The sequence below is a fragment of the Rhinatrema bivittatum genome, chromosome 4 (genome assembly GCF_901001135.1).
Source record: "Rhinatrema bivittatum chromosome 4, aRhiBiv1.1, whole genome shotgun sequence".
NCBI lineage: Eukaryota > Metazoa > Chordata > Amphibia > Gymnophiona > Rhinatrematidae > Rhinatrema > Rhinatrema bivittatum.
Window position 1 is genome coordinate 45,374,209 of NC_042618.1, and position 135,829 is coordinate 45,510,037.

At 43.5% G+C, this 135,829-nt stretch overlaps 1 protein-coding gene across 3 annotated transcripts; it reads left to right on the forward strand.

The window, feature by feature from the left end:
* Window positions 1–45,094: 45,094 nt before the first annotated feature.
* LOC115089772 (nutritionally-regulated adipose and cardiac-enriched protein homolog) lies at window positions 45,095–118,687 on the forward strand. Of its 3 annotated transcripts, none has more exons than XM_029598065.1 (5): window positions 45,095–45,298; window positions 72,494–72,597; window positions 79,469–79,583; window positions 92,448–92,474; window positions 118,102–118,687. In XM_029598065.1, the coding sequence occupies exons 2-5, from the start codon at window positions 72,580–72,582 to the stop codon at window positions 118,221–118,223; spliced, it is 282 nt and encodes a 93-aa protein (XP_029453925.1). In that variant the 5' UTR covers window positions 45,095–45,298; window positions 72,494–72,579; the 3' UTR covers window positions 118,224–118,687. The 3 variants fall into 3 exon arrangements, with proteins under 3 accessions (XP_029453925.1, XP_029453923.1, XP_029453924.1); XM_029598063.1 differs by lacking the exon at window positions 118,102–118,687 and adding an exon at window positions 109,208–110,480; XM_029598064.1 differs by lacking the exons at window positions 92,448–92,474; window positions 118,102–118,687 and adding an exon at window positions 109,208–110,480.
* Window positions 118,688–135,829: the final 17,142 nt, after the last annotated feature.

Below are 135,829 nucleotides of genomic sequence, written 5' to 3' on the forward strand. Positions count from 1 at the left end.
TGCCTATTTGGTCGATAGATTCGGAGAAGTGAACAAAGCCAGGTGGAAGAATCTTTGTAAATCAGGTATAATGGACAAAACTTTGTATACTATTCTGTGTTTACCTGGGAGCCAGTGTAATGAGTGTATGTGCTCTTTTCTTGATGATCCAGTTAGAATGCAAGCAGCGAATTTTGGATTAGTTGTAACAGGCAAAATGCATTGTCAGGAAGTCCAAGATAGAGGGCGTTACAGTAGTCTAAACCTGTGAGAATAAGAGATTGTAAAATGATGTGGAATTCATTAGCAAATAGTAGGGATGTGAATCGTTTTTGAACGATTAAAATTATCATCAGATAATTTTTAAATCGTCCTAAATTGTCAGAGTGCACGATACAATACAAAAACGCCCCCGATTTATCGTCATAAATCGTCCTAAATCGTTAAATAGGGCACGGGAATTATTTGGGGGAGGGCGGGAAAACCGGCACACCAAAACAACCCCTAAACCCACCCTGACCCTTTAAAACCAATTCCTTACCCTCCCCCACCCTCCCGAAGCCCCCCCAAAATGTTAAATTACCTGGTGGTCCAATGGGGGGGTCCCGGCGCGATCTCCCGCTCTCGGGCCATCGGCGCCATTTTGGCTGCCACTAATTAAAATGGCGCCGATGGCCCGATAAAAAAAAAAAAAAAAACCACCCAACCCTTTAAATCGACCCCCCTTAGCCTCCCCCACCCTCCCGACCCCCCCAAAACCTTTTAACATTACCTGGTGGTCCAGGGGGGCCTCAGGGGACAATTTCCCGTTCCCAGGCATCAGCTGCGCTAAAAAAAAAATGGCGCCGATGCCCCTTTGCCCTTACCATGTGACAGGGTATCCGTGCCATTGGCCGGCCCCTGTCACATGGTAGGAGCACTGGATGGCCGGCGCCATCTTTAAAGATGGCGCCGGCCATCATTACTCATCAGCCCCTATTATAGAGTATAGTATAATAGGGGCTGATGAGTAAAGATGGCCGGGGCAGCCGGCGGCGAAAGTGGCTTCCAGCAGCCCCGCCGGCGAAGTTGCATGAACGCACGTCCAATTTGGGTGCTCAAGCAGTGAAGGCGCATGAGCGCACGCCGTGACCTGACCTGAGCGCCCGGATGGACGTCCGAGGTCACGGCGTGTGCTCATGCGCCTTTGCTGCTTGAGCACCCAAATTGGATGTGCGTTCATGCACCTTCGCCGGCGGGGCTGCTGGAAGCTGCTTTCGCCGCCGGCTGCCCCGGGAGGCAGGGGAGCCGCAGTGGGCGCCTTGGGAGGAGGGGAGATGCATGAACGCACATCCAATTTGGGCGCTCAAGCAGCGAAGGCACATGAGCGCACGCCGTGACCTCGGACGTCCATCCGGGTGCTCAGGTCATGGCGTGCGCTCATGCGCCTTCGCTGCTTGAGCGCCCAAATTGGACGTGCGTTCATGCACCTTCGCCGGCGGGGCTGCTGGAAGCCGCTTTCGCCGCCGGCTGCCCCCAGGAGGCAGGGGAGCCGCGGTGGGCGCCTCGGGAGGAGGGGAGAGAGGACTGGGGCTGCTGGAAGCATGCAGTAAGTTTATTTTTGTTACAATTTCTATTTGCTTTAATAACATGTCAAGTCAATTTTCGCCCTGCGCCTTGCTTCAGGAGGGGGGGAGAGAGGACTGGCAATCCCCGATGCCCGAGCGTAGGAGAACCATCCACTTCCTGGTACCTGTCATTTCAAATGTCATTTGAAATGACATTTGAAATGACAGGTACCAGTGCACCCAGGATACTGTATAGGCGCTGTATAGCGCTCTATACAGTAAAATGGATTGCGCTTCATGGACGCGCTTTGGACGCGGCTTGCATTTGCATGCCATTTAAATACTGTATCAAGCGGTATGTGATCCGAACTGTGCGCGTGGCAAACAAGCGGGCACCCGGCACTGCCGCACTTTTTCTTTCGCACCCTTACTGTATCGGCCTGTAAGTTTGCCTGAAATTTCACTATTTAGGTGTAGAGACTATGGCGTCTCCACTAGATGGCCCTAGTTCCCAGCCCATGGTGAGACAGCTACAAAGGGACCTACCATTCATAACAGCACCTCCCCCAGAGGTTGTCTGGAATGGAGAGTTCCTGAGGCACAAGAGGGGACTAGCCTAGGGTAGAGTGAGACATTTCAGGTTTGATTTTGGAGGAGACAGAGGTATATAGGTATGCTCTCCAAGTTTAGGCTCCCAGCCTCAATAAGGAAGGGAGAGACACCATCCTGCCAGGTCTTTGTGATAAAGACTGAAGGGAAGAGAGAGAGCAACGTTTTGACATTTTTGCTAAGTTTGAGAGATTTTGGAATCTGGAAGACCTGTGCTTTCTGGGAAGCAGAAATCCCCTCTCCAGTCTGTGCAGGAGGGATCTGTGCACCCATCTGTGCACCTTCACCCCATCAAGAGGAGGTTGCAGAGACCAGCAAGAGAAGATCTAGTGTTGTGTTTTCCAGTACTATAGTTTTCCATTTTTAGTGAAAAGGAAGTATTTTTTCTGCTCCCTTCCTAACCCAGAGCTGGAAGCATTGAGAACTGTTTCTAGAGTAGACCTTTCAAGAATGTAGTGGACTGAAGAAACATCTGGAGATCCACATTGGAAAGAAGGACGGCCAAAATGATAAAGGGCATGGAACAGAGTCTCCATGAAGAAAGGCTAAAGAGTTTAGAGCTGTTCAGCTTGGAGAAGAGACAGCTGAAGGGGGATATGATAGAGGTCTATAAATTCATGAAAGGACTTGAATGGGCAAATATGAATCGGTTATTTACTCTTTCAGATAATACAAGGACTAGGGGGCACTCCATGAAGTTAGCAAGTAGAACATTTAAAACAAATCAGTGAACATTCTTTTTCACTCAATGCACAATTAAGCTCTGGAATTCATTGCCTGAGGATGTGGTTAAGGCAGTCAGAATAGCTGAGTTTAAAAAAAGTTTGGATAAGTTCTTTGGGAAGAAGCCCATAAACTGCTATTAAACATGTTGATTTAGGGAATACCCACTGCTTATTACCAGCATCAGTAGCATGAGATCTATTTAATGTTTGTGTTCTTTTCAGGTGCTTGTAACCTGGAGTGGCCACTGTTGGTAACAGGACACTGGGCTTGATGGACACTTAGTCTGACCCAGTAAGGCAACGTATTATGTTCTTATGAGTTTCCATCCTGAGGACACAAGACTAGAGATGTGAATCATGTCCTCGATCGTCTTAACGATCGATTTCGGCTGGGAGGGGGAGGGAATCGTATTGTTGCCATTTGGGTGTTTAAAGTATCGTGAAAATCGTGAGCTGGCACACTAAAACCCCCTAAAACCCACCCCCGACCCTTTAAATTAAATCCCTCACCCTCCCTCACCCCCCCAAATGCCTTAAATTATCTGGGGGTCCAGCGGCGGTCCGGAACGGCAGCGGTCCGGAACGGCCTCCTGCAATTGAATCGTGTTGTCTTCAGCCGGCGCCATTTTTCAAAATGGCGGCGCAAAATGGCGGCGGCCATAGACCAACACGATTCGACTGCAGGAGGTCGTTCTGGACCCCCGCTGGACTTTTGGCAAGTCTTGTGGGGGTCAGGAGGCCCCCCCAAGCTGGCCAAAAGTCCCTGGGGGTCCAGCGGGGGTCCGGAAAACGATCTCCTGCCGCGAATCGTTTTCCGTACGGAAAATGGCGCAGGCAGGAGATCGACTGTAGGAGGTCGTTCAGCGGCGGTCCGGAACCCCCACTGAACGACCTCCTGCAGTCGATCTCCTGCCGGCACGTATGGCCAGCGCCATTTTCCGTACGGAAAACGATTTGCGGCAGGAGATCGTTTTCCGGACCCCCGCTGGACCCCCAGGGACTTTTGGCCAGCTTGGGGGGGCCTCCTGACCCCCACAAGACTTGCCAAAAGTCCAGCGGGGGTCCGGAACGACCTCCTGCAGTCGAATCGTGTTGGTCTATGGCCGCCGCCATTTTGCGCCGCCATTTTGAAAAATGGCGCCGGCTGAAGACAACACGATTCAATTGCAGGAGGCCGTTCCGGACCGCTGCCGTTCCGGACCGCCGCTGGACCCCCAGGTAATTTAAGGCATTTGGGGGGGGAGTTCGGGAGGGTGGGGGATTTAATTTAAAGGGTCGTGGGTGGGTTTTAGGGGGTTTTAGTGTGCCGGTTTTCCTGCCCTCCCCCTTCCCCTGATTTACGATTTTTTGACGATAAATCGGGGGAATTGGTATTGTATCGTGGCCCTAACGATTTTTGACGATTTAAAATATATCGGACGATATTTTAAATCGTCAAAAAACGATTCACATCCCTACACAAGACACAGACAGGTTGGAATTTGGGAGTGTCCTCTGGACATCTGCTATTGTGGAAAAAGGGACATCCACCCTGGTTAGGATACCCCAGTCACCTTTGGAAAAATAGCCACTCTGTGGATGATACACGAGTTCCAAGCACTAGTACTAAGGGACACTTCCACAGAGAGAGATACTGCTTAAATCCATGCTCCAGAAGCTCGATATCCTTGGACACTTTATTTTATGTTGCCATTGATTTTTTTTTACAATCAATCACAGTAAACTTTACTTTGATCACCCATCCAGCGAGTCCAGCCTGTTTTGTCAGGGTACTTGTCCCAAAGAGCTATGGTAACACACACACACAAGGGTTCAAATACGACCTGGGCTAGAAGGTTATCCTTCCCCTAACAGAAAGAACCTGCCCCCCTTGGGACAAGAAGAGGGGGGAAGGAGACTGTTGAGTTAGTCCCATTTTAGAATGTTATGTCCCTTTGGGATGACGTTTTTGCACCAAAATAGGGTTACATAGAGCAATAGCGTGGTATAGCAAGAGTCCATTGTACTGAACCCCCTGAAAGTATGAACTACCGCTAAAGACTCAACTCCTTCCAGTTCATTTGTCTACAGTAAATCTCTCTGTTACAGAGAAGGGACTTGTTTTATGGTAAAAATTCATTAGGTAACGCTGATCATTTAAGGGGACTTATTACTCTCCCTGATTACATGAGGGGCTCTGTCATTCTCACCAAGAATTTCTGGGATCTTAATAAGCTCATTTCCTGTCCCTGATGACGTTTGGATTTAAGCACTGAACATGCTCAGCATGCTCCTATTTAAACTATTTTGAGAGCATGTTACAATACCTACAGTATCTGAATATAATCCGCTTTGAAGTGTCTAAAAGGCGGAATATAAATCAAATAAATAAATAATCTGATGAACTCCCACCCTCTGGTGAATGTACAGATTATGGATAGGGGGTTAAGATTCTGAATGCAGATCATGGGTGTTCACATTTTGTAGTGATTATGGCTGTTAGCTTTCTTTTATTGTAATCAAATGACTTAACAATGAAACTTTTCCTATAAATCTTTGTCTGACTTTAATTGCTACAGCCCTTAGGCGCCTGATTCACCACAGATTTTCTTCCATTGAATGCCTATGAAAAAAAAAACCCCTTTGATGACTCAGACCCTGGACGTTTTAAATCTCTGTACATGCTCTCACAGATGCTAGGAGCTCGGCTTCATTTTGTAAAATATATCTTAGAAGATCTTTGGGAAGATTTTGTTGCGCGCCCCGTCCGTGCCTGGCCCACTCACGGGCCTCTCACCTGGCTAGCTCCTATGCAGGTCACGGGTCGATCTCCCCAGCGGCAGCTGCGAGTTCCTCCAGGCCTTGGCACCCCACGGCGGCGGTCGACGGGCCTTCCACTGTGCACCAGGCCTCACGCCGGAGTTCAGCGTCCCCAGTGGCATTGGCCACACCCCTAAGTGCGCGCGTGCGGACCGCCTGGCTTCTTGTAGGGCCAGGGGCGGGTCCTAGCTCTGCAGCGCACCCTGATTGAATGTACGATATAAGGAAGTCCCTGCCTGCACTTCCTTGCCTTGGCAATAGGGTCAGCACTGTAAGTGTACTAGTTTGCCTCCGCGTTCACAGTCTTGTTCTAGTCTTGTTCCAGTGTCCTATTGTTCCAGCGTCCTACTGTTCCAGCCTTGTCCCGCATCCTTCTGTTCCAGCGTCTGTCTGTCCTGTCTCCCCAGGTAGTACCCTCGGACTGTCTCTCTGGTACTGACCTCGGCCTGCTCCTTGACTATTCTGTTTGCTGCCTGGATCCTGACCTCTGCCTGCCTTGTGACCTCGATTGACCTCTGGAACCTGACCCCTGCTTCGTTGACTACTCCTCGCACTGATCCTCAGATTCTGTCCTCGGCTGCCATTGACCACGTCACCTGATTCTGGCTTTGCCCCTTGCCTTGTCATCACCTGCGCTGTACTGGCCTTCCTTGCTCCTCCAGACCTACAGCCTAGAGTCTGACTGCGCTCCCTTGCTGCTCATGGGCACGCCTCTCTACCACCTCTCTGGGAGGCTCTGCGAAGCCCACCTAAGTCCAAGCGGTCAGGGGAGGCCGCGGGCTTCCAGTGGTGAAGCTCATCCTAGCCTCTGTCTTCTCCTGTGCTCTGCCTCCTGGGGGCAGGTGCTTCCTAGTCCCTACCAGGGAGCCATTCTCCACTGCTCCAGGACAAGGGTCCACCTCCAAGCTCAACAGATTTATCAAATGATATGAGCATAGGGTTGCCAGTGTGCTCCAGATTTTCAGGACAAGCTCACCCAGTCCTGTTTTTACCCCACTGCCTGCACAGACTCGTAGTTCTGATGTCCCTATTGATTTACCAAAGAAAAGCAAAACTATAATTTCATTTATTCATTTTTTATTTATTTTTATTTCTAGACCATTATTCTATAGGAACAATCATGGCTGTTCACAAAGTTAAAATTCATAAATTAAAAACAATACAATATACAGAGACACAAAATCAAAACAATTAATTAACTCTATTTCTTCCTTTAATCAATCATTACCTCCTTTCAAATCATGCATCTGGAATGCTATTTTAATTAGCCAGGTTTTTAATCCCTTCTTGAAGTCTTTGAAATCTTTTTTGTTCTTAATTCTTCTAGCAAAGAGTTCCACAATTCGTGCAGGTAATAAGGTAACACTAGAACTGAATCTTGAAAACATGGAGCCAGTAGGCAATCCTATGTAGCAGTGGTATTCACTTCTATTTCTTAAGAGCTGCAAATGTGTCAGGTTTTTAGGATACCCCCTAATGACCATGTGTAACTCTTACTATGAATCCCCACTCAGACGTAGTACTGAAAGTGAAATCCTTTTAAGACAGAGGTTGACTCCAGTCCTCAAGAGTCAGAAACAAGCCTAGTTTTCAGGATATCCACAATGAATATGCATGAGATATATTTGCATATTATGGAAGCAATGCATGCAAATATATTTCATGTATATTCCTTGTGGATATCCTGATCCAGGCCTGTTTACGGCTCTTGAGGACCGGAGTTGGCTACCAATGCTTTAAGACTTCTATAAATCTAGCAAGCCATCACTGTTGATTACCTGAGACTTAGTTCCTCTAGCAGACAAGCAGAGGACTGCAGTGGAAGTCAATTCCAGAGCTAACAGAGCCTAATATTATTTTGGCTTTAAAAAGATGAGAGGTTTATCTATATGTTGTACTTTAGATTAGGAGTTGATGGTACTTGCTTAATAATTGACATAAATGCATTTATTATAAATAGGTTTCATGTCAATCCTTTATTGATATTGTCCTATATTTCTTTATACAAGAAAAATATTCGTTGAAATGCATAATGTGTTACATTGCAATAGAAAAATAGTTTAACTTGCATGTCTGTGAGTCCGTTGCTCCACTAGACAAGCAGAGGACTGCAATGGACGACATTTGTAGAGCTAACCAAGCTCTGGATAAAAGACTGTGGAATAAGGTGACCAACTACCTGGTTTTGGACCGGACAGCTCAGTTTTCCAGCCCCGTTGTACACATTGTCCCGTTACAAGGGTAACCGGACACTGTGATATCCGGTCCAAAAAGGCTTGCTCAAATGCTGGCCAATCAGAGCAAGCTTGGCAGCGGTGATCCAATCAGGCGCCTATTCCTCCCGGTGCGGCTGCAGGGCATAGTGCGAGAGAGGAGACGCGTGCAGAAGCTTGGGCAGCTGAGCGTGTTCTCTGAGCCACTGCCTGTTACTCTCCTTTTGGCTCTGCGGGGTTCGAAGTGCTGCACTACCGGGGGCGGTTCAGTCATGAGGCCCATTAATGCGCAGCTCTGCCGACAAGCCCTGTGGGCAGGAGGAAAGAAAGAAAGAGCAGCTGCGCAGGGGTGGATTGGCTTACTGGGGCTTCAGGCATGCCCCGGTAAGCCAGGCGGGAGGATCATGGGGTTTGTGTTAGCCGTTGCGGCCCTGTGCCCGTAGGGACACTACGACCAAAATCAGGTCCCACAGAATCTTTTAGCACAGAGTGGGAGCGTCCCCAGAGGTTCTGCACTCAGTCTGTCCACTATTTTTGTTTTTACCAGCACGGCAGCGGTGGCAGCAGTAACACAAGCGGCAGCTTCATGCACCTGTTGCCGCTGCTCTGCTCAGGCACCTTGTCCCCCACCATCGCTGCATTCCTGGCGCCTCCCCTCACATGCTTCTGCCGGCAGCTGATGGGAGGCAGCACCGGCTCAGTTCCAACCCTGCTCTCAGTCACTGGGCAGTGGCATAAAGTAACTGATAAACAAAAAACTTCCAACCCTCCCCTTTCCAAACCAAGGGGGGGGGGAACCAAGCAGCAGCAGGCATCCTATCCAAACCTTATTCTTAGGGCCCTGTCTAGGTCCCCCTGACCACCAATGTAAGTAAAAACTAATTTATTTATTCAGAGGGGAGAAGAGTAAGAGAGAAAGCCCCTAAGTCAATGAATGTGTGTTCTTGACTGAGAGTGAAAGCCTGTGTGAGTCAGTGAGTGCATGAGTCAGTGAGCGTGTGCAACTGTGAGCATGTATGTGAGCATGACTGCACGTGAGTGTCAGTAAACAAGAGAGTGCGTGTGAGGGTGAGAGAGAGTATGAGAGAGAAGTATATGAGTATGAGAGAGCATGTGTGAAAGTCAGTGAACATGTATGTATGAGTGTGCGAGGATGTGTGTGTCAGTGAGTGTATGTGCGTGAACAAGTCAGTGAGTCAGCATGTGTGACTGACTGTCAGGGACCATTTGTGAGTGAGCGTATAGGAGAGCGTGTATAAGAATGAGCAGGTGCGTTAGAGTGTCTGCTTATGAAGGAGAGAGAAGAAGGTTTGTACACATTACCACCTCTGACTAATTCACAACAATCTCAGGGTGACTGGAATGAAAACTTCCTAGAGCTGGAGAATTTTTTTTTTAATCCTTTATTCTTTTTAATTATTGGATGGTATTTCATTTGTCTGCTGTTTTTTAAAAATATTTTATAGGTATTAGGGATATTTTTAAGATGTTTTAATTTTTTTATTATTGGATTCTCTGTTCATCAGCTGTTTTGAAATATTCTTTTCATTAATATGATTCTAGTATTATCATTTATATCTTGTGTTTTTATGGTTATAATTTAGTTTACTCATGGCTTTCTGAGGGCCAAGGCCACACCAGCATGCTTAACATCTACATTATATTTTATGGAAATAGTGGTGCTAGTCCATTTTTGTATCTGATTGCCTCACTAAAAAACAGCTGTTGCCTTTCCTTTACTGCGTTAAGTTGTTTGTTGATGGCAAGTGCTCTTACCATTGCGTGCTCAGAAGTAGCAAGCACACAGGAGATATATATTGGATTTGCTCTTCTGTTCAAAGGCGCAGAAATTTGCTGGCAAATTCCATCTTGAAGAAACCTGGTAAAAGTAAGAAGGTTGCCCTTTGATGTTAGGCTTCTCCTCTCCTCCCAGTAACTACCTCTTTCCATCTGGAGAGCTTCAACTGAGAAGGGCTACAAATGCATTGGATAGATTTGCACACAATTGAGGCAGTGTACAGGGAAATCTATCCTGAAAACCAGCCCCATTTGCTGCCCTCAAGGACTGGTGATCCTTTCTCTCTGCAGTATAGACGACGGATGATGATGACGACCGACACGGTACCGGAAACAGAAGTCAGCGTTGGCCTTTTGTTGTTCCAATAAAATGCATCACAACCCACAAAAAACTCCAGTTTACTCTCCAGGACCACTGCAGTAAAGAAACAGAACTGTAGTTTTGCTGTTTCCATTTCTCTTCAAAGAATTTGTGCAATAAGCTGGACAGAAGGGGACAGTGGCTATATTTTTTGCTGCCCACCACGAAAGGGCTGGCCTTAGCCAAGTGTTCGGGAGGAATGGTTTTCAATTTTAGTAATTTTACCAATGTAGAATTCGGTGCGTTCTGCTCAGCGGGTAGCTAAGGGGGTGGTAAGTGCCACCTCAAAAAACTGACTTGCCCCTCCTCTCTTTGCCACTTCAGTTACATTTATCCACAGAGACACCCAGCCACTGGGCTGAAAGATAGAGCAGGGCCTCCACAGACACAGGGTTCTTTAGGCCACTACAGCAGCAGTAATAGCAAAAAAAAACAAACCCCAAAAGGCCAAGCCCTGCATGAGACCTGTGAACCTGAGCACATTTACAGGCTTTATGTCCACGCTGCCCCCATCTCCTGCGCAGGTTTTCTGTTACTAGGAAACCCACGTACAAGGGCAGTGAACCATGAAGACTGCGCAGAGACAAAGAGAAGACCCAGGTGCGGAGGCCAAGGAAGAAGAGACTGGGGTGGGAGAATGGCCACTTCCGCTCAAGACGTCTAAGCCAACCCCCCATGCGAGTATTTTTAAACTCATGGGTTGACTGCGCTAATCTTGTGCGTTGCAAAATTAGCACAGCCAACCTGCTGGTGTTGAAAATATTTGTGGGCATTCGACTGGCTTAGACTATCTCCTGCCCTAGTGAGGGAAGCTGGGGTATGAATGCTGTGGAGGAAGAAAGGGGAAGGAGGTGAATGCTGAAAGGGAGAGGAGAAGAAGGTCACTGTGGGGGAGGGAGAGAGCACATACTGTATGCGGATGGGTTCCTACTAAGAGGAATGTCCCTTTGTCATAGGGGGAACAGAAGTAACATTAATGTGGGTTTTAGCTCCCCCCATGTGGGAGACAGAAATGGTGGAGTCTTCAGAATATAAAACCCAGTGCCAGCATTTTAGGGTGTGGATTTTTTGTTAGCCCCCTTCAGGAGACAGAATGTCACTTTGCCTGCGCCGGGTTTGGGTTGCTGTCTTGGGGAAAGGACCTTTACACCTCTAATATGGACAAGAGGAAAAGGTGCCTTTTTTTCCCCTTTTTTTGAGAGAAGTCCATTTTTTGCCCTTTTGCTTTGTGGTGAAGAAAATTTTATTCGCCCTTCCTTCTTCCCCTTTTTGGGTTGAACTTTGAAACTATTTTTACTTTTTGCCTTCTGTCTCGGTGACCTAGGGACCAGGGACTCAGGTGAGGTAACATCTTAAGGAGTTTGGATTCTCTCACGGAGAGTCCTGCAAGGGAATGAATCTCCATTTATTCCTGGGGAGAAGGGGACATGAGTAGTACAAGGAGACTAGTGGCGCCCATCTGGTGCTAACCACAACCATATCATCAGGATATTGAAGAAAGGCGTATGGAGTTACTTCCTAGGTACCAACAGGGAAGTAAGGAGAAGGAGAAACTTTGTGCTGAACAACTGGACTAGAGGTATATGAAATATGAGACTTTATGATATAGAAATTGGGAGTAATCACACTATCTGCCAAATTCTGGGAAGAAGCTTCAAAACTACCCTATTAATCGGACAGAGAAATCAATTAACTTCAGTAACCACATATCTTAATTGGAATTATAAAGTCACAGATTGATTTATTTATTTATAAACTTTTATATACCGCTGTTTGGAACAAGCCACCACAACGGTTTACAATGCTAAAAATAAACACAAGAGAAATCATAAACTGTAAAACAATAAAAATAAGATTAAAATTTGTTAAAAATTTAATTAAACAACAAGCTATAAAAATATAAGATGAGAACTGTGGGCAGGGCCATCCAGTCCACCACTAAAAGCCTTAGTTCCATTCCCTGAGATTTAACATCTCTTGAGCTTTCCATCCCCCTTGCCCTCCTCCCACCTAGGAGAGCCGGGATTGGTTGTTCCTTGCTTTATAACCCGGCCATTTTGCAGTTTACGGTGTGGCTAGTTTCAGTTAGGTGCAGACACCAAGCAGTAAAGATGTGTGATTTTTCCCTCCCTGGTGAGGCCTCCCTGCCTCATCAGGATTTCTGCTTTTTGAGGGGACTGCACACACACGCATGCCGAGCCTCACATTTTCAGCCTCCGGCAGGTAGAGTTCCACTGGCAGCCTATCTTCTTCTTTGGCTGCTGATAAGTTAGGCTCCGCCAGCAGCTCTGGGGCCTTTCCTGATGCCACCAGCCCCCCCCCCCCGGGAGTGCCACCCCGTGCAAATACACAATGGGGCGGATTTTAAGAGCCCTGCTCGCGTAAATCCGCCCGGATTTACGCAAGCAGGGCCCTGCGCGCCAGTGCGCCTATGTTCAATAGGCCTACCGGGCCTATTGAACATAGGCCCGGTAGGCCTATGTTCAATAGGCCCGGGACTCGCGTAAGTCCCGGGGTTTTCCGAGGGGGGCGTTTCGGGGGCGGGCCCGGGGGCGTGGTTTCGGCCCGGGGTGGTCTGGGGGCGAGGCCGCGCCCTCTGGAACCGCCCCCGGGTTGCGTCTAGGCGCGCCAGCGGCCCGCTGGCGCACGGGGATTTACTTCTCCCTCTGGGAGGCGTAAATCCCCCAACAAAGGTAGGGGGGGGTTTAGACAGGGCCGGGGGGGTGGGTTAGGTAGAGGAAGGGAGGGGAAGGTGAGGGGAGGGCGTTAGCGAATTCCCTCCGAGGCCGCTCCGATTTCGGAGCGGCCTCGGAGGGAACGGAGGTAGGCTGCGCGGCTCGGCGCACACCGGCTACACGGAATCGGTAGCCTTGCGCGCGCCGATCCAGGATTTTAGCGGCTACATGCGTATCTACTAAAATCCCGCGTACTTTTGTTGGCGCCTGGAGCGCCAACAAAAGTACGCCAACGCGCCGTTTTTGAAAATCTACCCCAATATGTACACACAGTCATGCTGGACCTGACTGGGACACAGGGTTCTTCTCAAGGGGAGGGGGATAAACCTTTTGAGACCCTAAGTTCATAGGGGTGGGAATCCTCCAACAGTTTCCCAAGCTCATTCTTAGATGTCCTGGCTTGTGGCTTCTTTGAATTCAAAAGAAATAGCCTGGACACTTGGAGTTGGTTTCAAAATAATACAATTTTACTACAACCAAGATAAAATCTTTGAAAGTTCAGTTTACAATAAATAAACTTGATACACACCAAAAATAGCAAAGTCCCTTTCTTTTTTAGGTCATTTGGAATTTGATGGTAAAATATTCCTCCCAAAACAACTGGAAAATAGTCCCCAAAAATGAAAATTTCTCTTCTGTACTGGATAATGCTGATCCTCCTGTTACATTGCAGCAGGGGACAATAGTTCCTCACCCTTCTCTTCCTCAGGCAGGGGTGTCTTCCCTCCTGGGTAGGAACAGATCTCAAGAAATAAACTCAAATAAAAAGGATAAAATCTTCCATACTCTTCTTCTTCACCTTCCAAGGGACAGTCCCTCCTGGATCCATGACAGTCTGGAAAAAGCAAAGTTGCTATTCCTGATGAATAGACCATGAGGCCTACATGGGTCCACTATCAATCTCTTCCTTCCTCTCCACAACTAAACCAAAAACCACACCAATATCCATGGATGGTTCTATAATAAGGTAGGGTGAGGTGGCCGTTTCAGGCAGCAGAATTTTGAGGCAGGCAAAAAATGCTCCTCTCAGAATGCCACTGTGGCATCCACCTCACACTGCCTCAGTGGCATACCGAGGGGGGGGGGGGCAGCACACAGCAGGAAGATTGGCAGGCCTGTGGTACCATCACAGCCAAAAGAAAAAGTCACCTCCAGATGCTCCTCCTCCCTCCTGCCTGCGCGGCCCCGGAAGAAAAACATTGCAAGAGCCGCACAAGCAGGAAGGAGGAGGAGCATCCGCCATGTGCAGAAGTAGAGCTGCATCCTGCGTTTGTGGCATGGCCGCCATGGATCCCATCTTGTGGCGGCCTGAGAAGATCAGGGCGCTGCAGAGCCCACCCCGTGGCAAATCTGGAAGAGGAGGCCAGAGGTGAGAGAGAAGCTGAGGCCCTGTAGAGTGTGAGTGTGTGTGTATGAGAGTGAGTTGAGAGACTGAGTGAGTTGAGAGACTCTGTGGGAGTGAGAGCCTGTATGTTTGGTGAGACAGCATGTGAGAGTGAGAGCCTGAGCCAGAGAGTGTGTGTTTGAGAGAGAGAGACAGCATGTGAGAATGAGAGCCTGAGTATGTGTGTGAGAGAGAGACAGCATGTGAGAATGAGAACCTGAGTGTGTGTTTGACGGAAGAAGGGAAGAAGAGAGGTGAAAAGAAACAGAAAAAAGAGACCCTGTAAAAGGAATTGGCAAAAGACCAAGTAAGGGAAGGTTGGGAAAAAAAAGCCTATGACCAACTGATTAGAAAACTAAGGTCAGACAGCAAAGGTAAAAAAATATAATAATAATTTTTGAATTTTTAGTGATTTGCATATGTTATCTTTGGGAATATGCAAGAGTAGCACTTTATGCTGAGTGGGAGCACTGAGAGGAGAGGATCACCTTGCTGGTGGCTGAAAAGAATCAGTAAGTACTGCTTGGGGAAATTTTTAAAACTTAAAAGTACCGGGGAGAAGTAAAACTATTCGGGTATGTCAATTAGTGTGTTTGTGTGTCTGTATTGAATAGCTGGTGAAAGGGCAGGCAAAACCCAGGAGTTTTGTGTATTTTGTATTAAATAGGTAGTCAAAAAGGCAGACAAAAACAGAAGTTTGTGTATTTTGTATTAAGCAGGTAGTCAGAAAGGCAGAGACATGGTAGAAAGAGGATAACCAATGGGATAGTGCTATACTGGCATACAAATTATATTGCAGTGACAGAGAGGAGCCTCTTCATGGCAGGGTGGTGCTTTATGTTCAAGATGGCATAGAGTCCAACAGGATAAAGATCCTTCATGAGACTAAATGCACAATCAAGTCTTTATGAGTAGAAATCCCTTGCATGTTGGGGAAGAGTATAGTGATAGGATTATACTAATGTCCACCTGGCTAAGACGGACAGTGAAATGCTAAGAGAAATTAGGGAAGCTAACCAAATTGGTAGTGTAGTAATAATGGGAGATTTCAGTTACCACCAACAAAATACACACATTAAAATTGAAACATAATTGTACAACGTGTTTATTAGCAGATTTCAGTTACCCCAATTATTGACTGGGTAAGTGAAACATCAGGACATGCTAGAGAGATAAAGTTCCTGGTTGAAATAAATGATAGTTTTATGGTTTAATTGGTTCAGGAACTGACAAGAGAAGGAGCAATGTTAAATCTAATTCTCAGTGAAGTGCAGGATTTATTGAGAGTGGTAACGGTGGTTGGGCTATTTGGCAATAGTGATCATAATATGATCAAATTTGAATTAATGACTGGAAGGGGGACAGTAGTAAATCCATGGCTGTAAGACTAAACTTTCAAAAGGGAAACTTTGATAAAATGAGAAAAATAGTTAAAAAAAATTGAAAGGAGCAGCTACAAAGGTAAAAAGTGTGCAATAGGCGTGGACATTGTTAAAAAATACCATCCTAGAAGCACAGTCCATATGTATTCCTCGCATTAAGAAAAGTAGAAGTAAGTTCAAGCGAATGCCAACATGGTTAAAAAGTAAGGTGAAAGAGGCTACTCAAAAATTGCTAGAAGGATCCATCAGAAGAAAATAGGATTAAGCATAAGCATTAGCAAGTTAATTGTAAGACATTGATAAGAAAGGCTAAGAGAGAATTTAAAAAGAAATTGGCCATAGAGGCAAAAAGATTTAAAAATATATCCAAAGCAGAAAGCCTGCGAGGTAGTCGGTTGGACCGTTATATTATCAAGGGGTTAAAGGGGCACTTAGGAAAGATAAGGCCATCGCGGAAAGATTAAACAATTTCTTTGCTTCAGTGTTTACTGAAGAGGATGTTGGGAGATACCCATTCTGGAGAAGGTTTTCAAGGGTGATGATTCAGATGAACTGAACCAGATCACAGTGAACCTGGAAGATGTGGTAGGCCAGATTGATAAACTGAAGAGTAGTAAATCACCTGGACTGGATGGCATACACCCAAGGGTTCTGAAAGAACTAAAGAATGAAATTTCAGACCTATTTCAGTTAATTTGTAACCTATCATTAAAATCATCCATTGTACCTGAAGATTGGAAGATGGCCAATGTAACCCCAAAATTTAAAAAGGCTCCAGGGGTGATCCAGGAAATTATAGACTGGTGACCCTGACTTCAGTGCCAGGAAAAATAGTGGAAACTGTTATAAAGAATAAAATTACAAAACATTTAGATAGACATGGTTTAATGAGACATAGCCAACATGGATTTACTCAAGGGAAGTCTTGCCTCAAAAATTTCCAACATTTCTTTGAAGGAGTGAATAATAGGGGTGTGCATTCGTTTCCTATGTATTGGTAATCTGCAACGTATAGGGCCATATTCGTTGTATTCGTGGGGAAGCAAAACGTATCGCGATTCCCCACGAATGCAATGAATCTTCGCCGAATTATTAGGCCCTCTAAAGGAGCGAATTTAAACAAAGCCCCCACCCACCTGACCCCCCCAAGACTTACTAAAACTCCCTGGTGGTCCAGCGGGGGGGGGTCTGGGAATCATCTCCTGCACTCATGCCCTCGGCTGCCGGTATTCAAAATGGTGCCGATAGCCTTTGACCTTACTAAGTCACAGGGGCTACCAGTGCCATTGGTCAGCCCCTGTCACATGGTAGGAGCACAAGATGGCGCCAGCCATCCATTGCTCCTACCATGTGACAGGGGCGTCCCTCTGCACATCCCTAGTGAATAAACATGTGGACAAAGGTGAACCAGTAGATGTGTATTTGGATTTTCAGAAGGTGTTCGCCAAAGTCCCGCATGAAGGATTCTAAGAAAACTAAAAAGTCATGGGATAGGAGGCGATGTCCTTTTGTGGAGTGCAAGCTGGTTAAGAAAGGAAACAGAGAGTAGGATTAAGTGGTCTGTTTTCACAGTGGAAATAGGTAAACAGTGGAGTTCCTCAGGGATCTGTATTTGGCCCAGTGCTTTTTAATATATTTATAAATGATCTGAAAAGGGGTATGACAAGGTGATCAAATTTGCGGATGACACAAAATTATGCAGAGTAGTTAAATCTCAAACAGATTATGAGAAATTGCAGGAGGACCTTGCGAGACTGGAAGATTGGGCTTCCAAATGTCAGATGATATTTAATGTGGACAAGTGCAAAATGATGCATATAGGGAAAAATAACCCTTGCTGTAGTTACACAATGTTAGGTTCTATCTTAGGAGTTACCACCCAGGAAAGAGATCTAGGCAACATAATGGATAATACATTGAAATCATCGGCTCAATGTGCTGTGGTGATCAAAAAAGCAGACAGAATGTTAGGGATTATTAAGAAGAGAATGGCAAATAAAATGATGGAAGTCATAATGCCTCTGTATCATTCCATGGTGAGACCGTATCTTGAATACTGTGTGCAATTCTGGTTGCCACACCAAAAAATATATAGTTGCACTGGAGAAGTACAAAGAAAGGCAACCAAAATAAATGGCATGGAATGGAATGGCTGCCCTATGAGGGAAGGCTAAGGAAGTTACGGCTGTTCAGTTTTGGAGAAGAGATGAATGAGGGAGGATATGATACAGGGCTTCAAAATCATGAAAGGACTTGAAAAAGTTAATATAAATTTGTTATTTACTCTGTCAGATAACAGAAGGAGTAGGGGTCACTCCATGAAGTTAGCAAGTAGCTCATTTAAATCAAATCGAAGAAAATTCTTTTTCACTCAGCACATAGTTAAGCTTTGGAATTCAATGCCAGAGGATGTGGTTACAGAAGTTAGTGTAACTGGGTTTAAGGTTTAGATAAATTTCTAGAGGAAAAATCCATAAACTGCTATTAATTAATAAACAATAGTAGCTTGAGATTTATTTAATGTTTGGGTACTTGCCAGGTATTTGTAACTTGGATTGGCCACTGTTGGAAACAGAACAGTAGGCTTGATGGACCCTTGGTCTGACCCAGTATGGCAATTCTTATGTTCTTATGATCTCGCAATGTACGAGATCAGCATGGAGGAACTGGCAGCCCCACAAATTTTTAATATCGCAGGGCCTGCACAGAGGAGGCAGCAGAACTGGCTTCAGTGTCAGTAGCAGCATTTGGTGTCTCCCCAATAGCCATGTGGCAGCAGTAACAGACTAACAGTGGCAGCAGAGGAATGAAAGAGACTCCGAGGTTGCTGGATAAAGAGAGAGGGGGGAGGGGGTCTGCCTTCAGTATGTGCATCTGTATGAATGGGAGTCTGCTGGGGGGGTGGGTGAATGAATAGGTGCCTTTCTGGGGTCTGACTATGTGAGAATGGGTGCCTGCCTGTGTGTGTGTGTGTGTATGTGTGTGAGAATGAATTGGTGCCTGTCTGGGGTCTGTTTGTGAGAATGAATGTGTGCATGCCTAGGGGGTGGGGGGACCAGTGTGAGAATGAATGGGAGTTTGCCCAGGTGTGTGTATGTATGTGAGGGAGTCAGTGAGAGTGAGAGAATCCGGGGGAGTAAGAGCTTGTGTGTGGAGGGTGGGGGGAGAGAGAAGTTCTTTGAGCCTGAGAGTGCATCAGTGACTGTGAGAGAGAGAGGTGTGGTTGTGTACAAGAGTGTGTATGTGACAGTATATGTGTGAAAGAGAATGGACATGCGAGTATGTGTGAGAGAGAGAGGATAAAATTTGTGCTCCCCCACCCCCTCCAAAAAAAAAAAAACACAACAAGTTTAGGGTGACTGGAAATCAAACGATATCAGGTATGGAGAGTGGGGAGTTTTTTAAATTCCTATTAGATTTAACTGATGAATGTTATTTGATGTATCTTGTTTTGAAATATTTTATTATGCTTTAGAGAACATTTAAAAAATGTATTGATGTCCTGTTCATCAGCCATTTTGAAATATTTATTCTATTCCTATAGTTTTACTATTATGATTAATATTATATTTCTTGATTTTATTATTGTTTTATGAGAAATGATGGTGTTTCTATTTTTTTATTGTTGCACTGTATACATGTCTGGCTTCATTCAGTTTCCAGTTCAGTTTTTGTCTGCACATTTGTTGATATTTTATTCTATATTTGGTGTCGATCCGTCTGTGTTTTACAAGTGTAATCGAAGGGATGTATTCTGCTGGCATGTAGTTTCTGTGTAGGGATACAGCAGCCTGACTTATTTTGTTTTCCTAATAGGAGGTGTATTGGTGTTTTAGAACCTAGTGTCATATTTGTAGTGTTGTCTTTTCAAAGGTAGGGTTGTTACTGCTTGAGTGCTAGCATTTAGTGCTGTTTTGGTATGGGAGGCTTATTTATTTATTTAAAATATTTTTAGGCCGCTTATAGCAAACATATTGTACTAAGTAGATTACTATGTAACATAAAATACATCATAATAGGTTTATTAATTATCATTGTTATTCAGTTTACGCATGGCTTTCTGAGGGCTAAACCTACAACAAATGTATTTTACAATAGGCCTAACACCAAATTTTTGTTGGCAGAGTTTTCTGGTTGGCACCAGTGCAGTACATGTAAAAATATACATGTTGCTGTGATATTTTTAAACCTTGGAAGACTATGAATATCTTTTTTTCATGTATAATCAGTTATTATAAATGCACAGTTTTTAATTGTGTGTGGTGAGGGTTAGTGTGTAAAGTTCACCTAGTCCACCTGATATCCTTGCACTAACCTGGACAGAATGTGCCATGCACCGCCCCCACCCCCCATCCCCACTATTCACCCATTTTTCACATCTCCAGGGGACAAATGCTGCGGAAATATGGGAGGCAGGTTGTAGGGTTCCTGGGAGTGTAGCAGGCTTGCCAGCGTCCAAGAAGTATCATCAGGGATGCACTTTGGGAATTCTGACCCTTCCTTTCCCCCTTCTGTAGCATTTCCAGTCTCCAGAAGGGCCAGACTCCAAGGGGACCCTCTGCCCCCCCATGACCCTCTCAATGATTTGACCTGTGCTTTGCTTTTGGGGCAGGCGGGGGGGGGGGGCCATCACATCCCTCACCTCAGACAGCAGCTTGCCTTGAGCCGCCCCTGCCTATACCCATGCACCATCCACATTTATAGGGGATAACTGGTCAATCCAGACTAGCCTTAAAGAGAGGAGTCCTCAAGAATGGTCTTCCAGATGCTGGAATTTAACTTCCAAACTTAACTAAGGGTAATCTGGTTAGTAAGGGATTGAAGCATTCTTTACAAATGCAAATACTTCTCATGCGTATTCATTGGGAATATCCTGAAAACCTGACTGGCTAGGAGAGGGGGCATGACCTGGACTGGTTTGTGTGGCACTGCTCTAGCCAATTACAAAACTGCCATACAGTCAGCCTACAGCAACAGGAAAACACAAAGCAAGCTGCAGTGTGTTCAGATCTGTAGTTTATTCATGCCTGTGTACAGACAACAGCACCTCTGAGCTTCATAAACATTTCCTCTATTCTGAGCCACAAATACAGTTTTCAAATCTAGGGGCCCAATGCGTGGTTTTTGGTTTTTTTGTGTGTGCGTGTATGTGCAAAATTAACCATTGTAAAATGATTTACAACATATGGCAAAAAGAATACATCAGGTTCTTCTGGAGTTAAGAGTATTAATTTCACAAGTGGGGAACGACTGTAACTCACGAGAAAAGAGATCTTTTCCTCTCCAGTAACATAAATGTCATATCCCACAATAATCCATCATCACCTGGTGTACAGTAGGCTGTGTCTGATGAAATACCATGCAGACTATAATGATAAGGCCAAATGCCGTAAAGATGATTAGAAGAGGAGTAAGAGTGCAGAATGACATTATAAAAAGAGAGTGACATAATCCCTCCAGACTTAATACATCTTGACAGTGACTGCTGAGGCAACAAACAGGAAGAGTCGTCCAAATGAGGATCCTGTTTAACTGTGGTGTTTACAAGAAGCTCGCTTTTAATAATATCAGCACCAAGCCTAAATATCTCAGAACAGTCCCTTGGAAAAAATAACTCTTTTAGTGTTTGTATATGTAAACTCTCTTTATGTTTCCCTTTCATGAATTATTAATTCAATGGTAACTATTGTTTCCTGAGGTTATGCTTTTAATGCATATAAAAGTGGATTATACTTTAGGAAAGGTCAAACCAGCTGAGATGCAGCTCAAATGCTGGTTTGCATTAGATGGCCCTAGCTCTAATACTGGTTTGAGTTAGGTGGTTCCAGCTGGGAGGCTGGATTGCATTAGATAAACCCAGTATGAATGCAGGCTACCAGTAGGTGATTCCAGCTCGCATGCTGGTTTGCATTATGTGATCCCAGATGGGATGCTAACCAATTGAAGAATGGCTCTGGTCACAGTTCAGATGCTGGTTATCATTATATTGTCCCATCTAAATTTCTTGTTTGATATCGCAGCCAAGTATGGTCCATCCTAAACTGAATTTTTTGACCCAGCTCAAATGTGCCTGGCTTATCTTAGTTCACATGATTTTAAACTTTCTGTTAATTCATAATTTCTTTTTTTTTTTTCAGAAATAAGTCATACATCAAGTTGGAGGTGATACCTTTTTATTGGATTGTTGCTTTATATTTAACATTCAATAATCAATTCAATCAATCATTTAAACAGAAAGGGAAAAACATAGGAAAGAGCCCCCTCAAAGCTGTAGGAGATAAGGGATAAAGAATTATAGCGAAAGAAACTAAAGAAACCAAACAAATAATTGCTAGTTCCATTCAACAATGTTGGATGCTAGGCCGTTTCAGTTGTCAATATGCATCATCTCATATTATGGACTTTTTGCAGCTCTGATTTTTTATTTGCTAGGTGAGGGTAGGGCAGAATCCTGAATTCCAGTGACAGGGGATGCTCTCTCACCCGTTCTATGACTTTTAACTATAGTTTGACCTTAATTAGAAGTTAAGTGAGGATCGAGCTATATGTAATCCAGTTGAATGACTCAAGTTGTTACTGGGAGTTGGAGTGGACTCAGATTTTGGCAAGAAGAGTCAAGCTACCTTGAATTATGGTCTCAGTCACATCAAGGTAGAGTTTAAAAGTGAATTGGTTTATTAAACCCAAAGAAGATCTTTCATCACTATTCTGCCTTCTTCATGGATCACCTATAGCAAGAAATAAAAAATAACAAACCAACCATCAAAAAACAAAATAGAATACCTCTCTTATTCAAGGCATTGAGGGTCTCCACGCCCTAGTCACTGAACATCATAAAAAGAAGCCTGCTCTACCGAAGGAGTGAGCCAATCTCACGAGTGTGTGTGTGTGAGTGTGTGTGTGTGTATGTGCGCGCAAAAAATGACCTAAAAAAGTGAATGGTTTCATTTGTTTAACTGAGGTCAAGTGTGAAATGGAAAGGAGTGGAAGGGAGGAAAAGCATGGAGTGGGATGAAAGAAATACTGATGTGAGAAGAGGAGAAAGAAAGAATGATGTCTCAAATCCGTGGCCATTTGCTTTATGAAGTACCGATGTTTCTTCATACTAGGGTTTCTCTTCAAGCAGCCCTTTGTCTCTGACCATATTTTGATGGATGGTTCTTGCTTAAAATGCTTTCTGTGGATTAAATGGAATGCCTTTTTCACTCATTAATCCCAGTATGTAAATACATAGATTTATGGTTATGATGCATCGAGCAGGATGTACATGAGAGAGACAATGAGGAAGCCGGGCCGAAGTCATGATGGAAAAAATATAGGAGGAAGGTTTTACAAGGCAATATTCAATCATTGCAGCCTTGAACAGTGGGTTAAGGCAAAACAGAGCCGTAAATCTCGACATGGCTGTTTAAACACTACCATCAGGAACATGGATCCAGAGTCAAAGAATGATTTAGGACCAGAGAGATTAGATTCCAAATCATATTCACAAAGATACGAGTAGAGATGGATCAATAGAAAGACAGATTGACTCAGTTCCTTTGGCTTATACAGTATTATAAATATTAAATTATCAACAAGCAGGTGCAATTTGCTCATTGCTAATGCTTTCAGTGCAAATAACTGTTTTACTAATACAAAATGATGAAAACCTTTGACTGTCTTACGTGCCCGAGAGCTTGAGTATATTAATTTGCTTCACTGATTTTTCACTAAAGTGTAGAGCTTGTTCCATTCAGCAGGTAGCAGAGGTCCCATTCTTTATTTCTTTGTCTGATTTCTTGAACTCTTCCCTACTTATGTAACAGCATATATAGCAGTGAGTATAATGTCAATGCTAATAAAAAACACAAAAATGCACTACAGGACAGAAAAATTTGTATCCTGCCAATCCTCAAAACAATGCGGAGCAATTTAAAAAATGGGCATGTCATCTATTAACTTGTAAGGTATTAAAACATGCATAAAATAGGGCAGTGCTCTTGAAGACCCATGAGAAATGGATCAGAATGTGTGTTCTGCCCGCTCTTTGTCTATGATGGATGAATGTACTGTCAACGCTCCATAAAAATATATATAAATCAGAATACTGTAGACTTGCACAGATCTAATTAGGGAATGTTAAATAGTGGCAATGTCATCACCTGCAGTTCTTAGTTGCATTGTGTCTGGATAAATACTGCCACAGTCACCAAAACAAGATTTAGTCACTACTATCATATTATTATAATTAGAAATACTGTGTAGTAGTAATGTCTGGTTATCCTCCTGTCTGTTAGATCAGAATTATTATTTTATAAACGGAAAAGTGGTAGCATGGTGGAATAATACACTCCTATGCATCCTACCTACTTTCCACTTGAGTTTCAGGTTTTATAGGCATGTTTCTAAACCAAGACTGTGGAAATCACCTGTGATGAAAGCTATGCAGGCAGCAGCATGTGGATCTCCTCTTACTTTCTAGTAATCAGGGAGATTTTCAGCCTGTCTTTTTTTTTTTTTCCAAATGGCTTTTTAACTTAGAGGTCTCAAACTGTTAACTAAGTTGAAATTTTCTTTGACTGTGAATTCTACTAAAATAGAGTTGAGCACGATCCGAAGAATAAAATAGCTTTCCATTTCAAGTGGGAAGGGGGTGTTGAACTTGTAGCTTATGGCTTGTTTCTGGTTATGTACACTTGGATGATCTTAACCCTCCATGCAGAGCCTATCAGTAAGCCCCTGCAGAAAAATTTACCTCCCTGAAAGGTTCCCCCAAGAATGTGGTGCTCAATTCTCTCTCTGACAGGTGCCTCCTCTGCTAGGTATCTCAAGACCATGGTGCATACACACATCTCTCTCTGATCGGTTTCCTAAGAGCACAGTGCATTCATAACGCTCTAATACAGTGGTTCTCAACCCTGTCCTGGGGACCCCCCCAGCCAGTTGGGTTTTCAGGATATCCACAATGAATATGCATGAGAGAAAATTTGCATACACTGCCTGGCTGGGGGGGTCCCCAGGACAGGGTTGAGAATCACTGCTCTAATAGGTTATACACAAGAGCATGGAATATGCATCTCTCTGATAGGCTTCCCAAGAACATAGTATACATCTCTCTCTCTCTTTCTCTCTCTCTCTCTCTCGCTCCCTCTGAGAGGTTTCCCAAGAGCATGGCATACCCCCTCTCTCTCTAATAGGTTTCCCAAAAGCATGAGGTACACATCTTTCTCTCTCTGATCTTTCCCAAGACTACACCTCCTTTATCTCACTCTGACAACTTACCCAAGAGCATGGAGTATGCATTTCTCTGCTAGGTTTCCCAAGAATGTAACGCAGTTCACTCTCCCTGATAGGTCTCCCATGAGCATGGTGCACCCTCCTATCTCTGCTAGGCTTCCCAAGAACAGTGGGTATGCATCCCTCTGATAGGTTTACCAAAAGCATGGCACACACATCTCACTCTCTTTTATAGAACAGTATGATAAGAACATAAGAACATGCCATTCTGGGTCAGACTAAGGGTCCATCAAGCCCAGCATCCTGTTTCCAACAGTGGCCAATCCAGGCCATAAGAACCTGGCAAGTACCCAAAATCTAAATCTATTCCATGTTACCGTTGCTAGTAATAGCAGTGGCTATTTTCTAAGTCAACTTAATTAATAGCAGGTAATGGACTTCTCCTCCAAGAACTTATCCAATCCTTTTTTAAACACAGCTATACTAACTGCACTAACCACAAATTCCAGAGTTTAATTGTGCCTTGAGTGAAAAAGAAATTTCTCCGATTAGTTTTAAATGTGCCACATGCTAACTTCATGGAGTGCCCCCTAGTCTTTCTATTATCTGAAAGAGCAAATAACTGATTCACATCTACCCGTTCTAGACCTCTCATGCACGCATATCTCTCTGATAGGCTTCCAAGAACACACAATGCATTCATCTCACTCTTCTAGAATACAAAGAGCATGGAGGATCCCTCTGTCTGATTTTCGAAGGACCTGGTGCATGCTCAATTCTCTGATAACTTTGCAAGAGCATAGCACACACTCTTCTCTTTCTCATAGATTTCTCAAAAGCATCATACACACTCTCTCTCTCTGTCTGATAAATTTCTAAGAGCATGGTACACAGCTCTCTTGGATAGGCTGCTCAAGTTCATAGAGCCTCACATAAAAGGGATGAAAGGTTCTCATGCCAAATGCCAAGCCCAAAATCTCACAGAAAACAACTTTTCATTTCAATGTCACTTTTTTTTCTTGGAAGAGTGTCTTCCAGGATATTACTGTTTCATTAAGTAGCATTTAATGAATGGATTGTTTAATTGGTTATATTTGCTGTCAAAAAGCTAAGCCTTAAATTGGATCATTGGCTTTTTTTTTTATTTATGATTTTTACAGTATTAGACATAAAATTATCTTTCTATACATTTCCAAACTGGTGTCGACGAAGTATAGATAAAATAGTCCTTCAAAGGCTTTTGCACTTGTTTTAATTTTGTCAGGGTAATAACAGAACTTTGTTCTACACTCTCAGTTGCTGTTTTTGCTTTTTGGAGATGAGAGAAGAATTTTTTTTATTTTTTTTTACTCCATTAGGGTAGCGCTTAGTTATCATGCTTATCCCAGTGAAACAGCTCCCCGTCATCAAGGACTCTACACAGTTTGGGTATTTCTAACCCTGCTTCCCTGACCCGGTCCAGAAGAAGACATGGCACAATGCTCCTAAAATGTTTCAATATATAAATGTGAGTTAAAGAGGCTCTCTGAGAAGCAGTGCTGCTAAAACAGCTGAATTGGGTTGTTTTTTTTGGGGGGTTTGTTTGTTTTTACACACAGCATGCTACTGCCATCTTTAAAAGTTTTGTTAAAATTAACAAATGAGGCTGTCAGTTTCTTAATTTCACAGTTAGGTTTTAATCTGTGTAAACAGCTTGCTTTTAAGAACGAGGAGCGTGCCAGACCAGCAGGTGGACGGCAGTGCTGTGGGCGGGCTTCTAATTCTGTACTCCTGCAGTTGATGGGCCTTTTCATTTCAGAGAGCCATTGTGGGGTTTAGCTAGAGACAGAAATACAGTTTTGTGTATTTGCTGTTTTAGGGTGGTTTAAAACAACAGCAGAAAGGAAGATAAGGGAAGAGATGATGAGGAAGTAAAGAATGGGAGGATCGGGAGGTGTCCAGAAGCAGTGAGAAGGAGCAGCTCTGTGCCCTAGGAGTGAGAGCAGATGACCAGTAGGGGGAGTTGGAGGCCTCTCTGATATGCTGTTAGTCTTTTGTTTGCAGGCAGCATCAAGTTCGGTCTGTGTACCTGGCGGTAAACTATTGCAGCTAATCATGTTCTGAAAGTTATAGCACTAATTATTGTTAGCTAAGTGGGGACTATGAAGAGTTTGGGGTAGGTGTGTGATGTTAACTTTCTCTCCAGCCTTTCTCTGAGGTTAGCTCACAGTACTCAGCCTCTGAATCATAAAGAAAAGTATCAAAAGGGATTTCTTCTTCCATACTGTTTCTGCCTTTGGCTGAATTGTGTTTCTTGAATGGATGACTGGGTGGTATGATGCTGGGACTGGTTTGCACTGCCTTTCATTTACAGTTCAGCTCATATCAAATCAGGATTCACTTAATAAGGGAAATTATAAAAAATAATAATAATTATGTAGCCTGACCAGCTGGTGGCTTCCTTTCTTCAACACAGATTAATCCAGCCCTGGTTTTACCTCATGGAGTTGTACTTCTGGTTTCCCAAACAAAAAATGGGCTAGAAGTCCAGGCGTACGAAGGAGTAAAAGCAGACCCAAGTTATCCTGTCTTAAATAAAAGAGAGGGACTAACAAAGCAGCAAGGAAGGCTGCTTAATAAAGCCGTGGAAGCAGAAATACACAATAAGCAGCCTAATGTCCAACAATATCAAATTTATTACGTAGAATCAAATTATGCAATGAGCCCGACTCCAGCCGAGTTTCGCCCTTTTTCAGTAGGGCTGCATCAGGGGCTAAAAACATACAATAAATGACATTAAATAATGTGAAAATAAATTATTAAAAACTAATAAAAACATAAAATACACACACATTCCAAATGAACATATAAAATTAACATATAAAATTAACATATAAAATTAACAAATAAAATGATAACATGGAAATTAGTGGTGTGAACATGGAGCTAATTGAAAGCATTAGTGGTATATCATGAATATAAAAGTGTGTATTAAAAAAATATAAATAAATAAATAATTAAAGTAGCATCTGCAATAAATAAAAGAGAACCAGTTAGTAACCCTACTTAAAAAGAATTAGAGGAATTGAGGGGTGTAGCTATGTAGAAAATGGAAATAATGTGCAGCTGCCATGTTCTTAAGCAATAGATCCACCATGTGTCAGCATAGAAAGCCATGGCTTAATGAGGAAGAGTCAACATGGTTTTAGCCAAGGGAAGTATCGCCTTGCCAATCGATTAGACTTTTTTGAAGGCGTAAATAAGCATATAGCTAAAGGTGAACTGGTGGGTATAGTGTATCTGGCTTTTCAGAAGGCATTTGTCAAAGCTCCTCATGAGAGACTCCTCAGGAAATTAAAAAATCATGGGATAGGAAGCAATGTCCTATTGTGGATTACTAACTGGTTAAAAGTCAGGAATCAGAGCGTAGGGCTAAATGGTCACTTTTCCAAATGGAGAATGGTCAATAGTGGAGTGCCCCAGTTGTCTGTATTGGAACCTATGTTTTTTAACATATATATTTATGATCTAGAAAAAGGAGTACAGACTGAGGTGATCAGATGACACAAAATTATTCAAGCAGTAGACTGTGAGGAATTGCAGAAGACCTTGTGAGACTAGGAGACTGGGCATCTGAATGGCAGCTGAAATTGAGCATGGAGAAGTAAAAAAAATGGAGTATATAGGGGAAAATAATCTCAACTACAGGTATACAGTGTTGCATTCTGTATTAGAAATCACTACCCAGGAAAAGGACCTCAGACTCTTTGTGGACAATACATTGCAATCCACAGCTCAGTGTGTGGCAATAGTCAAAACAGTAAATAGAATGTTAGGAACTATTTGGAGAGGAATGGAAAATAAATACAATGAAGAATATAGCACCATTGGATGGATCCATGCTGCAATTGCATCTTGAATATTGTGTGCAGTTTTGCTTGCCTGAGCTCAAAAAATACATAACGGAACTAGAAAAAGCACAGAGAAGGGAAAGAAAAATGATGGAGGATGGAATAACTCCCATATGAAGAAAGAAAGTCTTAATAGGTTAGGCTTCTTCTGCTTGGATAAGCTATGACTGAGAGGGGATATGAGAGAGGTTCACAAAATCATGCGTGGGTTGGAATGGGTAAATAAAGAACAGTTATTTACCCTTTCAAAAAATACCAAAATAAGGGAACATTCCATGAAACTAACAACTAGCAGATTTAAGACAAATTGAAGAAAACACTTTTTCACTCAGTGCACTATTAAGCTGTGGAATCTGTTGCCAGAGGATGTGGTAAAGTCAACTAGCGTAACAGGATTTAAAAAACGATTGAACAAGTTCCTAGAGGAAAAGCCATAAATAATTGTTAGCCGAGTAGACTTGGGAAAGCCATAGCTCATTCCTGGGTATAAGCAATAAGAAACAGATCTACTCTTTGGGATCTACCAATTATTTGTGAAACGAATGGGCCACTGTCAGAAACAGGATGCTGACTCAGCATGGCACACTCTATATTCTTATTGGCCCCCATAGGCCAAAACTGTCACCCGGAGTTTCTATATAGAAAAAGCCTTTCACACAATGTAATTGCTTCTTATAATTGCTGTCAGTCAGACAGAATGAAAGAACTGTCTTTTGGCTCCCGAAATCATTTTTTCCTAGACATTGATCTCAAAGGATAGTTCGAATATCTTAAACCTTGCATAGAAAATAGTGTTTCATCCTCCTTAATGTTCTGGTTGGTTTTGATTGAGAAAAAAAATAATAAAAAAGGAACAAGCATCCCAACATGCCTTGTAAAGAGAGCTGGTGTGTTTATGAAGCATAGAGGGGCCGGCAGCAAATATAGAAGGCATAGAAGACATAGCAGAGGAAAATTTATGATGTCAGAGAGTATCTGGCAGCTGTCCCTGCAGACAGCAAAGGTAATTGTAGCTGAGTACACTAAAGCCAGCCAGCCCTTTCCAAGTTGTTGGTACCAACATCAGATGAGTCATCCTCTTGTTTATGTATGGCACCATTCACAAAGGGACGTGACATTGTGGGCATGTGTCTTTCTGTGGAATGGACACTGTAGTGACAGGAAAAACAAAAAAAAAACCCCAAGCATACTTCTTTCTCTGCCGTCATTTACAATGTTGCTATGTTACCTACATTTTTCAGCTACGGTTTTCAAGGTTGTCTAAATAAAGGATACAATGGAGATCCCAGAGCAAGACGCCATGTTGGCATGACTCGGCAGTCTCAAGAGGCCTAGCAGCTGATCGTGCCATTTGGCACTGGCCCATTGTCCTATAAATTGCCATCCACAATTGACACAGTGCTCTGATATTCTTCTTTGCATGTGCCTGTTCGTGATGCAATTGCCACCCTGTGCCAACATTGCTCAGTCCTACAGGAGAGCCGCATACTATAGACAGGATCTTATTTAAGTACTACACTAAAGGGGCTGATTTGCTAAGCTTTTTTTTTTCCCATAGATTAAGAATGGGAGAAAAATGAGGCCTTAAGTACATTCAAGATCATGTGAATAAGATCACTGATTAACCTCCTTCTAAAATGCCTAGGCACTGTGGATCCAGAGAAACAAAAGCTGTAGCAGGCCAGCAACACCATGTTGTACGAGTCATTTATTGAGCAGGCTGTGCTGCTTTGTGCTGCTCACGGAGCACAGGCAGTTCCCAGGAGAAAGGGTTTGATATGAAAGCATCTTGGCAGATTGTTCCTGGAACTCAATTTGTATTCTTTTGTGAAAAGTAACTGTGCAATTAAATATTGCACATTATTTGTACAACCCTGTCTCCTGCATTTGGATCAGGGCAAATAAGATTTTTCTACATTCCCAATCATGTATTTGTCCCTCAGTACAGTCCACTTTGAAGATATTTTTAACTCAATAATGAACAAGCAGAAAGCAGCAAAAACCTAGATCAAAATACAAATTACAAATATCAATAGAATATCAGTGTGCTGCACTTAGTTAAATATCATGTAGCAAGCTAAAAACAGAGAGGATAACTTTCAAAGCTGCATGCACATGCCCATATAAATGAGTTTATGGACACATGCAAAGTTGCTACGGTATTTTATAACCTGCTTGTACATAATGGGGCAGATTTTCAAAGGTTTATGTGCGTAACTTACTTGCGTAACCCAGAAAACCTGCTCCTGTGTTTTCAAAGCCCCGGGACGCTAGTATGTCCCGGGGCTTTGAAAAAGGGGCAGGAAGGGGGCAGGGCCGCGGGAGTGGGGCCGGTCCGAGGCGGGACCGAGGCCTCCGGTACAGCAGCAGTGCCAGGGGGATGGAGCGCCAGCAGCCAGCCGGCGCACACAAGTTACGCCTGCCAACTTGTGAAAGAAAGGAAGGAGGGGGCTTTAAGTAGGGCTGGGGGGGGGGGGGGTAGGGAGGGGAAGGTGGGGGGGGGGGGGAGCAGAAGGAAAGTTCCCTCCGAGGCCTCTCTGATTTTGGAGCGGCCTCGGAGGGAACGGGGAAAGTCATCAGGGCTCCCCTAGGGCTCGGCGTGCACAAGTGTGCACCCCCTTGCGTGCGCCATCCCTAGATTTTATAACATGCGCGCGGCAGCGCGCGCATGTTATAAAATCGTATGTACATTTGTTCGCGCTGGGTAGCACACGATTGTACCCCACGCGCGCAGGTTACAAAATCTGCCCCAATATGCGCAAATTATAAAATATGAGTACATATGCGCAAAAACATGTGTAACTCCATTCCCGGGTGCAGACTGCACTCCAGTGGGGACATACAAGAATGTATACGTTCTTTGGGGCAGGAACCCAGGCTATTTCTTCATCCTCCCTACTTTCCCAGGGTGTAGGCTCTTTCAGCTGGGGGATGAAAGGAGTCCTCTCGTTTCCAGGGCAGGGTGACCTAACTCTCCCTCTGGAATCCCCTGGGTTAGGGAAATTCTGATCCTCTGTGTGCTGCGCGCTGTGTGCCATGTGCCAAAGAAATGAAAAGAGCCACTGTGTTAGTGTCCAAACAAATCTTTACTATAGCAAATAATTGAAAAATGGCACAATACTGGTCCACAGCACCATAACTAAGTACTTTACAGGTTTTTCTTCAATCTATGCAGAAATGTCTGATGCCAGAGCCAGGGGAACTTCTACCCTCCAGGGCTTGGGAAAAATAGAGTCCCCAGGTGGACGGGGTGTCCTTTGGATAGGCAGAACACCCCTTCCAGGTGGCCAGAATACTAAGCTGCAGCACACAGAGTTAAAAGTCTCTCGCTCTCCAGGGTTTGAAGAATCACCGGATAGGTGTCCTTGGAATGGTAGGCTTTGCCTATACTCACTGTTAGATGATTCAGACCTTCTCTGTGCTTGAATCCTTCATGGGAAGGATCCCTTATGACAGGACTCTGAATGCTCCCAGCAGGAAGGAAAGGCAGTCAGAACTTCCAACCTGGATCTTGAAATTAGGCTTAAAAACTGAAGATAGTTCCAGGCTGGCTCACAACAGGTCACTGGCACCCCCTTCCTCTCTGAGGCAATGGGGGGGCAGGTCTTCCCTAACCTGCACAGCCCCAGACCCTGGGTTCCCCAGTCCCTGGGCCCAGGCATTGTTCAGGCTCCAGTAAGACCCCTACCACTTAACTTAAATTCCAAAAAATGCACTCAAAGGGATCTCCCTCCAGACAGGTTATGTACCGGCTGGACAGAAACCCTCCCAACCCTGGCCAGGACTACCAAACAGGACTTGCTTTGCTAAACTGGCTGGGCCTGTAAAATAACAAAAACTAAGCTCCTCTCTACCTCTAAACACTGTTCACAATTCAAAGGACTGCCTCCCGAGCTGTAGCAAGGGCACGGTTATATACTGTTGCAAATGGGCTAGCCATTCCACACCCCGCGGAAGGAGGGGCTGCATTTGAATGGTTCCTCCCTTCATCCATCCTATTCTAGGTATGGACTGATACTAAATACCCAGGGCTTACTGGTAACCCAAGAATGTGACCAGGTTACACATGGTTGTGTATGTAGGAAGTTCAGACTTATCTGAATAAGTAGCGCCCCTTATCCGGATAAATAGCAGCATCTGCTTGGATAAGTTCCAATTTATCCAGCTAAGTAGCACTTGTCAGACTTATCCAGCTAAGTAAGATACCTGGCTAAGTTTTAAAAAGTGTTATTTAGATGGATAAGTCTTACAACGCTACTTATCCAACTAAGGGCTAGATTCATCATTACGTGTAGAATGATGATCTGGCACGATAAAGAGGGTGGGGGGACAAAAACAGGGGCAGGAAGGTGCTAGTGTACAGCCGGCCACATCATGCTGTGCGGTTTTGCCTGTGGTGGTGTGGCCATGCCACACACTATCGCCCCCATAGCATCACACTAAAAGGTGGCAATATTTCCTGTGCTACTGCCGGCGATAATGTCCAAAACATTATCGCCGGCAGCGGTGCTGCCACCCCATTTCCCTAAACCCCTCCCTAACTCCTCCCAAACTCCACCCCTTCCCCTAATTTTAATTTTACAGCTGCGATAAGCCCATTATGCAAATTACAGATCCTATTGAACAACACTCCGTTCCCTTCAGCACCCACTGGACCTACCTCTATCCCAGTTCTTGTTGACACCTTCAACTTTGATCTGAAGAAAATCTTAGACGCACTTGCCTAATCAAGGAAAATTATCATTGGTATTGAAACAGCCCTAACCTGTAGGGATGTGCTTTCGTTGGTCATTTGTTTCATTTATTTCAAGGTACATATGTATTTCTAGTACATGTGTGTCTGTGCTTGTAGAATGGAAAACATACATGCATACTAGATATGTGAATACCACGAAACAAATGAAAAGAATGACCAATGAATGCACATTCGTACTAACCTGCCTGGTTGATGACTTGCATCTATACAAGCTCTCCTAGTACTTCTGGACCTCTCAGCTGCATTCAAAACAGTTGACCATGAGATTCTCATATTCCGTCTGGCAGAACTAGGAATCTCTGGAACAGCTCTTGCCTGGTTCAAGTTCTTCCTCCAGGACCACACTCAAACCACATCCCTAGAGCAGGCCTTCTCCCATCCCATCCCCACCCTTTTCCATGTAGTGTACCTCAAAGCTCTATCATCTCCTCCACTCTGTTCAACATTTACCTGGCCCCATTGGGTGAGAATCAGGACCGTCAATATCCTTTTTCACATCTATGCAGATGACATTTAGCTGCTCTGTCCCTTGGATGCTGATCCTGATTGAGCCATTCAAAACCTAAATACATTCCTGATGAGGATTGCAGACTGGTTACACCTCAAAAAATTGAAGCTTAATCCACAAAAAATCAAAAGTACTTCAGACTAGTATACTAGATCATTCTTCCAAATCCTATAATAAAGTCTTGGAAGGATCCTTAATACCATACAGCCACAAAGTCCACAGTCTCAGTTTAATCCTAGACTCCAGGCTCACCATGGAAGCTCAGATATGCTCTGTTGCCAATGCTGCCTTCTTCCACCTTCACCAGCTTCGACATCTCTGTCCATTCTTTGATGCTCCTTCTAATGCCATCATTCAAGCCTATGTCATCTCTCAACTAGACTATTACAATTCCCTCTCCATTGGCCCTCTTAAAAACTCATCCACAATTTGCAGCTCATCTAGAATGCTACGGCACAGACCATGCTCAGTGCCAGTAAGTTTGATCCAGTGGCACCACTTCTTAAGTCTCTGTACTGGTTGCCGATTGTCCACTGCTCCATCTTTAAAGTTCTGGTCCTGGTCTATAAAGCTCTCAAAGGCTTGGCTCAGTTCTATTTGACCAGCCGAATCTCCCTGTATACAACAGCTCCACTCACTTCACATGCTACCCAATACTGGCCTGATAGTGCCTGCTCTCAAGGAAATCTGATTCATCAGCTTGAGGAGAAGATTCTTTGCTGACTCAGTTCTAGCCCTTTGGAATTCCCTATCACTGGACATCAGATGATCTCCAGACCTCCTGACCTACAGAAAAAAATGAAACCGTGTCTATTCACTGAGGTCTTTGGCCCCTAGTTGAGCTGCGTCACCCTGGCTGCTCTTAACCCATTCTCCTGCTCACATGTTGTTGTGGCTGTTTCTACTATTCTGTTCAGTTGTTCTGTAAAAACTGATTGTTCCTCTTCTATGTAATCATTGCTGTTGTTCTTGTATTGTTATTACAGTATTTCTTGCATTGTCATTGACTTGGCCCTATGTTGTCGTTGCTGCTCGGCTATTCTGTAACATGCTCTGATCTCACCTGCTGGAAGAACGCGTAATAAATAAACGATGATGATTATGGTGATGATGATGAAATGGTAGTCTAAGAGGAGAGGTGTTTGTAGTTGTCCAATTTGTAATGTGTGTCTCTCCTGTATTCTTTCATGTTTCAGGTCCAGAACTGACTGAAGGTAACTCTGCTGTTAGAGGCAAATTGGCATCCCTTTCCATATACCCTTTCTGTGCTAGGCTATCCAGTATACTTAGCTCTAAACTGTCAAGGAATCCTATTCAAGGAAAAGCAGACTAGTAGGGACGAGTGTTTTTGTGTGTATGTTTGTGTGTAGTGTGGGGGTATGGAAGGGGATGAGTAATATGTGAGTATAGTGTTACAGTTGTTTTACATATATGTGCGAGGGAGTTACAATTGTGTATGTGACAAGGTGTTTAGGAGGTTCCACACTCTCTCACAAACTTTCCACTCTTCTCTGGCAACCCCATACTCTCTAGCCCCCCCTAGTCCACTTCCCATGATCTCCCTGTTCTGCTCCTCTCACACTCTTCCTCCACCCCCAAATTCACTCTACCTCCTCCCAACTATTCTTGCCCATGCTCTCACACTCTCTCAAATCTGCATGCTCTCTTACTCCCCATCTACTCTCCACTCTTCTGTTCCTTTCTCCCCTCCATTCTCTCCACGCCCTGTTACTCCTTCTCCTTTCCCCCTAACGCCCTCCTCTTTCTGTATCCTCTCCCCATTCTCTTATCCCACCCTACCTCCACTAAATTGTACTAAAAACTCAAACACAAATTCACAGATACAAAAACATAACACATAAGCACATACTCATAGCTCACTCAAACACTCAAGCAAATGCAAGTCCATACAAACTCACAAGCAAACATATGCACATGCAAATACTCAAACAGAGAACATGCAATACCCTGATGGGTCAAGGTGCAGTTTTGCAAAAGTTTCAGATGTTCTGGGCATAATCTCGCCAAGTGAAAAACCAGCTACTATTAAACATAAGAAAGCTTTATAACTTTAATTTTTTCTGACTTATACAGTTCCTTTTCTGAAGAAAAAAATACTTTCATCCATGCAAACAACAGGCAATTTGGCTAGATTCTGCTAGTTTATATGCATGTGTGTTTGTGTGTGTGCGTAACATTCAACATAGTCTGTATTCTTGTCTGTACTGTTTATTATGTTTAAACATATGTTACATGTCCTCTGGTCACATCTAGCTGTCTTTTCTATGGTGGACTTACAAACACTCCAGCCTCTATAACTGGGGGAAGATAGATCTCCGGGGAAAATGTAGCATAACAAATAGATGAATAAAACATTGAAGCATATGGTTCTATGAATAAAACTTATGAGTATTCTGCACAGCATATTGTTAGTTGGTTCAGATCTTTGAAGGATTGGTTTGTACTGCAGGTTGCAATATCTCTTATTAGACCTAAATAAGAAATTGTCTAACTACAGCATTGCACACGAACCTTCAAGACCACACATGTCCCTTCTTCAAATATCTACAGGTCGTGGAGAGCAAATATTTATGGTATTTTTATGGTGAGTAAAATGGAGTTGCTATACAACTGAACAAATAAAAAAAATCAGGAAAAATATTACCACTCTACTAGAAGAGCTTATTCCACATATTGGTCTACTGTAGTTCCTCTCCCTAGTCATAAAACAAAATAATGAAGTGCAATTTTCTTTACAGCTGCATCACATCAGATTTAAAACAAGGTACATCATCTCAATGTGCTTTGTTTCTGGGTGAAAGTTGTGAACTATAAATGAAAAACGAGTCCATCTGAAAAGTCATTTTGGATTTTATAGCAGTGTTTTGGTTAAAACTGCACTTCAAGGGGTCAGCACAGCAGGTTGGTGGCGTTGCTGTATGAGGGGGGCCTGGGTTCAGCTTCAGAGACCAGTTCCTCCTGAGCCTCGGGTTCGCCCAGGCCAGAGGCTGGAAGTTTCCACCATCGTACAATAGCAGCACCTAGATTCAGCACCTTCACATCCTCGTGAGTTATCTTATATAGTTAATTCGCCAACAGCGCAGGTCAAGTTCTCTGTTTTGTAATCAATTTGAGAATTTTTGTGAGCAATTTTCTATACACTGTGCTTCAAAAATAAATATGCTACTTGATCAGATATCCATGCCTAATGGACAGGTACTGCAGGGAGATCTGACACTGAGAGAAGTTCAGTGGGAGGTGTTTGAGCCTACCTCCTCCTCTGAAGTTACTGTAGTAATATCAAATATGAAAAAAAACAATCAATACTCATGTACATTGATGAAAGTGTTATGTACTGAGTTAGGTACGTTTGTCACCAGTTGTGTAAATTTAATGTATTTTATGTACTGTCAACTACTTTGACCTTTATCCAGAAGGCAGTCTATAAAGACTTTTTAAATAAATAAATGCATCACTATTGCCAGGTCATGTACTAAAAGCCTGAAATTGGCATCGTAAAGCCATTTATAAAAAAAAAAAGGTCTGGTTCAGATCGAGATGATTTAAATATCTATCGTCCTGTTTCTTCGTATCCTTTTTTTTTTTTTTTTTTTAGCAAAAATTATAGGAAACATTGTTTTGAAACAATGTAGTACTTTTGTTGATGAAAATAAATATTCAATTTGAGTTTAGGGCTGCCCATAGTATAGAAACATTACACAGCTCAAGATCTGAAAAATTTTGCAGATTTTTTGAGGTTGGTGGTAAGTATTTTCTGGTTTTGCTGGATATTTCATCAGCATTTGATTCACTGGATCATGCCATTCTAATCAAATTCTCATTGCTGCTATAGTACGTGGTTTTCCTAATATTTACAGGATCGATGTTAGAGAGTGACCATAGGATGAGTTAAGTCACCCTCTCGAGGGACACAATCTGGAGCCACAGGATTCAGCACCCTCCAGAGTTCCAATCAGCATTAATATTGCCCCTATTTATCAGCTGCTGGCTGGTCTTGATAAAGATTACAGAATCTACGCTGATGATATTCAGGTTTATTTTCTGATTACTTCTACCTTGCCAGATGTTTTATTAAGGCTCTCCTCCTATCTACTATTATTGATTGAGTGAAGGAGTGACCCTATTTAGCCTGGTCCACCTTAAATCCTACAGAGAGAGAGAGAGAGAGTTCTGTGGGCAGGACCCTGCTGGGATGGGGATAAGAGTATAAACCCAGCTGGGATCCGGAGAGTAGGAGCTCCTGACCTTCTCTGGAAGGTTGAGTTGTGAGTAAGTGCAAAGGTAGGCAGTCTACTGTTGTCTTGAAGTGCTGTTTATGTTGTTAAAAGTTGAAATTGCACTAAAAAAATGGCTGGGGTCAGTGAGGTTTCTGTTCCAGCCTAGAGGATTTTGCTCAGTCATTCTCACAGACTAACTATCTTAAGTAAACAAGCTTTGAAATTAAAGAAGGCAGAAACTTTATTTTTGACTCATCATTCTCCAACCGAGATTCCAACAGATTTATCTTTTAATGAGGTTGCATCCCCATTAAATCCTATCTCACACAAATGACTCGGAGGGTTTGGATAGCTGTCCAGTGTACTACATGGCATATTGTCCGCTAGAGACTAGAGAGTACCGCAGAGATCAGCACTCTCGTCTGTTTTGTTTAATATATATCTTTCTTCATTAGGGCATTGTTCCAGTCTTTAAAATATTTTATGTATGCTGATGATGTCCAGTTTTTTCTACCCTGTTGCCTCAAGGGCGAACTGCCAGGGAGTAAGTTGTAAGATTATGATCAAAAAGGTAAAGGAATGGCTGACAATTCACCATTTATTCTTAAATTTAAAGAAATCAAAGATCCTTTGGGTGGGAAAGGGTTTTGATGAAAAGTCTGAAGTCGAAGTTATGTTGCCTGTGCCGATCCAAACAGAAGACTTTCTAGACTCCCAGCTGACTATGAAGCAACAGATTTGTCATGTTACCAAAGCAGCATTTTACAAACTTAAGATGTTTAGGCCAACAAACATTTTTTATCTCAAGATCCTTTTTGCACAGTGGTACAGGCCCTGGTATTAAGCCGCTTAGGTTATTGTGGTGCCCTGTATGTAGGTCTCCCCGGAAAGTTGCCACATGCTTTGCACTTGGCTCAGAATGCTGCCGCCCGAGTTTTAATTGACCTTTCATGAAGAGAGCAGGTTAACCACATGCTGAGAGATCTATGCCGGCTTCCAGTGAAATGGTGGGTCAAGTTCAGGTTGGTGACAATTGTTTTTAAACTTTTATCGAGTGCACACTCTTGTGTTTTAAGAAATTCTATAGATTGATGTACAAATATGCACAAACAAGGTCAAGAGTTTTTTCCTCTGTAACGGCAATTAAATGGAATAAATTGCCAGCAGGTCTCCATTTGTAGCAAGACATGAAGTTGTTTAGAAAAGGTATTAAGACACTCTTTTTTGAAGAAGTGTTTAGGTGAGATAGGAGGGTTTTAGTATGACTGTTCTTGTGTTTCTATCTTTGTTTTTCATATATAAGTGTGGCTATATGTTGTACTGTGACGATTTTGTAATTCACGCTGGACTTATATTAGGAAGTAGAGGAATGGAAGAGAATTTAAATAAATAAATAAATAAATAAATAAATAAGGATTATGGCTGTGTCAAAATTGAGGAATAATCCTAGTTTCATCCTTATTGATGCATCCATATTTAAAGAAAATGGTAACAAATGCTTTTTGGAAACTACGTCTGCTGCACATCTAAACCCATTTTTTTCCCAGATGTTTCAAGAGTAACCCAATAAAAAAATATATAATAGAGTATAAAATATTAACAATTATCCATAAAATCATGTAGGAGAGCACACGGATTGGCTTAGCACGGCAATTAAAATACATGTACCTCAAAGAAACCTCCGCTCAGCAAATAAAGGCCTCCTTTCTGTTCCATCAATATGATCAGCACAGCTTACACAAGTAAGAGAAAGCACAATATCCCTTGCTAGTGTTGGGTTAACTGACGAGAATGTGGACCCCTTGCCTGAGGTGGAGTTGGCGCAACCTTAGAGGGCGAACCCTCGCAGGTCCCCACCGTCGAGAGGTGAGGCCGGGCTGTTACAGGGGCCATCTGGAGCTTTGCCAATATCAACCCCATTCCCTGTAGGTTGAGCCTTTGGGTGCGGGGGCCAGCTGGTCTTAGGTGGGCCCCTAGGAAGATGGTGGGGCAGCAGCCAGGAGAATAGTCCAAAGTCAGTCCAAGATCAGAAGCCGGAGGATCACCAATAGCCAGTCCAGGGTCAGAAGCCAGAGAGTCGCCGATAGCCAGTCCGAGGTCGAAGACAGAGGAGTCACTGAAAGCCAGCCTGAGGTCAGAAGCCAGAAGAGTCACCGAGGGCTAGTCCGAGGTCAGAAGCCAGAAGAGTCACCAAGAGCCAGTCTGAAGCCAGAAGATCCATCCACAGGAGCCAAAGGATGGGAGCAGGAACAGAACTTGGTAGGCAGGAACAGAAACCAAGGCACCAACGAAACACAGAAGACTCCACCGAAGCGAAGCAGACTCATTCCCAAGTCAAGGAAGAGGAAGCTCCCTGAAGTAGTCCCAGGACCCTGTCATCATCTAGGAGGCTGGGCTGTGACTCGTGTAACTGGCCCTTTAAATGCTGGCAGGAGACACGGCCGTGCGTCTAGGGAGGGCCGGCCCAGAAGGAGCTGCTGGCGGCGTCGGGTTGCGGCTTCACGCTGCAAAGAGGGGATCTGGGGCTGGCTCTCCTGCCACGGAGGTTTCTCCCAGCATCTGCATGGGACACAGGGAAGTTCCTGGTGTCGGAGGAGGAGGTGAGGAGGGCTGGCCATGGTGCGCCTAACAGCTAGCCCAAAGATCTGGAACTCATTACCCACAGATTTACGCCTACTACAAAACTTAAAAACATTTAAGAAAGAGATTAAAACCTGGCTCTTTACAAAGGCATTTAATGAATCTAATCAACCTAATCAAATACACTAACCTCCATGTTTTATATATATATTTATATTTTAAGTTTTATTTTTTAGGCACTAAACATGACATTGCAGTTATATGCTATTTTATATTATTTTAATGTAATTTCTATCTTACTATGTTGTTGTTTATGGCAAGATAATTTTTAATGTATTTTGTTTTATTGCAATTTTACTTTATTGTATTTTTTTTATTACTGCTGTAAACCATTTTGTTTTATTGCAATTTTACTTTATTGTAGTTTTACAATGTTGTAAACCGTTGTGATGGCTACACCGAATGACGGTATAAAAAATCAGTAAATAAATAAATGGAAGGCTTTTTTGACTTATAGGGCCTCATTTTCCAATATCGCAGTGGTAACGCATGAGGGGGCGTGTCCCATGCAATAAGGCATTTTTCGTGCAGCAGGGAAACATCGCGTCACGCGATGTTTTCGCCATTTGCAGAAATGGATTCGCAAATCGTGAAAACATTGTGCACCACGATACAACAACCAATGAATCTTCACAGTACACGAAACTGTCCAAACCAGGGTTATCACAGTCCATGACAATTCCAAACGGCTTGAGAGAGAGAGAGAGAGAGAGAGAGAGAGAGAGAGAGAGAGAGAGAGAGAGAGAGAGAGAGAGAGAGAGAGAGAGAGAGAGAGAGAGAGAGAGAGAGCGCACCTTGCTATAGTGCCTATGCCCTAGACAGGTATTTGTATCCCTATGGGAGGGCCACCTAGTAACTCGAGGTGGGGATTAGGTATGAGCGTAGGGGGTTGGGGGCCACTTTCACATTCAACATGAGACGTACGGAAAGAACAGTGGTCTCTAGTGAAGATTTGCTGGCCGTCGGAGTGAGGAAACTCACTCCAAGAAGAGATTGGGCAACGTTCTCTCCACCTAGCTTGTTGTTGCCCAGGTAGAGTGTCCATCAAGCTAGGTGGAGAGAACGTTGCCCAAATCTCTTCTTGGAGTGAGTTTCCTCACTCCGACGGCCAGCAAATCTTCACTAGAGACCACTGTTCTTTCCGTACGTCTCATGTTGAATGTGAAAGTGGCCCCCAACCCCCTACGCTCATACCTAATCCCCACCTCGAGTTACTAGGTGGCCCTCCCATAGGGATACAAATACCTGTCTAGGGCATAGGCACTATAGCAAGGTTCTCTCTCTCTCTCTCTCTCTCTCTCTCTCTCTCTCTCTCTCTCTCTCTCTCTCTCTCTCTCTCTCTCTCTCTCTCTCTCTCTCTCACAGAAATAAGCTGTTCAGACTTGTCGTGGACCACAATAACCCTTTACTGACCTGAGCGCACAAGGTAACGCAAATGAAAGTGTTGTAGCTATTAGCTGCGATAGGAGCCGCACTAACACTGCGGCTGTTTCGTGGCACACGATAACTTTACATAAACTCCGCCCCCTGAATATAAAATTACAAATTTGCATTCACAAATCGCGTTAACGGCTGTTAGCGCGAATTTATCTCCCGCGATAACACCTTGGAAAATGACCCCCATAGTGATAGGGTGATTGCTTTAGGATATTCTTTTCTGATAAGATTTCCATGTAAATGTTTATTTAAGGCTGAGAATGATAGTTTCTGTTCCTTGACCTTAAACAACTTGAAGTATTTCTCCAATTTATAACTCTCTTTTCAACTTCTATCCATGCAGCTAGGGAATTGTAGAGCTACAATAGTAATTGAATTGGCATTTCTTTGTGATATTTGACTTATCTTAACCTTCTTCCCTCAGTTGTGGGATAACTATGTTATATTTTTCTTCTTTGGAGATTATCTTGGTAGTGGTGCTTCTGAAATTTGTTATGTCTTTTCGTGTATCAATTATATCAGGTTTAATTTGAAAATTAATAAAGAGATTGAACAATAAAGCCATTCTTAGACAGTACAGAAAATATTGTGCTATAGAGATTTAGTCCTAGTTCTGTGCTTTCTGTGATTCCATTTCAAAATCTGAAGTTACCAGTAGTAGCTCACGCCAGAAGTCTGGATGTACTGATTTATGTGAATCTAATAGTCTGATAGCAAATTAGATGGGACTTTTTAAAACTCCAATTATTTCATGGTCTTGTCCATTTTAAACTCCCCTGATTTTCGGGCAGTGATTCAAGCATTAGTCTTACCAACATTGGACTATAGTAATACCATTTATTTAGAATTGCCTGCCTCTGTCCTAAAAGCCCTCTAAATTTTGCAGAATTCGGCCTTCAGGTTAATATCTGGATGAAGTACAGCATATACCAGGACTTTTAAAATATTGCTGAAGACCTACTTATTTAACCTGGCTCATAGGGATTAAGAGTTTGTGATATATTGATGTAAGAATTTTTTTCAGTCGCTGTCCTGTTGTTATATTTTAGCAGCATTTTGTATTGCTTTATTTCTGTCTCTTTTATGCTTTATTTTATGCATGTTTTATTGTGAGCCGCTTAGAGCAACCAATCAGCAGCATATGAATTCCCAAAATAAATAAATAGATCATGTTAGCCTAGTTTTTTTGCAAGCTACACTGGTGGCCAGTTCAATGGTTCATAAAATATAAAGTTGCCTCAATGATGCACAAGATATTGAGTCTTGACTCTCTCACATGGATTAACGCAATGCTTTATATTTATAATCCAATTCATAATTTGTGTTTGGCTCAGTGGGGGGCTACTGCATGTTCCATCTGTTCAAGACATGTAGCTTAATGAGCCTCAGAAGACAGCGTTCTCTGTGGCAGCATCTATGTTGAGGAACTCACTTCCTGAAAGCCTGTGTTTGATATTTGCACAAAGACTTTTAGAGCAATGTTAAAATCTTTTGTGTTCCAGCAGGCATTTCTATGATAATAGAACTTCCTTTAGCTTCCTTCAGGCTAGACCAGTATCTATTTTTGGCACTGACTGGTTACGAGGCCTGGGATCCAGCCTCTGGGCCTGGGTCTGGCCGAGGCCTTGGCGATGGACTGGGATCCAGGCCAAGGCTCTAGCATTTGGACCAGGCCCCAGCTTCAGGCCTGGGCCTTGGCCTAGGCTTAAGCCCAGGTATTGGGACCCAGCCTCTGAGCTGAGGCCCAGCATCAGAGTTGGGCCTGGGCTGAGGCCTCAGCATCTGGCCTAGGCTGAGGCATTGGGATCAGGTTTGAAAGCCGTGGCTTTGCATAGGGCCTAGGTGAAGATCACGGTGACCTACCATGGCCTAGGCCTACACAAGGCCAAGGCTTTGGCCAGGGCCTAGGCCTCATCAGTGGATCCCCCCAAACTGGGTAAGAAGGGGCTGAGGAGGATCCTGACCCTGGCATTTTTCTGGGTGGGTGGGATGGGTGGTCAGGACGAGCGGCCTCAGGAGGCCCTGTTTCTTTATTTTAATGTATTTTTGGGTTGTTTGATTTTTAATATTTTATTTTGTAAACTAAAGAAAACAAAATAAACATGAAATTTGTGGGAAACCCCCCCCCCCCCCCAATAACGAAATGAAAAAAAAAATAAATTTTTTACCCTGTGCACCCCTATAAGTTAGTTGGCTATCTCAACCCCATTCCAGAATGTCCTCAACATGCCCCTTTCTGATTTGGCTAATATTAGCCAGATGATTTCTTATCTGGTTAACATTTTTAGCCAGATGAGCAAGAGGAATATTCAAAACTTGCCATTTAGACAGATAACTTTCAAGTTTGAATATTGACCTTGATGTTTTTACTGTAGAATTTTCTTTTTCATGTAAAACTTGATATTATAAAAACATAATTTTTATTGTGTGTGGAGGATAGGGTTGCGAGATACAAAGCTGTAACATTGCCTGAGGGTGCCTTATACCCTTGCACTGGCCCTAGCTGCTTGTAGACAGAATGGCAGAGTCGGTTGACTGTACCAGTCCTCAGTTATAGACGAGGAATACACAGGCTGAATTCCACACATCAGCTGCATTTTATTCCCATTATACTGTACTTAGCACTTCGGGTTTTGTTAGATGTTGATGTGCGTGGACAATTAGTATCAATGCAAAGCATGCAGGTCACTTTTGTTGGAACATGTCATATCTATTTCTATTACAAGTTGGCGCCCTGTCAGATTTAATTCAGGAATAAATAATATTGCAATGTTTTATATTCCCAGAATTAGAGAGTGAGCTTTCTTGGAACAGCATAGAAGTTGAAAGTTTGCAGTATACATGGACCCTTCTGAATTTAGCAAATCAAATGTTCTCTGTAAACCGAGAGAGAGCTATATTTGCTGTATCCTCTCTCTCTCTCTCTGTTCTTTTGGCACTGCAGTTTTCCATTTGATGTTTAGATAGTTGACAGCACTGTTCAGTATCCTTCAGCAGTATAAACAGATGAGCTAGCACTGCAGCGCATTCAACAGGAACGATTCTGTCTGATGGGTGGTTCTTCTCCAAGAAAGCTAAGGCAAGTATTTTCCTTTCCAAAAGGTTCTTCTTTCTTGGTTCACTTTGTTGTACGACTTCACAGAAATGGCGACCTGTTAACAGCTAATCTGGTTCTTACATTAAGATTGTCTTCCATTGTTTATGTGAGAGCTGTTGCTATTTTCCCCAAAGTGCAAATTATCTCATTCTCAAAGCTTCAGTTTGTATCACAGCAGGAATGTCAGTCCTCCTTTGAGATTTTCACCCTTGCATTGCTTCATGATACTGGGCAGAGATTGACCATATAATGCCCAGACTGGTTGTCCTTCTGATAAGTGTGGAGGGACAGTGCACTGCAGTCAAATACACTCCAGACACCAACATTTTGTTATTTCAGAGGTAGTCAGAGCAATTCAAAGTTACCTTACAAGTGTTACTTTCTGACATATGGAGTACAACTAGTTTAGTACAAGTGACCAGGGATTGTATCTGTCTAGTAGTGCTTTATAAATGATCAACAATAGTAGTAGCAGCAGCAGCAGTAGTAAGTTATAGCACTTGAAAAACTAGCTAATTGCAGTTAACAGTTAAATCACACTTGGATGAAAGATTATATATAAAGCATACATTTTAACTAACCAGCTTTTAGCAAAAGATTGGGGAACTTTAACTGTGATGTTTTTTTCTTATCATTTAAAAATGGCCCTGTCTTTTAGGGGGCAATTTTCAAAAGGATATACATGCATAAAACCCAGTTTATACGTTTAAATTAATCAGGGTCTTGTGCATATTGATGTGTGCACGGAACTCACTTGAATGCACTTCGACGTGCACTGTATAGAGGCGTTCCGGGGGAGCAAGGTTGGGATAACATTAGCACTTGTGCGCAGATGGCTTTTCTGATTTTAAAAACTATGTACGTAAGTTACCATGTGTGAGTTATGCCCTGTTTGGAGCAGGTGTAACTTTCTGCAAGGTAATTCGTGTGCATGCTCCACCAATTACCCAAGGATTTTCAAAGCAAATGTTTGCACCTAAGTTTGCTTTGAAGTGACTGCTATTGCGGGCAGGTTGAAAATTACCCTCTTAATTATTTTTATTTCAAAAAGAAATGGTTATGAAAGATTTTCAGGTTACAGAAGGAGAAACTATTTAAGTGGTCTCCTTTGTAGCAAAGCAATGGGGATTAAAAATACAGGGCTACCTAAGATTCCTTATACATGCATAGAAAGCAACATGGCCAATCAGACTAGCAGTGATACAACTTTCCCTGCATGCTCCACTAGCTCTTCCTGGCAAAGGTCCATGTTTTGCAGCACAGCTAATTATAAAGAAAACTGCATCTTGCTGACTCTAGTGATGACGGAAAGTCTTAAAAGACAGAGGCCATTTAAAGTAGCAATCTAAAGTCAGTGCTGCATGTAGATGTTAGTATAGACTCAGCGCATCTACAGAGTTTGGGTCTGCTTAAGCTAGCAAAATTTGAAAAGTTTTGGAGGGAGACACATTGTAATATGTCCTCTGACAGGGAGAAGTTATGTTAATGTTTCAAACTGCACGTGATTCTTTGTCAGCCTCACACACATGTGCACACAAATTCCACATCTACCACATACGTGGGGGAATTTTATAAGGGACACACACTAATGTTGTTTGCCAATTCCCAGTTCATTCCCAGTTCACCCAGTTTAGAGATAGGAATTGCAAATCCCTCTAATTTAAAAACCTCCCTTCCCCCATTAGGCCCAACCCTTAAAACCCCACTGACTTACCTAAATTTTTTTTGTTTTAAAAGTTACCCGCCATCCATAGCAGAAGTTCAATGACGCGTAAGTATTTATGTGCACGTTTCTTGGCCGGGTCTCAGCACGCCTACACCCAGCCCACGCCCATGCCCCACCCCTTTTCAGAAACGTTTTACTTGTGTGCGCAGCAGGAGATATGCGTGTCCTTGGGTGACTTTTAATATCCACTTGGCGCACGCCGGCCCAACTAGTGCGCATAGCTCCCTGTTTTGGCACATTCATTTGGGAGGAATTTTAAAATTTACCTATACATATAGAGAGAGAGAGAGAAAAAATTCTCCAAATGGAAAAAACACACTAATGTGAATAAATTAAAAAAAAAAAAAGTTTTGTTCAAAAACATGCCATAATGAGAGCAATGCCTGCTATATATAGCTAAGCAATCAAATGAAATCTAATCATATTACAACATGAATAAATTCTGCTGCATAACTCTAATGCAATTCAAAAACTGGGCAAAAGAATATATTGAGCTCAAACACCTCTATTTAGTTGCCATGCTTGAAGAAAATGTGAGACTTGGAGTAACTCAACAATCTCTTATATTGTACACAGAGTTTTGCAGAGGTATTAGGTCTATGCACTTATCCGCGGCAGCAGCCTTCCTTCTACTATTGAGTTACAAACAGTTAAGAAACGTTTTTTATACAATCCATGCTAACTAGACGCTTTCCACTGCCGTGCTGAGCGGGCGAATTACTCCAAGTCTCATGTTTTCTTCAAGCATGGCAACTAAATAGAGATGTCTGTTCGCATAGGGGTAGATTTTAAAAGGGTTACGCACATAGGGGTAGATTTTTTAAAAAAGCGCGTTCGCGTACTTTTGTTTGCGCACTAGACCTTCTAACCCTCATTCCCAGTGTGCTATTCACACAGATAGCGACAATTTAATAGGTCCTGCTATGCTTTACAGACGTTTCGGTGCATGTCACAAGATTGAGCTGCTTTTTGGTGTCTCCAATGATAAGGTTCCCCCTGAGGAAACCTTTACTGGTGAAACAAGGGCCTTTTTATCTGTCAACCCAGGACATTATACATCATAGGCTGTCTGTTTTGTATGTATGAATGCTAGAGTGCCTGTGTATGTCTTTGTGGTCTCATATGTTTTGGTATTTGAGAATGTAACATTTGTAGCACTGACATGCAATTATCGTTGGCAATACATCTATTTGTTATACCTTTTATATGCTGCCACTACGTGCTTTACTAGTGGAACTAGTAATCAAATTCATCCTTTATGCAGATGACATACAATTCTTCATCCCATTCAACAAATCATTTGAAAAAACGACCTCAACCCTGTCAACATACATGAAGGCAATACAACAAAGACTAACGGAGCTGAAATTAACACTAAACACAAAAAAAAATCTGAAATTGTATGGTTGAAGAGAAATTCCACAATCAAAACACCAATTCTAGACCTAGGAAACTTCAACATTACTCCTTCAGATCAGGTACGAGACCTAGGAATACAGATTGATGAAAATTTGTCAATGAAAAAGCATATTAGCAAACTAATTAAAACAGGATACTCCAAGCTTCGAATATTACATTGACCAAAACCTCTACTAACAATATAGCACTTCTGTACTGTCCTACAATCTCTAATATTTTCCAACATAGATTACTGCAACTCCCTATTACTAGGCCTACTCTCAGGACTCATAAAACCTTTACAACTACTACAAAATGCCTCAGCCAGACTGCTACTAGGGACAAGGAAATTTGACCACATCACCCCCTCGCTGATAGCACTGCATTGTCTTCCTGTACAATACAGAATTCACTATAAAGTACTGACTCTAATTTTTTATATCATCAACAAAATTAATCCAAGTGTATTGGGAGTGACTCTTCAACACTACACACCACAGAGAGTCCTAAGATCGCATGACAAAGGACTTCTAAAAATGCCTACAACACGGAACAGACACTTAACGCAAATAAGAGACCACATGTTTTCCATAGCAGGCCCCAGGTTATGGAACTCTCTTCCAGAATCACTACATCTGATAACAGAAAGAGAGTTTTAAATGGGAACTGAAAACGTGGCTCTTTAGAAAAGCTTATAATCTAACATAAAGGCCAATAAACTGACAATGTCACTATCAGATCTTTAAACAATATTAGTAATTTGAATAAAAGGAATTGAATGATATAGAATGTAAAAGATTACATCATGAGTTTGGCACATAGGACAATGAAATGAAATAGCACCTTAATTAACGCATACTTGATGTTGTGTTGACCTAGAAGTAGTATTTATAACTGTAAGAAACTAGATAAGGCATGAAACTAGAAAGTGTTTGAATATGACCTTGACTATGTATTAGCTGTTTGTATTAACCCAGAATATGAATGCTGACCTACAATGGGAGTGTTGACTCAGAAACCAAATGATGACTTTGTAAACCGTTGTGATCTTATCTTGGAACAACGGTATATAAAACACCTAAAAAAAATAAATAAATAAATAAAATACTACATATATCTGTTTGTAAGTTCACAATATATTCTTTTGCCCAGTTTTTCAATTGTATTAGAGTTATGCAACAGAATTCATTCGTGGTGTAATACGATTAGATTTCATTTGATTGTTTAGAGCAGGCATGGCTCTCTTGTTTTTATATGCATGTTTTTGAATAAAAATTGTTTTTAATTTCTTCACATTAGTGTGTTTTTTCTATTTTGGGAATTTTCTACGTACATTACATAGAGCACTTTATACATTATGGGGCAGATTTTAAAAGCCCTACGCATATAAATCCAGCTGGATTTACGCGCGCAGGGGGGTTACCCGCACCGAGCCTAATTTGCATAGGCCCGGCGACCCGTGTGTATGTCCCGGGGCTTGAAAAAAGGGGCGGGACGTGGGTGGTCCGAGGTGGGGTGAGCGCGTGTCCAGAGGCCTTCGTAGGGCCTCTAGGCCGGGGGATCGCGCGCTGGCACTCAGCCAGCGCACACAACCTACGCCTGCCCAGAGGCAGGTGCAACTTCTAAAATAAAGGTCAGGGGGGGTTTTAGGTAAGGCTAGGGGGCAGGTTAGGTAGGGGAAGGGAGGGGAAGGTGGGGGAGGAGGAAGGAAAGTTCCCTCCGAGGCCGCTTCAATTTCGGAGCAGCCTCGGAAGGAACAGGGAAAGCCATCAGGGCTCCCCTAGGGCTTGGTGCATGCATGTTATAAAATCGGGCATAGATTTGTGCGCGCCAGGTAGCACGCACAAATCTATGCCCGCTCGTAGATATTAAAATCTGTCCCTATATATATTGCCCAACTTATATATATATATAAATATATATATAAATATATATATATATATATATATACATACATACAACATCATATCTGAAATGCTTCTTGAAAGAAATATTTTTAACAGTTACCAAATAAAGATCAGTTACCAAATAAAGGGCCTCTGGAAACCGATTCCAGAGAGTAGGCACTGCAGTGGAGAAGACATGGTCCCTTACTTCAACAAGATGTGCTGACTTAATTAATTGAGTCTCTAGTAGATCATTATTGGCTGATCTTAAAGCTCGTGCAGGTTTATAAACATGAAGAGTCAAATGAAACCAAGTAGGGGCTATTGCGTACAGCAGCTTATGAATTAATAGGATTACTTTAAATTTTACCCATCAAGTAATAAGCAACCAGCGCAGATCAAACAATATTGGGGTGACATATTCCCAAGGCGACATTCCAGTTATTAAGCGAGCTGCACTGCTTTGAATGATCTTGATGCTGGTAATCCCAAATAAAGGGAATTACAGTGGTCAAAAACAAGAAATAACTTTTGCACCACTATAGTGTGAAAGTCAGAGAGGTTAAGCAAAGCTTTTAATCTTCATAAAATCTGCAGTTTCCAATTGGACGATTTAACAATGGATTTTATTTGGTATTGCATTGAAAGATTACTATCCTGGATTACTCCAAGAATGTGCACTTCAGTTGTAATTGGAAGTGTTTTATATATATAAAAACTCTAAATAAATAAATAAATAAATAAATAAATAAGTGGTGTCCATCAAAAATAAATGTAGAAGGATAATCTAACCATAGAGTAAGGCAAAGTATAAAGATTTCAGTTTCATTAATATTTAAGAGTAATCTGTTATGGAACAACCAAGGGGTAGATATTCAAAAGCTTAGCCACGATATTCGGTGACTTATCTGGCTAGAATGTAGTCGGATATGTCAGGGGCATTCCATAGAAACATAGAAACAGAAATGACGGCAGAAGAAGACCAAACGGCCCATCTAGTCTGCCCAGCAAGCTACGCACTTTCTCCATTTTTTTCCCCTTTTTCTCTCTCCCACCTGTTACTATTGGCTTCCAGTACCCTCCAGCCCTAATTCCCCTCCACCCCACCACCAATTTAGAGAGCAGCGCCGTATCTGCATCCAAGTGACATCCAGCTCAATTAGGGGTAGCAACTGCTGTAACAAGCAGGCCACACCCTTGCCCCATACTCTTTACCCACCCCTCTTTTTATTTGTTTGTTTTATTTATTTATTTATTTATTTATTGGGAGATAGCAGCCCTCCATATTTCCGCTCCGTGAAGGTGGAACACTAACTACTGGCCACTGGCATCCCGCTCCGTGAATGCCTCTGTGGCTACTGCCGCTCCGTGCAGTGTTTTGCTGCCTCCACTTTATTCACGCCCTCTAGACTTGATGGATCCACAGGTTTCTGGCTAATTTATCTAGCCACTCAGAGGCTGAATATGAACCCTCATGTTTTTTAAGGTAGAAAGGTTTATAGTCAAACATTTGAGTGCAGAAGAAGTAATCAGAACAAAATTTATGTCATCTGCATACAGCTAATAAATTAAGCCCAATCCTGCAAGGAGATGACAAAGTGGTGTCAAGTATACATTAAAAAGTGCGGCCAATAGGGCTGATCCTTGAGGGACTTCTGCAGTGATAGGTTGCCAGGTGGAAAAATTAAAAGCAATTCTGACCTGTTGTTACCAATCTGATAAAAATGAAGTAAACAATGCCTCCTGGCATAACTGACCCATGACATTATACTGAGCAGCCCAGCGTTCCACAGCAGTCACTTAGCCCATCAAAGACACGGAGAGAACTCCAGAGGAGAAAGGAAACAAGTGAAATAAGGTAACACTACTTTAAAGAAAAGACTATTGAGTAGTGAGGTGCCATAGGGACAGAGCAGCTGGCCCACCAGAGCAGCAGAGGACACTCCTGCAGAGAAAGAGGCTCAAGAAAAGGAAAAGGTAATGCTGCTTTAAAAAAAAGGTTTCTGGGTAATATAGTTCCAGAAGGAAAGGACATGAGGATCCGTGTTAGGATAATCAGGGTGTGGTTTTGAAGAAGAAGAAAAGCCTCTCAAGAGACCGTAAGGAGAGACATGGCTGAGCATGCAAGATGCCGTGGACTGCCAGAAAGGTGCAAGGTGGCTGGAGAAGCAAAGGTTGGTCAGAGGGCGACTACGGTAAGCCATGAGCTACCACTCCAGTTGGACATAGTCCTATAAGTGAACTGAAGAGCCTGCTGCTGGCAACTTAGCCATATGGCAGGATGTATCTTAGAAGAGAGTCTGGGTTTGTCGCATGGGCTTTATGCCAGCCTGTGTATAAATGCCTGGCCATTTATGCTTGTAATGTCTGGAGGTTTCCAGATATGAAGTAACAGACTTGGAAATGGAATGAAGACTCTGTTTACAGTAATGGATAGTATAAGACTCCCTATAGATGGAATGGCGGAGTTCTCCTGAGGTTATCTGACAGTGGTTCTGAGCAGGACACAAGCAGTGTCCTGTCGCAGTAGGAAAACTTCAGCAACAAATCACATCACAGGGTTTCCTCCAACCATTTCATAGTTTAAAATAACACCATTGAAAATGTTATTACGTTACTGTGCCAACGAGAGCAAGCCACTTGCACTTGACATCTCTTGTATCTAGCTAGGACGAAGGGATGTGCATTCATTTTACCTGAATGAATAAAACAGGATGAATGAGTCCATATTCACTTCAATTCAAACAGAACAAACTGAAAATAACCTTTTCCAAAAATACCTGAAACCTTGCAGGAATTTTTGGTTTATGTCAAACAAAATTTAAAAAGCCAAAATGGGCCTTCGAGAGACCTTCTGACCCCTATTCCTTCCATCAAGCCCTGAAGCAATGTCATGTTGGTGACTCTCTCCATGTGGCTGGCAGAATTTATTGACCAGGCAGGGGCGAACAGAATCACTCCTGCCCTTTTCCATCCTAAGGTTCCCACAGAAAGGGGTAAGTGGGGGCTGGGGAGTTGGTCCCTAGCCCTGGCACATGGTTCTGTGGAAAGGTAGGATGGCTGCAGTTAGGCCCGGACTCCAGGCTCCATTTGTATTTGATGGAGGGGGAGTGGAGGAGCCCAAGTAGGATCTGGCTGGGCTCGGCCTGTGCCCAGGGGATTTCTTGGAGGCAGAAAGCAGATTGGAGGGCCTCCCAATGGCCGGGGGTGGGGGGTGTTATTCGGGAAGGTATATTTTGTTTTTTTATTTTTTTTGGGGGGGGGGGGCTTGAGAAACTCACCAAATAAAAAAAAAAAAATTACGCAAACAAAAGAAAAAAAAACCCCCTCCAAAATGAATTAACTAACCAAAACACTTTGGGGTCGATTTTAGAAGCAGCGTGCGTGCGTGGTTCCCAGCATGCACACATGGATGCGCCGATTTTATAACATGCACACGCTGGCGCACGCATGTTATGAAATCTGATGGCCGTGCGCACCTGTGCGGGCGGCATGTGCAGGGGGAGGAATTTTCGCAAAATATGTGCGGCGATGCAATCGGGCCTCCCCCAGTTCCCTCCTAGTCCGTTCCAATTAAGGAGCAGACTGGGAGGGAACTTCCCTACCTAACCTTCCTCCCTATTCCCCTCTCCTCCCCACCCCCTAAAGCTAACCTAACTATCCCCACATTTTTTATTTTAGTACTTACTGCTACTCTGGAGCAGAAGTAATCTCCGCGCGCTGGCCGGCTGCTGGCACATGCTTCCCCGCGACAGCGTCGAATGGCGCTATCCTGGCCCACCCCCCTCCCACCTCCCAGACCCCACCCCCTACCCGGCCTGCCTCTTTGGAGAGGCCCGGCACTTCGGCATGTACCGGGGTTTACGGGCGAGACCGGGCCCGTTGTAAAACGTACGTAAACTTCGAAATTTATGCGCGTAGCCCATTTAAAATGTGCTTGATTTTTTTTTTATTGCTGCACATCCTTACTAGTAAGGCAGAATGGCTGAGGTTCTTCTGCCTGGGTTTGAACCTATGAATCACAGGCTTACCTCGATGTATAGCACGCATGCATTAGACACAGCAGTTAGGCTGATATAATATTACCCAGCAATGTTTAGTTACATGAAAACTGGATTTCAGCTACCATTTCACAGTGTCATTTCAGCCAGGTCAGTTTTGACCACATTTCATCTTCAGATCTTTCTTACAATAAGTCCTAACACATCTATGCTAGGAAATGTGCCTCTTAAATCTTACCTGCCAGCCACTTCTCTTTGGGAAGCAGGGAGGCTATGTTGTTTTATATCTATAGTCGTCCAACAGATAGGAAAGATATTGACTACATTTTCCTGTCTTCAGAGTGATAAGACAAAGAATCAATTTTTTATTACTTTATGACCATTTTTATTTAGGCCACCAATAAAACTACTCAGCTGTATAGAAGTAGTTAGATTAAAATGTGTTTTACTTACAGGCACCGCACAGATAAATGCTTAGGCTTTTAAGTAAGCTAGGTTTGCAGTAAGTGGTTTGGCATGCTGTCTGTTTCTGATATGTGCCACATAGATTCCTGCCTTACAGCTAATTTCGGCTCAGAAGAAGCAGCATTTGGAGCTTTTAGACTATTAAAATTATAGCTTCACTTTTCTCTTTCAGCCATTAAGATCCCTTCATTTAATTTCAGTTGAAACTTTAGTGTTTTGCTGATGTAGCTGGTGCCAGCCTACGGATCTTATTTCCAGCTCTCAGACAGACGGGCAGTGATAACCTATTCTGATTGCAGCATCTTGGACAGCTATAAATGAATTTGTACAAGACAAAGGGGGTCCAATTTACTCAGATGAAGGATTTGCTGTGCGGATCTCCCGGGCTAGGCTTTTGCACCATGAGCAATAGGTATGTGATGTCAACCAGATCCTGTACCAGTGCTGCTGCTCATCTGGGAGCCGACTGGCACTGCAGCCACTAGTTCAGAATCCTTGGAAATGTTAATATGAAGCAACAGAAGAATATATATTGGCTACCTTTAATTCTCATCCAAGAAGGTTGGGGTTTGCAAACCAAACTTAATAAAAAAATATCTTAATTGGGTGTGAACATAATTTTGTAGGATTGGGCATACCGGCAGTGAATGGATACATTTAAAAAAAAAAAATCCAGCCTTGCCATCTGCTGGTAGGTGCTTCTGTGTCCTGCTAGCATATGCTCTATGCTTATATTAGCAAACAAAGCTGTTCCAGGGACTGTAACAAAAAATTAAATGACTGGAAAAAGTAACTCTCTCTCTCTCTGATACTGTAAAAAATGTATGAATCTGCTTTATATTATACTCTGCAGAGAACTTCATTCTGGATCAGTGGATTATAAATGCTGAATGCATATAGAAATAAATACAATATCTTTTGGGATGTGCCTTTAGTCTGCATCTCCAAATAAGATGGTGTGAGTAATGGGATTCATGAATTTTATTAGTCATAATGTGATAGGCCTTTGTTATGCAATCATAGCAGAAAACGTGTTAGCAATATTGTATATATGAGCCACATATCCTTGGAAAAATAGAACAGTGTATTCTCTAGCACTGACATCCCAGTAAAGTAGGTCCCTGGCATAAAAATGGAATGGACTATCATCTGATTGATTTTGCTATTATGATGTTAGTATTGTGAAATCCAAGATGTCCATCAGGGTGCAGAAAATACTGTTTAACTACAAAGAAGGTTTGCTATTGACTGTCTAGTCCACTCTGGTATATTTTTTGAAAATTAAAAATCAATAAAAATGAATGTTTTTTTCTTGACTACCTGACATAAAAGAACCTGTTGCACAACTCAAGTAAATTTTCTGCTAGAGAGACAGTGTATAACATTGTTGATTCCAGGCAAGACATTGCTTAGGGTTTAACAGCAGATAGCTATCAACAAATCGGGAAAACAGCCTGACTGAATGCAGATAGAAAAAGATAGGGCGAAATGTGAAACTGTTGGAAACCCATTACTTCGTCGACATATGTGTATTGATAGGAAGGTGTCACCACCAATGGTATTACAATCTTATATATTTGTTGAAAAATGGAAAACATTTCAAACAGAAGCAGTAAAGGGCAGATTTCCTACAATCACATCTTCCTTTCTGGGTAGAACACGGGCCCTCCAGAAAGAGTTTCCCAGGCTCTCCAACAAGATTGGGAAGAAAGCAGAATGCTTTGGGAATCTTGCTACTTCTTGGATGATCAGTAGATACTATGCCAATGCAGGATCTCTGAATGGCTAGAGTTTCCTAGCAGCTGAGCACTAAAATTATTTTAGGAATAAATATTCCAGCGAAGTAGGCCCTAAACAAACAGGACCAGGTCTGGGTGTTAAAATAAAGTTAACTGTTTGATAATAATACATTAGAGTCCATTATCCAGAAGTGTGAGTTTACATCTGATTGGTGGTACATTAATGATTTTCCTTGGTAGGTAGGTGTCCTTTGTCCAGACCCCTGGGAAGAACCTATGGTGATTTTAATTGTACAAACTCTCCCAGAGGCTGTCTGGGAATCCTGTTAAAGGGGGTACACCACTTCACTCCCTTGGGGTCTCCAGCTCTTGATCTTCTCTCATTCTTTAGTTGTTACTTCAGGGAATTTCTCTTGGGGAAAAATCTTTGAGATCAGGCTAGTTCTCAGCTCTGTAGTCCCAGTGGGGGAAGGGGGATCCAAAACCTCCCCATTCTTCTTAAGTCCAAATAATACTTTCAAAAGTTAAAATGGATATCTTCTCTGCCCTCATTGTCTCTCGCAGCAGGATCCATCACTGGTACTGGCCTACCTTGGGTTTGGAGTAGGCTCACAGGTTTTTGGTCTTTGAAAAGAACCCCTTCACCCCAAAGGGGTATCGGGCTTAAAATCTATCTCCCTGTAAAACAGGAAAAGGACCCTCAGGCAGGGGGTGTACTGGGAGGTGTCACTTCTAAAAGAAACTCCTTTGGGTGACATTGGGAGGCCTCACCAGAGTGTGGAAAAAATACATCTTGCTCTCTGACTTCTCTCTAACTGAATCCCACGGTGTCTTAAAATGGCCGGGCTAAATAGCACTAAGGCATCCAATCCAGAGCCTCCAGGTGGGAGGGACTGAGGGGTATGGATGGCTTCTCACTAGAGTGTGTTAAATTACAGGGACAGTAACATCTGGTGACCAGACCTGGAGGGTCTGCCACTCCAGATACTCTGAAAGAGAGTAATAATTTACAAAGATTAAGATTGTGGCTTCTCTTCTACAAAATGTCTGAACCTTATTGATGTCCAGATACTCCCAGTATTCAGCCTGCAGCAATTTTTCCAGTTCTGCCATACAGTGAGTGGGATTCTCGTAGGCACTCCCCAAACTCTGCCCCTCCCCACACAGCCTAGCAGAATATTCTGTGAAGTTGCTGAAAGATTACAGTAGCTTTATGGGCACCTACAGGACAATTAAAGTCCAGTCTCAGGTGGAGGTAAATCCTCTCACTGTGAGTGCAGTTCTATCAAAATCAATAGAAGCTTGTAAGTCCAATTCATCTTCCTCACTTCCCCCTCCTTGGAGTATCTTCTCCCCACCTCCCTTTTCCTTCTATTACCACATCTCCCCCGCATTGTCCCCTTTCATTCTTACCTTTTGCCTCATCTTTGTTCACCCTTCTTTTCCATTCATAGAGAGAGATCTCTTTATGTATTCCACACTCCTCTCATTGCCTACTGTGTTGCACCCCTTTTATTTATTTATTTATTTATTTATTTTAAAATGTAGAGTCTGCCTATCGACGATATTAGGCGGGTTACAAATTTCCTTTCATAATACTCTCTCCTAGCCACCGGTGCACCCCCCAATCTGGCTCTCCTTTCTACACGGCCCCTCTTCCATCTCCCCATCTTCATTGGGTCTTCCCATGCCTCGCCTCACATGCTTACTTCCTCTTTCTTCCTTCTCTCACACTTGTCCCTAACACAAATACTAGCACCCTACCAGTGCCCTTCTGTATTTTCTCCAACAAAAGTAAAAAGGATCATGGAGCCTGAAGTGTTAATTGTGTTCTGACTTAATGTAGTACGTGGAAGGATCACACCTGACAAACAGGAAACTCGCCCTTCGCTCTCAAGTGCATGTCAAAATCATTGATCAAGAGTTATGCTGAACATGAACATTAAATTATTGAAAGATGAACCACAGAAGGCTCCATGATTAATTATTTACAGTCTGTCTGCTTTGTGATTACTGTTAACGTGGCTTCCCGTTACAATTCCGCCACACAATGCATGCCATTACATGATTTTGGCTTTTCTGCTGCTCTATATAATGCCTCTTCATTACTAATACATATATGCTGCGTGCACATTCAGATATATTGTCTATATATGCCTATGAAACATGCTTGAAGTGTTACTAGTAAAGATAAACTAAGTATCTCATCAAAATGACTGGCTCCTTTTATATGACTCTATTTGCAATAAAACCAGATTCACTGATATGAGAAAATTGCAAGGTTTGGAAATAATTGAAATAGACCAGGGGGGAGACTCCACCAGGGCATCATTTTACAAGTGTTTTGCTTCTCTGAAATATTTATCCCATCGGTAGGATGCAAAGAGAGGGGAAAGTCATGTATGTTTGTATCTTCCAGGCATACAATTACTTTATTGTATGTGTTCTTTTTTGACTTCTTTCCTTGGTATACAGCAGGAAGGTAGAAATTCAATCCCCCTTTGATAATCCGTTGGCATTGGATCAGTGGTAGGGACTCTAATGATGCAAGAGTTGCTCTTGAGATTTGAATTGCTGCCCAGAAAGCAGATGCATCCTTCCTTTCAAAAAGTGGCCATCACCACATGGTTCTGTTGTGATTCTGCATGTTATGCAGCCTCCCAACCATCAGAGGCCCTCGGGGAGCTGCTCTTACCCTATCTCTAGTCATAGCCACCGTGATCCCATGACTCAGCAGGGTTCAGACTATTTAACTCTGCCTCTTGTTATGCTCAGGGCCTTGTCATTGAGTCTGCTTGGCTCCCTGCTTGGCCCTACATCTCTGAATGCTCTGTGACTTTCTTAAGCCTTCTGCTCTGGTTTTGCTCAATGGCCTCCGTAGGTGTTCTGCTTTTGCCTTGCTCAGTGGCTTTCTCAGGCCTTTTCCTTTTGCCTTGCTCAGGGGCCACCTCTGGCCTTTTGTGTTATCTGTCTGATCTAGTCTTTGACTTATCTATCTTGTCCTGTCCCAGTATCCAGCTATTGTTCCTGACCCAGTCTTGTATCAGTTACAGTCCTGCTCAGCCCCAGCCTCTGTCTCCAGTCCTGCTCAACCTCAGTCTTCATCTCCAGTTCTGTTCTGTTTACCCCGGCCTATTCCAGTGTCATAGCCTGCTCCAGTGTCCCATCCTGCCTCAATGTGCCACGCCTCCTTGCACCCGGTTCTAAACTCTAGTTCCACGCCTGCTTTTGGTTCCAGTCTTACTTCAGCTCCAGTTTCCAGTCCAGCCTAACTTTAATCATCAGCCCCTGTCTAAGTCCTGCTGGATACCAGAACCCAAGTGCTCAACCTGCGAGGGAGGTGGCTGGTATAGGCCAAAGATTCTCTTAGTTCAGTCTTGCCCTGTAGCCCTGGACTGTTCCCGTGAGGGTTCCCTAGACTAGCTGGGTCCTCAACCACAACAGGTTCAGAGACAAATTTGTCCAAAGATTGTGCCCCCTCTATTGATAATGGTTTTCAAGTATAACAGGGTAGCATGTATACAAATATGTCCACAACATTTGGTGCATTGCATAATTAGCTCCAAGAAAAGGTTGAATTGGCCATGTACTGCTCATGCTCTACATATGGAGGGTAATTTTCAAGAAGACGTATGAACATAAAACAGTGCTTTTACTCACAGAATTGCCCCACTTGAAAATTGCCTGTCCAATGAGTGCTTAAAATTACACACACACATACATGCTCCATGCGTAAGTAATTTTAAGAGTGTATAAACCCCTGTGTAGAGCAGAAACTTTGAAACAATCAATAAACAGTAAATTCTGCTACTTATAGCTCTTATACTACTATATTATATATAGAGAGAAGGTGTGGATGACCATCATAAGTGTCTAGTCACTGGCTCTTAATGATGCCTTAAATGACATTGAGACCTGGTCTATATAGTGCAGTAAGCTGAAGGCACAATATCCAGTTTAATCATAGGTCTTTCCTCACCACAGTCTTTTATAGGCTCAAGATCACATAACTATGATGAACATTAGATAGTGCACTAAACATTAATTTAGAGTGCACTTATCTAAGTCCTGAAGGTGATCCTCCTAAGTCCTGAAGGAGGATCACCTTCAGGACTTAGATAAGTGCACTCTAAATCAATGTTTAGTGCACTATCTAATAGGGATGTGAATCATGTGATCGATCGTCTTAACGATTGATTTTGGCTGGGGGGGGGGGGAATCTGATCGTCATGGTTTTTTTTGTTAAAAAATCATAAATTGGGGAGGGGGGAAAACCCCCTCCACCAAAACAACCCTAAAACCCACCCCGACCCTTAAAAACAAATCCCCCCCAAAATGTTTTAAAGAAGAGGAACACCCAGGCCAGGACTCTGGGGCCTGGGCCTGATTCCTGGCTAAGGTCCTCAGCATCATGCCTGGGTCCAAGCCTAGGCTCCAGTTTTGGATCAGGTTGTGGTTTCGGACCTAGACTCGGGCTGTAGCCTAGGCTGAGACCCAAGCATCAGGACCTTGCCTCCAGGTTGGGTTGTGGTGTCGGGCCTTAGCTCGGGCTCCAGCCTCAGGTTCCAGCCTAGACTGAGGCCCAGGCATCAGGACCCGGTCTCCAGGGCAGTTCGCATCATCGGACTTGGATCCTGGCAGAGTCCCTGGTGTTGGTGCCCGGCCTCTAGGTCAGGTTGTGATGTCAGGGCTGGGTCCGGGCCCTGGTCGAGGCCCAGGCATCAGGACCTGGCTTCTGGGGCTGGTCGTGCATTCAGGCCTGGGTGCGAGCCAAAACCCTGGCATCAGGACCCAGCCTCTGTGTTGGTTTGCGGCATTGAGTCTGGGCTTAGGCCGAGGCTCTGGCATTGGGATCCAACCTCCAGTTGGATCATGGCATCGGACCTGGCCCAGGCCGAGGCCCAGGCGTTGGGACCCAGTCTCTGGGTCAGTTAATGGCATCAGGCCTGGGTGTGGGCCAAGGTCCCAGCATCAGGACCCAGCCACCGGGCTGGGCTGCAGCTTTGTGCCTGGGTCAGGGCTCTGGCCTAGGCCGAGGCCGAGGCTTCGGCCTAGTTGTTGGCAGATCCCCACCAGAACAGGTAAGTGGGGACTGGGGAGAGGATCCTGGCCCCGGGAGGGTCGGAGGGATGCCTAGTTTTTTGTTTTTGGCTGTTTTAGTGTTTTTTTAAATTGTTTGATTTGATGTTTTCACACGAATGAAACGAATCAAGCAGTCCACGAACTGAAATTCATGGGAAACAAAACCTCCTGAAAATAACTGAAAATGAATATTTTTCCCCTGCACATCCCTATTAACCTATGCAGCTAACTCTGGTTGGGCTGTAGGGCAGTCCTAAAGTTAGCCACTTTGACATATCCAACTAACTTTAAGATAGTTAGGTATATCCAACGGCACTATGTTTATCTGGCTAACTAGCCGAGCAGCACAGCGGCTTAAAATGGACCCCTTTCTGTCCTCGGTACCTAATGAGATGGTCAAGAAGTCTTCATTCTCTCCCACCATGATTATTCCATCAGTCTCCTCACCTGAACACTTTTCTTAGGCTTTCCAAAACGTTATTCTGCATCTCTAATTAGATTTAATTCTTTCTTCTTCACACATGTAAAGAATCATAGGTTTCCTTACCAAGAAGAGTGAACCAAAATCCTGGGGAGGTTCAGAGAGACTAGTTAGTCGAGATTGGGGTTTGGGCTCTCCCATGTGGAGAAGTAGACCCCTGCCACTATCTTAGATGTGGATTCTTAGTTCAATTTTTCCTGAGTTGTCCTGATTCGGGACTTCACTGTCTATGCAGTATCACTTATTGTTTATTTTTTGGAGGAAAAGAACTTGAGGGTCTTTTTGACAGAGACCTGGATAACAAAGTGGAAATAGTGTCTTAACCTTATTTTGGTCCAGAGTTTTTAGACATCTTTTGGGGTTGGAGAAGGAAGGGTTTTTTTATCCCACCCTTCCTTTCTCTCATTTGGTTCCCCCTTTTCATTAAAGTCCAAATTTGTAAAACCATGCATGTGCCGAAACGGGGGGATACGTGCGTGGCCGAGCGTGCGCCGAGAGCATTTTCAAAATGGCCCGGCCATGTGCATATCTCCCGGTATGCGTGGAAGTGCCGGGGTTTTGAAAAGGGGTGGATCGGAGGTGGAGCGGGGCAGGAACCGGCCAGGACAGCAGCCTTTAGGCCCTGACCCAGGGAAGCGGGCGCCAGAACTTACTCCTGCTCGGAGGAGCAGGTAAGTTCATCAACACAAAAAGTGAGGGTAGTAAGGGTTAGTTTAGGGGTCGGGGAGGAGAGGGGAAAAGGGAGGAAGGGTAGGTAGGGGTATAAGAAAATTCCCTCCCAGTCCACTCCTTAATTGGAGCAGACTGGGAGGGAATTTAATTGGAGCGGACTGGAGGGAACTGGGCAAAGGACCGAATGCGTCACCGCAAGTACTTTATAAAATCCCCCCCACCCCCCGCGCACGCGAGTTGCAACCCGCCCGCACATGTGTGCGTCAATATTAAAATCGGGCGTGTATGTGCATGCGGGTATTGTATTTTATAACATGTGCGCAGCGACGTGCGTATGTTATAAAATCGGCGCGGCCATGCGCACGCGTGCCAGGAACCGCACACACATGGACACGTGCATGCATGTTTTTAAATCTACCCCCAAGAATCTTTCTGTGTCTTTATTGACCGAGAACCTTAGGACCCAGGGACTCAGAATTGTTATTCTGAGGTGCTGTCTTTCACCTAGAAGGGACCTGGGATGAAGTTCTGTCATCACAGAGGAATGGATTCACATCCATTGCCAGATAGAAGGAGTTATTCCGGCATCAGGAGTATTTTCATTACTGGCCAGCAGTGCTACACTTGGGAGGTCTGCCAGAAAAAGATCTAGAAGAACAGAGATGGCTTCAGAAGAGGTATGAAATTTGAAACTTTTCATTCTGCTAAGTAATTGGGACTACCATTTTCTCCATTACACAATGGGAAGACTTGTCTATAAATTTGGGAGAATTGGGATAAGATTTGTACTTTCTTAAATCTGATTCATTGGAAAGGTGAAGGAGCTAAATCATTAAGGAATTGGCTACCACAGATTCTAAAGACTTTAATGGAAGAGTAAGTTCACAAATGTATTCATTTCAACCTGTAATTCAATTAGATTTAACATCAAAGAGATGTAAAGAACTTTTCATCCATCTTATTATCTATCCATAAATTTAACCATTTTACTTCCAGCTTGATTATTGCTGCTATAGTCTTTGAGAGATTATCAGTGCTGTTTACAAGGGACTTACGGGCCAGTGTAAGTGTTGAACAATGGAAAAGGGCCCTGAAGTTAAACTTCTCCCCACAGCCCTGGAGCCTCAGACTGATTGAATGCCTTGGAGAGCTTTGCAAACAGAGTCTGAACTTATATTGTGTGCTTTTGGGTCCATTATCCACCCGGGGGTTGTACACATGACAGGCCATTTTTCACATGACCTCAGTGACTATCTAGGACTTTCATTGCCTTATCCAGGCCTTACTTATTATCTTTCCCAACATTGTCCCATCTTACTTCTCATCTTTCTTTATGGCCTCTATCATTCTCTCTAATCCTACCTTTTTTATACGGCACCATGTCCATTTGACTCCTTATCTCTCTTTGCCCCTCTTCTAAGGAGTCAGAGTTGTCCTTTTCAGTTCATTGCCACTTACTTTTCTTTCATAATCTCCTTGTACTTCTATCTAATCTGTTTTCTTTTCTCTGATGAATTACTCCCTATTTCTTCGTCATGGTTTCCCCTCTCATCCAGTTCTTTAATCTAACTCTCTTTGGTTTCCTTAATAATCAACAGATACTTAGATCAGGGATTTGGTCTTTTGTCTCAGGGTTGTGGCTATATAAAAGTGCATTGGTTAAATGTGCTTCTTAAGTACCAATAAATAAATAACTGTTGATGAGGCTCAATCAATCAGTCTCTCCAAATTGACCCAAGCATATGTTTGAGGGACAACAGTATGATTTAGGACATAGGCATTTATAGGAAAAATGACTGCCAGATTGAAAGCAGGAAACCAAATGGCTCCTAAAAGATTTATTGTCAGTTGGAAGCATCAGTGCTGAAGCATTTCTAAAAGTCTTCTTTTTCATGTTCAGGTTAATAATGCACATTTTACGGTGATCATGACATTTACTGTAGGAGTCTTGTGGATGGGATCATTTTGCTCCTTGAAAATTGCGCTCCCATTTTCTGTGAAACATACACAGCCATATTCCTCACATCCCATGGAGGACAATTTTCCCAGGTAACTAAGCGGTTATCTGGATAATCCCCCAGATTGAAAATCATCCTCTCTTCAGTGACTGAACGTGCATGCCACTGTTTCACAGCGGATATGCTTTTAGTCCCAAGGAAAAGGGGAGGAGCCAGGGGAAAGGCAGGGAAAGAAAAGCATATATGGGGATTTCATTTTGATTTACTGCATTGTAAAGCAGGTGCAAGGTCTGTGTGTACTTTTGTATGTGCGGGCCCCGCCAACTCTGAATTTGTAAAGGAAAATGATTCACTAACCCGCAGTCTAATGTAACCCCTCGGTGGAAAAACCCGGATAATGGACCCAAGGGCATACAGTATCTTCAAATGCTATTTGCAAAGTTATCTGAGGTGTTCAATAATTCCGAGTGTCCAGGGCTCCCTGTGAAGAGAAGCTTAACTTCAAGGCCCTTTTGCGTTGTTCAACAATTACACTGCCCTTAAGTCCTTTGTAAACAGCACTGATAATCTCCAACAGTCTATGGCAGCAATAATCAAGCTGGAAGCAAAGTGGTTTCCAACTTAACTTTACTGATAGTTGATAAGGTGGATGAAAGGTTCTTTACAGTTCTTTGATGTTAAATCCATTTGATTAGCAGATTGAAATTAATAAATTTGTGACCTTACTCTTCCAGTAAAAGCCTTTAGATTTTGTACCAGGCAGTTCCTCAATGATTTAGCTCCATCACCTTTCCAGTGAATTAGCTTTAAGAAAATGTAAACCTTCTCCCAATTTTCACAAATATATAGCATATTCCTCCCATATTGTAATGGTGAAAATGGTAGTCCCGATTCTTAACAGAATGAAAAGTCCCAGTTCTCATATCTCTTCTGAAGTCTCCTCTATTCTCCTAGATCTCCTTGTGGCAGTACCAAGCTGCCACTCTCTTCCTGGATCAGTACTGAAAATACTCTTGAATGAATCCTTAATAACTCCTTCTCTCTGGCAATTGATGTGAATTCTTTCCTCTGTGATGACACAGCTTCTCCCCAGGTCCTTTCTATAGTAAATGAAAGACACCTCTTCTTCAGAACAAGCAAAAATCTGAGTCCTTGGGCCCGAGAGTTCTCACTCAAAAAAAGACACAGACAAAAACTCCTAGGGGAACCGAATGACAGAAAGGAAGGATGGACATATCTTCCTTCTCCGAAACACTGAACCAGTGTTCAGTGTTTCCTCTGTTTGCTCTGTTTCCTCTTCATTACCCGGGTCTCTGTGAAAAACACCCTCAGAGTTCTTCACCCGCAAAAAAACAAACAAAAATGGGACTGTTCAAACAGGGCTGTCCCACAGCAGGGCAACTCAGGAAAAACTGAACTAAGAATCCACACTCTAAGATGGTAGCAGGGGTTTATAAAGATTCAAGCACATACCATCTACTTCTCTCACATGGGAGAGCCCAAACCCAATCTCTACTCACTATTCTCTCTATCTCTATACACCGCAGAATGATTGATTCATTCCTTCTGGTAAGGAAACTAAGGGTTCTTTACATCAAGGAAAACTACTGCATTAGCATTTAACTATAAAAAGGGAGACTATGATAAAATGAAAAACAAAACACTAAAAGGAGCAATTCACAAAGCTAAAACTTCTGGTCGCCGCATCTCAAAAAAGATATAATTGCGATGGAGAAGGTACAGAGAAGGGCTACCAAAATGATAAGGGGAATGGAACAACTCCCCTATGAGGAAAGACTAAAGAGGTTAGGACTTTTCAGCTTGGAGAAGAGACGACTGAGGGGGGATATGATAGAGGTGTTTAAAATCATGAGAGGTCTAGAACGGGTAGATGTGAATCGGTTATTTACTCTTGCGGATAGTAGAAAGACTAGGGGGCACTCCATGAAGTTAGCATGGGGCACATTTAAAACTAATCGGAGAAAAGTTCTTTTTTACTCAACGCACAATTAAACTCTGGAATTTGTTGCCAGAGAATGTGGTTAGTGCAGTTAGTATAGCTGTGTTTAAAAAAGGATTGGATAAGTTCTTGGAGGAGAAGTCCATTACCTGCTATTAAGTTCACTTAGAGAATAGCCACTGCCATTAGCAATGGTTACATGGAATAGACTTAGTTTTTGGGTACTTGCCAGGTTCTTATGGCCTGGATTGGCCACTGTTGGAAACAGGATGCTGGGCTTGATGGACCCTTGGTCTGACCCAGTATGGCATTTTCTTATGTTCTTATGTTCTTAAATTTGCAGGAGGTGTGGGCATTGTTTAAAATGACCATCCTTGAGGCCTAAACAAATGTATTCTGTGCTTTAAAAAGGTCAAAGGAAAGCCAAATGACTGCCAGGATGGATAATATGTGAGGTAAAAGAAGAAGATAAAGCCAAAAGGTCATCATTCAAAAATGGAAAACAGACCCAAATGAGGAAAATAGAGAAGAGCATAAGCACTGGCAAGTTAGACATAAAAAAGTAATTAAACAGGCTAAGGGAGAATTTGAAAAGAAACATGCCGCTAAGGCAAAAACAAGTAATAAAAACTTATAAAGTATATTTGAAGCTAAACACTTGTGAAGAAATCATTTGGGCCACTAGATGACCGAGGGATAAAAGGAGGAAATAGCAAGGAAATAGCAGAAAAACTAAATGAATTATTTGCCTTTGTCTTTACTGAGAAGGATGTTGGAAACATTTTTTGATGGTGATGACTGAGGGACTAAACAAAATCACTGTGAATCTGGAAAATATAATAAATCAGACTGACAGACTAAAGAATAACAAATCATTGGGACCAGATGGTTTTTACTCAAGAGTTCTGAAGGAACCCTAACATGAAATTGCAGACATGTTTTTGGTGATTTACAACCTATCATTTAAAACAGTCAAGATACCAAAGACTGATGGGTGGCCAATCTAATGCCAATTTTTAAAAAGGGTTCCGAGGTGTACCAGGAAACTATAGATCAGTCCCAGGCAAAATGGTAAAAGTTGTTTATTTATTTATTTATTTTTAAATATTTATTACTGCCTCTCTATGGAATCTGTTGCCAGAGGATGTGATTAAGGCAACTAACATAGTGGGGTTTAAAAGAAGGTTGAACACATTTCTGAAAGAAAAGTCCATAAACAGTTATTAGCCAGGTACATTTGGGAAAGCAAGTGCTTATCCCTGAGAGTGAGATACAGGAAATTGATCAACTATTGGGGATGTATTTATTTATTTGAAATTATTTAAAGAATATCCCGAGAGCACTAAAAACAATACAAGACATAACAAACAAAAAGCCTGACTGGGATGGAACAATACTACCTCAATGCCACTCGGTTAAAGCTACCACTTTCCCACAGCTTAATTGATAATTGATCACTGTGAATGCTCTTCAAATGCCATTGTAAACAGCTAGATCTTTAGCATCTTTTTATAGGTCTGCATGCTTGTAGGATGTGGGACTCAATGGACCTTGATTCTTGGTGATTAAAAGTCTGTGGGACTTCTGGTCTGATCACTAGTATCATCTGTGCTGCTTGTGCTGGCACTAGTTCCCTGTACAGAAGGATCAGGCTTTGCTCTTTGAACCCTGCCTTTCCCATTTCTTCCAGAACATCTCATCTTTATTGGCACAAATAATACATGCTGCAATTTTATACAGATTACTAGTGACACTGGCTGGCAGGGGTGGCTGAAGGCAATCTGCTGCCTGAGGCGAAGGATGAAATGGTGCCCCCTCCCCCCATGGCCTGGTGCAGGTAAAATCTCGGAGGGCCAGGGCAGGGGGAAGGCAATGGAGGATGAAGTGACTTGCCCAAGGTCACAAGGAATGACAGTAGGATTTGAACCCTGGCTTCCCTTGTTTGCAGCCCACTGCTCTAACCACTCAGTTTTTGGGCCTGTTATATTTTGTTCTCAGTCTTCGTTGCACTAGGGGGCACTAGAGAATTGTTTCATGGGGCCTTTAGCCACCCTACCTCCTGGGTCTAGAAATAGGACTCCATTCCCTAAGAACATAAGAACATGCCATACTGGGTCAGAGCAAGGGTCCATCAAGCCCAGCATCCTGTTTCCAACAGTGGCCAATCCAGGCCATAAGAACCTGGCAAGTACCCAAAAACTAAGTCTATTCTATGTTACTGTTGCTAGTAATAGCGGTGGCTATTTTCTAAGTCAACTTAATTAATAGCAGGTAATGCCTGCCTCCACCCTTCTCCAGGATTTGCCCCCTGGGAGTGTGAGAGGTTGGTGAGTCAGTGTGTGTGACACACTCTCTCTTAGGGCTGAAGGGTATTAGGTGCCCTAGACAAACCTTACAGCCTCTCACTCTCCCTTCCCTCCCCTCTCCACAGAATTAAAATGTATGCATTCTTTTCCATTTTAAAATTTATTAATTTCCCTAACCTAAAAAGGCAGATTGCATATAGGAAATAGGCATTCAAAGTACAATCTTCTGGAGTAAAATAATAATTTACAACAACATATATATTATATAGGCATACACTGCAAAAAAAAAAAAACACACTTTCAATAATAATAGTTTAATAGACTTAATAAACTACCTTTCTGATAGTAATCAAGGCGGTTTACTGGATCCCATATGGTATTAGGCCTATGGTAAAGTGCACTGGGGGGGTAGATTTTCAAAGGGTTACGCGCGTAACCCCCGAAAACCTATCCCAAACCCCCCCCCCCCCCCCCTGCGTGCGCTCAGCCTATCTTGCATAGGCTGCCGGCGCGCGCAAAGCCCCGGGACATGCGTAAGTCCTGGGGCTTTCCTGGGGGGGGGGTCATGGCGGTGTGTCATCGGGGGCATGTCAGGCTTGTCGCGGCTGGCGCATCATGGGGGGCGTTCCGGGGTCATGGCCATGGCCTCCAACAAAGGTAGGGGACGGTTTAGATAGGGCTGGGGGAGTAGGTTAAGTAGGGGAAGGGAGGAGAGGGTGCGGGGGGGGTGGAAGGAACAGAGGCAGGTTGCGCGGCTCAGTGCGCCGACCCCGGATTTTAACTGATACACGTGGCTTCGCACGTATCTATTGAAATCCGGCGTGCTTTTGTTTGCGCCTGGTGTGCGAACAAAAGTACGCGCGCACGTAGTTTTATAAAATCTACCCCTGGGTGTGGACTTGGCCCACAGAAAGCCAGGAATATTCTAATATAGTAAGCCTTCCATATCACAATATAGTAAGCCTTCCATATCACAATTGCCAGCCAGCATTCAACCTTTGAAAAAGCCATACTGCAAATATTATATCAAGCCCTAAACACCAATACACCTCCTATTAGGAAATCAGATTAAAGCCAGGTTGATGTAAATCCCTACACAGAAACTACATGCTGAAGCCTCAGTCACAAAAGCAGAACACAGATAGACTCTCACCAAATACAGAATAAAGAGATCATAAAATATAAACTGAAGCATGCAGACAAAAATTGAACTGGAAATCACAAGAAGCCAAACTCTGTAAGCAATGCAAACATAATCAAGAAATATAAAACATTAAACATACCAATAAAAAGAATGTCAAATCTGCTGATAAATTCAAATGATTAAAAACACGTATAAAAATGTTTAAAATATTACCAAACACTAATAAAATATTTCAAAACAGCAGATATATCACATCCAGTAATTAAAACTAACAAGGATAAAAAAAAATCTCTCATTCTCCATACCTGGGAACTTTAGATTTCCAGTCCTTCTGAGATTGTCGTAGATTGGAGGAGGGTGCACAAACATTAATCTCTCTCACACACATGTATATAAGTACTCGCACACACGTGCAAAGGCACTATCCCTCATAGACAAACATATAAGAACATAAGAACATAAGAAGATGCCATGCTGGGTCAGACCAAGGGTCCATCAAGCCCAGCATCCTGTTTCCAACAGAGGCCAAACCAGGCCACAAGAACCTGGCAAGTACCCAAAAACTAAGTCTATTCCATGTTACCATTGCTAATGGCAGTGGCTATTCTCTAAGGGGCGGATTTTCAGAGCCCTGCTCGCGTAAATCCGCCCAAAACCGGGCGGATTTACGCGAGCAGGGCCCTGCGCGCCGGGAAGCCTATTTTACATAGGCCTCCCGGCGCGCGCAGAGCCCCGGGACTCGCGTAAGTCCCGGGGTTCTCGGAGGGGGGCGTGTCGGGGGCGTGTCGGGGGGGCGGGCCCGGTCGGCGCGGCGTTTCGGGGGCGTGTCGGCAGCGTTTTGGGGGCGGGTATGGGGCGTGGCTACGGCCCGGGGGCGTGGCCGCGCCCTCCGTACCCGCCCCCAGGTCGCGGCCCGGCGCGCAGGAGTCCCGCTCGCGCGCGGGGATTTACGCCTCCCTCCGGGAGGCGTAAATCCCCCGACAAAGGTAGGATGGGGGGTTTAGACAGGGCCGGGCGGGTGGGTTAGGTAGGGGAAGGGAGGGGAAGGTGAGGGGAGGGCAAAGGAAAGTTCCCTCCTAGGCCGCTCCGATTTCGGAGCGGCCTAGGAGGGAACGGGGGTAGGCTGCGCGGCTCGGCGCGCGCAGGCTATACGAAATCGATAGCCTTGCGCGCGCCGATCCAGGATTTTAGCCGATACGCGCGACTACGCGCGTATCTACTAAAATCCAGCGTACTTTTGTTTGCGCCTGGAGCGCAAACAAAAGTAGGCTGTTCGCGCTCGTCTGAAAATCTACCCCTAAGTGAACTTAATAGCAGGTAATGGACTTCTCCTCCAAGAACTTATCCAATCCTTTTTTAAACACCGCTATATATATATATATATATACACACATATACACACACAAAACCCTCTCATATATACAAATACATACACACACACCAGGCACAAACAAAAGTACGCCGGATTTTATAAGATACGCGCGTATCTTATAAAATCCGGGGTCGGCGCGCGCAAGGGGGTGCACATTTGTGCAAATTGCGTGCGCCAAGCCCTGCGCGCGCTGCCCATTCCCTCCACCTCCCCCCACCTTCCCCTCCCTTCCCTTATCTTACCCACCCCCAAGCCCTTCATAAATCCCCCTTCTAACCTTTATCCACGAAGTTACGCCTGCCGGCTGTCTGCTGCCGCAGCAGGCCCCAACACAGGCCGCTGTGTCAGGGCACTCGGCCACGCCCACGGACCGCCCCCACACCTCGAACACGCCCCCAAGCCAACACCACGCCCCTTGGCCACGCCCCCAACCGCCCCTTTTTGCAAGCCCCGGGACTTACGTGCATCCCGGGGCTTTCAGTATCAGTTTAAAAAAAAGATGGTCATTGTCAATCCATGCAGCTGCCAGCTGAGATAGGCTAGTTGATAGCTTCTTCTCCTTTCTTGCCTCTTCCCATCCCAGTTCTGTTCTATCTGGTTTGTCTTCAGTGAAAATACAAATAAGAATTTAAAAAAAAAACTATAGTTTTGCTTGCTCCGTAGACTTCATAGACTTTAAAGGATCTAAATATAAATGCAAACGAAAGTTTCCATTATTTTCATAGCCCCTGTCCATTAATTTCAATTTGAACAAAACAAACTGAAAAGACCTGTTTTGTTTTGGATTACCCATTTATTTCAAACAAATGCAGATCCCTAATGGGAACCATAATTTTTTCTTTAATAACATATATATAAGCATGAAATAGCATATATTTAAAAAAACAAAAAAAAAGATGTACCTATATGGCATTCATGCTTTATTCCTCAGATGGAAAGGATTCTACTTCAGAGCATTGAGATCTTAAATTTTCTGATCTTCCCCAGGGGCATCAAACTGTACATTGCTGCAGGACCTTTGAAGCTCTCCTGTCACCATGTAATAGCATGTGGAAGATCCCTCACTCCCGCCAATGTATGCAGGAAAGAAGGTATGGAACTGACAGCATCAGATGATTGATTTTTATCTTTCAGTAACAAACTTTACCCAGAGGGAAGGTAATTTTATAACAGCCCGTGTAACTTAATGCATTTTGAAAAAGCATACGTTACGCCAATGTTCAAAGTGAACGTATGTGCATAAGTCTGCTTTGTAAATTATCTGAAATAATGTGCACAAAATGACCCACAAAAAGTTATCCCTACTCTTTGCAGGTCGCAACTTGTGCATGTTAATTTACACAGATATGCTTCTTAAAATTAAAACTATACATATAAATCCCAACTCTGCCACAAAGCCACTTCCCGGAGCACCTATCTTTCGTGCGCTTAAAAGTATACATGAATTGGGTTATTCATTCACACAAACTCTGGACAATTTTTAACAAGTCAATAAAATAGCTTTGAAAATCCCCCCCCCCCCCTAAGTTTTAATTCCACACCATCCTTGATTTTACACCCATTGAATCAGAAATCAGAGTTGCCCTTTCATTGTTATTGGAATTATTCATCAATAAATCCCAATTTCTTTTTCTTTTTTAATACCAAGCAAAAATGCACAACTGAAAATTACATCAGCAAGAGATGTGATTGAAAAGAGGATGTAGCGAGCATGAATAAAATATGCAGGCACGGCCTCCCCAGAGAGTACTGATTTGAAAAAAAAGAAAGCAATTTTCAGTAGCTTGCATTTTTGCAAAGCATGTAGGCACTTTTGTGCCCATGGACCTTACAGCCAGTTTTCAAAGGGAAATAGAACGGAAAGTATGCAGGCACAAACATGCTTAATGTACTGTACACCGGTTTTTCTTTTGGACGATTCTTATAAACCTCAAATACTAAGAAAAGAAGAAAGTTAAAAAAATAATTCTGCAATGACAAAGCTCACTAATAATGCAAAGGGGGTGGTTCAATCTAAAAAAAAGTTATGAAAGGAAAATAATATAAAAGGGGAGGTTTGCTAAAATGGACTGCTCACCTTATGGTGGATATAAATTTAGACAGCTATAAACCCCAAGCATTTATTTCCCACTAAATGGGAGTGGAGGTGCCTTCCACTGGACTCTTAGCCTTAACTGTGGTTTATTTTTCAAAAAGGTAACAAGTTGCGGAGGATCATAAAACATAAATTTCCCTGCTACTTGATCAAATATTTACAAGGATACCTAGGGGAAAATTACATCTTGACAGATAGATATAAATTACACCCAACCAAATTACATCGTGGTGCATAGTTATACATTTCCTCCTCCTAGCCTTAGATCCAGACACATCAGGAAATACAAAAACTTTTTGACCCAAAAATAAAGATTCCTTATTTCAAAGAGATTCTGAAGACCCAGTTTCTATATGTTTCAGGCAAAAAGAAACAAGCAGCCAAGTTTTGCTCATAATTTAAATTGTTAGGAACGCAGCTCGCAGGAAGGTCCCGTGAGCCACGGTACTCACCCCAACGCCACCCGGCACAGCTCAGGACGCCGCCAACGCTGTCCTGTAGTGAGGACGCCACCGACTTCCCAGCGGCGCCGAGCAGCGCCCCTCACTCTGCCAACCTGCTCCTGCTCCAGTTATCCATATGCACGCACATGCCCAACTCCTCCCTTGAAAGGGCCCTCAGCGGGGAAGCCTCCCCAGGGCCCCTTGATGACATCATTCAGCCTTTACTATATAAGGGCTCCACAGACTGTGCTCCTGTGCCTCAGCAACAGGTTTCCTACACTGGCTATGTAGTGCGTGTTGATGCTTTCTTCCTGGTTCCTGACTTCCCAGCCTTGCCTCGCCTCCTCAGTCCCGCTGGTCTTGTCTCCTCACTTCTCCTCGAACTGACTCCTGGATTTGACCCTTGCCTGGACCTTGACCATTCTTACTTGCTGCCTGTCTCTGACCCATGCCTGGACATTGACCATTCTCACCTGCCACCTGCCTTTGACTCTAGTCTGGCCCTGGATTGATGCCTATGCTATAGCCTAGAGATGTACTTCGGGTAAAACTTTTGTGTTGGGCTTTGTTTCGGGCCCCCCCCCCCCTTGTGGGAATTTCATTTTTCCCACGATTCGGGTTTGTTTTTTTTTCAGGGGCCCCGATTTTCGGGTTAGTGCACGCTAACCTGGCAGAGTTAGCACACACTAATGGGAGTTAGCACACACTAACTCAAAAAAGAATTTTTTTCTGAAATTTCAGAAAAAAGTCAATCATTTTTCGGTTCTCCCAAACCATTCCGAATTAGGCAATTTCGTTGACATTGCCTAATTCGGGAAAACGATTCACATCCCTACTATATTTATTTATTTATTTATTTATGTAAAAGTATTTATTTAAAAGTATTTATATACCGTTTTTCAAAACAAGTTTTTTTTTGTCAAAACTATGGCCATAGAGACTCTCACCTAAGAGCTGCCTGCCCCCAGAACACAAGGGCTCAATCCAAAGGGAAAGGGGTTAATATTGGTGAAGTTCCTAGCCTGTATCTTCCCTGCATAGCTCCGCCACCTGTCGGTGGGAACTTACGGGGTCTTCCCCATAGGTTGAGCCAATCTTGCCACAGCAGCAAGGGTCCACAGATCTTACATTTATCATCCATCTGCTCAAGATCATGTGTAAGATTTGGTCCGACTTGCAAATAATCTTCAAGCAGAGACTGCACGTGATCCAAAGAGCCTTTCTTTGAAAGGCAAAAAGCATGGCCTTGTTCTGCACCTTCAAAACCTCAATTAAGTACCACTTACAAAGATTTTGAGGTGAAATATCTTAACTTTGGAAAAGTTTCTAAATTTTAAATTGTTAGCTTTAGCATATGTTCCTGATTTTCAATCTTCCATTGAAGACCTGTATTGTCATTTATTATCCTTTTATTAACCTCTTGCACAGAGGAACCTACCCACCAAGGGCTGAAATACTCAATAGTATGTGTCTTCAGGATCTATGCTTGAACTTGAATTTTGGTTTCCAAGAATGAAAAAGATTTAGAGATAGATTATGGCATGAGTAGCTGCTCAACTATAGTCCTCTCCAACAATAAAATTGCCTTCCAAATAATTTTAAGTCTAATTACAGGGATAATCTCTCTCTAGTACACTCTTCCACTCACAGACTCACAGCAGATAGTCTATCTGCTGAATCCATAAAATGGTTCACAGGCCCACCCGCAGTGCTTCCAGACTCTGCAAAAAATTCCAACCTGTAAGTCTCCTTGATCCCACAATATTTGTCCTCTGGCTTCTTTATAGGGCTCTGAAGTAACTCCAGCTAATCTCTCAGTGCTCATAGACCTTTCTTCAATTCTTCAGGATTTTCTCTTGTGGCAACAAACACATAGCCAGATAAAATGTGGACAAAACATCCCTGAAAGCACCAATGGCAGAGTTTGTCCCAGAGCAGAACAACACCCAAATTCTCCACTAAGCAGTACTGGGGAAGTGCAAGCTTTGGGGCTGAATGAAACCTCAACCAAAAGCAGGGGCACTATCAAGACATCGCTGTCTGACTGAGCCACCTCTGGCCCTACCACAGTAGCTAGAACAAAGAAAGCTATTGGACCCACCTCAGTCACAGTCTGGAGACCATCCAAGGAAGGGTACACTCTAATGTTCCCCCTTTTTCACCATAATGAAATATTTATAAAAAGACACAAGATACAGATTTAGTCCACTACAGTAAAAGAAAGCAAGCTGCCATCTTGACCCCTAGCGCTATTTTTAAAACTGAGCAAATGCTGAATTTTTAAGGCACATAGAATTCAATGATAAACCATCAGTGAAACCCAAAGAAGCTGGAAATTAAAATGCTGGGCAACAGATGTACTATTACATAATTGTGCAAGCAATCTGAACTGCAGGTCTTTTGCTGTGATCTTTTGCCCCAAGAAACTTAAATCTAGCCCAATATGTGCAGACTATTATTGTGCATTGGCCACGCCCATAGTATGACTTGGTCCCTTGATTTTTATTTGTAGTTTAGTTTAATTCTTGATTAATTACAAAATCATAATAAAACATCAATGTGGTGTACATACAAATTTCTACATCTATCATTAACAATGTCCAATGCATTCCAAGCAGTTCTTTAACCCGTTATGTCCCAAATTTTTTAAGAATCTATCCTCTAAATAGGACACGGGACGTAATGGGTTAATAATGTACGGCAGCTACACACAGCATACTAAGATTATATCTAACGCTAGTATCATTGACCTGTTTCATTTCAGCAAATGCTTTTCAAATATCTGAAGCAATTCTGTCCCTATATAAAGATTTTCCATTCTTCATTTTCATGTCAATTCTGGGGCTGGGGTTATGGAGGGCTCTGCCCATGTTGTGTCTATGATTAATCTGGTTCTAGGTTGTTGTGTTTTTTAATTAGCAAAGTATGTCTTTGTGTTCATCACTCAGTTTTCTTTCCTCTATTTTGGTGCTCGTTGCTGAGAGGAATGCAGGCTGATTTCTTTATAAAGCCTATAGTAGTTGGGTGGACTGCAGTAATGTCAAGGTATTCGCTCATTGTAACTTCTGTGGTAAACCCTAGGGCACTATTAAAAAGTAAAAAAAAAAAAACATTAAAATGAACAAAACTTCCATTTGGATTCCACAAATATCAAACTTGCCCATTTCCTTGCTCTGTTACTCCCTGTTTTTTTACTTCATAAACTGTGCACCTTTTGTGATTGTTCTATATTTTATCTCCCATATTTTTACAATCTATAGAATAAAAAGCACCTTTTATTATACACTGGAAAGAAAAGATCAGAACATAAAACCATGTTTTTCCTGCACCCCCTCAAGTCCCATCTTTTATACCTGATTTACATAATTTCAAATAAAAGTAGTCTTCACTCATGAGATAGCCCCTGGCCAAAACAAATAGTTTCTTTGCTTGGTATTTCATAATCATTGACCTGTCTTCTATGTGCCCTGTGTGGGAAAACAAACAAAAAAAAAATTCTATACAAAAATTTGGACTGAAACTGGACAGAGTTCCTGCCTCAGTGGATCCTGGAAAAAGGTAATTATTTGTCAAAAACACCTTTGCTTCAGGGGTCTACTGAGGCAGAAACTCTGTCCAGGGGTCACAGGGTAGAAGAACCTTTAAAATATAAATGTGCTCACTTTTCCGTTCTAGTATTACAAGATATTTTGGTTGGAGGAAACCCCAGGGTTTTCATGTACTCTACACACAGTCTTAATTGTTTGAATATGTTATACCACTAAATGACCACTGGGTGGCCTTTGGAAGACTTTAGCAATGTGATGAAAGATGATGTGTTAATACTGTGGGGTCTGAGTGAGGTGTATATTCCCTTAAGAATGTGGGGTTTGGGGATTGGTGGAGACAGGTTTAGTGGGAGGTATAAATGTGGGAGGATCTGGAGGGTTTCTGCCCTTTCTAGGATGGAACTAGTAGAGGAGGGGACCTCCAAGATGTAATGGCCTAGAGTAGCCAGCCTGCGGGTTGGTGGACTCGGGACTCCAGCTCCCTTGCCTTTCCTTCGTTTGAGAAAATTGACCAAAAACCAGGGGTGGAAAAGAGGGCATTCCTCCCTTAGAGAAAAATGGTGAGGAGAAAAGAATATGGAGTATTCCAAGATGAAGAGTGCTCGAAAGAGTGTCCATTACATGGAGGATGCCAGGGAAACCTATATGCTGTCAGAAGGGAGATGTGCAGAATCTGAGTGGAGAGACTGGTGACCAAGAAGTTATGAGTAGATCCCGGGTTGAATTTCATGTCCTCTGAGGATTTAAATTTTGATATGAATTACATAGACTAAAGTACCTGTCCCGTGATTGGAAGGGATAAGGGATAGGATGTGTGGAAATAGATGCCCAATGGGAAAAATAGGATATTGTATGGTGGGGAATGTAAACATTATGGGCCGGATTTTAAAAGCTCTACGCGCGTAAATCCATTTGCCGCTGTGATGGGGGATTGCGTGCTGGCAGGCTGCCGGCGCAGGCAGGTGCAGAAGGTAAAACAAAAGTCGGGGGGGTTAGGATAGGGCTATGGGGGGATAGGTTAGGGGAAGGGGTGGGAAGGTTAGATTAGGGGGAACGGGTGGAGGCTGTGGGCGTCGGCACATGCAGGGTGCACAATAGTGCACCCCTTGCATCTGTCACCCCCTGATTTTATAACATGCGCATGTTATAAAATCAGGCATCCATGTGTGCGCGCCAGGTAGCACACGCACATGTAGGCCCACATGCTTCTTTAAAAATCTACCCCTATATTCCTGTAAAGTGATATACTGAGTATGGGTGGTCGGTTTTATTTCCCATGAAAGGGATTGGATGGTTACTCTCATCCTGGGAGTACGTGTTGTAACTGTGGAAGGATATTGGCCTGACTGTAGCATCCCATGAATTCTGAGTATTCAGTGATTATCTGCCTTCCACATCCTAATCTTGTAAATAGTGACTGGCTTTAGGAACCAGAAATAAAGTTAAGAGTCTGAATTTGTTTGAAGCCTGGGTGACTCTCATTGATGTGTTCGTGTTTCCAGTGCCAGCACTAAGGGGTAGGTACTGAGCCAGAGTTCATGGAGAGGAGAATACTGGGATTTCTCCCTTTCCAGTCAGATAGGTGAAGCTACTCTTGCTGTCTCCATGAGGATCCACTTCTCCATCTGCATGGCCCATTAAATTTTTACCCACTATATAAATTCGGGAATGGGACCCTCATTACATAATGGAACCCTCTCATCATTTTATGTACCAGTGAAGGAAAGGTTGCATACATTTAAAGATTAATACCTCCTCAGAAATCGTATTTAAAAATTGAATGGAAAAGGGAAAGCCTAATCATTAATTTTGTTTTAAATGACTGGTGAATTATCTGTTACTTAGGAATGTAAACTCATATACTGACGTATTTTAGGCACATCCTCCTTCAATACTAAGGAAAAAGCCACCTGGGAGCAGTGTTGGGAACCAGGATAAACAAGCTGAAAAGCGAGTCAGATTTCAAGATCCTGAAGAAATCATTGTGCATGGTAGGTTGATGATATTAAAAGTGTTTGAAAAGAAATCCAAGCAGCAGCAGCATCTTCTTCTATGTGACTTTCCTTGAAATGTGCAGAGGTGAAAAGATAGAATGAAGCAAGTACAGAGAGTGCTTGGCAGTAGGCTAGAAGGGGTAAAGAAAAAAAAACAGTGAAGTTTCTTGCTTTTGTAGTAGGTAGGGTACTGCATGGGACTTCCATTCTTTATTTTCCATCATACTTCTGTGAATAAAATGAGACATTTGGGAATGGGCACTATTATGGTGGAGTGGATTACAAACTTGTTGACTAACAGAAGACAGCATGTAATGGTAAATAGAGCCTATTCTGAAGAGAGACTGGGGTTAAGTGGAGTGCCACAGGGATCGGTTTTGGCACTGGTTCTGTTCAATATCTTTGTGAGCATCATTGCAGAAGTGATAGAAGGTAAAGTGTGTCTATTTGCAGATCTGCAACAGAGTGGATGTTATGGTTCCACCTGCTGAGCAGCCTTCCCTCCACCAGGGGTCCTCAGCAAGCACTGCTCCCAGCTACATAAGTTACCTCCTTACTGATCACATGATGCCTCAGTCCTAGCACTACTTAACCCAGCTTGTCTAGACCCTCCTTGCCTCTTCATAGAGTCACCTCAGCTCTTTGACCTGGCCAGCCTTGTCTTGATATACCTTGCCTTGTGGCCTACCCAGGCCTCCTCTTTTGCCTTGTCTTGCCTCCTGTCTTGCTCTATAGTTTGTCAGGCTTCCTTGCCTTGTTCTGTGGTCTAGGCTCTCCTGCTTTGCTCAGTACATCTGGGCCTATCTATACTGCCTTGTGGCCTCCAGGCTTACTAGGATTACCTTGCCCAGTTCCGTGACCTGTTGAGCTTTCTTGTTTCCTCTTGCCTATCTAGTCCTATCCTTATTCAGTCCTGACCTTGTCCAGCCGGTCCTTGCCCTATCCAGTCCAGTTCAGACCCTTGTCTCTTTCCCAGGCCTTGCCCTTGACCTTTCTTTGAGTACCTGTGTCCAGCCCCCAGCCAGTACCTATGTCCAGCCCCCAACCACTACTTGAATCCAGCTCAGTATTATCTGGCTAACTTTAAGATAGCTGAATATATTCAGTGGTGCGACTGCACCACTGAATATACCCTGCTAAATAGCTGGATAAGTTTCTCTGGCTAACTAGCTGAGCCGCTCAGCAGCTGAATATTGCCCCCTAGCTGAATAAATGGCTCAGTTTTCAAAACCTTGCCATTCAAATTGATAACTTATGAGTTATCTGTCTAAATGGCTTTGAATATTGACCTATTTGAACTCCTCAGATATATATTTCTAAGAGAACGCTGAATGTAACACTACTTTGAAAAAATGCTTTAAATTTAAGGACCTTCATAATTTATGGGCTAACTTAATTGCAGACATGGCTAAAGCAACAAAACAGCTCTTAGAAAAGCTCCAGTTATAAGCATACGTCCTTGTTTGTCTCTTATCCCTTTTTTGCATTTTATTTTTTTAATGCAAAATGGAACAGTTCCAACTTATCTTAAGGTAACTTTGGAAAGCAAAAAGGGATAAGAGACAAGGACGTATGATTTTATAACTAGAGCATTTCTAAGAGCTGTTTTTTTGCTCTAGTCATGTCTTCAATTAACTTAGCCTATAAATTATGAAGGCCCTTAATGTAAAGCATTATTTTTCAAAGTAGTTTTCAAGTCAGCATTCTTTAAGAAATATATATCTGAAGGGTTCAAATAGGTTGTAATTTTTAGCACTTCACTCCCGCATTGGATTTATAAATAGTCATTTTGAATACTGACCTCCATAAGTCCAATACATTTTAGCAAAAACTGAAAACTTCAACAGAACCGTTCAGGAAAAATCATAGTAGGCACCATCCAAAAAGTTATTACTCACAATCTTCTCATACTGCTTGAGAGTCATCTTAGAGAGAAAGGATCTTCCCTTCAAACTTCCTCTAGGGTGCCTGTCTTCCTCAAGGCCTAGATGAAAAATCAGAAAACTCCATCTCCTTTATTCACTCACTGCTCGCAAACTACCCCAGTCCAATCCTTTCCGTGTAGTAAAGGTGTCCGAATCTACCTGGATAGCCTTTCACTCTTACTAAAGAGAGAGAACTCCCCTGTCCAGTGACACCTGAAAGCCCGAGGCAGAGCACAGTCCCTTGACTGCCTATCCATAAGCTCCTTGTGAGACCTTTCTCACTCCATGCCAGACTGAGAACTCCTCCCACATGGAGTCACATTTTATACCCTGTAGCTCACTGACCCAGCCTTTGCGGGATAGACTCTCCTGCCACTCACTTCATCTGGACCACTTCCTGAACCTCCCATTGCTGGAAAATTCTCCCTTTGAAAGACTAGTAAGGCCTAGGCAGCCCTGCACCCATTTGTGGCTCTGCAGGACTGGAGTTATGCTGCCCAGCTTTGTGCCTCCTTCACCTATTCTACTGTAGGCATCAGCATGAATAATGCCACGAAGGTAGAAGCCTTGACTGAGTTTGCTCCTCTCTCAGAGTCGTGCCCTTATCCTAACAGATTTCTACCCAATCCATCATTCAGCCTTACATAGTAAATTTCATATTCCTAAGCTGAGCCAGGCTAATATCCGACCTGAAAGTGGTGTTGTTTTAACTAAAGCCAGGCTGTTTCTCTGAAGTACAAACAGGTCATATTATTCATAAGATGTGCCATGTGGAGTCAGGCCAAATGCTCTTCCAGCCCAGCATTCTGTCTCCGAGATTGGCCAATCCAAATCACAAATTACCCATCAGCCTCCATTTTAAGCTAATGGTCCGCATGCTGTAATACAGAGATAGTAGGACCCTTGTGTATCTGGGCACTGCTAATTTAGTCCTGTCATAGCAGGGTAAGAGAGCACTCACTGGCATCGCTGAAACTTTTCTATCCCCTGCGCTTTTATTCCTGGATTAAATTCGATCTTCACTTGCCAGACCCTGAATTGCTCCCTGGCATAGTGAGGTTTAATATATCAGGTTTAAAAATAAAGGCAGGAACACTCACTACCAGCCTGTGACTTTGTTGTAAGAGAGTATTGCTTATATTTCTTTTCATAAAGGCTAGTAGAAAGAATCCCCACCAACAAAGTCTAAAAATGCCACCGAAGTCTTGGTTGCAAGAACGACTGTGTCTTCGGTTTGTTACGTCCTCCCCTGGTTGAGGTATGAATCATGCAGATATTTTACTTGTGGCACAGTGCTAATAGCTGTTTTTGATACATTGCCCTCTGCTCTGTTATCAGAGTGGACCCTACATTATTTCAGACATCAGCGCGTCCCTCAGCTTGGCATTAGTTCTTTTCGCAGTGAATGTGGTTTGGGTTTCTTTCTCAAAAAGCACACTGATGCAGTACAGCATTTGTGGGTGGCAGCACGATAATTGTTCTGGTTTTTTTTTTAAGGGATGTGCTTTTATTTTATTTGGTTTTTGAAAATTAAATTGACAGAAACACAAATGAAATATCATCATATTCTTTTCATTTCATTAAAAAAAAAAAGAAGAAGAAGAAGAAGCAGTAGCAGCCAGCTCCCGGGGCCTTCCCTCCCGCTTTGTAAAAATTATGATTCTGAAAAATAACAAAAGTCCCACTGGGCCTTTTTCCCTCCAGCTCATCTTGAACTCGTCAGAGCTATGCCCAGATGCTCTGCCCTGCCGGTGTGGTGCTCTATTCAAAATGGTGCCAGCAGGCCATGAGACTCGATCCATTTTGTTGTACAGAAATGTATCTTTATCCCCCCTACAACAAAGGCACCCCCGTAAAACAAAATGGCGCCAGCCTACTCCATTTTGAATAGAGCACCAGCGGGGCAGAAGCATCTGGTGGGGGTCACTTCTGCCCTGTGAAGACTCCTACGATTACAGGTAAGCTGGACCTTCTCACAGGACCTCCCTGGTCCTGTGAGAAGGTCCAGCCACTTTTGAGAACCATGATATTTACAGTAGGAGATGGGCACCCTATGCTGGTTGCTACTGCCTTTTTTTAAACACAAAATAAAAATTAAGACCCCCCCCCCCCCACCCAAACAAAATAAAAAGAAACCCCTTTTGTTTTGTAATATAAAACATTTGTGAAAAGCACTCTGTGGATTTGATACATAACTGGCCTGGGGACACTTTCTTCTGATTTTATCTACCTTACGTGTATCAGCAGCTGTTTGTTTATTACCATTTAACTCATGACTTTTCATTGATAGCTCAAAGTGAGCTACATTTGGGTACAGTATGTATTTCCTTCACCCTAGAGGGCTTACAATCTAAGGGGTTTAGTTGCTAAAGATATTTTTCCATTTTGTGTCTATGGGAAATATGCTTAGTAAATAAGGGCCTTAAGTTTGAACTTAAGACAACAGAGCAGTGCTATTTGGCACTTCTAGTCCCCAAGGGCCACAAACGGTGCAAATTTTCAGGATGTCCCTAATGAACATGCATGAGATAGATTTGTATGCAAATCTGTTCCATGCATTCATTAGGAATATGCTGAAAACCCTGTGGCCTTCATGTGATTACCGCTGCAATGGAGGATGAAATTTGCTGAAGGTCGCAAGGAGCCACAGAGGATTTGAAGCCTAGCCTTCCTGGTTCTTAGTCTGCTGCTCTAACCACTAGGCCTGGCCTGTATTTAGGTATAGGTAATGCAGTCAACTGCTTCCAGTACCACATTTTGATAGGCCCTGGAGCATTGCCACTACCATCTGGGCCTGCCACCACTTTTCTTTTCTTCCAGGCTCCTGCAAGAACTTAAGCTAAACTTAGCACTGGTTGTGAACCAGTGCATGTGCTCACAGAATCTGCGGTGCACTGCCCCTTGCATGGCTTTCCATGGAAGCAGGGGACAGGGCTATGAATAGGTCTATCAGGTCGATGCAATATCATCACGTAAAAAACAGGTGTCCAAACTGGGCGCACGTTTTTTGAACACACGCACATCCACCTCTCTTGGGTGCTCGATGCAGTAGGCAAATGAGCTGCCGCACTAAGAGGAACACGCAATGGGTAATTGGTGTGTCCCTAGTGCTCTGCATCAGGTGCCCAGGAGAAGTGGCTGAGCGCCCACTGCAGCCTGGCCAGAGCACCCTTCCTACTCCCGACAGGGCTGTTCCCGATTTTTCCTTTTCACTGACAAGTGACAATGAAAGAACAAATCCCCTTTCAGGACAGCCTTCTGAAAGGGGATTGGTCCTTTCACTGACATGTGACAGTGAATAGACCAATCAGCAGTAAGTGGAGGAGTGAATAAATTAATATTAAGTGCCCGACACTTATTATTGATTTATATTGATTTATTCACTCCTTCACTTACTGCCGGCAGGGGTTCCAATTGGGCCAGACTTTGGGGATGCTGCTTTCTGTGGTTCCCCCAATGAGGAACTACAAAAAGCAAGATTTGTTTTTTTCTGTTGAGCCCTTGAGCGCAGCATGATTCTGCTTTCTGAGTTTCCTCCTACTTATTATCTCAATGATACTAATTGGAGGAATCACAGAAAGCAGGATTTTTTGTTTTTTTTCGGTTAGCCTTTGAGCAGACGCCGAGCACGTGGCAATTTTTGGCATTGCGGGGTAATAGCTAATAGCCTCATCTACATAGAATTTGCATGTGACGAACGCTATTAGCTATGTACTCAATTGGACATGCGTTTTGGACGCGCTGATCCCTGTATTGCAACGGGGTTATTTTAGCGCGTTCAAGACACATGTCCAATAGAGTGTTACCCGATGCGCTAGCCTACGCACACTATATTGCATCGGCCTGAATGAGCGTGTACATGCCAGTTCAGTACACAGGCTCCTTGCTGAGTTTAGCTTAAGTTCTTGCAGGGGCCTAGAAGAAGAGGAAAATGGTGGCAGGTCTGACTTTCATCTGAAGGTGAGAGGAGAGGGAAAGATCTGGGCAAAGATCCTGTACCCTCCAACAATTTTTAAGGGGGTGAAGGGGGGCTTCTCTCTGTACCCTCCAAAGTTTTCTGGCAGGGGAGAGGAGAATCTCCTTGCACACGCACACACACACACCCACACACACACACACACAACATCCTCTGATGATTCCTGGAGGGGTAGAGCAGGATCTCTCCACAGCCTCCGATAATTTCTGAGGAGGGGGTGCCTGTAAGTTTTAAATCCTGTGGAGGAATATAGCACACAGAATTTCTGAAATAAATAAATCTCAGAATTAACAACTCAGCTCATCAAATAACAAGATCTTTTCAAGCTCATCTTGATCCATGAGAGTTTTATTATGGCATAAAATTAGCTCACAACACATTCAAATTGCAGGCATCATTATGAAGTATTTTTCCATAGACGTATGGAAGTCAATATTCAAAGCTGACCATTTAAGTAATTTGGCCAGTTATTTATTTATAAATATTTATTTATTTATTTATATACCGACATTCGATCTGAGATATCTGAGATATCACATCGGTTTACATTCAGGTACTGTAGGTATTTCCCTATCCCCAGAGGGCTTACAATCTAAGCTTGTACCTGGTGAAATTACAAGGTACATTCAGCAGCATGGCCATGTCGCTGAATATATGCGTATATATTCACGCTTAGCCATATAAACTATAACCGGCTAAGTTTAGACCTGCTATCACTAGTTGGCCTAATAAGTTAAGTGGCTATCTCACTCCACTCCAATCCGCCCACAGCTTATACGACTAATTTTTTACCTGTATAAGTGACTTATGTGGATAAGCAGCAGCCGCTGAATGTAGGTGCATATTTAGTAGCCAGTACTTAACCGCATAAGTTATTCCTATGTGGAGAAATAGTGCTGAAAGCGCTTTGAATATTGACCTCGTCATGTGAGAAAAGCCTTAGTAAATCTGGCCCTACTTTAGACGTTGTTTTAAATGTTTTTGACATAGAAAACAGATCTATGTCTAAAAGTCTTAAAATTCCGTATGTCAACTTAAACTCAAGTTGTAATTTACAGATACATTGCCATAAAAGATTAAGAGGATAATTTTCAAAATGATTTACATGTGTAAATGTAACTACTATTGTAGCAACTTTCAAAAACCCACTTATATGGGGAAAGTGCATTTATTTTTAAGCGTGTAAATGTTTTTGAAAATCAAGCCCTTGGTTAGCCCAACCTTAAGTTTATCAGGCAGGAGTATGTGGATGTCTAAGCAGTCTCTCCTTGAAGTGATTCCAGCTGCCTTGTCTTGGAAACACTAGCATGAAAGAAGCCAGGAGGCAGGTTCATGACATTCATATAGTCCAGCAATGTCTCATAAATATCCAGAGACAGCATGCCAAGAGAAATTTGCAAGCAGTCTTATCGACTCCTCCATATAATTACATAGAATCCAAAAGTAGACAATGTGATTGAATATAACAGCAACCATTTACATAGAATTGATGGATTAAAAATTGTTTTCTTCTTAACAAGCAGATTATTTAACACATAGCCAATGTGTTCTGGCAGAGACAATTCTTATCCAGGATGTGCAGAATGGTGATCTGGGCTAATTCCTACTAAAGATGTGTATTCATTTAAAACAAATACAAAAAAATACACAAGGTCATTTTCAGTTCATTCCAAATGGAACAAAACAAAAATGGCCTCCTATGAAAATGTGTAGGTATTTTCATAATCGTCGTCAATAAAGTTTTAAAAATGGGTCTCCTGTGCTCCTCAAACACCCTCCTGCCCTGCCACAATTTAATATAGGGCCCAGACCTGCCAAGTTGGGCCTCCTCCAATTCCCAAGCCCGCACTAAAATAATGCGGCCCATGGGCCGGACCACGCAGGGTCTCCTGTATCCCTCCTGCTCCCCCTCCCCCCCCCCTTTTAAAACTGTCTGGGGCCAAAAGTACCCACCTCTGTCCCCATATACACCAAAATGGTGCCAGCTGCACCAAGGCGGGCACCAAAGTCACTGTGGCACCATCCTCCAGGTGGATGGTGCAATAATTAAAGTTCTGGGAGCCAAGGAAGGAGTGAGTGAGTGAGCTTTGCTCCTGCCCTGAAGGATTTTACGAGAACCGCAGGAAGGAGGTAAGTGGGGGCTAGGGTATGAGCTCTCCACCCCCAGCAGATTTTAACAGGGACGAGAGGGGCCAGCCAGGCAGGCCCAAGCCACAGATTAAATTGTGGAAGGGCGGGAGGGTGCTTGAGGGCCCGCAGGAGGCCTGTTTTTATTTTTGTTTTGTTTTGGGGAATTTTCCATGTAATGTTTTTTTCAGTTTGGCAAGTGAACCCCTCACTCCCAATCCCCACCCCTGACATTAAAAAAAAATAAATTCAAAATTTGGGGACTGCACATCCCTAGTTTCTACAATCCAGTCCTGCACTATTATTCCTCCACTCTGGTACAAGTGGATGCTTTTATTCCAGCTCAATACTGTGTGATCTTGAAAGATGAAAGCAGTTGGGTATTCCCTGCAGTCCACAATCCACTAATCCCAGGTTGTTACCTTATAATCTGCATAATCAACATCCTAGCATGAGTTATTACTTAATCTGCTGCTATACTGAGAGGGACCAGTGGCTATTTGTCTAAACAACTGTTTTGAGTTATTTGGTCAGGCTAAGTAGTCTTGAGCGTGTGACATCATCATCTGAGTGACTACCTGACTCTCTCACCAGATATGCACTCACACCCTTTGCGTCTCTTTACTGGGTCCTAGTAATACATGTGTCAGGAGCATGCAATGGCGGCTCCCTGCCATGTAGTGAGTGTCTGAAGCCGAGGAGTCTGGGAAGGCGGCTGAATTCTAACAAATGGTAACTGAATTCAAGAAAGCATGGGTTAAATGCAGAGGATCTCTGAGACAGTGATGGAAATTGTATGGGCTAGATAATTTGGACGGATGGGAAGATTAGATGGGCCATATGGTCTTTTTCTGCTGTCATGTTTCTCTGTTTCTGTGTTTCTATGCTTCTATTTTATAAAGTATATACATATACTATTTTGAAAATACTTACTTGTCCATGTACTTGGAATCACCAGTGCACTGATACCTCCTCTAGTTCACCCAGTCCTTTTCCAGGTCACCTAGATCCTCTAGCATTTCACCCTGACCCTCCACCAGTTTACTCAGACAATCCCACCCAAAACCTGCAGACAAGAGATTATTTTAATTTCACTTGGGTGAGTCAATTAACAGGTGTAAACGTTCAGTAATCTAAATGCTTATATCTCTTCCAAAACAGCAACTACTGTATGTACTTCTGAACCCTCCAGAATAGTCCTAGACTGCCCTTTTAATTCCCAGGTAAAATGTAAGCACAAAACTGAAAATATGCTCAGTATTTAAAAAATAGTACATACGCTCATACATGCTACTTTTGTACACAGATGCTATTTTTACATACGGAAATACTTTGAAAATTCACTCCTTAGGCTTCCTCTATTGGATTTGGGCGTCATGAACCTTCATTCGCAAATACCTTGAGATTTTTCCTAGATTTTTTTTTTATCTTCCTCCTGACTCTGCCCAGTCATCACAGTGGCAGGTTTTGGCCAGAGACCGGAAACCTAGGGCACACGCTAGAACCAGGCTAGTGTGGACCCTAAGTTTAGCCATTGGCTGTTGCCGTTGAGCATTGGCTGAGACTTCCACCCCCTGGGGTTGTGAACGCTGTGAAGCTGGGCCTGGGGAATTGAAACCAGGTCTCCTCCACAGCAGGATATATTCATACAGGTGCCCGACTCTGGCCGAGTTTCACCCCGCTTGGGGCTGCCTCAGGGGCTACAACAATAAATATACCACATAAATAAACAAATATAAATGCATTACAACATAAAATAAATTTAAAATAACATTAAAAGGTACCAAAGACTAAAACACAAATCTCAAATTACACTTGATAAAAATCAATTAAAATAAAGATGTGTCTTGATGAATAAAAAACAACAATATTTGTACCTGTATGGAGAGGTTCTCTTTTTCTATATATCAACAATTCGCTTACGGAAAAACCTTCAATTATCTAATAATCAGAAAATACATAAATGATAATTCTGAATATGAATATTGATAATAACAAAAGTAACTAATGCACAATTTTCCTAATTATCACACTGCGAACTTTTTAATAAAAAAACTTTTATTAAAAAATATAAGGACCCAAAAAAATATATATGTAAGGTCCCCCAAAAAATCTTAATTTATATGTGCAGCAAATAAAGCCTAAATGGACAGAATATAATCTCAAAATATCACTCTCTTAATTGTGTGATTATCCACATCTTAAAAAATACTAGTGGAATATTAAAAATCTGTATATTACTGTATCATAAAAACTATCCTAAAACTTTCTTTAAATATCTGTATACTAGTATGTCATAAGAACTGTCCTCCAATGTATCTTAAAAAAACAGGCACAGACTCATATATAGGACTAGCATTTAGAAACTACATAAAAAACGTTAATTATGCCGTCAAAAAAAAAAAGAAATGCTGTGCTACATATTAAAAACTCACTCTAAGCAAATACTGCTGGCAGGCACGAAAAACACTTTGAATAATAAACATAATTCAATAATTACGGTACGTGTCTGCCAGTCTATGTTATTTCAACAGCGTGTTTAATAGAACTAATGCTAATATTAGTACAATAGCGTAGGGTCCTACCAAAAACGCCGACGTATAGTATTTTGAATGTGTTGATAAAAATTACCTTCCTTATACCGCAGAGACACTAAAATATATACTACCCTGGTGTATATTAACACCAAGTACCAAAGTACCATAACAGTGTTTGCCGGCAGAGACCAGTATACTTGTTGTCATATATTCATTTTAATAAAAGATTTAAAAGAACACGCTGCCTTCAGTGATACTTTGTGTACCTGGTCTTTGCCGTGAAAACTGTTATGCCACTTCAGTTTTGAGATGATAACAAGTATACATTAGTGAAGCAAATTATCGATAGTTTCTACATTTTAAATAAGGTAACCTTTTTTGAAATTATTTGCAAAGTTTCTTTAAGAAAATATTTAAAAATATTTTGCCATCGATAGTGTTAGTCCGGGGATCTGGTCCTTAGTAGAGATGTGAATCGTGTCCTCGATCGTCTTAACGATCGATTTCGGCTGGGAGGGGGAGGGAATCGTATCTTTGCCGTTTGGGTGTTTAGAATATCGTAAAAATCGTTAAAATCATGAACCGGCACACTAAAACCCCCTAAAACCCACCCCCGACCCTTTAAATTAAATCCCCCACCCCCAAATGCCTTAAATTACCCTGGGATCCAGCGGCGGTCCATAGCTAAATCGGGGGAAGGGGGAGGGCAGGAAAACTGGCACACTAAATCCCCCTAAAACCCACCCCCGACCCTTTAAATTAAATCCCCCCCCCCTCCCGAACCCCCCCAAATGCCTTAAAGTACCCTGGGGTCCAGCGGCGGTCCGAAACGGGCTCCTGCTGTTGAAGCGTGTTGTCTTCAGCCGGCGCCATTTTGCAAAATGGCCGCCGCAAAATGGCGGCGGCCATAGACCAACACGATTCGACCGCAGGAGGTTGCTTCCGGACCCCCGCTGGACTTTTGGCAAGTCTTGTGGGGGTCAGGAGGCCCCCCCAAGCTGGCCAAAAGTCTCTGGGGGTCCAGCGGGCATCCGGGAGCGATCTCCTGCCGCGAATCGTTTTCCGTACAGATAATGGCGCCGGCAGGAGATCGACTGCAGGAGGTCGTTCAGCGAGGGTTCCGGACCTCCGCTGAACGACCGTTTTAGGGGGATTTAGTGTGCCGGTTTTCGGCCCATTTCGGACCGCCGCTGGACCCCAGGGTACTTTAAGGCATTTGGGGGGGGATTTAATTTAAAGGGTCGGGGGTGGGTTTTAGGGGGATTTAGTGTGCCGGTTTTCCTGCCCTCCCCCTTCCCCCGATTTAGCTATGGACCGCCGCTGGACCCCAGGGTAATTTAAGGCATTTGGGGGGGTTCGGGAGGGTGGGGGATTTAATTTAAAGGGTCGGGGGTGGGTTTTAGGGGGTTTTAGTGTGCCGGTTTTCCTGCCCTCCCCCTTCCCCCAATTTACGATTTTTTGACGCTAAATCGGGGGAATTGGTAATGTATCGTTGCCCTAACGATTTTGACGATTTAAAATATATCGGACAATATTTTAAATCGTCAAAAAACGATTCACATCCCTAGTCCTTAGCGCTTCCTTTTTGACAGAAGCGGCAGCTGTCAGCAGGTTTGATAGCCAACGCTCAATTTTTCTGGCGTCGGTTCTCGAGCCCGCTGACAGCCACAGGTTCAGAAAACGGACGCCGGCATAATTGAGCATCCGTCTTCCGACCCACGGGCACATTTAAAAAATGTTTTTTAATTAAAAATTTTCTTTTAGTTTTGGGGCCTCCGACTTAATATCGCTATAATATTAATTCGGAGGGTGTACAGAAAAGCAGTTTTTTATGCTTTTTTGTACACTTTCCCGGTGCCGGCCAAAATTAGCACCTGCCTTTGGGCAGGCGTTAATTTTTGAAAGTAAAATGTGTGGCTTCGCTGCACATTTTGCTTTCTGTATCGTGCGGGAATATCTAATAGGTCCATCAATGTGCATTTGCATGTTGCGGGCGCTATTAGTTTCGGGGGGGCTTGGCCGTGCGATTTCGATGCGCTATTACCCCTTACTATATAAGGGGTAAAGCTAGCACGTCGAAAACGCGCGTCCAACCCTGGGCTAACAGTGCGGTCCATCAGAGCGCACTTGACTGTATCGGCCCGTTTGTGATGAAGCTAAAACTCAGCTTGTAATGCATGGCTTACAAATGTCTAAGTAGATAAGGTTTCAATACTGAAGTCTTCTAGGATGTTTTATACCCTTACCCAGGTAAGACTTATTCATCAGACTGACGCGTTGTCAATCTCATTTCTAGATATTTCACACAGCAATGACAGGTCTGGTAAGTTGAATCTGGCTTTCCCTTGGTGTCCTAACCTGGGATTTTCCAGCTGCTCTGATTTCTTGTTAGCAGAGATTGCTTGTTTGGGCTATTTTGCATGAAGAATTGCTAGTTCACCTTCATTACAGCCACTAACAAAAAAAAAAAAAAAAGAGTGAAAATTACCCTATTTCTTACAACTAATTGATTGTAATGGTAATAGCAATTAAAATGGTTTTAATTAACAGCCTATGCAAGTAATTAAGAATATGCAGAAAAGTGTTAAAGTTGTACCCCAACCAAAGTAGCAGCTCCCTTTGGTGCCCTTAATGCACCGTGAATTAATTTCTTCTTTGATCTATAGGATTCCAGCTCAGTCAGAATCAGCTGGTACTGGGGTTATAGTCAGTGCTGTACCGAGAGGGGGCAGGGGGGCCAATGCCTCCGGGGTGCAGGACCATAGGGGGTTACTGGTGGCCGACACAGGGAGGCCCATGCAGCCACCGGTGGACCTCATCTCACCGGCGGCTCAGCAGGGAAGCGTGCTGTTCCGATACTGAGTGCCGGCCACTGTCCTAAGCTGTGCGCATGCACAGCAGGAAGATCGGCGGGGCCATAGTGGAGCTCATCCCACCACGGCACGAAGAAAACAAATCACCTCCAAATCTAGGCGCTCCTTCTCCTTTCTGCTGGAGCCGCACAGGCAGGAAGGAGGAGCAGCATTGGCCGGCGTGCAGAAGAGGAGCAGCGTTTGCGGCAGGGCCGCTGCAGATCCTAACTCATGGTGGCCCGAGAAGAGGAGGCTCAGAGGTGAGGGGGAGGCTGAGGCCCTGTAGAGTGTGTGTGCATGTGTGTGTGTATGAGAGTGAGTTGAGAGATTGTGTGTGTGTATGAGAGTGAGTTGAGAGATTGTGTGTGTGTAAGAGAGTGAGTTAAGCGATTCTGTATGTGTGTGTGTATGAGAGTGAGTTGAGAGATTGTGTGTGTATGTAAGAGAGTGAGTTAAGCGATTCTGTATGTGTGTGTGTGTATGAGAGTGAGTTGAGAGACTGTGTGTGTGTAAGAGAATGAGTTAAGCGATTCTGTATGTGTGTGTGTATGAGAGTGAGTTGAGAGACTGTGTTCAAAGAGACAGCATGTGAGAGTTAGAGCCTGTGTGTTTGCGTGAGACAGCATGTGAGAGAACCTGTGTGTATGTGTGTGCATGAGAGTGAGACCGCATGTGAAAGAGAGAGCCAGTGTGTACGTATGAGTGAGAGAGAACATGTGAGAATGAGAGCCTGAATGTGTGTTTCACGGAAGAAGACAGGTGGAGAGAGAAGAAACAGAAAAAAAAGTCCCTGTAAAAGGAATTGGCAAAAGACCAAAAAAGGGAACATGGAAAAAAAAAAAAGCCTGTGACCAACTAATTAGAAAACTAAGATCAGACAGCAAATGGAAAAAAAATGTTTTTGAATTTTTAGTGATTGGCATATGTTATCTTTTGGATGTGCAAGAGTAGCACTTTCTCTGTGCTGATCTCGCGGTGAATGAGATCAGCATGGAGGAACTGGAAGCCTACGGGGCCTGCACAGAGGAGTCAGTAGAATGGGCTTCAGTGCCAGTAGCAGCAATCGACGCCTCCCCAATAGCCATGCGGCAGCAGAGGAATGAGAGAGGTTCCATGGATGCTGGCAAAAAAGAGAGGGCCCTTCAACCTTCTATGCCTTCAACCTTCTTCTGCCTTCTATGCTTCAACGGCAAGAGGAAATGTGGTAAAAAGGATTTGCATTCACAAAAACACCAGGGAGTAGCTTGCTTGTTGCAGCGGTTACTACTCCAAACCAAATGAGTCTGATACTTCACTTTCAATGCATATCCAGCATAGCTCTCTGCTTGGGGGGGGGGGGTGAATGAATGAGTGCCAGCCTGGGGTCTGTGTGTAAGAATGAATTGGTGCCTTCCTGGGGGTCTTTGTGTGTGTGTTTCTGTGTGTGTGAGTTTCTGTGTGTGTGTGTGTGTGTGTGTGTGAATTAATGTATGTATGCCTGGGGGGGGGGGGGGGAAGTGATGTGAGAATGAAAGGGAGCCTGCCTGGGGGTCTGTGTATGTGTGAGAGAGAGAGAGAGGTTGTGGGTGTGTATAGAGCGTGTATGGGTGTGTTTGTGACAGTGTATGTGTGAGAAAGAATGGACATGTGAGTTGTGTAAGAGAGAGGTTAAAATTTGTGTGTCCCCTCTAACACCCTAAACCTCTACAATCTCAGGGTGACAGAGTTCCCAGGTATGGACAGCAGGGGTTCTTTTTATTCTTATTAATTATTAGGAGTTATTTGATATGTGTGCTGTTTTGAAATATTGTATTGGTGCTTGTGAAAATGTTTAAAAATGTATATGATTTTAATTAATAGAAGTTATTCTAATTGTCGGTAGTTTTAAAACATTTTTTTATTAGTATGGTTTTACTATTATAATTGTTTCTTGATTTTAGTGTTTTATGAGGAATGGTAGTTCTTGTCATTGTTACACTGTAGACAGGGTCTGGCTTCTTGGGGTTTCCATTTCAGTTTTTTTCTGCATATTGCTGGTTCTAATTTGTGATCCTTTATTCTGTATTTGGTGAGGGTCTGTCTCAGCTTTGTGCATGTGACTATTAAGGTGAGAGATTCTGCTAGTGTGTAGTGTCTGTGTAGGGATCTATAGCAATTGGGTTTGTTTTGTTTCCTCAGGATTTAAGGAAGCTGGAAGAGTGGTCGAAGATATGGCAGCTGGGATTCAATGCCAAGAAGTGCAGAATCATGCATATGGGGTGTGGAAATCCAAAAGAACTGTATTTGATGGGGGGGAAGGCACGGAGCAGGAGAGAGACCTTGGGGTGATAGTGTCTAACGATCTGAAGTCGGTGAAACAATGTGACAAGGCAATAGCTAAAGCCAGAAGAATGCTGGGCTGCATAGAGAGAGGAATATTGAGTAAGAAAAGGGAAGTGATTATCCCCTTGTACAGGTCCTTGGTAAGGCCTCACCTGGAGTACTGTGCTCAGTTCTGGAGACCATATCTCCGAAGGGATAGAGACAGGATGGAGGCGGTCCAGAGAAGGGCGACCAAAATGGTGGAAGGTCTTCATCAAATGACTTATGAGGAGAGATTGAAGAAAGGAGGAGCAGAGGTGATATGTTACAGACTTTCAGATACTTGAAAGGTTTTAATGATCTAAAGACAATGACAAACCTTTTCCATTGGAAAAAAATCAGCAGAAGCAGGGGTCACGATTTGAAACTCCAGGGAGGAAGACTCAGAACCAATGTAAGGAAGTATTTCTTCATGGAGAGGGTGGTGGATGCCTGGAATGCCCTTCCAGAGGAAGTAGTAAAAACCAAAACTGTGAAGGACTTCAAAGGGGCGTGGGATAAATACTGTGGATTCCATAAGTCTAAAGGATGTGAATGAAGAGAAGAGTCATGGGGTAGTTTGATGGAATGACAGCTACTACCTGGAGATTAATACCCTTATTCAATAAACATTCTCAATGTCAATGCAACTCCAGCATTGCTCTATGCTTCAACGGCAAGAGAAAATGTGGTAAAAAGGATTTGCATTCACAAAAAACCAGGGAGTAGCTTGCTTGTTGCAGCGGTTACTACTCCAAACCAAATAAGTCTGATACTTCACTTTCAATGCATATCCAGCATAGCTCTCTGCTTCAACGGCAGGGGAGAAAGACTGATACTTCACGCATATCCAGCATAGCTCTCTCCTTCAACGGCGGGGGGGAAAGACTGATACTTCACTTTCAATGCATATCCAGCATAGCTCTCTGCTTCGACGGCAGGGGGGAAAGAGGAAAAGAGGATTCATATTCAGGCAACAACCAACAAGGACTGAATTACATAGTCTGGGTAAACAAATAATTATGGGTGTAGCTTGCTTGTTATGGTGGTTACTACCCTGAATCAATTAAGCCTGATACTTCCACTGGAATAATATCCAGCGCAACTCACTGCTTCAACAGCAGGGGGGAATAAAGAAAAGAGGAATTATATTCAGACAACAACCAACAAGGACTGAATGGCACAGGCTGGGTTAAACAAATAAGCGTGGGAGTAGCTTGCTTATTTCAGCAGTTACTTCTCCTAACCAATTAAGCTAGATACTTCACTTAGATGCAGCTCCAGCACTGCTCTCCTCATTAATGGCTGGGTTGGAAGGTAACTAGAACCAAAAGTTACTAATAAGGGCCAAGAGTAACATATAAGTATGAGAAAAAAAAAGTGTGTGAAAGCTTGCTGGGCAGACTGGATGGGCTGTTTGGTCTTCTTCTGCCGTCATTCTATGTTTCTATGGTGTATTGGTTTTCTGGGACTCAGTGTAATATTTACAGTGCTGCTTTTTCACAGGTAGGATTCTTGTTGTTTGAGTCCTTGGTGTTACTACTTTTGCGTTATGATAGGTTTGCTGTATAGATTTTGAGTGTCTTTTTTGCAGGGTTTTGTGTTAGTCCATAATCTGTCTGCCAGTGGAAGGTGTTTACTATGAAGTGACAACAGAATTTGAAAATAGTTTTTTGTATGATGAGCTGTAAGGGAAACATCCAAGCTCCATTGTTGGGGGAATTTCTGTGGATGCGCAGAGTTACAGAACTGGAGGTGCAGGATTTGTATTGACATTCTGTCCCTTCCTATATATTCCAGACTTCACTCCCATAGCCATATAGAATTAGTTGAATGAGGCTATCAAATAATTTTAATAGTAGTTTTACTAGAAGTGTGAAACTGGCCAGCTTTTTTAAATTACGCAGAAGTCTTTCTTATTAAGACTTTTTTTTTTTATAGCCAATTTTAAAGCAAAGGGCCATGCTGTGGAAGTGGGTGTGATATGAGAAAATGTCATTTCGACCCCCTCCCCCCCAATTCTTCTGTTTAGAGACACCACTGATTTTCTGTGACCTTAAGCATTGAAACAAGAAGGATGGGAGGGTGCTGGAGAGGCACACAAATGCATTGGCCCCCGGACACCCTCGGTACGCCACTGGTTATAGTGCCATAAGCCTATGTTTGCATCTAACCGGGGCTTTCTCCCAATTTACAACACTAGCCCCCCAATCTAATCCATATTGTGCCTTCCTCTTGCACGTGTACCTAGAGTCTGGTCACCAGGTATTGTTATTGTGAAATGACTGAGACTTCCCTAACCCACCCCACCCCCAGGGGGCAGTGAACACTGCATCTGCAGTATCCCCAGCCAGCATATGAAGCAGAAGCCAGGCTCGGGAAGAGAACCTGTGTCTACCGCATGGCAACGTGCAGCGTTTGCCACTGCCCCGCCGGGTCATTCCTGTAAAGAGTTTTTTAAATTCTTACGCATTCATAGCCTATCTTGCTTCTGCCCTGTCTCATTTTATCTGCAGAATTCTCTGCACTCAAGAAGGCTATGGCCGGGAGTGACAGGATAGGGATTTAGCTGCATCCTTATTATCTTTTGGCTGCTGAGAGAAGCAGTTGTTGAAATATGCTGCCTACTACCCCAGCAACCTGAAAGGAAGCCAAAGCTCAGGATTTAATGAATTGCATACAAATGTATAAAACGCTAGGTATTCCCAGCCAGCCCGAGGAGCAGGAACCGAGGTTTCCCATATGGCAGTGCGCAGCAGTGCCACCAGATCTGTCTCCCCTACTGCCAAGTTATAATTAATGGTGTAGAAAAGCAGTATGGCAAAAAAAGACAACTCCTTAGATTTTCCTTTAGAAAGCTGCCTTTCTCCAGCTAAATAGCTGTCACTGGTTTGGCAGCTGGCATTGTCTTTAACAAGTACTCTTGGTTTTGGTCACTTCTCCCAAGTTCTCTCCCCTGGGATTTCAATGAATTGTTGCATGGGATTTCTGTGCTCTGCTGCTTTAACCTTGCACTAAATGCATCTGGCAATTTAAACTCTAGAGCTCATTTAAATATGCTGTGTCTCGTGTTGAACGTCTTCCAATAAAGAATACTACGGCAGGGTCCTCGACTCTCGCCCTCCCTTGGGCTGGGCGCCCACATTTATCCAAAAGCATAGAAGTTGTCTCTGTGGCCTCATTCTTTTCAAGCCAACGTGGCAGAGCCGCCAAAACATTTTATTGCTGTTTATAATTCATGGGGAATGCAGCTTATCAATATTGTTTATGCTCCTGTGAAGTGCGCAGGCATCGTGGATCCTTGTTTACTGTGGAACAGGACCAGTTTACTAATTGCTTCTGTAAATAAGCTGCTTAACCAGTCAGGTGCCGTAACGCTGGGTCTTGTAGCTCATGGGTCAGGACAAATATCGCTCTTTCGTATTCAGTTAGCTGCTGAACGGTTTTAATCGTTATTTGTCAAATAATAAACCTAAGCAGCATCAGATGGCTAACATTTGAGACCAAACCAAAGGCAGGACCGGTTATATATGTTACGTAAGTACGTTGAGCACTAAAGCCTGTTTTAGAACCGGCACTAAATTAGAAGGTCGGCTGCACGCTGTCTAAATTTAGTGCAGCACAGGCCACCATGTGCATGCGACTGTTGGAGCCCACGGTTGCTAGGATTCGTGAAGAAGTAAAAACTTTGTAAAATCAGTCCAGTAAGTGCCATAAGAAATCTCCCTGAAAGCCTTACTCTTTATCACCCCACTGTGCGTTGTTAATGCGATGTTAAGAATTGACAGTTTTGTTCTCCTGACAAGCCCCCGGTTCCTGAAAGGCACACAATTCATCGGCAACAATAATTACCAGACGAGTTTAGCTCTCATGACACAGCACTACCACACTAAATGATGTCAGCACAGAAGCGAACCTTTCGTGTGACTGAACTAACTAGATTCCGCAAAATATCAACTTTTCTGGGTTTCTTGCTCTGTTCCTTTTTGCTTTTATTTCCTAGATTTGCCAAGATATTTTTAGTTCTTATATTTTGTATACCTCCCCGGAGTCCTCACTAAATTGTGCATGCTGTCTGTATGCTTTCCACATTATCTGTACGAGGCCTGCCTGTAGGTGGCTTTGATAAGGGTTCATAATCATGGGAGTGGCTGAGTATTGAAACGAATACATTGCATTGCAATATTAAACTGCTGTAATAGGTTTTGAATCCTTTGTGCTGGAAAAGCGTGAAATAAATATATGAGGAGGGCATTCTCCAAGATTTTTCATAGATTTTCACTTGTCTATATACAATATTAGTAAGGAACACTCTGTCTGCATGGATGCTATGTTAAGAGCCCACCCATGACAGGTGCAACTCTCCTCCTCCTCTACAGTCCCATTTCTTACGCACTTCCCACCTCTTCCCCCCCCCCCCCCCAGTCCCAGCTGGACCAGTGGAAGAATTCTATATCACACCACTACTTAGGAAAGAAAGATCCTTTTTGGAATGTATATGGCTGCAACATAGGTCAACGGCATATCACAAATCAATCACAGAATATAAACAAATATGCCATCTAGGATCCCAAGTACCCATAGGGTCACCAAGCTTTTGCCTGCTCAATTTGCATTCACAAACACTCACAAGCCGATGCAATACCGAGTGCTCGGGCTAGTGCACAGGTTAAGCCATGGTTGGGTGTGCGTTTTGAAAGTGTGTCCGAAACTCCCGATGCAATAAGGGATCCGTGCATCCAAAATGTGTGTCCAAACCAGGGCGTAGCTAATAGCGCTCATCACATGTAATGCCATGTTGATGAGGCTATTAGCTATTACCCCCCGATGTAAAAAAAAATAACTGTTGCATCCAACGCGCGCATTTTAACCCTTTAAAAATGAACACCAGCCCCCGAGCCTGCTTTTCTGTGGTTCCTCAGAAAGCAGCAATGTGAAAAAAAAATAAAAATGTCTTGATGGAAAGTTGAGCGTCCGTTTTTTCTAACCTGTGCACAGCCACGTCTCCTAGATGCCCAATGCTGAGGAGGCTCTAGGGACGCACAATTTCCTCTAGCGCCTCCTATTTAACGCAGCAGCTCATTGCCTACTGCATCGCGCGCCCGGGAGAGGTGGATGAGTGTGCTTTAGGAAAGCGGGCCCTCAGTCAGGAGCACCCATTTTTTCCACGCAGATATTGCATTGGCCTGGCAATAAGCATCAAGTTGCCTCGGGGATGGTCATAGAAGTCAATTTCCTTTTCACATTCTGCTGTCCGGGATGGCAGACCATCAAAGCTTCACCCCTCAAGTTTTGCTGCAATTCACTCCTTATTTATACCAAGGAAACACTCTGTGAGGTGTGAAGAGGTCCTGGTCCATAAAAGAGCAGGAGTCACTTATGAACGTGCATCATCATTTTCCGATGGTGAGCAGGCCAGGCTTAGCCGTCAAAACCAAAGACTTGATAGGCAACTCCTCTCAGCTGTCACTCACCCATGCAAAACAGGGACAGGAAAACCAATTACTTAGTATTCCCTGCCTAACCACTTTAAACGCAATACTTGCTGTATGCCAGTGGACATGGTCACTCCCAATGAACTATTCCGTGACTGATCGGAGCACTCCCATCCCACCGTGCTGCTCCCAGACTGCCTGCAAGCTGTCTATGTATGGGCCGGAAAACCTCCCAAAGAAAGAGGCTGGAGGGTGGGTGGTCCATGTTTATACTGCAGTCTCTGGTCTGCCCCCCCAGCCTTCACTCCCTGGCCCTGAGCACTGCCTTGGTTGTGGCCCTCCCCATCCTTATATGGGGATGGGTCAGCACCTTGTTTTTTTATTTTTTTAAATCCATAACTATTATAGTAATTGCTATAAAAAATAAAATGGCTAACACAAGGTACACGCTGGTTCCTGTGTCATATGGACAGCCCAGATCAGGAGGGGGAAAAGAGTCCATGCAAGGCTGGAGAATTCCCTCCCCAGGTAGACTTGTAGGGAGAGGCTGAAGGCTCTGAATATGAACACCCTGGAAGAGAGGAGGTGCAGGGAGGATATGATCCAGACCTCCAGATATCTAAAAGCATTTTACAATTCACAAATCTTCAAACCTTTTCCATTGGAAAGGAAACAGTAGAACTAGGGGTCACAAAATGAAAATCCAGGGAGGAAGACTCAGAACCAACATAAGGAAATATGTTTTCACGGAGAGGGTGGTAGATGCCTGAAATACTCTTCCGGAAGAAGAGGTAAGAATGAAAATAGTAAACAGAATTTAAAAAAGCATGGGATAACCATTGTAGATTCCTAAAGGCAAGTGGATGATAATGAAGAAAAGAGTGCATGGGGGTAACCAGCAAGGAACGGCAGTTAATACCCTTAACCAGTAGGCATGGGTGATTACTATCCTTAACCAATTAGACTTGATGTTTTAGACAAAACTGCAACATCGCCCTCCGCTTTGATGGTGGAGCAGGGAAAAAAAGAGGGTATTGGATTCTGAAGACAGTCATCGCTCGGCCCCGACTTTTACAGTCTGGGGTTCTGATACGCTGACATTGGGGATAAAGCTTCTATGGCCAAGTCCAAAGCAAAGAATGTGCAAGCCGCATGGTCTGAATTAGCAGGAAGGCTGCGCACCATGTAAAAATGTTGCAGTAATTTTGTTATGAGTTTGACAGTTGCTTGGTCTTGCTTGTAAGTATACTATTCTTTTTATAATTTTTCTTTATTAAATTTAAAGTTAATTCAACACAAAAATACAGGCAATAATGTGATAGATTCTCATAACATTTCAAAGAATACAACAAGGAAAATTAAAACTATCTGCATCATCATCATCATCAACCATTATGGTTGATGATGCAGTAAGTATTATCCTTAACATAAGGCATGGAAGTAACCTGCTTGGAGAGGCAGTAACTTCCCTTAAAAGACACATAGGGGCAGATTTTAAAAAAGTACGCCCGCACGTACTTTGTTCGTGCACCAGATGCAAACAAGAGTACGCCGGATTTTAATAGATACGCATGTAGCCGCGCCTATCCTTTAAAATTCGGAGTCGTCGCTGCAAGGCTGTGCAAAAATTTGGCAGCCTTCGTGCGCTGAGCCGCGCAGCCTGCCCTCCATTCCCTCTGAGGCCGCTCCAAAATTGGAGCGGCCTCAGAGGGAACTTTCCTTCCACACCCCCCCCCCGTATCTTCCCCTCCCTTCCCCTCCCTAACCCACCCCCCCAGCCCTATCTAAACCCCCCCTACCTTTGTTTGAAAAGTTACGCCTGCCTGAGGCAGGCGTAACTCGCACGCGCTGGCTGCGCGATTCCCCGGCCCGGGAGCAGTTTCGGGAGGCTTCGGCCACGCCCCCAAAATGCCCACGGGCTGGAACCACGCCCACGGCCCCGCCCCTGGATGACGCGCTGCCGTGACACACCCCGACATGCCCCCCCCAGGAAAACCCCGGGATGTACGTGCATCCCAGGACTTGCGCTTGCCGCCGAGCCTATTCAACATGGGCTTGGCGCACGCAGGGGGAACTTGGGGCAGGTTTTTGGGGGGGTACTCGCGTATCTTACGTGTGTACCCCTTTGAAAATCTGCCCCATAGGATAACCTGCACAGTGCAGTAATTACTGTCCTTGGAGGACACTTGAGGGTAACCTGCACAGAGCGGCAGTTACTGTCCTTGGAGGTCACTTGATGGTAACCTGCACAGAGCGGTAGTTACTGTCCTTGGAGGACACTTGAGGGTAACCTGCCCAGGGCGGCAGTTACTGCCATGGGAAGCTTGCTGGGCAGACTGAATGGACCATTTAGTCTTTTTCTACCGACAATACTATGTTACTATGAGATTGAGCATGGGAGGGGGGCAAGAGAGAGAGAGTGAGCATGAGGTTGGTGATCCCCTCCCAAGCCCCAGGAATGGAGACACAGGATCAGAAAGAATGAGAGCTCAGGGCTGAAGAGTTCCCTCTCAGAGGGGCTGATGCAATACAGTGCGCTCAGCCGAGCGATCTGGCACCTATGGTCATGTAAATGAATTAGGGTCTAGATTTCATTGACAACAAAACACTCTCTCCACTAACAGGCACATTGTGATGCACCACTAATCCTGCTAAAAACATACTAGAACCTTTATACAAACGGCCATACTATAACAGCAACACCCTTACTTATGAGAGGGAAGCACTACAGGCCCTAGAGAACAATACACCTCCTACTGGACAAACATAACAAACTATAGATCCCTACACAGACACTACATGTTAACAGAATCCTTCAGTGCAGTCATACAAGCAGGCTGATCCTTACCTGATATAAAATAAGGGCCCACAAATTTGATTCAGAAACATGCAGACAAAAACCAAAATGGAAACCACAGTGCAACACGGGAAAAAGAGAAATAGAAATGCAACATATATAGATTTAAGAAATGGTCATTCGCAAAATATGACACATTTCTCTCTTGTTAAACTGAAAATAAAATATTATCTTTTCTACCTTTTGTGTGGGCTGTTAATTTGGTCCTGGTCTCTTTTGGGTCTTCTCCTAAGTTCTTTTCCAAGATCTCCTTCCCATTTTCTATTTCTGCTCTCTCCTCCTGTCTTCTCCCTTTCCTTTCCTACATCTTTTTTCAACGCTGATCTTTTCCTTACATCTTTATTCTTGATTTTGCTCTTTTTTGCCCTCTAATCTCAGGCATAACATTTAACCCTCCTCTTCCTCCTCTAATCCTCCAGTCCTCAGTCTCCCTCTTTTCACCTCTCACCTACCTACCAGCTTTCTTTATCTCACCCCTTCCCATTCCCTCCATCTTTCATGCTTCCCCATCCTCTTATTCCTTTTCTGTTTTTTTACCCATTCCTTAGTCCCCCATTTCCACCTTCTGTACTCAAACCCAAACCAATCCTCATCTACCTACCCCTGCCTCTCTCAGCTCCAGCTCCCTTCCTTGTCACACTTTTCCTCGTTGGCCTCTTTGTTCTACCTCTTGCCCTCTACCGAGCCTTCTATTGCTCCTCTTTCACTGCCTTCTGAAACCCTTTCCCACCCTCTCTCACTTCACAACATCAAACTCCTTTTCCACTGCCTCACAGACTCCCTCCACTATTGCAGGTCATCACACTCTCATTCATACCTTTCCCAGCTCATCTAATACACCCCCACTCATACTCACTCAATTGCCATGTTCCTGCTGTCTGCCCCAAATGACTACTCAGTGTCCCTGCTCTCGGCATCTCCAAGTCATTGTTCTGCTTCCCCCCTCCCACTCTATCTCAGATTCCCTGCCCTCCCGAGTCCCCACATCCCCACTCACTGAGTTCCTGCTCTTCCCCTGCTTTTCCCACAGTCGCCAAATCCCTGTTCTTCCCCCTCTCCCACTACCCACTACCCCCTCTCCCACTTCCCACTCTCCCACTACCCACTATGTTCCATGTAAACTGCCACACGGCGGTAGTTATTTCAGTTACCTGTGAACCGGAGTGATATGTATTTTATACAGGAACTTCCGGTATATAAAAACCAAAAATAAATAAATAAATACCCAATATCTGAGTCCATGTTCTTCACTGCTCTTTCTTCCTAACCCCAAATGACATCCTTGTTCTCCCTTGCTCTCCTACTCCCCAGTCCAGTTTTCCCCCTGCTCTCCCACCCTCCCAGTCCATTCTTCCCCTGATTTATCCCACATTTCAGTGCCACCATCCCCACCTGAACTCTCCCATAGTCCCCATTCCTATCTTGCTTTCCCACCCTCCAATGCCCCAGTCCCCCCCCTGATCTCTCCCCAGACCTCATTTTTCCCTGCTCTCCTGGTCTCCTCTCTAAACCTATCTTCTCACAGATCCCCACATCCTTTGTTTGGCAGGCTCCTTGTAGTATTTATTTATTTATTTATTTATAGAGTTTATATACCGGAGGTTCCTGTATAATATACATATCGCCCCGGTTTACAAGGAACAAGAACTATCGCTACATTTAGCGGTGATAGAACACCTCTTCTTCCGGCTTGTGGTTGAATTCTCTGCCCTATTTTTCAAAGTGCAGGGCTCAGTCTTTCGGAGTCTCATGTGGTTCAACAGCAGTTTGAACTGCAGGGGTCAAACTGCCTACCCTAGGCAGATTTGAAGCTCCAGGGAGGAAGACTCAGAACCAATGTTAGGAAGTATTTCTTCACAGAGAGGGTGGTGGATGCCTGGAACGCACTTCTGGAGGAAATGGTGAAGACCAAAACTGTGAAGGATTTCAAAGGGGCGTGGGATAAGTACTGTGGATCCATAAAGTCTAGAGGATATGAATGAAGAGAAGAGACATGGGGGTGGCTTGCGCAAATGACAGCTACTACCTGGAGATTAATACCCTTATTCAATAAACAAACTCACTGTTAATGCGACTCCAACATTGCTCTATGCTTCAACGGCAAGAGGAAATATGGAAATAAGGATTTGCATTCACAAAAAAGCGGGGGAGTAGCTTGCTTGTTGCGGCGGTTACAACCCCAAACCAAATAAGACTGATACTTCACTTGGAATACATATCCAGTGCAGCTCACTGCTTCAACGGCAGGGGGGGGAATAAAGAAAAGAGGATTTATATTCAAACAACAACCAACAAGGACTGAATTGCACAGGCTGGGTAAACAAATAAGTGTAGGAGTAGCTTGCTTATTGCGGAAGTTACTACCCCTAACCAATTATGCTAGATATTTCACTTAGATGCAGCTCCAGCACTGCTCTCTACATCAATGGCGGGGGTGGAAGGTAACTAGAACCAAAAAGTTACTAATAAGGGCCAAGAGTAACAGATAAGTATGAGAAAAAAAAAAAGTGTGAAAGCTTGCTGGGCAGACTGGATGGGCTGTTTGGTCTTCTTCTGCCGTCATTTCTATGTTTCTATAAGCTGAAGGATCTAAACAGGTATACACTAGAAGGAGGAGGTGCAGGAGAGATATGATACAGACCTTCAGATACTGGAAAGGTTTTAATGATGCACAAACTTCAAACCTTTTCCATTGGAAAGAAATCAGTAGAACTAGTAGGGATGTGAATCGTTTTCTGATGTCAGAACTCGGGGGGCCCCCAAACCCGATAGGAAAACCCCACGAAAATTTTGTGGGGTTCTCTTATCATTTTGAGGGGGCGGGAAGAAAGGGCACACAAAAACAACTCCCAAACCCACACTGACCCTTTAAATTTAATTAGTTCAAATCCCCCACCCTCCCGACCCCCCCAACATTTTTTTAAGCTACCTAGTGGTCCAGCGGGGGTCCCGGGAGCAATCTCCCGCTCTCGGGCCATCGGCTGCCACTAATCAAAATGGCGCCGATGGCCCTTTGCCCTTACCATGTGACAGGGGCTATCTGTGCCATTGGCCGGCCCCTGTCACATGGTAGGAGCAATGGATGGCCCACACCACACACATACCTATTCTCTGCAGGCAGGCTCAAATTCAGACACACATACACCTTATCTACCCTAGGCAGGCTTCCAGTCACTCACAGACACAGCTCCATCATCCTCAGGCAGGCTTCCATTCACACACATATGCACCCATCTCTGCCCCCCAGGCAGGCTCCCATGAACACATGCACTCCCAGGCTCTCATTCACAACTGATACTCATTCAAGGCAGGCAAGGTCCATGGGTTTCTCTTCCTCCTCTTCTGCTACTATTACTGCTGCAACTGCTGCTGCTGTGATCCGGAAAACAGCAAGCGTTGCAGACTGTAGGAATACTTTCTGCAGCGTCTCCTCATGCTGGCCAGCTCCGCGGTGTTTAACTCTCGTGGTGTTAGCTATTCCTATATGCTCATCTTGCAATATACAAGATCAGCCTATAGGAAGTGCTAGCACCATGAGTGCTGAGCACTGCGGGGCCGCAGATCAGCTCCTTCTTCTTCAGGCCAGTGGGATGGGGTACACTGTCAGCCACATGGGCCTCTCTCCCATGCCATTGCATGATTTACACACCCGGTAGTACCGGGCTTGGTTTCCTTATCCCATTTATCTTAATTGACAGTATAGATGATACATTCCCCATCTGGTCAATGTAGAAATAAGGGTCAACAAGCAAGATATGGGTAATATTTATTTTATGGGACTAATTCGGCAAACATAATACTTTGCCCATTTAGTCAAGTAATTATAGGTCATATTCCTTGCTAAATGTTTATATGACACAATCTATTTTTCTTATTCTACTTGCTCCCAGTTTCCACACACATTGCCTCATCCATGTTTCTCCAGTATCCTTCCTGAGGATGGAACATATATCTGGACTATTATAATAGCTGACTGTTACTCCTTTTTTATGCATAATATTTCCTGAATAATGAATAATTCACATATTTACTAATAAACCAAAAGACTGAAACTGTGTGGGAGCACGGCTTCTATCAATGGTATATCTAATGTTGACTGCTATCAGTCCCAACCATCCAATTTTATCTGTCAGACAACATGGGGCCAATATTCAACCAGCAGATAGCCGCATAAGCAGGTCTTACTTGACTAGCAGTCACTTATCCGGTTATCTAGTTAGCTGGATAAACGTTTGGCAGGCAATTGGCAAATCGAGCTCAATATCAGCTCTAAACTTAGACAGGTAAGGCTTATCCATCTAAGCAGCGCTTTTAACGGGGATATTCAGCTTCATAACCATACAACTGAGTATCCCATCTAAGTTAGCCGGATATAGCTATCTGGCTAACTTAGAGACACAGCTTGCTTTTCAATATTGATACCCTTATGTTTTGCTTTTACTGTTTTTGGTATCTTGGGTGGAAAATGGTTGGATCTTCATTTTTTCTAAGTATGAGAGTCTCATTAGATAGTTCCCTCCAGTTTAGTTGCCATTGATCGGGGTTATGCAGCTGTTAGTTGGTCCTGTTACATTTATTTCTACTCTCCTCCTAACCCTTCCTGCCATTGTCATACACAAAACCTTATATTATCTTCTCTCTCTCTCTACCCTAGGTTATCTGTTCAGTTCATATTTGCTAGACCTTCTCCTCTTCCCTTCTAGTTTAACCAGTCCATTAGAGTCCCCTTACCCCCACCTCTGCTTACTAGCCCTGCAGCTGGTCCATACAATTTCAGGATGGTAGTTATCCAATCCCTGGCATACAAAAGTTGAGAAACATTGTAGTAGACAGGTTTCTATCTCAGTCCCATCACATGGACCCTTCTCTGGTTCAAATGGAATCCATCAAAGTGATGCAAGCTTTTCTCTCAAAAGGACTTCCAATATGGAAAATAGTCAAAATCTGCTTTCTGGCTCTATACTAAAACAACGTAACACCTCCCTTTTTCTCCTTCTCTCTTTTCTGTGTATCACATTACACAGGGCAATATTTCCAAAATAATTTCTTGAGTTCATCACTTTTATCTTGGCAAGCAGTTCCTTATAATCCTCTACACCTTTCTATACAATTGGCATGACCGTGCTCCACGATCCCTTGATCTCTCTCAGCCCCACCTACTCATCTTGTACTTTTATTCTTCTACTTAGGGAGTCGGTAAGGACCAGAAAAAGACAATCTCTTTTTATTAAACATTTCTTTAAAGGAAGTTTACATCAAGAGTAAAATATATGTGATGCTTCACGTTTAACGTGATGTTTCATTTAAATGAAAAAAAACGTGATATTTAAGGCTATATGAGAACATAGGATAGTTATGACACATCTATTCTGATTGTAATTCTGTTCTTCATATGCTTGACTAGATTTCATCTTTTTATAACTGATGTCCTTTGTGTGTGGGAGGGGGAGAGCATCAGTGTCATGAAACAGACTGAGATGTTGACTTACTTTCTGGCAGCATACTCCTGGGAAAAGCATTTTCATGCAGAAAGCTAGGGGAGGAGCAGTTTAAAAACAGGAAATTAACTCTTTTTTTTGTTTGTTTGTTTTAGATCTTGAAGGATCATACACTAGATTACCCTTGTTCCTGCTGATTTTGGTTTGCATTTTGCTCATCCTGGCTGTGTTCCTGTGCTGTATCGGCACTACTCAACATTTCAAAGCCTTGGAAAAGTTTCATTCGCAGTTCATCATCTGCCTTCTTCAGATAAGGCAGGCTGTTTTCAGCTGGTGGACTTGGTTTATAAGACAGTAGCAAAGGTTTGGTGTATTTTCACATATAGGACCATGCATTGTTTCCAGATAATGATTTTACCTCATTCAATGTAATGTAACTGTATCAGAGGGAATGAACCACTATATATTAGAAACAGAAGATCATTAAGTATCTGGAGATACAACCAGAGTGCATGAAGATTCTGTACATAGGTCTTAGGTGCCACCTGGATGATCCAGAACATCTTCTAATCCCACCATAATCTGCTACCTGTATTTGTGAAAGCCTACAAACTCCAGAAGGATGCTACTTTTGGTACAATTAAAGTATTAAGAAGACCACAGGCATTAAATCTGAGAAATTAGGACCATACCCAACATACCCAGGTTTAAGAAATGAGGTCCATTCTTATAATGGTATATGCAAATCAAAGCTATCGAAAGTTGCTAACCCCAGGAAAAAAAACAGCTGTGTTTTCAAACCAGATTTCAGAAGACAATAGACTGCATAGTCGGCTTTTGAGATGTGCAACTGCGATCCATGCAACCGCACAGGGCACTGGGGTTCGGGGGCACCGCTATGGGGTTGCAAGTGACACCCCAGTTTTATACATTAGATTAGGCAGGAATAAACCAAATTCCTGCGACATCCAGTGTAGCCATCAGACACATAATTCCCGGCTTCCATTCATCTCTCCACCATCGTTTGTGGAAGGAGTCATGTTTCAACAAACATCTCCTGCTGTCATTAGAGCCCATGCCATAACTGTGAGTAAGGGGGGCTAGCATTCATCCCCCCACCCCCAAAAAATTTAAAAGGGCCATGATCCAGCGGCCGCCAGTAAAGTCTGGCCTATTGGCAGCTGAAGATATAACAAGGCTGTCAGGCTGCAATGGAGTCCATCCCGCAGCAGCCAAACAGCAGAGAACCCTCATGGCAGAGCCCATTCCACTGGTGGCTAAAGAAGAGGCTAATTAGAGAAGTGGAGGCCCTGAGCCTTCATGTGTGTGTGTGTGTGTGTGTGTGTGTGTGTGTGTGTGTGTGAGAGAGAGAGAGAGAGAGAGAAAGAGAGACAGAGTGTGTGTGTGTGTGTGTGTGTGTGCGCGAGAGAGAGAGACAAAGCTTTCATGTGTATATGTGTGTGTGTGACAGAGTCTCTATATGTATCTGTGTGAGAGACAGAGCTTGCACATGTGTGTGAGAGAGAGAAAGAGCCCATGTGTGTTTGTATGAGAGAGACAGAGCCTGCATGTGTGTATGTGTGTGTGTATGTGCATGTATGACAGAGCCTGCACAAGTATCTGTGTGAGAGATAGAGCCTGTGCATGTGTGTATGAGAGAAAGAGTCAATGTGTGTGTGTGTTTTTGAGAGATAGAGCCTGCATGTGTGTGTCTTTGTGTGTGTGAGAGAGAGAGAGACACTTTACGTATGTGTGTGTGTGTTTGTGTGAGAGAGGCATAGCCTGTACATGTGTGTGTGTTTCTGCACATGCACGCAACAGAGAGAGACAGAGATTGCATATGTGTGTGTGTGTAGGGGGCAAATTAAAAGGAACTATTATAAAGGCAACAAGTCTATATGTTAGAAAAGTAAACAAAAGTAAGAGGAAAAGGAGTCCAATTTGGTTCTCAAAGGAGGAGACTGAAGAAATAAAGGCATGAAAAACAGCATTCAAAAAGTGTAAAGTATCACAAAAAGAGCAATACATTGAAGAATACCTGATGAAACTAAGGGAGACAAAGAAAGAAAGAAAGACAGCAAAAGGTCAAGTGGAGGAAAGAATTGCCAAAGAGGTAAAACAAGCTGATAAAACATGTTTCAGATATATCAGAGAAAGAAGGAAGGCCTGAAGTGGTAAAATTAAATTGAAGGTGACAAAGAGCAATGTGCAAAGAATAAATATAAAACAAATACTTCAGTTTGGTGTTCACTAAAAAAGATTCTGGAGAAAGACCATTGCTGGTAAAAAGACCATAGATTGGGGTGGGATTGACAAAACTCCTTTTACAGAAGAGAATGTATGGGAAGAGCTAGAAAAACTTAAAGTGGACAAGGCTATGGGGCTGGTTGAGCTACATCCCAGGATACTAAGGAGCTCAGAGATGTGCCAGCTGGTCCACTGAAAGACCTGTTCAATAGATCCCTAGAAACGGAAATGGTGCCGCAAGATTGGAGAAGGGCAGTTGTTGTAGCAGAGAGGAGGCTGGAAACTACAGGTTGATTAGCCTCACCTCATTGGTAGGAAAATTATTGGAGATTCTGCTGAAGGAAAGGATAGTGAACTATCTACAATCTGGCGGGTTGCTGAACCCGAGGCAGCATGAATGCATCAGGGGAAGGTCCTGTCGGATAAATCTGATTGAGTTTTTGATTGGGTAACTAAAGAATTTGATCAAGGAAGAGCGCTCAACAGGATTTACTTGGATCTCAGAAAAACTTTTGATACAGTCCCACATAAGAAGCTCATGAATAAAATGAGAAGCTTGGGAATGGGTACCAAGCTGGTGGAGTGGATTGCAAACTGATTGACTGACAGGACACAGCATGTAATGGTAAATGGAATTTACAATGAAAACAGTGTTAAGTGGAGTGCCACAAGGATCAGTTTTGGGACCAGTTCTGTTTAATATCTTTGTGAGCATTATGTGGAAGAGAGAAATGGTAAAGTTTGTCTATTTGTGGATGATATTAAAATCGGCAACAGCGTGGACATGCCTAAATGAGTAGAGAGAATGAAAAATGATTTAAGAAAGCTTAAGCATCATTGAAGATTTGGCAGCTGGGATTCAATGCAGAGTCATGTATCTTGGGTGCAATAATCCAAAAGAGCTGTATGTGATAGGGGTGAAAGATTAACGTGCACGGACAAGGAGATGGCCCTTGTGGTAATAGAGTCTGGCGATCTAAAGGCAACAAAGCATTGTGACAAGGATAGGCAATAGATAAAGCCAGAAGAATGCTGGGATGCACAGAGAGAGGAATAACCAGTAAGAAAAAGGAAGCGATAATGCCCTTGTTCAGGTCCTTGATGAGGCATCACCTGGAGTGTTGTGTTTAGTTCTGGAGCCCGTATCTCAAAAAGAATAGAGACAGGATGGAGTCAGTTTGGAAAAAGGCGACCAAAATGGTGTAGTGTCTGTATCAGGAGACTTATGAGGAAAGGCTGAAAGATCTGCCTCCAATCAGAAACCCCTACCCCCTCCAAGCTCAGGTACCCCTGCCATAGGGCCCGGGTAGCCCCCTCCCCAAACAACACTGTGATCCAAATACTCAATATCTAGGAACATCCTGTGGATGGCTCTCCTCCAAACGTTCAGGAACAGGTCTTGCACCATGTCCGCAAGGTGTATGCCATCCTTCCTGAACTGTTCCTCACATTCACACAGCCCCAATCATGTCTGATGTGCAAACCACCATGGCACTCAGTAAAGTTTACAATTTGTTTGTTGAGCTTTGGCATCCAGTGCCCCCAAAGCTGTGAGTCCAGGAATCAGCGACGAGAGATGATCTCAGACCAGGCCATCCGTGTGCAGGGCATTAGGGACGAGATATGCGCAATGTCATTCCTCATGGTATCTAGGAGTACACAGCCAGAAATGAAGCCCAGATCATTGCCCCCCAAGTGAATGATGTGCACCTCAGGAGGAGCTGATCTGGCCAGTTGCCACAGCAGAAGAGGGATGAGTTGGCTCCATCACATTCCTTTCTTGCCCAACCACTGTAAGAACAAATTGTAAGCAGCAAAGTCCAGGTGCAAGCTGAAGGCACCTTTCTTTGCCGAACACATGAACGAGTGTTCCATAATCCATATCATCGCCAATGAAGACCTAGAATGATACAGTTATTAGTGCATTACTCAAGCAAAACCCTCCCCCCCCCCCTACCCCTGTCCCATACCAGCACACTCCTACTCAACCAAATGTGCCTCACTAGGGTGCAGACAGGCCCAGAGAGCCATTTGCCTGCCTAATGTAAGACAGGAAAGTGGGGAAGTTCCACCTGCCAATTCGCTGTATGGCAGCACCAGGGAAACCAGAAGCGGCAGTGCTTGATGTAGCTCCAGTATGGAAGGAGTAAGTTCTGAATTGGTCCATTTGCATTCCAGCTGCCTCTAAGGTGCACCTCAAGATGGCAAACAATTGATATCTGCTTAGTGGGAAAGAATTAACATACACTTGCTCTCTTAGGTCTAAGGGAAACATAAAGCAAGGTCTTTGCAACAGGGCAGGTGGGCAATCCCAGGACCACCATCAGGACTACTGATTAGCCATGCCCCATCTGGTCTGTTTTGGATCACCTGATCTGCAATGACAGCCTGGCTGGCTTCCCTGATCAAAATGTCTCTGGCCAGGAAGCTAGAGCATTCCTGTCTATGGCTTGCTGCCACAACCAACTAGCTTATCCTCAGGGCAGCAAAGAAAGCAATAGAGAATGCTACCCAGAACAAGGCTAATTCAAATTGGTTGGTGACCATTGACGGGAGAACCTGTCACAACACTAGGAGGTGTGCATGCAGGATAGGCCTGCTCCCATCAGGCACACTGGGTTTCAGCTTTGCCCATCCAGAAAGGCTCGCTTTACCGTGAAGTCTCTGACTGGATTTGACCAACCCTGCGCCTTGATGAAAAATGCATAACCCGCCAAATTGTCCTAGACCATGCTCTGGGATGTGCCTCATTGCCAAGCTTGCACTATGTATTCAAGTAAGGAGGGACCAAACGCATATCTCACAGCATTTAGGAAATCCTTGACTTCTTTGAAGCCATTCAGATAAGCCCACCGGGTAGATGGTGTGACCACTGGCACAGCAGGTCAAACGCATCCTTGCTCCAAATTCTCCAGAGGTGTGTTGGCACGGGTGCCACCCCCCAACCTCTCAGCATCCAGTGCCAGTCTCCAGACGTCTTACCACTTACAACGAGAAAAACAATCGGCAATCTTGTTGCGCAATCCAGGGATATACTTCGCCTACACCAAAACATTCAATTGCTAGCAGTTCAGCACCATCACCCTCAGGAGCTCTAACACAATAGCACATTCAGCAGCATGCCAATTATCTGCCAGGTTATCACCCCAGAATATTACCTTCCGGTTGGCCAAATGTTCACCCCAGATGTGCATCGATACCACCATTGGGAACAACTCTAGGAAGGTAATAATTGATGTAATTCTAGATGCTACCCAGCTTGCTGTCCAAGTCTCAGTGCACCAGGCTCCTTGGCAATAAGGACTGAAGCCTATGCCACTCGAAGCGTCAGAAAAGAGCAACAAAGCACCAATCATGCACACCAATGCAGCACACCCTGGGATCGCTGCCATGCGCCAGGGCAAGGGCCGGAGGTGAGTGCACTCTTGCAGGCCCCCCTTCTGCGCTCAGAATGCGGCGCCAGGTTATCGGTGGCATCCGCGAACTGGCCTGGCACTGCGCCCTTAATCGTGATGCTTGAGATGCAACTGCAACATCACTCTTCACTTCGATGGCAGGGGGAAAGAGGGGAATTGGATTCAGATGATAGTCTGCTGGAACTCGACTTTTACAGTCCACAGTAATGATTAGGGATGTGAATTGTTTTTGAATGATTAAAATTATCGTCCGATAATTTTAAAATCGTTCTAAACCGTTAGAGTACACGATACAATACAAATGCCCACGATTTATCATCAGGAGCATTTAATTGTATCGTTAAATAGGGCACGGGAATTATTTGGGGGAGGGCGGGAAAACCGGCACACCAAAACAACCCCTAAACCCCCCCCGACCTTTTAAAAGAAATTCCTTACCCTCCCGAACCCCCCCAAAATGTTGTTACCTGGTGGTCCAGTGGGGGGGGGGGGGTCCCGGCGCGATCTCCCGCTCTCGGGCCATCAACGCCATTTTGGCTACCACTGATAAAAAGGCGCCAATGGCCCGAAAAAAAAAACCCACCCCGACCCTTTTCAAATTACCCCTTTGCTTCTCTCACCCTCCCGACCCCCCCAAAAACCTTTTACATGTACCTGGTGGTCTAGCGGGGGGTCCGGGAGCCATCCCTTCAATCGTGCCGGTGCCGGTGCTGGAGGTTTCAAAATGGCGCCGATCGCCTTTGCCCTTAACTTGTCACAGGGAGCGACCGTCGCTCCCTGTGACAAGTAAGGGCAAAGGCGATCGACTGCCAGTATGGCGCCAGAAATCGGGGGCCCCCAAAACGATAGGAAAACCCCACGATATTGATCGTGGGGGTTCCCTTATCATTTTTGGGGAGGGCGAGAAAAACGGCACACCAAAATAACCCCTAAACCCACCCCGACCCTTTAAAAGTAATCCCTTAGCTTCCCCCACCCTCCCGACCCCCCAAAAAACTTTTTACAGGTACCTGGTGGTCCAGTGGGGGTCCCGGAAGCAATCTCCCACGATCTCCCGCTCTGGGCCGTCCTCCCGCTGCTGGGCCGTCGGCTGCCACTAATCAAAATGGCGCCGATGGACCTTTGCCCTTACCATGTGACAGGGTATCCGTGCCATTGGCCGGATCCTGTCATATGGTAGGAGCACTGGATGGCCGGCGCCATCTTGTGCTCCTACCATGTGACAGGGGCTGACCAATGGCACCGGTAGCCCCTGTGACATAGTAAGGGCAAAGGCTATCGGCGCCATTTTGATTACTGGCAGCCGATGGCCCGAGTGCAAGAGATCGCTCCCGGACCCCCGCTGGACCACCAGGTCTTTTGGCAAGTCTTGGGGGACCCTCCTGACCCCCAAAAGGCTTGCCAAAAGTCCAGCGGGGGTCCGGGAGCGACTTCCTGCACTCGGACCGTCGGCTGCCAGTATTTACCCACTTCCAGCATGTGTGTGAGAGAGCCTATGTGTCCCATATAGACTCTCACATGTACGCACACACACACTTGCAGCCCGATGCAATAATAGTGCTAGTAAAATGTTTGCTGATTTTCAGAGCACATTCTTAATGCCAAGATTTTTTTTTAACTCCTGATGTAATAAGCCAATGATATGCTAATGAATTGAGAGTTTAAAAATGAGTAACAAAATGTGCATCCGGCTCAGGTTGAACACACATTTTAACTAGGGAAGTGGGTGGAGGCATCCCTGACAGGGTACCTAGGTAAGTAGCGGTAGCCACTACATGGATAAATTCTGATTCATCTGTCTATCTGACAGCGGAAACGGGAAGTATTTTATCTGGCTAAGTAGCAGTGAGACATGCCAGTTAGCCTTATAAGTATTGACTAATGTTGGCTATGTGGCAGCTGCTTCTCGCTGTCAGATAGATGAATAAATCAGTTATTAGCAGATAAGTGGTGGCGGATACAGGCACTTACCCAGAGAGTTTTGTTTTTTTATTTAACTTTTTGCACTTTTTTTATAGCACTGGAAACTTAACTCCAGCTCTAACCAGGGGTTAAATTTCCAACACTAAAAAGGCACACTGGCCAGATACAGTCTCTCTGTCTCGTGAGGTAATGCTTAATGCCCTCATTTGCACGGGATTTCCATGCAAGGGCGCTAAGCAGTACTCCCATTTGGAAATAAGTGTTTTCTGCATGCAAACTCTTTGCTGCATCGGCAGCAAGTTTTGCCTACAGAAAATACATGTTGAAGTGTGCACAGAATCCTTTCTACTTTGGCCTTATAATACGTGCGTGTGTAAGAGCCTGTATATGTGTGAGTGTGAAGGAGAGAGGGCATGTGTATGTGAAAGAGATGGAGTGTGTGTGAAAATGAACATGTGTAAATGTATGTTTGTGAGAGAGGATAAAGCCCTCCTCCCCCAATTCATGACAATCTCAGGGTGACTGGAAATCAAAAGACCCCAGGTATGGAGCGAAGGAGATTTTTTAAATCCGTATTAGTTTTAATTATTAGGTGTTATTTGATGTTTCTTCTGTTTTGAAATATTTTATTAGTGTTTTGAGAAATTTATAATATATTTTTATTTATTGGATGTTCTATTCATCAGGGACCCAATATTGAAAGATATCTGGGTATGTAACTTAACCAGATATAACTTATCTGGCTAACTTACATAAGATATCCAGCAATACTGCTATGCCACTGAATATCCACAAAAACATTGTTACTTAGCCAGATAAGTTATATCAGGCTAAGTTAGACCAGCTCTATGGCAGGTCTAACTTATCCAATTAAAATAATCAGATAAGAAGTGCTGCCCCAATCTGCCCACTGACTATCCAGCTTTCAACTTAGTTGGATAAGTCACTTATCTGGCTAAGTGGCAGCTGCTGAACATAGCTGGATATTCAGCAGCCATCATGTATCCGGCTAAGTAGTGCTAAATGCACTTTGAATATCAGTCTCCAGATGTTTTGAAATATTTATTCTTTTTAATAGTATATTTTACTAATATGATACATGATTTATATTTCTTGATTTTCTTGTTTGATGTTTTATGAGTAATGGTAATGTTGCACTGCATACAGCATCTGGCTTGTTGTGATTTCCAGATCAGTTTTGGTCTACACATTTCTATTTATGCTTTATTGGCTCTTTTATGCTTTATTGGCTCTTTATTCTGTATTTGACTCCAACAGTTAACTGACACCTGTTGCATAATTTTTGAAGTGTTAAATATCATCTGAATAAGAATAGGATCAGTGCCCGATATAGCATCGACCTATATTTCAATTAATGGTACACAAATTCTTTCTAATGTCATTGGTTGTACCCATTCCAATTCCTGATCCTGACTTTTTATATTTTCTTTTGTTTGTTATAGCATCAGAAATGTTAAACAACTCTGGAGAAAAAACAACTGATATTGTACATACAAAATATTTTTTTGTTTGCATGTTCAGTATGCTTACAGTGAATCAACAAAGAAAGACAGCTTTCTTTTGACAACGGATTTCTACCTTTTATTGCACCTCAGAAATACTACAATCACCCATGTGGATCCCACTTCAGAAGCTTTCTCCTAGATCAGATGTCTGGAAATGAGCACTAAAGTTCATTGAAACAGTAAATAGTATTTGTCTAATATCATACAAAGCAGGACTGAGTGCTAGGTTAATTATCAAGTCACTAGTTTAATCCTGGGAGTTGGATTCAGTCCATAAACCCCACCAGTTTTGCTTGCATGTCTTAAGATAGCAGGAGACTCCTTCAATTTACTTATAGATTGTATTCAGTTAGGAACCATGTATTTATTCCGTGTGTATTCAACTGCAGTTTACAGCTTTGCATAATGCCGCAATCAAGCGTTTATGATGGAGTCAAAAAAAATGCAGTTCCATTACTGTAGTGGTCACCAGCTCTGCTGTTAATAGGCTTCATTTCATAATTATATATTTTATTATATCACAGCAATAATTGGCTAACATGTTTTTATATATTCATAGCATCTTAATTTTCCCACAGCGCCTTGGAAAAACAAATCATTCTATTTTGAACAATACTTTTCTGAAGACTGTTTTTTCAATAGCCAGATACTGTATACAGCAGATTACAATGCAATTCACTCAGCGAGATGTACCATGTTTTACTACCATTTCCAAATGAATAGCTCCGATAACAGCATCCTAATGCATACAGAAAGATCTAGCTCATCTGGTCGTCTTCGCTATAAATGGAAAATAAAACCTATAACAGTGGAAAAGATAATATGAAGGAAACAGAGCAGCAGACGGTGCTTACAAACACACATACACCAAAAGTATAATTGCATTACAAGACATTTTATTCCCTAGTCACGAAATTTATATGGGCAAGGGGTGCGCTTTAAAGCACCTGGAGAAACTGAATACCTTTTGTAGAAAATGAGATTTAATTCAATTTCTGATTTATATTCCGCCTTTTCTGACTGGTGCAGCCACTTCAAAGCGGATTAATGTTAAAAATAAATACATAAATAATGCTCTAGCTTTATCCTGTGGGACCATTGTAAATGGACAAATGATATTTAACCTGTAAGCCACAAGCCATGTGTGAATCTTAAACACGCGGACTTTCCAAACTTCTCTCAATCATGTGTACGTTACACTTGTTGTAAAACTAAAAATTGTGAATATGGCTCTTCAAGCTTGGTGGTATGGGTCACCGAAAAATAAAGGTTTGCCAACACATGGTTTATTTGCATAATGGCAACTGTAAAGTCAGTCATAGACGCAAAGCTGTCCAGACACAAAGAGAAGGCCTGGATGAATTTGTTTTAGCGACTACCAATGAGAAGAGCTAATAGCTTGGAATCCACATTAATTTTTTTGATAACACCAGTAACAGATCTCATACTGGAGATGGGGATGGATGGACCACATTACATATTAGCCCAAAATTGTGGCTTGGAACTAAGGACAACCACTGGAAGAGAATCCTCCTAGTCATATATATTCAGACATTTTGTCTTTAATCATAGCACAAAAGGCAAAGGATGCGCTAAATTATTATTTTAATTACACTTTTCAATACAAAGATCAAGAAGAGCACAAAACTGTTCTTATTTATTGAGAAATGGTAAGTTGTTAGAGTTGTACTGGTGAAAAACCTGGTACTTGTACTTCTGTGCAACTACCTCCAGCCAATACTCTGTAGCCAACCACTGCTGGTCTGTTCTAGTATCAAAGGAAGTAGAACATCTGGGAATGGGCATACATTTTCTAGCTATAAAAGTAATTGTGGGCCGGATTTTAATGATTTACGTGTGTAGAGGGGGTTACGCGCGCCAGGCCTATTTTATAAAGGCCCGGCAACATGCGTAAAGCCCCGGGACACATCTAAGTCCCAAGGCTTTAAAAAAGGAGCGGTCCGGGGGCGGAGCGAGGCCATTTGCCGCTTTGCCGGGGGCATCGCATTGCCGGCAGCTGCCGGCGCGCGCAACCTGCAGCTGCCCAGAGGCAGGCACAGATGGTAAGTTAAAATTTTGGGGAGGTTTAGGATAGGTTAGAGGAAGGGGTGGGAAGGTTAGATTAGGGGGAAGGGAACGGGGAAAGGCTATGAGCATTGGCGCGTGCAAGATGCACTAGTGTGCACCCCCTTGCGCATGCCGACCCCCGATTTTATAACATGCGCGCACATGTACATCTGCGCATACCTTTGAAAATCTACCCCTGTGAAAATTGCAAAAACACCTGTCATGAAAGTTTGCAGTGGCAGTCTTCTGCATTTGGATAGCAAGGCATTCAAAGTCAACCAGGATCCCTGAGAAATAATGATTGCACTGCATTTATATAAACAAAATATATAAAAACTTAGAATATAATTCATTTTGTTATCACTAAAAGTAAATTATTTCATATTCTCAATGCTTGAAAATCTTTTAATTTTGCTACTGGAGTCCAACCAGTGGCACAGAATAGGAATAGTTTACTATTTATGATAAGGGGAAGAGGCTCCCAACCTCTTCTCCTCTGTAGCTTAGGTGTTGCTCCTGTGCAATGGCTGGGAACCTCTTATATAAGAACATTAGAACATAAGGTATGCTATACTGGGTCAGACCAAGGGTCCATCAAGCCCAGTATCCCATTTCCAACAGTGGCCAATCCAAGTCAGAAGTATCTGGCAAGTACCCAATAAGTAAATCGCAAGCTACTATTGCTTATTAATTAATAGCAGTTTATGGATTTTTCCTCTAGGAAACTTATCCAAACCTTTATTAAACCCAGGTACACTAACTGCTGTAACCACATCCTCTGGCAATGAATTCCAGAGCTTAACTATGCGCTGAGTGAAAAATAATTTTTTGCTATTTGCTTAGTTAATGGAGTGCCCCCTGGTCCTTCAATTATCTGAGAGAGTAAATAAACGATTTACATTAACTTGTTCAAGTCCTTTCATGATTTTGTAGACCTCTATCACATCTCCTCTATCATCTCTTCTGTTTATTGCCTAATGCCTACCTTTCTGACTACTTATTCAATACAGCCACACGAACACACTAAATAATATACCCCAATAGTTTTTCTTCTCCCCAATACTTTTAAGTTTTAAAATTTCCCCATGCAGTACTTGCTGATTCTTTTCAGCCACCAGCAAGGTAATCCTCTCCTCTCAGTACTCCCACTGGATTGTCCACTAAGAGGGAGTGAATACTTCCTTTGCAGCATTCCTAGCCCCTGCTGAGCATTTTTCCATGTCTGGGAATTAAATCTAGGTCTCCTACACTTGGCATCAAGCCAGCTCAAAAGCCCTTATTCTCAAATATTAAGCCTATATAATTTAAATCACGGTGAGGTCTACATTCAGTAGGAGGATTAATGGACAAGTTATCTGGCTAAATAAGCTGGATAACTTGTTCCATCTATCAGTGGGATAAACATCCTGCTGAATATACCAGCCTAAAGTTTCCAGCTACATAGCCGAATAACTAAAAACGTAACCCGCTTATTCAAACTACCTGATTAGGTTTTTAGTTATCCGGCCAGATAATGTGCTACTTAACCAGCTAGATAATGTTACTAACTTAATCGGATATCTTTAAATACTCCAGCTAAATAGCACTGTCAATAGCTAACTAAGGTCTAGATTCATCAAACTATCGCATGCGATAGGAAGAGGGGCACATTTTATGGTAATAGCTTAGTGTGCTATCGTATAGGTATTACCGCAGAGTGTGATAACTTTTCGCACTTTGCAGTAAGTGCCACAACCTACCTGGACTCTCTACCTGGGTACATCAAGCTAGGTTGAGAGAACATTGCACAAATCTCATCTTTGGTTGAGTTTCCTCACTCTGAAGATCATCAAATCTTCACAAGAAGCACTGTTCTGTTCGTACGTCTCACTTTGAATGTCAAAGTGGCCCCTAAACCCTCCTCGAGTAACTAGGTGGACCTCATATAGAGGTATAAATACCTAACGACTATGAAGGCCTTATAGCTAGTTGTCTGTCTCTCTCAGCCTCGGAAATACAACAATTCTGGCACTTATCACAAAATGCAAAAAAGTTATTGCAGTTTGTGCTAATACCTATGTGAGCAGCGCTAACAGGCCGATACAGTACAGTCCCGCTCCAGCGGAGCACACTGTTTGGAACGCAAACATAAGGGGTAATAGCGCGTCGAAAATGTGGCGTCCAACCCCCCCCCCCCCCCCCAAAACTAATAATGATGATGGCCCTATTAGTTATTTCCCGTGCAATTCAGAAAGTAAAATGTGCAGCCAAGCCACACATTTTACTTTCAGAAATTAGCGCCTACCCCAAAGGTAGGCGTTAATTTCTGCCAGCACTGGGAAAGTGGCTTAATATCATGGCGATATTAAGTCGAGGTCTCAAAAGTTAAAAATAATTTTAAAAAAAAATTTAAATCCGGCCCGCAGCTCGCGAGTTGAAAACCGAACACTCATTTTGCCGGCGTCCGTTTCCAACCTGTGGCTCTCAGCAGGTTTGAGAACTGATGCCGGCAAAATAGAGCGTCGGCTGTCAATCTCACTGACAGCCGCCGCTCCTGTCCAAAAAGAGGCACTAGGGGCAATCTCCCACGATTTTTACTGTATCGGCCTGTGTGATAGCGCACTTTGCGATAGACAGCCTATTACCATAAAACATGCCCCTTTTCCTATCGCATGCGATATTTAGCGCATGTTGATAATCCAGGCCTAAATAAAAGTACAGAGGGTGGTCATTCCCCTTCTTACCCCTCCCCAAAGCATGATACTTAGGGCCCTGTCAGGCCGTATTCTCCTACCTGTTTCCTTCCCCCCCCCCCCACACAAATCTTTTTTAAAGATTGAAAATTGTCCGGCATTGTATGCCAGCTCCGAGTCCCTGATCCCTGGTCCCGAGTTTCATCATACAATTGGACTGTCCGCCACCCACAAGAAGAATCCTAGCATCAGGTCCTCCTCCCCGAATCCTCCCCATCCCACCCAATACCTTTTTGATCTGAGCGAGGGAATGAGAGAACCTCTGCCTTGCTCCCAGCCTTGCTGCCAGTTGCCTCCAGTGCTAATTTAGCTGGATAAGTGACTGAATATACCACATTTGCCATAACATTTGAGTTATCTGCCAAAATGGCTCTTGAATATTGACCCCAGTATGTTTATTGGTAATCAATTACAACCATCCATGAAATGCTCGCTTTCACAGTTTCCATCTCAAGGGTAAAGTATCTAATCTTTTCTAATTGTTTTGCTCTTGAAATAATCTTGCAAACACTGTTAAATCTGCAGTAAATTCAGTGACGAGCAGAAGCTGAGGTCATCCATTCACGCACAAAATAGTGGCAGCACTTCACCTCACCCATGTGCACCAACCCTATTTTGGTAGGAATCAGAGGTTACAAGACATTTCGTTCTTTGTGTCAGTCTAGCCTCCTGTAATGAGACTAAGAACTAGTCATGATATGAACCATGGTATGAGCCTTGTTAGAACTTTCATGGTGGCCAGTCCATCGCCCTAGAAGTCTCTCCCAGAGCACTTACAGGCTCTGATTTGTACCCAGACCTTCGGGAAACAGTTAAAATCCTTATTCTTTAAACAAGCATTTGGTTTGAGCGTGGTACTTGACCAAGTAATCCAGAGCAATGGATCTCCCAATCTGGACTGAGATCAGTAATTCAAAAGCGTGAGGCAGTATGTTTTACTGATCGATTATGGGAATCCCTGTTTGTAATGTTTATTTACACACACATGGGCTTATGGATGGTTTTATGTACCTTGCCTTTAACTGCAGATTGTGCTGGTTACAAATTGTTTTTAAATAAAGAACGAAGTAGCATCAAGTACAATGGCAGTTTTAATGATTTGGACCTCCTTGTCCACTGGGACGTGACCTGACTTTACCCACTCACGTCACAGAGGCAGACACCAATAATCCATTAGCTGGTGATATTTTTAAAATGAGCAGTCAAAATGGACTACCCAACAGTGACACAACCTGTTTTCAGTAAAACAAGCACTAGGAATAGAAAAGAAGTGTATCGATACTGTTTATTCTGGAGTAAATCAGTTGCATAATTTCCATTTGTCTTTTATAGTATTCAAAAGCTAATGACAGCACTTTCCACACAATACTGAATATGTACAGGAACACACTGGCAGAATAAAAGCTATTAACACCAGTACTGTCTAACCCTAGGCCGCTCCATAGCTTAATGCATGCACATCCTCTAAAAACTAGAGACCATCAATCCTGTGGCATAAAACAAAAATCACAAAACATCCTCTACCTGCAATAACCATTTTATAGAAGAATAGTAAAATTAACAGGCCTGCAAGAACAGAAATCCCAGCACCTAGGGAGATAAATGCACAGGACAAACATAGTTAAAACATCCTTACATATAATCACCTTTTGCTTTAGGAAACAAGCAGTTAAGATTATTTACAGGCATTAGCTTATTAAAAATCCATTGGAAGAATACTTACAACATACCCTAGGAACATGAAGCATACTGGCGCAATATGATTTTAAAAGGTCTTGGCAACAAAATGTAAGACAGATACAATATTTTTTCATTGATGTAAAGTTTTTGGGTTTTGTTTTTTTTTTTTTTTTTTTTAGCTCGCAGTTTCCTCCAACCCCTTTATACTTTCAACTCAATAAGAACCAGGGCTAGGCTCTTCCTCCATGAGCCTTCATTCACAACTATCCGGGAATTCTTTTGCCCCTATTTTATACCCCACCCACCACTACCACCACCTACAAAGTACCAGGTCTGATCATTGCAGCGATAGTCGTGGGCCAGGGGTCATGCAACAGGGCTCCTTCCATAACTCTGCAATCATGGGCCCTGCATATGGCCATTAGGTATCACTCTTAAGCAATAACCAGGACTCCCTCTGTAGCATCTCCAGCCGCAGCTGATCCAAGGAATGGAAAACCTGACTCTGTAACTAAGGCCAAAGTATAAATTTAAAGAAACAGTACCATAAATGTCTCAGATGTTTTACTTCATTAATTTCTGAACTGAGTTACACTCCAAAAATAAATCAGTTTAAAGTTGTTGGTTTTGGGAACATCAGCTCCTAAGAGTATAAAAAAGGAGGGAAGGTTCTTATGTTTATTGGAACTAATGTACAGTTATGTAAAATAAGGTAATGTTAAAAGTTTTTCCTCCTCTGTTTTCAAACTTACTGCTTGTGATTGGACAAGAGGTTGAGCTGATGTCATAAGACCCATTTTTTTCTCTCTCTCTGCTTGTTTCCTGTTTGCTGCTTTCAGTTTCACTTCTGATCTGCGCTGCAACTCTGCTGCAGCTACTAGAGAGAGCAGGCATTCTTGTTTTGCACCTCAAATAAAATACCAAACATTTCTTTTTCTAATTTACTATTGAATGGCATGTGCATTCTTTCTTCTGGATTACTTGCTTCAAATACAAAGGTTGAACTACAGCCTCCAACACTGGGTATTCGCTCAGACACCTAGTGACTAGCTGCATTTTTGGATTGTAACACGTCTTAAACATAGAACGTGTTTTAGCCACATCAGAAAGTTCCATACGAATTTTAAACAATTTTTGGCAACATGGCTCGAGCTAAAATGGAAGACCTTGTGATAGAAGATGGGAAAATCCTACCCTGCATGGTCAACCAAGATGCAAGCCCTCTTCAAGGAAATGGACTTTATGGATGCATTGGAACAAGACTGCCCAGCTGAGAGAGAGGCCAAACAGCAGTGAGAAAGGCATGAAGCCAAGCTTAAGGCAGAAATCATCCTGCACTTAGATGATGACATCTTAAAGCTATAGGGAAGGAGTGATGGCATATGCCTACAAGGAAGAAGATGTGGCAAACACTTAAGGAGACTTTTGGACAAGGTGTCTATGGTTTTTAACCTCTTTAATTTTCCAAAGACTGTTAAACACAAAGCTAAAAGAAAGGGGGAAGCTGACTACACATGTGTCAGAGTTTATAGCAATGCAAAAAACTCTTTAAAATAATGATGTCAGTTTGCCAGATGGGTTCATAAAGGAGTTTATACGCCGCTCTGTCTGAAAGCTATAGGACTCTTAGTCTGCTGCCTGAAATGTCACTGAAACAGGCAGTAGCTCAACTTGAAACATGCAGGCAACTACATAAGCAGAAAAGCTCAGAAAGGGCTCATAATGTCTTTAAAACAGAAACAATAGATATGGTGTCTTATCCAAGCAAGGAGAGAAGTCATGCAAAAAGGCACAATGCAAATTAAATAAAGTCAATATTCTACAAGCAGCAAAATAAAACCCTTTGAAGAAAAGAAGGAGGACGGGAAGGCTCCAAACTGCAAGCAAGGTTGAAACAAAAGTGAAAAGGAAAATGTCAATAATGATATTAGCAGACCAATGTTTACTGAAGATAGAAAACACCCTAAATGAAGATAACAAAGTATAAAAATTATCTGGATTCAGGTGCCTCATATAAACATGTGTGCAATGAAAGTGCAGTTACTTTTTTATACAAATTCTTCAGAGCAGAGATTTGCCTAACAGAGAGGGAGATCTGTTGAAGCCTATGAAAAAGGACAGATCCAAGTTAGATGAGGGGTAAGTTAGAACTGTTGAGTTTATGGATGCTTATAGGACCCCTAAACTGGGTGGGAATCATTTAAAAAGACTTTACAACATGATGGAAAGAGGCTGTAAAATCCACCTCAAGAACAATGAATGCATTATAAAAAGAGATGGGGAGATCATGTTAAAAGCAATAAAAACAAATGCAAATGTACTTGAACTGCTGGAGACAGGTTGCATTTCAGTTAAGGCTTGCCTACATGGATTTAGAAGGATCAATTTATAGCAAAGACATTGTGGGCATGTTCATTATGAGTTGTCAAATAAAACGAGGTTTTTGAAAATTTTTAAAAATTACTTTGCCTATTTAGAAAATAAACCTCAGAGAAAAATTAGGAAATTTAGAAAGGCCAATGGAGGGGAATTCTGCAGCAAATAAATGGAGGAATTTCTAAGAGAAAAAGGCATAAAGCATGAAAAGACTATAAGCTATAGCCAGGGGTGGATTCTGGGTAAAGATCAGTCCAGAGATTTTCTGCCCAGGCCGGCCCAGGAGATACTCCGTGGTCTGTCAAGCTCTGTCATGGCCGCGCTCGGCAGACTACGTGACCAGAGTGACCAGCCCACCGGGGGATCGGGATCCCCCGATAGGCCAATCCGCCCATGAACAGAATAGGCAAGCAGAAAGAAAGAATCTGAGCTAGCTAAACATGACTAGATGTCAACTTTTGTATGCACAGTTATCTGATGACTTTTGGGGTGAAGCAATCTGTATTGCCACCTATATTCAGAATCACCTGCTAATCAAGAGTGCAAATAAAACAACTTATGAGCTATGGAATGGATGCAATCCTAATTTTTCTCATCTGAGAGTGTTTGGCTGCAAAGCATATGTGTATATTCCCCCCTCCCAAAAGAAACAAACCTCAATGCAGGAGTGAACTGGGAATCATGCTGGGATATACAGTAGGAATTAAAGGTTACAGAATCCTGGATCTCAAAACAACAGAAATAAACATATGCAGTGTGGAATATGTTAATGAACCAGGATGAATTACTAAGCCTTGGATATGAAATAAAATAAAAAAGCAAGATCCACCATCAGCTTGTGGCTCTACTCAAGAGAGCAAGAAGAAGCTACTGAGCAAGAGGCTGATAATGCTAATATGCAAGCAGAGGCATATACTGCTGCCAGTGATAATGACTTATTAGAAGAGGAATGTGCAAATGCTGATGTTTTTTCTCAGAGAAATTCACAGTCTCAGAACCTGAGGAACATGTCAGTGATAACCAGCCCAAAGGAGATACAGCACCTGTAGAACCAGAGCCAAAGCTAAGCAGCTCTAAAAGATAAAATAAAGGAAATCCATCAGAACGCATGTGCTGCACTAGATGAGAAAAGGGTGTGCCTGACCCGACATCATGGAAAGACGTTGAGAACATGCCTCCTGTTCAGGCAGAAAAATGGAGAAATAAATGCAGGGAAAGAAGAAAGAGAGGCTCTCATAATAATAAGACATGGACATGGACTAAATTGCCAAAAGGCAGGCAAGCGTTAGAATGCCATTTGAGTTTTGAAACTAAGGGCCTCATTTACTAAGCATTCTTCCCATAGACACAGGCCCTAAATATGATGCAGAGGGCAATGTGCAAACACACAAGGAAAAGTTCCCTCCGAGGCCGCTCCGATTTCGGAGCGGCCTCGGAAGGAACGGAGAAAGCCAGCTGGTCTCCCCGAGGGGCTCAGCGCGCGCAAGGTGCACTAGTGTGCACCCCCTTGTGCGCGCCGACCCCTGATTTTATAACCTGCACATAGCTGCGCACGCATGTTATAAAATCGGGTGTAGATTTGTGCGCAGCCGGGTAGCGTGCACAAATGTACACCGCACGCTTACCTTTTAAATTCTGCCCCTTTGTGTTATGTAGATGATCTAATTGTGTGCTATGAAAAGAATGACAACACTGCAGAAATCATAGACTGTTTAACAAAGAAGTGGAAGTAAAACTGCTGCGAAATGTAAGTTAGTATCTAGGGATTGAGATACAAAAGGATACAGATGGACATTACCTGTTAAACCAAAGCCAAAAGATCAAAAATCTTGTAGGTTTTCTGGGTTTGCCTGAATCCAACAAAACTAACACTCCCACATAAACAAAGGGAGGTAGAAGTCAAAAAAGGCTCACTATTAATAATCGTTACAGGACAGCTAGTTGAGAAACTTCTAAATATCGCAACAGAATCCAGACCTGACATAGCCATTGCTGTGGGTCTACTCAAGAAGAAGAATGACTAATCCAACACAGGAGGACTGGACAGCAGCAAAAAGGCTGGGAAGGTTCCTGAAAGGGACAATGAACTTAAAACCATAGTTATCAGCCACTGAGAGTTCAGAGCTGACTGGCTATGTGGTTGCAGGGACTAGGGAGGGGACAGGATGGATAGAAATTAACAAGAGGATACGTCTTATTTCACAAAGGTGCAGCTATCATGCGGAGCAAGAAGCAGACAGTTGTGGCTTTGTTTTCCACAAAGGCCGAGTTCTGTGCGGCAGATCAACTTGTCAGAGAACCGGCATGGCTGTACAAGTCATTCTCAGACTTTCGGATTGATCAACCCACACCAGGGCTAATTTTTGAAGACAATCAAGGGTTATCAAAACGGCAGAAGAACAAAACAACTCAGACCAATGTAATGAGTTCAGCCGCGGCTGCCCGCAACCAACCCAACTTACATCATGTCATGCCTGCTTTCTACTCCTGGTGTGCTTGTGGCTGTGGCTTTCCGCTACTGCCGCGTTCCTCCTGGCTTTTGGGACTCGACGTGGCGACTGGGATGCCGCCGACCTACATTCCAATTCTGGCCCTCCCCAGGCACGCATGCGTGCCAAAGGGCCTCCCTTTAAAGGCCCCTATGGCGGGAACTCCAGGGACGTCCCCGGCTGATGACATCACAAGTCTGAGATATTTAAGCACCTCCTTTGGCCTATGCTAACCAACTTGGCAACGAGTTCCCTGAGCTCCTTGTGGTGCTTATACCTTTCTCCGGACCTGCGGTTCCTGCCTTGGATCCCTGCTCTTCAACCTTGGACTCTGGCTCTGGGTACCTGCTTCTCGGGGGCCTGCTCTGCGCTGCTTATCCGGGACTTTGTCCTGCGTTGCCCCGCCCCTCGGGGTAGCCTCAGCGCGACTTGCCAGAGATCCTGTCTCTGCGCTTCCCCGCTCCTTGGGGTAGCTTCAGCGTTGCCACACTGGAGTTCCAGTCTCTACGCTTCCCCGCTCCTCTGGGTAGCCTCAGCATTACCACACCGGACATTCAGTCTCCACGCCTCCCCACTCCTCGGGGTGGTCCCAGCACTACTACTCCAGTCTCTACACTTCCCTGCTCCTCGAGGTCATCTTAGCAACCACTACTACTCCAGAGATCCTGTCTCTACGCGTCCCTACTCCTTAGGGCAGTCTCAAGCGTTACTACACCAGAGAGCCTGTCTCCACACTTCCCCGTTCCTCGGGCCTGCTCTGCATCTCAGCCTTGGAGATCCTTCCTCTGGTTTATCCTGTCTCCTGACCTGCTAGACATTGCTAATACTTTGGATTGTTCTCTCAAACCCCACTCCTCGGGGCACCCCGCAATTTTGCCTCAGTGCAGGTGTCTGCGATCACGTGGCTGTGACGCAGACAACTCATCTACGCCTCCTTACTTCTGGGCCACAGCTATGGTCCAGTTGCCTGGGTTTCCATTCCACCTTGCCTCCCCTCAGGGAGAGTTAACTTCCCACCTCGGGCCAAGGGTCCACTGAAACCTACAAAACCTAACACCAAACATGAAAGAAGTGGACACAAAAATACACTTACCTGAGGGATGATGTCATGAAAAGGGACTGGTTAAACTGAAATACTGCCCCACAGCAAGCATGAAGGCAGATATATTAACTAAGCCTTAGTCCAGGGATCATTTATTGGCCTTGTGTGACAAACTGGGACTAGATTTACTGCACATGTGCGGAGTTGCTGAGAAGGGGATTGTTAGGAACATCAACTTCTAAGAATATAAAAAGGGAGGGAAGATGCTTATGTATGTTTGACCTAATGCACAGTTATATAATGGTAACATTTTTCCATCCTTCTCTGTTTTCAAACTTACTGCCCCCATTTGAATCCTGGGACTGCAGTATAATGCAACCCTGGAATCTTCTAGAATTACTCTGCTGATAATACTGGGGGCCCCAATTTAGCTACTTGGTTGATGGGAAGGCTTCGAGGAGAGGAAGGTGGTGTGTGGGAGGGAGTTTGTGAAGCAAGGAGGCAAACTTTTCAGGTCTGTTTAGAGAGAGAAAAGGCTAGAGGGCCTGTGGGCGGCCAGCACCAGTATCTTTTAAATTTAGACATTTCAAGGGGTAGAAGGGGTCCTGGACAACAGGTGGGCTTGAACCTTTGCAGTGAGTGGGTGTGGTGGGAATTGGCTGGGATACCTGCAACTGTGGGTTTTTTTTTAAAGAGTGCTACTTACCTAGGTATCTTTTGAAGATATCCAATTAAGCAGCTAATTATCTGGCCACACAAGGCTGGATAATTTTACATCTGCTCTGAAGCAGGTCTACAATTATCCGGCTAACTTAGGTTTGGATTCTCTAAGGCCGCAGACCTTAGAGAATCCGGCGGTAACGGGGGGCGAGCGGGGTGCGGTCCTGCAAAACTGGCGGCGAAAAGGAATCTTACCTTTCGCTGCCAGCTATGTGTCCGCAGCGTCAGCCCCAGTGCCGCTCTGACTCCTCCTCTTCCGGGGCCAAATCCGCCTAGACTCCACCCCAAGCTAGCTATCACACGCGAAAAGTCCTTTCGCGTGCGATAGCATTAGAGAATGACCCCCTTAGTCAGATATAGTTCAAATCAGCTAAGTTAGCCAGATAACAAGACCCCACCCAGAAATGCCCCCAGGATGCCTCTTTTTATCCGGTTATATTATAGCCGGATAATGACTTATCCGACTATAATTGAGATGGATAAGTGGCTGAATATCTGAAGTCTTGCCATTTAGACGGATAAGTTGTGAATTATCGTCTTAAATGGCTTTTGAATATTTGACCGCTGAACATTCCTTTTTTGGAAACTTACTATTAAGTGGCGTGGTGCATTCTTTCTTCTGAGACTACTACTTGAACACCCAAGGTTGAACGCAGCCGTTCAACAGTTAGTAGTTTCACGGAACATGTTCTTTCACGTGTGCATTACGTAAAGTGAGATCTTAATCCCCAGCAGAGTACAAATGGTCTGCATGTGGTTCTTTTGAGTTCTTTACCATTAGGGTAAATTCCAGCCATGCTTCAGTTCTTTCTCCAGGACACAAATACTAAAGGATGGGCAGCACCACTACCAAAAGAAATACCGCAAAGCATTTAAAGAAGTTTAAACCAGCGCTTCTCTACTGCCGTGATTTCTGCATTCATTGTTTTTTAAGCAATTCCTAGTCTTGTTATAAACCGCTAAGAAGAATTAACTTTTGCTTTTCATTTCTAGATGTTAGTCCATCTTTCCCTGGTCCCAAAGGACTAACACATTGATAATTTTCAATGATTAATATATCTATATTAATATTACAGAAAATAAAAGATCAGTCTGAAAGAAAGTTAAGCATTCCCACATAAAAAAAATACAATCATTTTAATAATAAATACAGGAGAAGGTGGTTTGCTTAGTGTCTACAATCAGCTGTCATTTCTGCTTTGCATAAATATGTACTGCATTATACTATATATATAGATAGATATATGTCTATATTTATCTATATATTTATAGATACATATAAAGTTTTATTTTAAAGACATCAAGTAATTTTATTTTGCATGGATATGTGTGTAGACAGACGGAATATAGTGTGTGTCTATTTAGACTAATAAGACTTGTTATTTGCAAACATAAAAATGACATTTCTTCCTGCAGCTTTAATTAACAGACCATCACTGTCACATCATTCTGGTTATGAAACGCCAGACTTGCTTAATTCTATAACTGTCAAAGGCTTTTTTATACCTCAAAAATCAGCTCGGTCTGATCATTAGGAGAAACACCAAGTATGCTGTAAAAGCTATTTTTCGTTAAAAAAAAAAAAGACTCGGAGTCCTATTCTTAGGGACGGTGACTTCCAAACTGGCGCGCGGGCACACATTTGCACGCATTCATCAGTTCATTGCCCAGGTACACAGCCATTTTATAATGTACATGCGCATATGTTATAAAACAGCCTGGCTGTGCGTACATGTGTGCCAAATTTTAAGGGGGCGCACACATGTGCGCGCAAATCCAGCTTCTGCCGCATCAATCGTGGAATTTTAAAGGGGTGCGTGCCAACGTTATTCTCAGTTTTCCCAGTTCGGCCCCCGGTTCGCCCAGTTCAGAAATAGGTCCTCCAACTCCCCTGGTATGATAGCCTTCACTCCCCCCCAGTTTGCCGCGACCCTTAAAACCCTGCAGATCTGCCAGGTTTTCATTAAATTTTAACTTGCATGCATCCACAGCGGAAGGTTAAGTTACACAGCAGATGGGCCCTCGGCGCATGCCAGGTCATCTTTAAGCGTCCATCTTAGGTTCACGCCCCCAAACTGCCCGTTTCCCGCCCCAACCACACCCACACCCCGCCCCTTATTTTGCAGACTTTCCAGTTGTGCGTGCTGTGGGAGAGATGCCCATGTCTCAGCGGCTTTTACAATTTGCCCTGGCCCTTCTTCGCACATCCCCTAATCGATTTGCACCTGTCGGGCTTTTAAAATTCACCTCTAGGCATTTTTTCCAATTGACACAAAATAAGAGAAAACCTTTACTGCATAGGCCCTTCAAGTGTGAAATGCAGTCAAATGAGCAAACCTCGGTGGAAAGATTATTTAAAAATATAAGTGCAGTTACGATGCATGGACCATTAGAGATTCCAGATTACGGTGAGCTCTGCCTGGGTACATAGGCCCTGCACATATTCGCCACACGAGTTTAGAGTAAAATGCCTTTTTCTCACGAATCTGCTCAGCAGGCCTGTTCTGCTCTATGGCCGTTTGCCACAGCGCACAAATTATGCTTCAATTGCCTGCTAACCGAAATCCAGGGCTGGAAAGGCAAAGGCAACAAATATGCAAAAGGTTTCGAAGCTGGGGAGAATATGCATGCACTCTTGCAATTCTAAAGAACATTGCAATCTGAGATGGGTTAACATATACTCAGCTTAATTTTCAGAGATTATCTAAAGAATATCAGTGGGGGTTCCATTATCTTTGGTTTGATCTGTGCTGATGCCAAAAACAGAGATGAAGCTAAAATGAACAATTTATCAAGCTAGTCATGCATAATAGTGTTTCAAAGTCATACTTTACAATGTATACACTAAATGTATATAAATATATAGATATAGATAGATAGATTATCTACAGTTTGTATACAGAGAGCAGTCTCATGCCAACGAAGAATCTGGAACGGAAGTCCAAGGAGTGGAACTCAGCAGGAAGGAAGTTCTTGCTAACTCATAGCAGTGAAGGGCCGACTAGTTTAAGTACCAGAGGCAGATGACGTCATTCAGGGGGACGCCCCTGAGGTTCCGCCATGATGTGTACAAGAGTGGCCCAAGCGCGCCTGCGCGTGACTAAGTGATCTCTGGTTGACGATGGCGGTCGGCAGCACACACACCATCCCGGGAATGCCAGGCTGGTCGGCAGTGGCTGGCGGAGGGCCCCACTCTTCCAAGGAATGAAGATGCAGCAGAAAAAAGAGATGAAGCATGAGAGGTCGCAGCCATCTGCGACTGACGGGCACAACAAGTTGATGGAAATGCTAGTGTTTTTGAAAATAAACATGCTTTTGCTTGGGTTTCCAAATTTTCCCTGTGAATGGTAAAATGGATATAAAAGCAATTTAAAGCCTTGCAGCAGCTCAAACTGCCTCATATGCAACAGATAATATCAGCACATGCACCTGACCTCAATCGCTGTGCCTGTCTGTCCGGCCCTTACATCACTACAAGGGCCTGACCCCAACCGCTTGTGCCTGTCCGTCCAGCCCTTATGTCACTACAAGAGCCTGACCCCAAACACTGTGCCTGTCCGTCCAGCCCTTAAATCACCTACAAGGACCTGACCTCAACCGCTGTGCCTGTCTGTCCTGCTCTTAAGTCACTACAAGGGCATGACCTCAACCGCTGTGCCTACCTGTCCTGCCCTCAAGTCACTACAAGGGCCTGACCCTCAACCACTTTGGACTGTCTGTCCAGCCTTATGTCACCCCAAATGCTGTGCCTGTCCGTCCAGCCCCTTATGCACTACAAGGGCCTGACCTCAACCGCTGTGCCGTCTGTCCAGCCCTTACATCACTACAAGGGCCTGACCTCAACCCGCTGTGCCTGTCCGTCCAGCCCTTACATCACTACAAGGGTCTGACCTCAACTGCTGTGCCTGTCTGTCCAGCCCTCAAGTCACTACAAGGGCCTGACCTCAATCACTGTGACTGTCTGTCCAGCCCTTACATCACTGTCAACCCAAATGCTGTGCCTGTCCGTCCTGCCCTTATGTCACTACAAGGGCCTGACCTCACTGTGCCTGTCTGTCCAGCCCTTATTCACCCCCCTCAAGCTGTGCCTGTCTGTCCAGCCCTTATCACTACAGGGTCTGACCTCAACTGCTTGTGCCTGTCTGTCCAGCCCTCAATCACTACAAGGGCTGACCTCAATGCTGTGCCTGTTGTCCAGCTCTTACATCACTACAAGGGTCCACCAACTATGCCTGTCCGTCCTGCCCTTAGTCACTACAAGGGCCTGACCTCAACCTCTGCCTGTCCATCCCTTACGTCACTACAAGGTCTGACCCCAATGCTGTGCCTGCCTGTCCAGCCTTTTTGCCATTACAAGGGCCTGACCTCAATCGCTGTGCCTGTCTGTCCAGCCCTTACATCACTACAAGGGCCTGACGGCAAACGCTGTGCCTCTCCGTCCTGCCCTTAAGTCACTACAAGGGCCTGACTCAACTACTGTGCCTGTCCATCCTGCCCTTAAGTCACTACAAGGGCTGACCTCAACTACTGTACCTGTCTGTCCAGCCTTACGTCCTACA

What these genes read in the sequence shown, in the direction of transcription:
- LOC115089772 (XM_029598063.1), top strand. An exon ending in TGAAGAAATCATTGTGCATG is followed by an intron (nt 79,584 to 92,447) that starts GTAGGTTGATGA and finishes TCTCATTTCTAG; the next exon opens with ATATTTCACACAGCAATGAC. An exon ending in ACACAGCAATGACAGGTCTG is followed by an intron (nt 92,475 to 109,207) that starts GTAAGTTGAATC and finishes TGTTTGTTTTAG; the next exon opens with ATCTTGAAGGATCATACACT.